General features: G+C 41.8%; 12 protein-coding genes across 20 annotated transcripts in view; 7 read left to right on the top strand and 5 right to left on the bottom strand.

The window, feature by feature from the left end:
• Nucleotides 1-1,150, bottom strand: part of LOC133896520 (inner membrane protein ALBINO3, chloroplastic-like) — a 4,300-nt gene extending 3,150 nt beyond the window's left edge. For 3 of the 4 annotated variants that reach the window (XM_062337154.1, XM_062337156.1, XM_062337155.1), the window contains exons 1-2: nucleotides 615-1,150; nucleotides 70-180 (exon numbers count right to left, since the gene is read on the bottom strand). In XM_062337154.1, coding sequence (XP_062193138.1) covers nucleotides 70-180; nucleotides 615-956 — 453 coding nt within the window. In that variant the 5' untranslated portion in view covers nucleotides 957-1,150. The remainder of the gene's footprint in view (nucleotides 1-69; nucleotides 181-614) is intronic. The other variant, XM_062337153.1, reaches the window with a different exon arrangement.
• Nucleotides 1,151-14,667: 13,517 nt separating this feature from the next.
• On the bottom strand, nucleotides 14,668-17,372 carry LOC133896510 (uncharacterized). The gene is made up of 2 exons (XM_062337143.1): nucleotides 17,175-17,372; nucleotides 14,668-16,832 (listed from the first exon to the last, which is right to left on the bottom strand). The coding sequence occupies exon 2, from the start codon at nucleotides 16,588-16,590 to the stop codon at nucleotides 14,953-14,955; it is 1,638 nt and encodes a 545-aa protein (XP_062193127.1). The 5' UTR covers nucleotides 16,591-16,832; nucleotides 17,175-17,372; the 3' UTR covers nucleotides 14,668-14,952.
• A 20,844-nt stretch (nucleotides 17,373-38,216) lies between these two features.
• LOC133902100 (geranylgeranyl transferase type-1 subunit beta-like) lies at nucleotides 38,217-46,161 on the bottom strand. The gene is made up of 20 exons (XM_062343685.1): nucleotides 45,596-46,161; nucleotides 44,465-44,540; nucleotides 44,308-44,366; nucleotides 44,058-44,197; nucleotides 43,478-43,533; nucleotides 43,321-43,397; nucleotides 43,177-43,222; nucleotides 42,893-43,017; nucleotides 42,420-42,487; nucleotides 42,252-42,339; nucleotides 42,009-42,149; nucleotides 40,973-41,121; nucleotides 40,739-40,850; nucleotides 40,300-40,318; nucleotides 39,804-39,892; nucleotides 39,272-39,325; nucleotides 39,102-39,172; nucleotides 38,894-38,975; nucleotides 38,711-38,807; nucleotides 38,217-38,615 (listed from the first exon to the last, which is right to left on the bottom strand). Exons 1-20 carry the CDS (start codon nucleotides 45,758-45,760, stop codon nucleotides 38,545-38,547), a joined length of 1,785 nt encoding a protein of 594 aa, XP_062199669.1. The 5' UTR covers nucleotides 45,761-46,161; the 3' UTR covers nucleotides 38,217-38,544.
• Nucleotides 46,162-51,060: 4,899 nt separating this feature from the next.
• LOC133896499 (very-long-chain enoyl-CoA reductase-like) lies at nucleotides 51,061-55,507 on the top strand. Its single transcript, XM_062337132.1, has 4 exons — nucleotides 51,061-51,285; nucleotides 51,426-51,465; nucleotides 54,344-55,098; nucleotides 55,166-55,507. Exons 1-4 carry the CDS (start codon nucleotides 51,217-51,219, stop codon nucleotides 55,232-55,234), a joined length of 933 nt encoding a protein of 310 aa, XP_062193116.1. The 5' UTR covers nucleotides 51,061-51,216; the 3' UTR covers nucleotides 55,235-55,507.
• Nucleotides 55,508-58,048: 2,541 nt separating this feature from the next.
• On the top strand, nucleotides 58,049-63,711 carry LOC133896476 (uncharacterized). 4 transcript variants are annotated; one of them, XM_062337094.1, is made up of 5 exons: nucleotides 58,049-58,491; nucleotides 60,257-60,511; nucleotides 60,839-60,915; nucleotides 61,326-62,664; nucleotides 62,851-63,711. In XM_062337094.1, the coding sequence occupies exons 2-5, from the start codon at nucleotides 60,355-60,357 to the stop codon at nucleotides 63,471-63,473; spliced, it is 2,196 nt and encodes a 731-aa protein (XP_062193078.1). In that variant the 5' UTR covers nucleotides 58,049-58,491; nucleotides 60,257-60,354; the 3' UTR covers nucleotides 63,474-63,711. The 4 variants fall into 4 exon arrangements, with proteins under 4 accessions (XP_062193078.1, XP_062193087.1, XP_062193105.1 ...); XM_062337103.1 differs by having other exon boundaries at nucleotides 60,253-60,511; XM_062337121.1 differs by having other exon boundaries at nucleotides 58,051-58,491; nucleotides 61,326-62,517; nucleotides 62,851-63,710.
• Nucleotides 63,712-85,207: 21,496 nt separating this feature from the next.
• Nucleotides 85,208-87,554, top strand: LOC133896470 (uncharacterized). The gene is made up of 2 exons (XM_062337083.1): nucleotides 85,208-85,792; nucleotides 87,008-87,554. Exons 1-2 carry the CDS (start codon nucleotides 85,270-85,272, stop codon nucleotides 87,421-87,423), a joined length of 939 nt encoding a protein of 312 aa, XP_062193067.1. The 5' UTR covers nucleotides 85,208-85,269; the 3' UTR covers nucleotides 87,424-87,554.
• A 1,676-nt stretch (nucleotides 87,555-89,230) lies between these two features.
• On the top strand, nucleotides 89,231-91,678 carry LOC133896461 (metallothionein-like protein 2A). The gene is made up of 3 exons (XM_062337073.1): nucleotides 89,231-89,387; nucleotides 89,878-89,958; nucleotides 91,218-91,678. Exons 1-3 carry the CDS (start codon nucleotides 89,323-89,325, stop codon nucleotides 91,306-91,308), a joined length of 237 nt encoding a protein of 78 aa, XP_062193057.1. The 5' UTR covers nucleotides 89,231-89,322; the 3' UTR covers nucleotides 91,309-91,678.
• A 150-nt stretch (nucleotides 91,679-91,828) lies between these two features.
• On the top strand, nucleotides 91,829-97,568 carry LOC133896445 (putative disease resistance protein RGA4). Of its 2 annotated transcripts, XM_062337056.1 has the most exons (3): nucleotides 91,829-92,532; nucleotides 92,876-96,653; nucleotides 97,063-97,568. In XM_062337056.1, exon 2 carries the CDS (start codon nucleotides 93,668-93,670, stop codon nucleotides 96,647-96,649), a length of 2,982 nt encoding a protein of 993 aa, XP_062193040.1. In that variant the 5' UTR covers nucleotides 91,829-92,532; nucleotides 92,876-93,667; the 3' UTR covers nucleotides 96,650-96,653; nucleotides 97,063-97,568. The 2 variants fall into 2 exon arrangements, with proteins under 2 accessions (XP_062193040.1, XP_062193046.1); XM_062337062.1 differs by having other exon boundaries at nucleotides 91,829-96,653; nucleotides 97,296-97,568.
• A 544-nt stretch (nucleotides 97,569-98,112) lies between these two features.
• Nucleotides 98,113-115,298, bottom strand: LOC133896431 (E3 ubiquitin-protein ligase PRT6-like). Of its 2 annotated transcripts, XR_009905757.1 has the most exons (19): nucleotides 114,946-115,298; nucleotides 113,249-114,334; nucleotides 111,534-112,768; nucleotides 111,314-111,454; nucleotides 110,596-110,839; nucleotides 109,760-110,524; nucleotides 109,255-109,449; nucleotides 108,392-109,038; nucleotides 108,183-108,234; nucleotides 107,466-108,111; nucleotides 106,264-106,472; nucleotides 105,635-106,170; nucleotides 105,439-105,543; nucleotides 105,273-105,339; nucleotides 105,078-105,155; nucleotides 104,140-104,208; nucleotides 103,935-104,038; nucleotides 98,473-98,535; nucleotides 98,113-98,346 (listed from the first exon to the last, which is right to left on the bottom strand). XR_009905757.1 is itself a non-coding variant. In XM_062337046.1 (18 exons), the coding sequence occupies exons 1-17, from the start codon at nucleotides 115,018-115,020 to the stop codon at nucleotides 103,964-103,966; spliced, it is 6,225 nt and encodes a 2,074-aa protein (XP_062193030.1). In that variant the 5' UTR covers nucleotides 115,021-115,298; the 3' UTR covers nucleotides 103,631-103,797; nucleotides 103,935-103,963. The 2 variants fall into 2 exon arrangements, 1 of the variants encoding a protein (XP_062193030.1); XM_062337046.1 differs by lacking the exons at nucleotides 98,113-98,346; nucleotides 98,473-98,535 and adding an exon at nucleotides 103,631-103,797.
• A 1,414-nt stretch (nucleotides 115,299-116,712) lies between these two features.
• On the top strand, nucleotides 116,713-117,679 carry LOC133902085 (uncharacterized). Its single transcript, XM_062343664.1, has 3 exons — nucleotides 116,713-116,822; nucleotides 116,895-117,338; nucleotides 117,427-117,679. The coding sequence occupies exons 1-3, from the start codon at nucleotides 116,713-116,715 to the stop codon at nucleotides 117,677-117,679; spliced, it is 807 nt and encodes a 268-aa protein (XP_062199648.1).
• Nucleotides 117,680-118,359: 680 nt separating this feature from the next.
• LOC133902074 (uncharacterized) lies at nucleotides 118,360-119,305 on the bottom strand. The gene is made up of 2 exons (XM_062343654.1): nucleotides 118,961-119,305; nucleotides 118,360-118,887 (listed from the first exon to the last, which is right to left on the bottom strand). Exons 1-2 carry the CDS (start codon nucleotides 119,303-119,305, stop codon nucleotides 118,360-118,362), a joined length of 873 nt encoding a protein of 290 aa, XP_062199638.1.
• A 2,308-nt stretch (nucleotides 119,306-121,613) lies between these two features.
• LOC133902063 (uncharacterized) lies at nucleotides 121,614-122,951 on the top strand. Its single transcript, XM_062343643.1, has 2 exons — nucleotides 121,614-121,647; nucleotides 122,593-122,951. Exons 1-2 carry the CDS (start codon nucleotides 121,614-121,616, stop codon nucleotides 122,949-122,951), a joined length of 393 nt encoding a protein of 130 aa, XP_062199627.1.
• Nucleotides 122,952-142,083: the final 19,132 nt, after the last annotated feature.

The raw sequence follows: 142,083 nt of genomic DNA, 5'->3' as shown, positions 1-142,083 counted from the left end.
ATTCATGATCAGTAACCAGAGATGGAACAATGCTCATCAGTTCAACTCCAATAAGGCAAGAACATTCACCTGCTTTTTTGTTAGAGGCAAAGTCGCAGCCTTCACTATGATGGTGAGCAGAATGATCGCAAATCCGTATGAGTAAGGCACATGAACTGTTGACAGACCATCTTTTAGCACCTGCGTGGCGAGGTCCCCATAGCATCAGCATTTGAAAGCAGTTCACTACTATGTTCCTAAGTCCTAACCAGCGAAATAACATCCTATAACTCCGCATTTCTATCATTTCCGTTAAACCTCGAAAGCAAAGTGCATAACAAAAATGTGGAGTTACACAGGCTCCCAGAACAAACATTTCCATCACGAAGTAGCCATTAGCAAGATTACGAGCTCGTACAGGACCAACCAAACCAGTCTTTCCTAATGCTCAATGATGTTGCTAGTCCCAGAAACCAGAGCATGGAAGCACGAACAGTGCATGCACCCTAGTCCCCACCCCTCGACTCCCCAGGAACATCCATAACTCATAATTCCGCACTTAATTCCACAAAAATTAGTATCAATCAATTGTCAAACTACTAAGTACAGGACCACCATTTTTAAGCAATCATTACCTTGAGAACGACCTCCAGCGCCTCGGAGATGAACCCGAACCACCCCCCGTTCTTCTGAACCGCCGCGGCCGCCTGCTCGGCATCCCCTCCTCCTGCCCCCGCGGCCGCGTCGACCGCGACGACCGCGGCGTCCGCGAGCGTGAAGAGCGCCGCCTCGGCGCGCTCCAGCGCGGCCTGGAGTCCCCCGACCGACTCGAGCCCGTGCAGGCTCGCCCTCACCCTGCACGCCCCGGCGCGTCGGCGGCGGAGGGAGCGCAGCGACGGGAGAAGCGGCAGCCTCGCGGCGCCCGCGACGCGGGGCAGCGAGGGGAGGAGGGAGGAGGAGAGGAGCGACTTGGCCATCGCGGAGGGGGTGGGGGGGGGAGGTTCGGCGAGGGTTTAGGTGGGGTTAGGGTTTCATGCACGGCGAGGGAGCGCGCGGCGGAGTAGAGGAGGCGATGGTGGAGGGGAGGGAGTGGAAGAGAGGAGGAGGAGGAGGAGGCGCTCGTTGGAGGAGAGGAGGTGGGGGACGCTTTATCCGCTTCGGTGCTCGTGGATTCATACGGCGCACCAGAACTACTCCGTACTGATTTTCAATTTAATACAAAATTAAAAAATAATATGTATTTTTAGAAAATAGTAAAAATAGTACTGCCGACAGGCACCCGTCGGCCATTGATTTGCCGACGTTGCTTTATTCGTGATATGCTCTACATCTATGTCTAACCACTGTCGACTGGCCAATGGCTGACATGATTCTATTTTACAATTTTTGAAAATACATATTATTTTTGCAATTTCCTATTAAATTAATATTATTAAAAATCCAGTGTCCTGCTGCTCAGCGCCCTCTGTGTCTCTGCACTAGGACTATCACACAAACTGATTTGTGAAACTAATCAACTAAAATTTCATATTAGGAGTCATTAAAAAATCTGATAAAAATATAATAATATAGAGCAGGCTATTATCTTATCAAATTTGAGTTTAAGTAACAACTTATATAAGGAGAAATAAAAGAGAAAATTCTTCGTTCACTACAGCTTTGTTTTTCTGGAAAATTGTAAAAGAAAAGTAGTCAAGGATTTTTCATTTATCCACCTACGTCTACTTTTATTATAGTCTTAACAAGTGCAACTTTTTACAGATTTTTATATGGTAAAGACTAAATTACGACCGTTCGGGCGTTAATCATGTAGCTCGCACGTCGTTTCACCAGACAACAACAGATGTATGTGAACACCAGCATCATCCATGAGTCCCACTACACCACACTCGCCTCCATAGAGTCTCGCATGTCACGCGCACACACGCTCTCGCATAGTGGCATGCTCACTTGATTCTCGTCGACGGCAACACTCCCTCCCATCCATCACCGTCGCAACCTCTTCCCAACGGCAGATCCCTCCACATGTGTCAAATATACAACTATAGGGTATTTACGTATAATGAGTACATTGTATTCGGATAAGGTATATTGTACATGTATTCAGTTACTTTAGATATTGCGGAACCGAATCTGTGGATCAGGATACACCTGGACATCTAGAAGGCATATACTAGGAAGTTCTGGAACGGTTACCCGACTCGAGTACGACTAGTATCCAGATCGGATTTATCTATTTTGCCTTGGTCGACAAGTTGAAGGACTCCCTATTGACTACAGCTAAAACCAAGATAGCATCTCAGCCCCATATAAGGTTGGGACTCAAATCCCCGAAGGGAGAAAACCTAATCCAGCGTATCTCGTGGCAAGCGACACCAAGACCCTAGCAATTGAGAGACTCGGCAACTCTAATCCTAAATTAGTCTAGATCAAATTTACTTGATTGTAATAGGTTTAGTTACATTTCTTGTACTTAAGATACCAATATACAACAACATCAACATATGACGTAGGGTATTACTCCAACTATGAGCCCGAATCTATCACATCGTGTATCTTATTTTGTGCTTGATCCCTAATCTCAAAGGTACCCCTTGTTCAATTTACGGATAAATTGTTGAGAACAAATCTTCGACAGTTGGCGCACCAAGCAAGGGCCTTCATCTGCTTTTTAGGATCAATCATGTCTCGAGTACACGCTCGAGTTGGATTCTCTGACGACGGCTTTTACGACCACTTTGAGTCGACGTCAATCATCTTCACGTCGCCTCCTGTCGAGTCTAATATCATCTTCGAAACTGTGGCTTACCGCTGGGATGCTCAAGGTGGACTGACCCACACCGGTATCATCGAATCTAGTCCATTGGCACATACCACGAGGCAGGACGTCACGACTGGGATCCCTAGGAGCCCAATGTTCTTCAATTCATGGACACTAACAGCGACAACGAAAATCACATAAGTGGTAACAACAACTCCATCGATAGCCAGAACAGCAGAATAGATCGATTCATGTTTATCATCGGAGGAGTCAGAGCTGAACCCATTGACCTGAACGTGGTAGATCCAAACGCAATGGTGGGGAGATCCCTGAGGATCCACGTGGTAGTCTATGAGCAGATGCAATGCTCCTGACCGAGTTAAAGTATGGATCATCTCGAATGGAAAGTTACTCGGAAGAGGGGCATGAGCAATTACAAGTGGACGATATCAATTTACTCGAAGAGTATCGTAATCGAGCATCCATACGAGCGGCTAAGTATCAGCAGACGTTGCGTAGATATCATAGTAAAAAAAAATCAGCCCAGAAAACTCACTGTTGAGGACCTTGTTCTATGAAAGGTGCAGAAACAGGCCTAACGCCATAAGTTATCACCTAAGTGAGAAGGGCCCTATATGGCAGTCGAAGTTACTCGACTTGGATCAATACGACTATCTACTCCAAACGATGAGGTAATCGAGAACTCATGGTATATCGACCAACCCGGATAGTTTCATTTATAGACAAGGTAAATCAAAGATAAGACGATTACATTTGATTAGATTAATTATTTGACTCTATCTCACCTAGCTCTTGCAAACAGTGAAGGACCTACTTTCCCTCGAACGAGTTGAAGAATCTCTTTTGCTCCTCCTAGGGGTGGCAGCTGATTGCCTTAGGCATCGGTTGTCGTCTAGTATAAGGGCCAGGGAGAGTGGCCGAGGTGAAGACCCTACCCATACTGGAGCTGCTGACTGGTGCCGGTGATGCCAAAGGACCATCCATAGACCGTGGAGGTGATATGGTGGTTGTCAATGAAAAAGACGATCGTGCTTTCTTCATCGATGGGGACTCAGGGGCTCCATCGCCAAAGACCTCATCGATGGCCTGGTTGATGATCTTGTCAAGATCACCACCTTCTTCAGACCCATCTCCATCCCTTTCTCCCTCAGACTCCTCACTTGACTTTTCCTCATCAAAGGAGATGATGATGGTTCCCGATGGAACCGCGGTGAGAGGCTATAGGGAGGAAGGTTTTTCGTCTTCGATTTCTTAGCTTTGTTTGGGAGATGATGGTGGAGTGGAGTCCATGGTCTTATGATCTACGAGCTATACCAAGCAATGCATAGGAGCAAATGGAAGGAAACGGGGTGAAGAACAAATGGCCTCACATCCCTCCTATTTATAGTCATGGGAACAGGTCGCACTGTAGAGACGGGACTGTCAAGATACGATAGCGCTAGTTGCGTTTTCGAGGACGCCTCGATCACGTGGCGTTCATAGACTGACGCGCTAGGCAGAAGTCAAGATGTCGCCGAGACATTATAGTGTGTCCAATCCCGGCGCAGAGGGATGTTGTGTCATTATGAAACGTCAAATTGAGGGTTACAGTGAAAACGAGCACGAGCGGGAGTGGATTTTTAATATTCACCTACATGGCAGTTCAAGTTCACTCAATCACTATGACATAAATACCACTATATTCCTAGGGGCTAGCGCCTTCGAGCATGTGGTCGAGTGTAATATATTGATGCTTACGCTCTACTCTTTTGTCTTGATTATCACATCAAACAGGGAGTCAGGGGCTACGTCATGCATTTTTTGATGCTCATGCTCTACTCTTCACTTGATCCAGTCATTGAGTAGAGAGTTGGGGGCTATATCATATATTTTCAATGCTTATGCTTCACTCTTTGTTTTGATTATCACATCAATCCAGGAGCCGGAGTTTACATTTCATAATATGAGTGCTTATGCTCCACTTTCCACTCGATTCAATCATTGAGCAATGAGTCAGGGGTCACCTCGAGTATCTCTCTGATGCTACATCTCAATTCTTTATCTTGATTATCACATCAAACAGAGAATCAAGGGCTACATCGTATACCTTCGATGCTACAACTTTATTCATTTGGTTCATTCATCAAGTAGAAAGTCCGAGGGCTACATCGCGCATTTTCGTTGGTACATGTATGTTCTTTCTTACTCTCCAATCGAGAAATCTTCTTCTCGACCAGAGAGTCAGGGGCTACATAGTAACCATATTTCATAAGTTTCTTAAATACATACTTTTTGCAAAAAAATTATTTCGCTTCTCATCAACCACATTGAATAAGACCAACAGAGACATGTGTTGGCTTGATGATGGACAACTATACCTCATAAGTTATAACGACACAAGAGATTGTCAGACATCTCACGCATAATGGCCTACAAGATTCCAAAGTTCTAGTCGATCCTATATGTGCTCTCTATAGAGTTCATGTTCATATGCTGGTTAAATACGCAAGTCGGTAAAAGTTTGCAAAAATTGTCATGTTGCTTCTTTTTCTAGTTTTGTACTAGTCCTTTACTTATTATTATGGTTGCTTAAGTGATTACTCAATGGCCAATACTTCTAATCATATGTCTAGTTGAGTTTTTCATGCATCAACAAATTTTCAGTCAACAAGTTTTGGGATGGTCATAGCATGTACTAATCAGTTTTGCGACTACTTATGCTAACATTATTTCATCGATAAGGGAATAGTGGCAGAGCATATTGGACAAGTAAAAGAACAGTAATGTTTATAGACATCCCAAAACCGTTGATCAAGATTCAAATGTTTTGAGTCAAGATTAATCGGAAGGTGTCGGTGAATCAGGAACCGGGGGTCCCCGAATCCCGAGGCCAGGCCAGCAATCCGCCACGTGGTGCCATGCCGCGGGGTTGCCTCCGCAAGGCAAAAAAGATTAAGTCCCAGGAGAGGGCGCTCGGGGCCACGGTGAGTGGTCCCCGAGTACCCAGGTTCCCCGATGATCTGCGAAGTCTAAGTGCCGGGAAGAGAGTGCTCGGGGAGGTATACGGTGACCCCCGAGCACCCGAGTCTCCCGACGACCAGGAAAGCTAAGTACCGAGAGACGTGTGCCCGGGGCCGCGAGCGGTGGCCCTTTGGGCACCCAAGTATCCCGAGGACTCACTGAAGGAAGTTCTGGGAGAGAGTGCTCGGGGCTGTGTGCAGCGGCCCCCAAGCACTCGGTCCCCCGAGGATCAGTACAAGCATGCCCGGGAGAGAGTGCTCGGGGAGGTGAACAGTAACCCCCGAGCACTCGGTTCCCCGAGGACAAGAAAGGGCATTCTCGGGAGAGAGTGCTCGGGGAGGTGAACAGTGACCCCCGAGCACTCGGTTCCCCGACGACCCAGGAAGCCCCCTGACAGTGGCCCCCACAGGGGCCCACTGATGAGGTGTCAGCCAATCAAAGGCCCGAGGCCGCATTTAAGAGCGCGCGTGGCCTGTCACCTCCAACTGCTCCCGCCACGCTCGGTGTCAGTTCCTGCCACATTCTGGCAGAAGGGTGTGGGGATATTAAATGCACGGGTCCCATCCCATGCCATCCGGCACGTCTCGAGATAACGTCGTGAGGGCCGAGGCGTTCCGTCTGTCGCGCTGCTGTGGCAGGAGAACAAGACAGGGCGGGCACGCTGGGCCGCTCTGCGGCTGCCCGGTGGGCCCTCTCCCTAGCGCCCGTTGGCAGTGCATTTATGGTGACGGATGACCGGGCGCGGGGCGCATTTTCCACCCCCGGTCACTTCGCACAGAGGCTATGATGACGCCATTTCTATTTATGGTACCTTGGAACTCGTGCCCTCCTGTTCGGGACATGCTACTGCCGGCAGGTATTTAAAGCAGCCGGCAGCACGGACAAAGACAAGCTGGACAAGTTAGACAATCTCTCGGAAGTGGGAAAATCCCAGAGGAAGTGAGTAGAGAAGAGAAGAGAAGATCGAGAAGCCAAAGAGCACCCAAAGCCAACAGATACACACAGACCGAACAACAAGGAGCCCCAGACTCTAGGATAGACAAACATTCTTGTAACCAGCAACATCCTTGAGGGACATTCTCAGAGCATTTACAGTATCCATACAGGAGTAGGGTGTTACGCCTCCGTGCGGCCCGAACCTGTCTAAACCCCAGTGCATTTACTTCGTTCCGCACTAGATCATTCAACCCCGCCAGTCATCACATTTATACCCATTTATTTCTCCGGCAAACATATTCAGGATCATCCCCCCGGCCGAATCTCTAAAAAGGGGTCCCTCAGGATCCCTGCGACAGGAGTTAACCCTCCGATAGAAGGACTACCCTCACTTTCGTCATCAGTCAAGCTGAGCCCTAAGGACTCGATGAAGGAAGGGATTAGAGTCTCAACACTTTGCATAATATTTACTGCCTCCTTTGTTGAGCATTTGAACCTCTCTATCACTACTGCCGCGTTGAGGTCAGGGTTTAGACCTTGAGGAGACCAAGCATCGTCTTGGTGCTTATGGAGGCTGATCGGTTCATGTGGTCGAGGATTTGATCTTCTCTTGAAGTGTTGTAACCGCAACGTCCTGCTCAGTAGCCATGGTGTCCCGCTTAGCGGCAATGGTGATCCATTTAGTAGCCATGTTGTCTCGTTTGGCAGTTAGGGCCTTTCGTTCGGTTCTTGCAGCTTTCAGATTGACCCTGAGCTTTTCCTGATATTTGGAGTTCATCGATGGTTTTCATCGTGTCAGTAAGGAGAGCTTCTTTTTTGCTTAAGAAGGATTCGAGGACTATAAAATCAAATAGAAATCAGTCAGTTGCCTTGGCAGCTGCAGTCAAGCCTTGGCAGCTGCAGTCTTGATACCTGTAGCCTTGAAGAGATCCTCTATCTTCGTCTAAAGATCATCAGTTGGAGTCAATGCCGGGATCTCAGCTTTGTTGGCTTGTAGGTTTGCTTCAGGTGCGTCTATGGGTTCCTTCACTCGAGGAGGCAGAGACAACATTGCTGAGGAGGTTGAAATTGGCAGGTTGAATTGCTCATCGCCTGCTCTTTTGGTTTCTCCGGGGAGGACGGTTTGCAATTAGCAGGGTGAGGAAGGGAAGGAAAGGCCGCATGCCAAGATAAGTATTCAAGTCATACCTTTGGGCAACCGGAATGCGCGAATTGATGTTTGACTTCTGCCTTTTGATGGTAACTTTCTTCTTCATCATATCGGTAGCTGATATCAGTTGTGTTGAAGGGGCCATCTGGGGGTCAGATGAATCCAAAGCCATCATTGCTTGCAAGAAACCAACCCATAATGATTCATTATCATTCTGGACTCACCGAACCAATGCTCAGAAGAATGACCAATGTAAGGAGGCAACTCAATAAAGGTTACCTTTCTTACCGAGTCATTAGACGTGTCGGTTACACGAGGATGCGATAGAGGAGTGGCTCTGGCTGTCTCATGTAGAAAGGTGTCGGAGGGTGAACTCCTGTTGCAGGGATCCGGAGGGACCCCTTTTTGAGATTCGGCTGGGGGGATGATTCTAAATATGTTTGCGAGAGAAATAAATGGGTGTAAATGCAATGGTAAGTGGGATGGAATGATCTAATGTAGAATGCAGTAAAATGCACTGGAGGGATTTTTAGACAGGTTCGGGCTGCACTGAGCGTAATACCCTACTCCTGTGTGGATGCTATAAATGCCCTGAGAATGTCTCTCAGGAATGTTGCTGGTTACAAGAATGTTTGTCTATCCTAGAGCTTCGGGCTCCTTGTTTTTCGGTGGTCTCAGCTTCTGTGCTTGTACTGAGTGTTCTTGAGAGTCTGTGTTCCAGAGTTCCTCAATCTCTGAGAGTGTGTATCTGAGCCTCTGATAGCCTTAAAAAAAATCCTCTCTCTTGTTCGTGCCCGCCGGCTCTCTTAAATACCTGTCGGCGGTAGCGTGCCCCGAAAGGGAGGGCACGAGTTCCAAGGCGCCATAAATGGAAAAGCGGTCATTATGGGCTGCTGCGCGAAGTGACGGGGGGTTGAAAATGTGCCCTCCGCCCTGTCTTCGCCGTCATGATGGCGTTGGCAACGGGCGCCTGTGGAGAGGGCCCACCGAGCAGCGATAGAGCAGCCTGGCGTGCCCGCCCGGTCTTGTTCGCCTAACATAGCAGGGTGGCAGGCAAGGCACCTTGGGCCTTACGAGGCTATCTCGAGGCGCGCCGGATGACGCGGGATGGGACCCGTGCATTAAATGTCCCCACGCCCTCATACCAGGATGTGGCAGGGACTGACACCGAGCGTGGCAGGAGCAGTTGGAGGTGACAGGCCACGCGCCCTCTTAAATGCGGCATCGGGCCTTTCACTGACTGACACCTCACCGCTGGACCCCTGTGGGGGCTACCGACGAAGGACTTCTTGGGCCGTCGGGGAACCGAGTGCTCGGGGGTCACTGTTCATACCCCCGAGTACTCTCTCCCGGAAACGCCCTCTCTTGGCCCTCGGGGAACCGAGTGCTCGGGGAGCAACTGTCCACAGCCCCAAGCACTCTCTCCCGGAATTGACTGCTCGGATCCTTTGGGAACCGAGTGCTTGGGGGCCGCTGTTCGCAGCCCTGAGCACTCTCTCCCGGAACTACCTTTCTTGGGTCCTCGAGGTACTTGGGTGCTCGGGGGCCACTGTTCATGACCCCGAGCACTCTCTTCTCGGCACTTGGTCTTCGCAGATCATCGGGGAGCTCGGGTACTCGGGGACCACTGTTCATGGCCCTGAGCACCCCCTCCCGGAACTTAGTTTTTTCGTACCTCGCGGAGGTGAACTCCGTGGGAAGGCGCCACGTGGCAGATTGCTGGCCCGGCCTCGGGATTCGGGGACCCCTGGTTCCTGATTCACCGACAAAAGGCCACCAGTATAGACCAAGTGTCAGTGTGCAGGTGCTTGATAGCTAGAGTAGTAGCTAAAAAATCACCTGACAACTCGATGTCAGTACTAGTTAGTTTCTTCTCCGTGTGCACTTGAGGGGCACCAGATCATATAGCGAAGACGATATCTTAGATCGAAGAGACCCTTCGACCCCTCGATCGACTGGTGTTTTCCCCTTGTCGCTGGGCCAGAAGAGGAAGTGTCATCAAAATCAAGGACCTCAATCGTGAGGATGTGCTCTTGATGAAAGACTAAGACTTGGAATCAAAAAGTCAAATCAGGATGAGAAAGCACTAATCAGCGCTACTTCCTTAGTTAGTGAAATTCCCACATGAGGTCGAGGATTTGCGAGGGAGTATGGCTGAATAGAGCATTCTCGCGCTTCTTCAAAGAAGAGCTTGTTCAATCGAGCAGTTGTGTCCTGCAGAGATAAGGCTATGAAATGAAAGAAAAACTCACTCGAAAGGGCTCGACTGAGACAACAAAAGCAGCAAAATACTAACTAAATCTTACATCCGATTGTATCCTTGGAGTTATCTTTATCTCCAGTGTACTCCCAGGCAAAGAGATCATGCGCTTTCAAGGGGCTCAACCTTCGACTGATGAAGTGTTTAGCCACATGCCACCCGGTTAAACCACTCTGCCTTAGCACGCTAATCTTATTGACATAGTAGATAGTATGGTCAGACTTGTGGTGCTTCTTCGACCAAGACGGACTTGATTGGGGGAGGAGACCCTTATGCACTAAGGGGAAATGGATTGGGTCGGGGTTGGAAACATAAAACCAATATTTTTTTTCAATGTTTCTACCAGGAGGAGATCAACATAACTAGGATATAGGAATTCTTCACTCCAACTGGTAGCTGGAAGCCGCAACCTCCGACACACTTGTTCTTATTGTTCCTCTTCAGATGATAAAAATACTAGAACAAATTTAGACTCAGCTCGATACCAAGAAAAGCTTTGCACAGGTGGACAAAAATACTCAACATAGTGATCGAGTTCGGATTCAGATGGTGAAGCTCAATTTGGTAGAAATTGAGTACGGAAAGTAGGAACTTAGAAGGGAGAATATTGAATCCGCAGCGGAAAAATGATTCAAAAATCACAACCTCGTGGTCAAACTAACAAGAAGGGAATTCTTCACCCGACGCCAGCCTCCAATTTGCTAGTGCGTGAGGAGGAACTATTCCTTCAGCTTCAAGCTCCTTTAGCCTTGATTCTTGCATCGATGAAATCGTCCAGGCTTCAATCAGGAGCCTCATATCGTCCAGCTGCTCGAGTGAGGCATCGACGGTCTTTGTGTCAGACTTCTTCTCCAGCGATGTAGGAGCAGTGGTCTTCGCAAGGGAACCGAGATCCATGGATATAAGTTTTCTTTGTGGCGACATGGGCTTGGGCAGAGAAAGATGGAAGCTTGTGCAAGAAGGCTGATGGCGAGAGCGAGGAAAAATTGCTACAATTCGGGATTATATAGGTAAATAGTCCAAAAGCTAAACGTCTGTTTGGTAACCACTCCAATCTCTATGGCTCCTCGATCAGCGAGAAAGACGGATTATGACGTTGTACGAATCTTTGCATTCCCATCTACACACATTAAATGCTCCTATACCCAACGGTTCAAATTTTGGAATTATCTTTTAACTCTACCCAGAGTCAGGTGTTGATAAGTTGAGTCTTAAACCTTTTTGAGTCTCGAGTGCAAACAACGGCAGGACGTTCGACCCAATTACGTTCCCACTCGATACTTGAAACATGACATGTCCTGCTCGATTCTTTCAACTACAAGTTTGATTCACCTTACTCGACCAAGTTCAGACTTGACAGTACTCGAGTGGGCACTTATAGAAATCCTCCATACTGAGCATAGTTACGGAGCTACTGTTGAATATATAACTATATGGTATATACGTATAAAGAGTACACCGTATTCAAACAAGGTATATTGTACCCATATTCAGCTACTCTAGATATTGCAGAACCGAATCTGCGGATCCTGATACACCCAGACATATAGAAGGTATATACTGGGAAGGCCTCGAACGGTTTATACTCGAGTACACCTAGTATCTAGGTCGGATTCATCTGCTTTACCTTGGCCAACAAGTTGAAGGACTTCCTATCGACTACGGCTAGAACCAAGGTAGAATCTTGGTCTCATATAAGGCAGGGACTCAAATCTCCGAAGGGAGAAAACCTAATCCATTGCATCTCAAGGCAAGCAACAACAAGACCCTAGCAATTGAGAGACTTGGTGACTCCAACCCTAGATTAGTCTATATCCAATTTACTTGATTGTAATAGGTTTAGTCACATTTCTTGTACTTGAGATACCAATATATAACAACATCAACACACGACGTAGGGTATTACTCCAACCTGGGATTTGAACCTGTCTACATCATGTGTCTTATTTCGTGCTTGATCCCTGATCTCAAAGATACCCCTTGTTCATTTTACGGACATATTGTTGGGAACAAATCTTCGACAACATGTGCCCTCCTCTCAGTCCTCTCCCTCTCTCCCATACACCTACATTTTTCCACCTCTCTTAGATGGGGATTTCTTCTTCTCATCAAATCTGAGCTCCTCGCTGTCAGGATCGAGCTCCTCCGCTTGGAATCGGCTCCTCTCGTCAAGGCCAAGCTCCTTCGAGTGGGGGTTAAGATGGGGATGACTTAAGAGAGCTCAACGACGGCAGATTGTGGGCTCCATGTCGCCAAACATGAGATTGAGAGCTGCCCAAATCGAGATCCTTTGCAAGGGATCAATGCAGGAATGACCTAGGCGAGCATGGTGATCTAAGATTGGGATCCACGCCATTGAATTGAGGAGAGCGCACATGCCTGATGGTACAGCCAAGCTAGGCATGGCATTGGTCGGTGGGGCTTCATCGACGAGCGTGAAGGGTTGAATTTCCAGATTGCCTATGGAATTGTGTAGATGTGCTTGGGGAAATGCAACAAATTACTTCTAGATTTTTAGCGATTTTGCTCGTTGATTTTTAATTTAGAAAACTTGCTCAAATTACAAAAAAGTGCTCATACGTACACAACAACTTGCTTTTCCAAATTGTATTGATTTGTTTGCAGATGGACAACAATTTGCTCTCCAACTTTTCAACGATTTCTTTTCTCAGATTTGATTTTTGCACAATTTTACTCCCCCCCCCCCATGTACTAGTTTTACTAGAAAATATCGAACAGAGTGGTCTAAGAAAACGTTGGCTGATGATTTGCTTTTATATGTGTTGTAACTTGCTCTTAAATTTTATTCAAAATTGCTCATGATATTTTGATGATTTATCTATCATTTCTTGATGCAAATTGGAGTATAGAGAATGCATGTTAAACTACTATATCATGCACGTACATTCTTTAGTTGCCTCTTTTAATATTCCCTTCCAACAACATTAACCGCCCGACGTGGCTCTCACTGGCAACCTCAACAAAATTTTGACGAGAGAGATTAAGATTGTGTTTGTTTTTAATTGTGATTATAGGTTCTAGTCTCAAAAGCAAAAGCAAAAACAAATTGTCACAATCTAAAAACTGATTCTCACGATCCACGTTATACTACGAAATCACACAATTCATAATTTGATGAGAAAGAGTTTCTCCATATATCTAGACTATGATAATCCACATAAAAACAAATAGAGCCTTAAAGTGATGAGAAAAAGAAAACATGGCCTTTTTCCAATCTACGTGTCTCTAGCTGTTCAGAAGCAAGCCTTTGCAGTGCTCGCAGTGCTTTTTCCAGGTAGGAAAGCAAGCCATTGGAGTGCTTCCTAGGCTGTGCTTTATCAAGGCAAGCTTCTTGTCTATGCTGCTCACTCTCAGTTTGGTCCTACTTGTTTTTGTCGTTCTGTTTAGAATGCAGGAATTGTCTGAACTTCATTGTGAGCGATTCAATTCCCGTACAAACAGGGCCTAAGGTTCTAGCAGCATTAGCCGTCCGACGTGGCTCTCACTGGCGGCATCAACCAAATTTTGACGAGAGAGATTAAGGTTCTGTTTATAATGCAGGAATTTTGTATGAACTTGCTCAGAATCAGAGATGATGCCGAGGCTTGCGCCGGCAGCGTCTCAGAATCTCTTCTCTTCCGATTCTTTTGTTGTCCTTCACCCACCACCCTCTGCTCAAAGAACACTCCATTCACAACGGATGCTGCTTACACTTCACATCCTGAACTCTGATGCGTGGGTTCAGAGTTCAGACATGCATGCGCGCGGAGCCACACCTCACACGCAGGAGATCTGGTTCCGTTCCATGGTTATTCAGAAATCAGGGTGGGAATGCCAGCTCGGTTTAGATCATCATGGATGTTCAGAAATCGCATGGTCACAACTCAGAAACAGTTGGTGTCATGATCTGGTGTTTGGGCAGTTGCAGTGGAAAAGTAACCGGCTGCAAGCGCAAACCAACCTGTTCCCGGCTCCTGATCTGCCACCCGGCCATCCACTCGCTGCTGCAGCTGCTCCTGGCCACGGAGAACGACCAGCTGCAACCGTATTCGACGTAGCTTTCTCCATGGCTACACAAACCTCCCATGGCAAGGCACATTACTCTGTGCTGGCCACATGAAAGCCAGAAAATATCCTGCTCCTCAGGACGAAGTAGTGGTCTTTGTACAGCCCAGGTCAGGCAGGCGTCACAATTTTTCACAGCATTCAGGATGGACAAACTTGCAGGCTAGGCTGACCCCAAAAGGATGAGATTTGTTTAATGTTCTCTCATCAGTAGTTCAGTTCCAGAATAACCAGGATGTGAGTAGGATTCAGTCGGACACAAATACGCATATCAGCGTATCAGTCATGAATGCAGTAACCAGTGTCATGAATAAAGCAACCGCATCAGGTTCTGATTCGATTTCTGTTGAAAGCGAGGCGGGTCATAGTACAACAAATTAAAACAGTTACGACGATGATTAAAAACAATTGTTGAAATCGACAACGCAATTCTGAACCTCTGAATCATAAGTAGCTATCAACATTATTATGAACCAGATCATCAGAATATACACATAATCTTAACCAGCCAGCTTTCAAATAGTCAAGGAGATCACCAATTGTGATGTACTTGTGTAAAGGTACGAGGGGAATTAATAGAGGTAACTTTTGCCTAAATCACCAACACTACGAGGGGGGAGGGGGGGGGGGGGGTTCAAAGAAGTTCAACTTATCAGCTAAATGTCTAGCAGCAAAAGATGAAGGCTTTCACTGATCCATTGATCCATGGCATGACCTGTTACATTGCAGTATCTCATGGCATGACACCGGAAGATCTAAAGGCTAACTGTTTTTCCTGTTCTATGATAGCACAAGATCGTTGTCACCAAGGTGCGGGGGCCTCATGCAGACCTGAACTTCATGCTCCTCTGGTCCAACTCGGTGCTTTGGGACCATGATTTCCAATCCAGTTCCTGTCTCATCATAATACGCCTCAATCTTTGCGTCTTCAGGAATCCGTGTAGCCAGAGGTATCTCTCTCACAAACTCGCCGGGAGGGCAGTGCTCAGGGAAAGGGTCCGTCAACTTGAATGTCCTTTCATGCCTCTTTATGAAGGGCATCCGAGCGGTGCTCACAGATGTTATCTTCACGATGCCGTGTGTCAGCGTGTTCCTCCAAGACACCTTGACGCTGTGTGGATCAGAGAAGAGCATGCTCACCACGATTAAGTATCCTTCATCATCCTCATATATTGTCTTGGCAGCAGTGACAGGCCCACTTGCATGTTTTGCCACACCAGTGAACTCATGCATCCATGATGGCTCACCAGGGTGGACTTCAACCTCTTGCTCTCTATCAGAACACGAATTGTTTGCCATCACATAGTCCTCCTCTACACCATGGCCAAAGAAATCCTTGCGGCGTTTGGCATATTTTGGCGAAAGGTCCATCCCATCATCTGATGATGGTGGAGTAGATAAGTTGAGACCTGAACCATTCAGTCCCTTTTTATGATTATGAGAGCCATGTGCAACACTCTTTGATGATGGTAAGTGTGGCCTGTCAAGTTCAAAATCAGTGCTCGGAAGACTCCTCCATGATTCAAAGTCACTGGCTTCTGATGGTATTGAGAAATTAAGTCCCCTGCCTGTGAGTTCAGCCCACCTCTTCAAGTCAGCCTCAGGAACTGATGATAAATTTGGTGAGTTCACAATCTCAATCCCATGAAGGCACTGCGGGTTGGACAGCCCGCGGTAGTGCTTTCGCTGCATGCGGTGTGACCTCGCAAAGCCCTTGTCAGCACTGAATGGAAAAGATGGCTCCCCATGCTTGGAATGCCCATTCATGAAGCTCCGGAGCTGCATCTTCCCAAGGGCATTGTCAGGCCGCTCCCTGAAAACCCACATGTACATGTTCTCCATGTCATGCTGCACCAGGAAGACATCAAGGCGAAGGTCAGACTTGTCGAAGCCCGAGATGCTTCCAGACGCATCTCGTGTTGCCTTCCCCTTTGGCTTCTCCACAAGTGCAGGCCTGAAGTAGTGATTGAAGAAGAACCATGCACCCCAAATGCTGTCCCCTCTCTTAGCACACTTCCTCGCACCGACACCGACTCCAGCACTACCATTGCCAGTCGACTTTGGAAGTGTAAGTGCAACCTCAGACTCATAAGTGTGCGTGCCAAGATTGACATCAAGTATGTCGAACGGGTCGAGGCTCCATGACGGAGGTGGTGGGGAGGGGTCTGCAGAAAGTGGGAGGTTGATGTCCGGCGGACCCGGATGTGCAGACTCATGCCGGGGAATGATGAATAGTTCCCGGTCACCACCACTACCAACCCCATTGGCGCCACCACCGCCGGAGGACTCAGCAGATCCGGCTGGGTCCATGGAGAGGAGAGTGCTGGGGTGGCTGCTGCTGTTCTCCATGGAGAGGGAGGTGAGGAGGGGCTCCCCGATGGAGAGCTCCCTCCTCTCCTTCTCCTTCGTCCTTCCCATTGTTGCCTATTTCTATTCTACCTCTTATTCTTGCTCTGTCACCTCCTACTGGCTACCTCCCCTTCTCGCCTGATGTGCCAATCAGGGTTCACGATATCCATGGGAGCTGCACGGATTTCTCACAGCCTCGCCTCGTAAACATGAAACTTTCCACCACCAGTACGCAAATCAGGATTTGTGATGAGAAATCCTTCCTTCGGAATAAAACTGAGATCTTTCAGGTCAATTCGACGGCCACAACCCTGTAACGAATGAAACTGACAGTTATTCTTTACCCTCAACAAATTAACACCAATAACTGCAGACAAATCAAAATCTAAACCGCAAAGAAGTGGAAAAAGTGCCTCCTTTTTATTGACAGAAACTCGGCTTCTCCCTCAATAACTCGATCTTTTTACACAACTGCACCGAGGGAACGAATTTTTCTCAAACCATACGAGATAAGACCTCGAAAAACTCCAGTAGCCTTTACAAGAATTGTCATGGGAAGGTATAGAAAAAGAAGTAATAGATGGGGGGGGGGGGGGGGGAGAACAAGAAGGGGAAGGGGGAGGGAGGAAGTGGAGCCCTTGCTCTGATCTAACCTTGAGGGAGGAATAATCTTCCAGAAGACCCTTATTTCCCGGGGAGGAGCTCTCCTGCAGGTGGTTGTGACTCCGCCTGACCTCTCGCCCGTGACGGGGAGGAGAGGGGAGAGAGGGGAAGTGAAGGAGGAGAAGGGAGCGGAGAGAAGGGCCAGAGAAAGAAGAGCCAAACAGGGGTCGAGTCCAACCGTGTTTCCTCTCTTTTCCTGCAAGGAACGGTGTTCTGCATGTCATCCACGAAAAATCATCCTACATATAGTTTTTTTTAAGAAACATAGTTATAACAGGCATCATACACATAGTTATATAATATCTACTAAAAATTAGATATATATAGAATTTAGAGATTAACAAAATCACTATATATATCTTGTTATTTGATCTCTAATTGGTAGGAGTACAACCATCTAAACTAAGGCTTGATTAATAGCTATAGTTTGTAGTAATCAAATCGTGATAGTTACTTAGTCATAAGATATAAGTATCATAATACTAGTTGGACTAGCTAATGGTTATCGTCTTGTTGTAACTGTGTTCGTTTGATAAGATTCTTTGATGTGTTTTTTGTTCGATCGGACGGTGATTGCATTTCATCCTTAGATTTAGATTTCATGTTCTTACGAGTTTATAGCGTGTATTGAATCTTTAATCTTGGTTCATATATTGTTGAAAAAGCACAAACATAACATAGCTTAATTGATAAAAGTTGTGAATACATACTCTAAAGTTGACAAGTGACTTCTCCTTAATTAGAAGAATATAGACACTCCATTTTGAGTGAAATAACTGTTGGAAATGGACTAATTTTAAAATCCTCTTAAAAACACAACCCTTGATGGTTAAAATTGGTGTAAAACACCTTCTTCGCTAATAGGAACACTTGACTAATAGGAACAAGCAATCAAGTAGATTAAAGAAAAAGTTAGGAGTCCATGCCAGGAACACTTGACTAATATGAATCCATGTTGGTTAAAACCACAATCATATATATAAGCTAAAATCACGATGGTTTCCTGCAAAGGTTTATTTTACACCGTGATAGTTGATATTATTTTTCAAACAGATTTGGAGTTGATCAAAACCAAACCAAAACTTGAAAAAATAAAGGAGTAGGTTTTTTTGTTTCTTAACACAAAGTTACCTAGTTTCTCATCCTAAACTATATATACTAGCCCTCTTGCTAGTTAGCCGTTGGTTTACTACGACAGGCAGGGTCCTGAATTCTTAATAGTTATAACAAGCAATCACGTAGAACCGATCTAAAAAGAATCTCAAAAAACAAAATCAATCAAGTTGAACCTGTCATCGTAGACCAACACAAAGCATTCGACATGTGCCGTTTGCCACAAGGCTCCAGCATCTGGAAGGCAGACTATTCTAAGCAGTGTGTATTTGGAAACTGCGATGAAATGCCAAGAAGGCAAAGGCCATCCTACGACTTGTTCGCAAAAGCCAAGGTTGCAATTGTTTTAGAGAAGATTCCCTGGCCAAGTGGCAAGAAAGTTTCTTTTTCCTTCTTAGTACTGCCTCATTGGGCGTATTTGGGTACCTAGCATATCACGACATGTACGTACGGGTGATACACACAGTTATACAACCATCCGATCAACGATTATAGTTAGCCTTGTTAATAGTCACGCTTATTCAAAATATAAGTTGTTTTAGTCTTCACTATGCTTTTTTTTTATTTTTTTAAAAGAGATTAACTCGACTTGTATTGGAAGTCAATAAAAATGTTCACAATTTTAACCAAACGAAAAAGAAAAAGATCGCAAAGCCGGAACAAAAGAGGCTAAGGAGTAAGGACACCAGCGAGCTGTACAGGACCAAAATGTTTTTAGACCAGAGCCTCAACCAACTATCCTATTACATTCCAAGCCGACTCCACCAAATCATATTTCACCAACATAAGATACAGGCCTAGGAGTAGGATTGAAGTCTCACAACCACCCTCGCATCCGTGCCAAGCTCGCCGCGGAGCCCAGCGTCAACGCGGATGCGACGATGGCCTCCTATGTGTCCATCACCGATGGCGTGGGGTGGAGTGGTGCGAGGTGTCGGGTGCGGGGTCAGCTGCGTATGGAGCAAGATCACCGTTGCCATTGATCGCCCTGATGCACTGCTCTTTGAGGGTGCCACGCCGCCATAGTAGGTCGGCAGCCTAAAAAATTGCTCCCATTGGCTTATGGCTTATGCAGCAGGATTGATTAACAAAGGGTTGCTGCCTTGCAGGTAACTCCTTTTAATTTCTTCTTCTTTTTTTGCTTGATTAATAGTTCATACGGGTGTGGGGATTCAATGGGTTAAATGCAATAATCAATTGGAGGAGCAATTGAAGATGCCCCATCCCAACACAAAAAAAAAGTAATGGTGATCTTCGTCGCTCTGCTCCACTCGCGGACATGTATGATTTTTCAAGTTTTAATTTTATTTGAAATGAGGGAGGATAGAGCAGAACCCTGAGATCTTCCGCCCCTCTTGATCTTTGCTGGATGCGTTGAACGCTTGTAACTTCTTTCCCTCAATGCCTTGTGTGTTTTCAATGATGCGAAGTGTAATTGGACCTCCTTTCTTTATAATGAAGTACCTTTGAGGACTAAATCATTACCCTTGCAAGTATAGTATTTCTACAGATTTTTCTAATATTTTGGTTCAGTTTTAAGTAATTTACTCACTTATAGTCACTTAGATTTCCTTGAATATGATACATTTACAAACTTTTAGGTATCATGAAGAATTGATAAGGAGTGTATTCGTTTTTCTTGGATCAGCTTACATGAACTAATTGGTGAAATTAGTTTTGTAACTCTAAAGTAGTTTGAGATAGCAACGGATTAAGCAAAATTCTAATATGTGGATTAGCACTTTGGTAAATTGAAAGCGTCATTTATGCCCATTTTTGTTTACCACTTTTAACTTTTCTCTCTTTAAGTTTGCAGTCTGTGAGGAGGTTGATCCTGAAGATGTTTTAAATTTAGTCAAGTACTAATTTCAGCTTGAGCTGTTTTGACTTTTTGATGCGTGATTAATAGCTGAAACAACATTTACTTAGCAAAAAGTTATCTGACTGGCAATGTAAAAGGCTTGGTATGATCATAATTAGTTTGATTATCTTCTTTTCAAGAAATTATTACATATTATTTGTCTTCCTCCTGTTTAACTCAAATTTTCTTTTGGGTTTTGGGTGCCTCTACACGAGAAAAAATCAATTGCATTAACCTGAAATACACCAAATTTAAATACCTACAACTAAACCCTTGGTGTTGATGGTTTTCTTCTGTTCTGTGATTGAAATATGCTATTACTTCTTCTTTTTTTCTCCTACTATATTATCTATAAGAGATTAGTACTTTTTTCTGGGTTTCTATAGTAACAGTGTGCACAAAACAATTCTTCGACCGATGTGAGCATTTTTTCCTTATTTTATTAAGCATATTTTTTGAAAGTCAAATTTTAGTTTTAAACTTACTTGCCTTCACCTGGCCTTTGTTTATAGTTTAATTTGCATCTATTTTAGTGTCAATGTGTAGGTTTCATGCTGTCGGACGAGCTTGTATGGAAGGTAGGAAAATGATGCAATGGTTTCTTTTAGTCCTAATTATTTTTATTTTTATTGTAACGTATGAACACTCAACTAGTCTAGTTTTATTTTCATTTACCCAAGAAAAGATAATCCTTATTCCTGGGCACAACCTCACCATCGGCAACTGATAAAAGTAGGTATGCTGGCATTCCCCAGTCTGCAGACTTCCACCGGAGAAGAAGCAAAAGTGATGCGTTCAGCGCATCCTGAAGTTACACTAGATGCTCTGGAAGCTCTTGCGGAGTATTATGCAGTTTTTGCCTTCAACAATACTTTCTTCTGCTGGCCGAGCATATAACGGAATATGTGTGGAGCTCCTGAAGTCTTCAAAATGAGACAACACTGTCATGTCAGATCATACTTTGTTGTGATGTCAATCACTACATGAAAGACGGCGGTCACTAAATGAAGGAAAATTGTGAGGGAGGGGTACTGGAATGTAGAGAGTGGTTAAGAAAGCACATGCATAGAAGTAACAGAAGGAGAAGTTTTACTTCTTTTAACACTACGCAAGAAATCATTAAAGAAGACATGTTATTAGTGACTGTGTTATTAGTGACTACTCCTCTGTATTATTAGTGACAAGTCAGTGTCGATCCGTCACTTTAATATGGGGCACGGGCTAGGACCCGGTCAAAGTCATTAATGAGGGTTCATTAGTGACACGAGTGAACGACCTGTCACTAAAGATATTAGTGACGAATCACATTAAAATCCGTCACTAATAATTCAATCATTAGTGATGGATATATGAGGGTACGTCACTAAATATAGCATATTCATTAGTAACAGATTGTTATGGGACCTATCACTAATATTAAAGTAATTAATGATGGGTCGTAGTTGTTACCGTCACTAATGACTGACTCATTAGTGGCGGGTGTCACGTCACTAATTTCTACGTCGACCACTCTTATTCGTCCATTTCTCTCTCGATCACTCTCATCTCCGCTCATGTCCGCTCGCCTCCTCCTCTCGCTGCCGCCACCGTTCTCACCTCGCCGCCGACGCTGCCACCGACGCTGCCGCCATCATCCCCCTCCACCACAGCCCGACATACGCTGCCCCCTCTACCCGCTAGGGTTAGGGCGATAGATCAAGATAGTGGTGGGGCCATTGCCGTCACCGTGGTGGACTTGGATGGATCCTGACAACTCCTCCATCGACTCACGTACTACGCGTACACTACCCTCAAGGCGTTCCCCCACCAGCCACTATTAAGACCGATTATAGTAACCTCTTTTATTTTTCTCCCTCATTGTTAGGCTTATAGTAACACTCATAGGACACAATAATTTAATTGATTTTATAGTACATTAGGCTCAATTTATATCATCCTATAATGTAGGTGTTGAAACTGATCCTATAACTCAAAGAGGTAATTCCTGCTATAGGTGGTACTGTCCTTTTGGTGCAATCCACTCTAGATGGAAGGAATTTTGTGAAGCTATCTATCTCTTTTGGCATACGTTCAAGAGGAGAAAGTAGTGGGGATATCACTATTAGGGCTTGTGGCAATGCATCACCGATTTTGTTGCATTCCAAAAAAACCGCTGTTGAAGGGTGCTGAAAGTGCTTGAGGAACATGGGTTCTTTTTGCCTGACATTTTTGAATAAAAGCGCTTAAGGAAGGCGAAGAAGATTTGGCTTCGATTAGTGAGAGGCTTGCTTAGTTCGATGAATATGATATAGTACAATAATATGTAATCTGGTTGTTTTGATATACATGACTATTAGCGTGTATTATTTTCATAATTTTATTTTCTTTGCTTGTAGGATATTTTTAGTGACACCTTTGCGACAATTAGATTTCATGCTATCTTAGATCTAGCCATGAAGCATCTTGGGTTAAGATTTTATGCCCCCGGAGTAGACTTCACTGCTGAAGGCAACTTCCATGCTGATATAAGGTTTCATTTAAGTGAAATGAATCAGCTAATAAAATATTGTTTACTTTCTATGGTAAGGTAAAACATCGGGTCATCCATGTCAAGCGAAAGAGAGTGCACTAATTCATGCGCTAATGTATATCGATGAATTACTAGGATATAATATTATATATTTCAACTATGTTAAATATCAGAGGTTACGTGCTCCGGCAAATACTCAAGTGTAATGATATATGGATATTTAGATAAGTAAGTAATGTATACATAACTATATTGTATGACTGACTTAAGTTAAATTCAAGTTTCTAGATGTATATCTGTGTTCTTGAATGTGAAGACAGCTACCAATTCCTGATATTGCTTTAGGATGTCGTCCATCGAAGTTCAATTCAGTTCTATTGAATGGGATTTGTTGAAGTACTCTCTATTTTCATGTATGTCTCTATTATGAAAGTCGGTATCTTCTTGTAGAAGTCATTAGTGACGGGTCTTAATTTTCATTCATCACTAATGTGTCATTAGTGACAGGTATTCTTATCACCCTTATTAATGTTAAATAATTAGTGGCGGGTGTCCTTATAACCCATCACTAATGACTGATGTTTATGATTATTTTATTCATCGAGCAGCACGACCAGACAGTGTTTGCCACGGCTACTCGGCAAAGGGGCGATTTTTTGTTGATTCTGTTGAGGCCAAATCAAATCTCGGGGATTTGAATTTGGTGTCTGTCCCTGGCCTTTGAAGGTTTGACTCCTCCCTCTCCTCCTCCTCTTGCTCATATATGTATGGTGGATTCTAGGGTTTGAGTTGGAATCGACAATTTTGCTCCTTCTCTCAGATCTTGATATATGTGGATTGTTCCCCTTAGTGTACATGCGTAACCTACGTCTCCCATTCGGGAGTATTTGATTATAAATATGATTTGGCAACTCGTCATATTTATAAGAAGATGCTCCTGAATTATCTATGTACTTTGGATAATTTGATGATATGTAGTTTGAATAGTAGATTTTTGTACTCTTGTATGGTTCTAAAGAGAATTTCGGTGGCATCTCCCTATTGTTCTCTAGATACACATCCTCTCAGCTCGTTGTCGAGACGTGTATCTAGAGAACAACGGGGAGGTGCTGCCGAAATTTTCTCCAGAATCGTACAAGAGCATGAAAACCTACTCGGATCACATATCCTCGAATGGGATTAGGACATATCTTTGACTATTAGAAATTAGTTCGGATCCTTCTCCATAGATAACATGTATCATATTTGGATGTTAATTGCTGTCTTGAATATCACTAGAACACATGTACACACTTAATTTAGTTAAATTGAGTTAGAATTTTTATACTTATTCTACCTTTTCTGTCGTTTCTATTTAGAATTAATATTTTTTTAATTTGTAGATGGTGGGTCGAAGTTGGATGTACCTTGATTGATGTACTTGTAACGAGTACATAAGCGGAGTGAAATCTTTCTGGATTGTCGCGGTGGCAGATATGGAAGGTCGAGGTAAAACGGTAATTTGCTGTCCATGCTGTGATTGCAAGAATGAGAAGAAGTTTCTAAAACTTGATAATGTATATGATCACTTGTTAAGGTGTGGATTCAAAGAGAGATATCACGTTTAGAACAAACACAACGAAGAAGGCCTTAACAAAGGGGAAATGGATCAGGTCCTCCCGGACGGCAGTACGGATCAAGAACTCCCGCTAGCCGGTGATATGGATGATTATCTTAGGGATGCAAACCTATTAAAATTCAATGATAATTACGTAGATTTCATGGAGAATGTGGACCAAATGGTGCGTGATGCTGAGGGGCACGATGAGTATAGTGATGGTGAGTTTGCCAAATTTCAGGAACTGGTGCGAAACTCGAAGACATCATTTTATCCTGGCTATAAGAAAAAATACACGTTGTTGTTTGCGGTGCTTACGCTTCTGCAATTAAAGGCAACTAAAGGACATGCTACTAGAAGGGAACAAGGTACCCAAGACCATCTACTTTTATTCATTACAAATATTCGATGATAAAATGATTTTGCTCACGCTAATTGCATACTTTTTCCATAACTACTTTTATTCAGCAGAAATTCAGCTTACCGGATGGCAACATCAAGGAGTTTGCACTCTCCAACATTCGAGCACAGGTCGCCTCATTCTTAATGACCAAAGTCATCTCTTCGAAAGGTGAGTTCTATTGTAGGGAGGCAGGGCTCTGACTTATGTAATTTGTGGTTGCACTTTTGACTTATGTAATTTGTAACTATCTTGATGTGGACTTGCGTCGTTGTATGTTTCGAGGACTTTTGATTATGTAATTTGTGGTTGCATATCTCGTGACTTGGTTCCTACAGTGTGGGTATATATCTTGAAATGAATAATGATTATGGCATAAATGTATCTGGATGTGTCTTATTTGCAGGAGAAGATGACTACCAAATCCTAATATTACTTCAAGATACAGTCAGGAAATAGGTAAATCCCTTCGGAAATGAGAATATTAGTGACGGGTGGTAAATTCACCCGTCACTAATGACCAAGTCCTTGTGATGGATAGCTTTCCATCCGGTCTCTAAAACTCAGTCATTAGGGACGAGTTGGAAAGATACCCGTCACTAATGACTCATAATACCCCGTCACTGATGACTCAGCCACTAGTAACGGGTTGTAGCTACCCGTCACTGGTTCTAGATAATGACCAAGTCCCAGTGACAGAGTCCCAAAGACGAGTTGTCACTAATGACTCGGTCACCAGTGATAGGTTGTTGTTAGCACCCGTCACTAATGACAGAATCTCAGAAACGGATTGAAAATCTACCCACCAGTGACGGTTGGAAATCTACCCGTCACTAATGACTCGAACAGTAGTGACGATTTATGGTTAACACCCGTCACTAATAACTGAGTCCTGGAGACTGGTTGGAAAGCTACCCATCACGGGAGATTGATAATTAATGATGGATGGTACATACAATCGTCACTAATGACGGTCACAATGACGGACAACAGACCTGCTCAGGCCATATGAAACGCATTTTAGTGACGAGTCTTAATTATGACCCGTCACTGGTGATTGTCATTAGTGATAGGTCCTAACCAAAACATTAGTGACACAATAAAAGTGATTGGTGCAGTAATTGTCATTAATTACGGTTATCATGTGTCACTAATGTGCTGTTCAGGTGTAGTGTAAGGTTTATTTGGCAGAGCTCTAACTTTAAGAATTTTTAGAATATGTTATTTTTAGTTCCATAAATTTTTAGAGATAAAGCTGTAAACAGATTAAGGATTTTTGTTGAGACATCTTATTTTTATTTTAAAATAAATATATATATTTAAATTATTTTATTTTATAAAGTCTAAATTATATATAGATCTTGAAGCTATATCTCTGCTTAAATAGGATGTAAGACAGTATTTCTCAGACGCCTGCGGAGTAGTTAACCAAAAGAGAAACAAGTACAACTTGTTATCAAATGAACAACGTGGAGTCCTTCTTGAGCTATTTATTATGTTACCTTCATGTAAGGCAGGGCAGCAAAGGTTAAGCCAAACCTCACTAACAAGACCAATCGGATAGAATATCCTGAATGTGCCGTACCTGTAAACAACTAGTAAGGTACAATGAAGCAATCCACTTTCGAGAGAATTACTGAAAGGAAATATAATTTAATTTCAAGTTTGAGAGAAATTGTTACGGAGAGTATCTTTGACAGGAGGAAAATTAAATTAGATAGAGATATAGTTTGTTAGTGAGCTGATTTTTTAAGCTGAAATTACTGTTCACCGATGGCTACTGTAGCTGCGTGGTGCTGTAGCCTAGGCTAGAGATAAGATCAGAGGTTAGTTAGAGATAAGATTTATTAGTTTAGGTTGCTATAGTTGTCACCTATATAAAGTGGGACACATCTACTATTGTAATTAAGTAAGAAGAAACCCAAAGAGCGATTAGAGTCTTCAGAGAGGAGGGAGGGTAATTAGCTTGTTTCTGTTGAGATAAATGAGAATTTTAATGTTTTTCTGAGCTTTATCCTTTTACGGTCTGGTGGCCCATTTGCCTTCTTGGGGCCAAGCCCATTCGTTGAGGGAGAAAGGGGTATCCGGCTACTAGGGCAAAGCAGAGTGGAAAATGCGAATGGATGAGAGGGAGAGAGCAGGCGGTGGCTGATGGTGAGGCGAAGACGCAACCACCTCCGATTCCCTCGGGGTCGTGAGGTTGGATGGCATGGTCGTCGTGCCTATTTCTAGCCCAGTTCCCTCTCCCGGGTACATATACAGAAAGCCTTCTTCCATCCTCTCCATCTGGCTGGTTTCTCTCTGATCTCCTTCTTTGGCTTTGAATCACCACCTCTGACGTCGAGCTGAGAGCAGCTCGGGTACCTTGGTGGTTCTGTGATTGGAGGGATTAGGTGAAGGAGGACATGTGTTGGACCTGGTTGAAGCTGTGAGCGCTGAGGCTCGCCCGCACACGCCAACGCAGTGCGGTAAGGTTTTGTATCTCAATCTTCCCTCTCGTCGATGGCAACTGGCGGGTGATTGGATTTCTGGGACAACGGCTGTAGAGCCGTGCCTTGCCTCGATTGTGAGCTCGTTCCAACGAGTCTCTCTGTGAGTTTTATCTTCTTGATATGAACAGTGGGTTAATTTTGATTTACTGCTCGATGATGATGATATTATGCACTAAAAAAATAGGTGTGAAACTGAGTACAATAGACAGAACTTGTTTTGACTCTCTGGTAATCTTGCTGATCTAGGTAGTGGTTGAGTCTTTTGGTTTGTGATTCCCTGGTCATAATCTATATACCGAGTTTAGGACCTTGTTCTCTTTGTACGCTACCTGGTAGCTTGGATTCCTGAATTGGTGATGATGTACTAGTTGGAGCTGCAGAATTTGATGGTTCATTAATTCCTGCTCTAGTTGTCTACAGCTTGGTAAATTTCAGTTTTCTGCAGGAATTTTATTTGCTTCAATAACAATAAATCTATACAACAATCTAGTCCAGGAACATTAGTTAAGTTTTGGAGGAAGTTTGTTAGTGTCGGTGATATGGGAACCAGGGGTTCCCGAGTCCCGAGGCCAGGACAGCGCAGTGCTACGTGGCGCCCTCCCTCGGGGACCATCTCCCCGAGTGCCTGAGAAAAGACAGTTCCGGGAGGGGGTGCTCGGGGCCAAGAATAATTGGTCCCCGAGTACCTAGAGTTCCCCGAGGATCCGAGAAGGGCCAGGCCCGGGAGGGGGTGCTCAGGGCCAAGAACAGTTGGTCCCCGAATAACCAAAGTTCCCTGAGGACCCGAGAAGCCCCTTGCCGGTGGACCCCGCAAGGACTCCATGATGACGTGTTGATCGGTGGGAGGCCCGATGCTGCATTTAAGGGGGAGCATGTCCTGTCACATCCAACCACCCCCCCACGCCGATCGTACTGAGTACGTCAGTCCCTGCCACCGCCTGGCAGGAAGGCGTGGGAACAATTAATGCGACAGGTCCCATTACATGTCCATTCGCGGGGCCCAAGGAGGAAGACGGCTTGAAGATATTCTCGATGGGCTTGAGGCGTATCGCCTGTCGCCCTGCTGCGTCAGACCATGTCAGACCGACTCTGACCGGACGGACGTGAGGAGGTACTCGGTGGCTGGCTGGTGGGCCCCCCTGCACCTGCTAAAGTTGGGGCGTAAAGACCGACGGGACCGTCTGAGGGGCGCATTTTCAACCCCTGTAATATCAAACTGTAGACCCATGATGGTTGCTTTCCATTTATGGCTTACGGGAACTTGTGCTCCCGTTCGGGGCACATCCAGGAGAGCCTCCCCCCGGTAGATAAAAGTGGGGAGCACTTCGTAGAAAGGGCAGACTAGAGAGATAGGCGACCAAAGCTCAGATACACCCGACTGACACTTGAAACGGAAGACAAGCCAACAAGAGACAAAAAAAACCTTGTAACACAGAGATCCAGAAAAATGCATTCCAAGAGCATTAATAACACCAGATACACAGGAGTAGGGTATTACGCCTCTGTACGGCCCGAACCTGTCTAAATCCCTTGTGCATTTACTCCTACTAGCCGACGATCATTCGTCCCGCCTAAGTCCCATACATTCGCATTAACTCCACATACGAGGTAGATCCAGAATCAGCCCCTTGGCCGAATCTCAAAGGGAGTCCCTCAGGATCTCCGCTTGCGGTGTTCATCCACCGACAGTTAGATTCTATATCTAGATGTTATCTTAGCTTTATGCCCGGTTTTGTGATGTGTCCAGTGATAGTTAGGGAGCAGAACCTCATTGTTTTGGGTCTAACTATAGTAAAATATCTGAGAGCAATACTCATTTCATCTTCCTAATGTTTTGTGCTTTACTCATACATGATGAATGATGCTCTTTCTTCTAAACTAGTTATACATTCATGTAAGATCATGTTTTCTATCTATGTGCTGTTAAGCAGTTTTGATATTATATTTGGAATATGGATATTCATACTCTTATTATCGCAATTTATACAACTATCTAGAAATACAATAGCTGATGTGATGGCTAGCTCTAGCTCTTCTGCCCTACCACCATCGTCCTCAGACGCGATTAAGCCTGAGAGCTTCAATGGAACCAGCTTTAAGCGCTGGCAGGCTCGAACGATGTTGTGATTGATGGAGCTCGGACTTTTCTAGGTCCTCATCAAAGAGCCGTCTGCCCCTCCAGGGGAAGCCGTGCAAGATAAGGTTGAAAGAACGCATCTTGATGCATTAAGGGCTCGTTGGGAGAAGGCTAATGCCTCAGCCCTAGCACGTCTCTTGGTTGTCCTATCAAACAGGTTCTTCGACGTCTATGTGAGATTTGGGGAAGCACGGAAGGTGTGGACGAAGCTGAATGACAAGTATGTTGAAAGCGACAACGACAACGAATCCTTCATGGTAGCCAGTTACCTGAACTTTCATATGGGAGATGGTAGATTAGTCATGGAACAGATCTATGAGTTGTAGCTGATCGTGCGAGACTTAGGCCAATATGGTTGTGTCCTCCATGAGAATTTTCAGGTTAATGCCATTCTTGCCAAGGTGCCCACTTCTTGGCGTGACTTTGTCACTGCGCGTCGACACTTAAAGCAGCGTCTAACTCTGAATGAGCTCATCACTGCTATAAATATTGAGGAGAAGTCTAAGGTAGGCTATGGTGGTGTGAAGGTGCTCGCTCAAGCTAACCTTATTGAGCACAAGAACCAACTTGGGAGGAATGTGAAGAAAGAGAAGACAAGGCCTAGGTATTCAGGGACGAAGGCTAATGTTATGAAGAAGAAGAAACCTGAGATTATTTGCTACGTCTACGGTGGGTTGGATCATAAGGCCAACAGATATAGCGATCGTAAGGGCAAGGGACCGACACCTGAACAGCAGAAGGCAACCAAAGCCCAAGTGCATGTGATAGTTGTGACGATCGATGATACCGGCAAAGGTGACTCCACTAGTGGGTATGTATCTGAGGCCTTTATGGTAAATTCACCTGTAAGTTGGTGGATTGATACAGGTGCACAAGGCATATTTGTGCTAATCAGATGTGTTTTACTTCTCTTCAGGGTGCAGATGGTGGATCCGTACTGATGGGGAATGGGGTACCGGCAGCAGTACATGGAGTAGGACAAGTGAGCCTGAAGCTGACTTCCGGCAAAGCTCTTGTCCTGAAAGACGTGCTGTTTGTGTCTGCCATGACCCATAATCTTCTCAGTGGATCGAGGCTGTGCCGACAAGGAATAAAATTAGTCTTTGAGTCAAATGAAGTAGTGTTAACGAGGTATGGGTCGTTTGTAGAAAAAAGGCTATGATTGTGGAGGCATGTTCCGTATTTCTATTCTTGATAGCTCTGCAAATATTTTCTGCTCTTCATATTATAATAAGAACATTGATATATGGCATTCTCGCTTGTGTCATGTTAATAATGAAGCAATTGTGCGTTTGAGTAAGATGAATCTTATTCCTTCATATAAATTATGACAAGAGCCATAAGTGCAAGGTGTGTGTACAAGCAAAGCAGCCCCGCAAACCATTTCACTCGGTCGAGGAGAGAAGCACCTCGCCACTTGAGCTGATTCATTCTGATCTGTGTGAGATAAATGGAATATTAACTAAGGGTGGCAAAAGATACTTCTTAACTCCTATGGATGATTCTACTAGGTTCCGCTATATCTATTTTCTTAGAATAAAGGATGAAACATTAGAATACTTCAAGATCTATAAGGTTGAGGTGGAAAACCAGCTAGGGAAGACAATAAAGAGACTGAGGCCTGACAGAGGTGGGGATTATATTCCCAGGGATTGCTTCGAGTTCTGTAAAGAAAGTGGCATAATCCATAAATTTACGCTACCATACTCACCACAGGCCAACGGAGTAGCCAAGAGAAAGAATCGAATAATTTGTGACTTGGTTAATGCCCTGTTACAAAGTTCTGATATGGCTAACTCATGGTGGGGTGAGGCTATTCTCGCAATTAATTATGTCCTGAACAGGATCACTCCTCGAAATCGTGAGGTAACCCCTTATGAAGGATGTAAGGGAAGGAAACTGAATCTTTACTTTCTTTGCACTTGGTGTTGTCTAGTTAAAGTATATGTTCCCCTGCTGAAGAAAAGAAAATTAGGATCAAAGACTATCGATTGTGTCTTCCTAGTGTATGCACATCAAAGTACCGATTCCTAGTGATCCATTCTGAGGTCTTAAACATTGCCATCAAGTCGATAATGGAGTCTCAAAATGCAACATTCTTTGAGCACATCTTTCCTATGTGAGGGAATGAGGTTGATATCCCTGATCTTTTAGTTGATGACCCTGCTCCTCAAAGTGTCAGTGACACAGATCCTAAATTGGAACTTAAGAGAAGCAAGAGACAAAGAACTAGGAAATCATTGGGAGATGATTTTGTCACCTATGTTGTGGATGATGAACTATGAAACCTTTCAGAGGCATACACTTCTCTAGAAGAGTACTGGAAGGAACTAGTTCGTAGTGAGATGGATTCAATCATCACTAACGGAACCTAAGAGTTAGCATACCTCTCAGTTGGCTGCAAGCTAGTCGGCTGCAAATGGATCTTCAAGAGAAAGCACAGACCCGATGGTACTATAGAAAAGTACAAAGCCCAATTAGTAGCTAGGGGTTTTACACAAAAGGAAGGTGAGGACTACTTCGATACGTATTCTCCTGTTGCCAGATTGCCCACAATCTGCGTGCTCTTAGCACTGGTAGCTTCACATAATCTCCTTGTGCATCAGATGGATGTAAAGACCGCTTTCCTTAATGGAGAGCTAGATGAGGAGATTTACACGCAGCAGCCAGATGGATTCGTGGTAATAGGATAAGAGAGTAAAGTATGTAGGTTAATCAAATCCTTGTATGGTCTCAAATAGGCCCCTAATAAATGGCATGAAAAGTTTGATACTACATTAACTTTGGTCAGCTTCTGAGTTAATGAAGGTGATAAGTGCGTGTATTATCGCTATGGTGGGGGTCGGGGTGTCATTCTGTGTTTATACGTGGATGACATATTGTTGTTTAGGACGGACCTGAAAATGATTAACTAGACCAAGTCATTTCTATCTCAGATCTTCGATATGAAAGATATGGGAGAAGTTGATGTAATTTTAAACATCAAGCTGCTAAAGGGTGAGAATGGGATAACTCTAAGTCAATCTCATTATGTGGATAAGGTGCTTACACATTTTGGTATGATAGACTGTAAGTATGTAGCCACGCCCTATGATCCAAATGCTAAGTTGAAGAAAAATATAGGCCATGGGAAAGATCAGTTAAAATATTTATAGATGATAGGTTCCCTCATGTACTTAGCTAGTGCAACTAGGCTTGATATCTCGTATGCAATATGTAGGTTGAGTTGTTATACGTCCAACCCAGAAGATAATCATTAGATAGCACTGGAGATGATACTTAAGTACCTGAAGGGGACAAAGAACCTAGGGATTCATTATTCTAGTCATCCTGCAGTCATAGAGGGATTCAATGATTCTAACTGGATCAGTGACTCAGATGATATGAAAGCTATGAGTGGATATATTTTCACTCTAGCAGGTGGAGCTATATCCTGGAGGTCATCTAAACAGACTATACTTACTCGCTCCACGATGAAGATTGAGCTAGTGGTGCTAAACTCAGCAACTGTAGAGGCAGAATGGATACAAGAGCTCCTTTCTGACCTGCCAATATTGGATAAGTCAATTCCAGCTGTTCTCACCTACTGCGATAATCAAACCATTCTAGTTAAGATGAAGAGTAGGAAGGACAATATGAAGTCTTTGAAGCACATAAAACAACGACTTAAGTCACTCAGGAATGCAGTAGAGACGAGTATAATCATTGTGGATTATATTCAGTCTGAAAGAAACCTTGCAGATTCTTTCAGAAAAGGAATGGCTAGAACGGTCATTCAGGTAGCATCAAGAGAAATGGGATTACTACCTAATGAAAAGGTTCACATCGATAGTAACCTATCCTAGGAGGTCGGAGATCCCGTGTCCTAGGCTCTAGGAAAACAAGCTGTGTGAATATAAGAGCAAATATATCTCATTTGTTGTTTTGCTCTTCTGTAGGAGAGGGTGGGCCATTGGCTCTTAATGAATTCAGTGTCGTATGGCATTAAATGTCATCCTACATGACATCTAGCATAATTCAGCTATGTGAGTGTGATTGTGTGGTCGTAATCATAGAAAAGCCAGGTACTTCTCTAGGTAGCACTCATGAATTAAGGTGCATGGACATGACTGTAACGTCTAACCCGAGAGCTAAAGCAAAAGCATCATTGTACAGGGTGTTGCATATGAAGAGGCTCTCACACCAAGGTTGAGGATCAAAGTTCAGTCCTCCTTGTCCAGTGTGAGCCAAATCCTATGCAACTAGGTAACCTGTTCAAACCCGAAATATACTCGTTACTTAAATCTTGTATATCAAACCGATTACTTTAACATTAAAATTTGGTAGGGATTATTAAGATAAGTGAGAATGTTAATGTTTTCTTGGGCTTTATCCTTTTTCGATCTGTGGCCCATTCACCTTCTTGGGGCCCAAACACATTTGGTGAGGGAGAAAGGGGCATCCGGCCGCTAGGGCAAAGCAAAGGGGAAAATGCGAATTGGATGAGAGGGAGAGAGCAGGCGGCGGCTAGTGGTGAGGCGGCAGCACAACCACCTCTGATTCCCTCAAGGTCATGAGGTTAGATGGCATGGTCGTCGTGCCTATTTCTAGCCCGGTTTCCTCTCCCTGGAATATATACAGAAAACCTTCTTCCATCCTCTCCATTTGGTTGGTTCCTCTCTTATCTCCTTTTTCAACTTTGAATCACCACCTCTAAGATCGAGCTGAGAGCAGCTCAACTCTTTACCTTGGTGGTTCTATGATTGGAGGGATTGGGTGAAGGAGGACCTATGTTGGACCTGGTCGGACCTATGAGCGCTAAGGCTCGCCCGCAAGCGCCGATGCAGTGTAGTGTGGCTTTGTATCTCTGTCTTCCCTCTCGTCGATGGCAACTGGTGGGTGATTGGATTTATAGGACAGCGGTTGTAGAGCCGTGCCTTGCCTCAATTGTCAGCTTGTTCCAACGAGTCTCTTTGTGAGTTTTATCTCCTTGATCTGAACAGTGGGGTTAATTTTGATTTACTGCTTGATTATGGTGATATTATGCACTGAAAAACTGGGCGTGAAACTGAGTACAATAGATAGAACTTGTTTTGACTCTCTGGTAATCTTGCTGATCTAGGTAGTGGTTGAGTCTTTTGGTTTGTGATTCTCTGGTCATAATCTGTATACCAAGTTTGGGACCTTGTTCTCTCTGTACGCTACCTGGTAGCTTGGATTCCTGAATTGGTGATGTTGTACTGGTTGGAGCTGTAGAATTTGATGGTTCATTAATTCCTACCCTAGTTGTCTCCAGCTTGGTAAATTTTAGTTTTCTGTAGGAATTTTGTTTCCTTCAGTAACAATAAATATGTACAACATTCCAGTCCAGGAACATTAGTTAAGTTTTAGAGGAAGTTCGTCAGGTTCTATATCTAGATGTTATCTTAGCTTCATGCCCGATTTTGTGATGTGTCCAGTGATAGTTAGGGAGTAGAACCTCGTTGTTCTGGGGCCAACTATATTAAAACATCTGAGAGCAATACTCATTTCTGCTTCCTGTTATTCTGTGCTTTACTCATACATGATGAATGGTGTTCTTTCTTTTGAACTAGTTATACATTCATGTAAGATCATGTTTTCTGTCTATGTGTTGTTAAGCAGTTTTGATATTATATTTGGAATATGGATATTCATGCTCTTATTATCGCAATTTATACAACAATTTCTTCTTGCTATCCCATTTACCCTAGCAAATCCATATCATTTGGTATTAGAGACCTCTGATCATGCGCATACTCACCCACCACAACTTTTGTAGAGGCCAACAACAAGATTTAGTCATCACACACAAATTTCCATCTGCAACTCCTCCAAAGCCATGGTGCCTTGCCTCCATGAGCTGCGTTATACCGAATTTCTGACACAACACTATGTCGATTGGCCCTTCAGTGAGGAACAAACGGTGGAGGACACGATGGACCTCAACCTCGATAATTTTTTTCTTCCATGAGGAGCACACGATGGAGGACGACACCCATGACGACCAGCCTAGTGCCACACGGCTTTCACACATATCTGCGCAAATCTACAGCGCCGCATGATTATTATCATTCATCCGCCAGAGCCCCCTCATGTCTGTTGGGCAGCCTCTCCAATCAACTACCACCACTCTTCCGCCGGCCTCTCCACGCGCCTGCGCCGCCCACTCCAAACTCGAGAGGATCCACCCGTATCGCAAGCAGGATCTGGCCTCCTACTCGCCGACGGGTCCCCTCTGACCGTGATGCCTATCATGTTGCCCTATTTGGATATGCCGACCCGATCCATGTGGGGCCGCAACTCCTCCATCGTGTACCACGTGCGCCGACACCGATGACCACCAATGGCCACCCGAACCACCCACCTGATTTCGACGCCAAACAAACATCTTCCGTGCTGGGCTGTCGCTCCGTCAAGTCTCCGTGCACTTGCTCGCTCGACGACCTCTCTGCGGGCACAAGAAATTTCAAGGCTTGGTTGTTCACTTTGATAAATTTCAAGAATACCATCGCATTAAGAAGCAACATTGATGCTTAGCATCTTCTTCTGTGTATTGCATTTTAGACACTTCAAGAAACTTGTTGAACACTTGTCGGAGGTAATATGTAGGAAGTAACAAGAACATGAGAATATGTCTGTAAGACAGACGTGCACAGTGATCAATCATTATCATTGATAAACCAAATATGTATTTACTTAGAAGTTGGGGTAGGACAAATGGTGAATTGGAATGCAAAATAAAAGGGCACTCATTGATGGCTCTCTAGGATGCACTCTGTAACGCCCTACTTTGCAACTTAAGCTTATTTTAATCAAAATACAAAATTTTGGCAGTGCCTCCTTTATAATTTGAGGTACAACTAGCAAAACATCACTAGCAAGTGATAATATGATACAAGAAATATCAGAACTCCTTATTACTCGATCAAGCCATATAGCCTTTTTCAACGCTAACAAGATCAAAGCTCCTTTACACCAAAAGCTTAGCTCGAGAATGAGCCTCGCACTTTTAGCTAAGTTCATAGAGTGAATTAGAATATAAACAATGTGGAACGTGTAAGCTTCTAACCCCAAGTCCATTACGCTCGCCAAAAAGATAGAAATATACATAAAAAAATAATGGGCGTGAGATAAGCTCGGTAAGTAATGGCTGTGAATATAAATGTCTCACCTAGTTAAAAGAGTGATTTATAAACAACCATTGTACTCACAAAGAAAGGCCAAAACATATGAATTTAAAGGGAGTATTCTTCTGCATGACATAATATCCGTCAACACAACAATAACAACAACAACAACAATCTCCGACAATCTCTCATATATCATGGCATTAGATTCTCCAATATTATGTATTCTTCTAATATTGTATAATTGTATAAATGCCATGATGCAACTCCATTTGAGAGTTTTGTGCTGGACGATGCAAGCATCTCATGCAACTCCATGTACTAGTACGAGTCATGGCACGATGGCGGTGATCGACCTTTATCTCCATGTGAAATGCATAAGTGCATACGTATGCATGTGAATTGATATAAATTCTTAATTCTTCTTTTGAGAACTCCTCATGATGAACAACACCACTATCAATCTATGATGCCAACGACATAATCACAATTATTAAAATAGCATAGATTTAATTCGTCAAATGCAATATCATTCATGATTTGAATAAAATAGAAAAGGCAAATACTTCAATCTATTCATAAAAGAAGTAAGATATGATATAAACACTGCATTTAATTACACCCCCTACATTACTTGTCTTTTATCGAAGGTGATTGAGGAACCTCGTTAGGCACGCTCAGAAGTACTACCACCTACACATGTATATTTTTAGTACCAAAACGCATTATAAACACATATAGGACAGGAGGATGCTTCTTACACCTGAAAATGTCACATATATGGCATTACTTCAAAAGCATGCCAAACAGAAATACTCATACAGCAAGAACGATGTGACATCTCCACCTCAAGGTCAAATTAGACTTCCCATACTAACTAGACCTTGCTCAATTAAAAATGAAAGGACATATTACTTCACATATCACATATTCATCTCAAATAATAGCTATTGTAAGCAATATCAGATTACCGATCATATATCCGACAAGAATTAACTAACTCAACTCATCTACAAGCGTCTAGGGATTACTTAGGAATCACCTTCGAAGATTGACGAGGAATTTGATGAAATTGGAAGAATTCCAATTCTTCCCCTTTTCTCCCTTTCTCCTTCCTCATCTTCCTTCTTTCTCCTTTCTTTCTTTCCTTTTTTTTCTTTCTTCTCTTCTCTTTCCTTTCTTTCCTTTACTTTTCTTTTCTCTCCTTTCTTTTCTTTCCTTTTTTTTTTGAATATTTAGTATTACACACTCGCAGTGGATCCATTGCTTTTGCAGCTATACCACTATAGTGTGTACAATACTTAGATCTTGTTTGTTTTAGTTTTTGGCTGGCTTCTACTTCTCTAAAGACAAAAGCTAAAAGAAATAGGGTTCTGAAAAGCTGATTTCTGATAAAATGAACTAAAAATTGAGAAGCTAGTTGAGAGTAATTTTTCTGATTTTTGTTGTGCTGAAAACCTAAAAATTTCTCGTAAAAACCAATAACTAAAAACCAGAAACCAGCTTTCAACAAAGCCCAAACAAACATACCCTTAGTTGCGATTATTCCATGATCATAAGTAAAAATAATAGATTTTCTAGTCTGAAGAGTTGCTACATCGCCTAATATCAATCTTCTCTATTTAGCGAGAGCTTCAAATCCAGAACTTAATCTAATCTCACAAACAAAATAACACCTGTCTAATACGAAAAGGTCAAGGCTTGCTAGTAATGAGCCGATGATAACTCAAGAAAGCTCCACAGGATGCCCCAAGTAACAAACATTATTCGCAATCTCATTTTCTTTTTCCAAAAGATCAGTGGTATACCACCATAAAATGGTAAAATTTCCAGGCACTGAAAGACCATAGAATGATCTTGTCCACATTTGTGTAACATATTACAAGCATGATGCAAGTACAAGGGATTAGCATTCGAACAGTGGCAACCTGTAATGCAACTACACCATGTTGGGCAATTGGATCAAGCATTCAACCATGGAAGAGCTAAGTTATAACGCATATAATTCATGAAGAAGAAAAAAAGAGAAGGCGTGTTCTAACATTCCCCGTTCCGCTACAACAAACACGAGCCATTAGGCGCATTCCAAAGTTGCATACTGCTCTGGGAAGCTCTTGAGCATCATCACGCAGTTTTCACCTTTGACAATGCCTTCTTCCGCTGGGCAAGCATATAACCAAACATGTGGGGACTACCTGCAGTCAGCCAAAGCGAACCAGTTTCTTGTTAATTCCTACATGCTCAGTGTTGAACACAAAATGAAGGACGATTGCGGGGAGGGGAAGGGTACCTGGAACGTAGACAAGGATGGCAAGGATAGATCCATACATGTAATCAAAGGAGAAATTCCATTTGTTGGGCAACCTAAGGCAGTATTTCTCAGATGCCTGACAGTAGTCACCCAAGAAAAGAGCGGTTAAAAAAGATTGTTATCAAATGAACAATATGGAGCTCATTTTTTTTTTCCAGTTACCTTCATGTAAGGCAGGGCGAGGAAGATCAGGCCAACCTCACTAGAGATACCAGTAGGATACAATACCATAAAGGTGCTGTACCTGCAAGAAATGAGTGCCACAACAGTGAAGCGGGGCACATTTTAAGGGAAATTTACTGATAATGTAGTTAACTCCTCTATAAACTTGGAGCAAATTGTGAGATGCTTTTTTTGGATGAGTACGAACCTAAGCCATAAGAGCCAGGAAGGCGCAAATCCAAGTGCCTCCTTCGTACCAAAGAAAGAGTACCTAATGATCTGCAGGAAACTAGCAATTTCTCACAAGATTACTCTGAAATGCAGAATAAAGCTGAAGTATTAGGCTTTACCACCATATACTTAAGTGGTGATATGTACCTCGGTGATGGACCAGCTTATGACCAAGGTAGTAACAAGAATATGAGAATGCATCTGCAAAGCAAAAGTCAATATTGTCAAGAAACCAAGCGAGTGCCTACTTACAGAAAAACAAAAATGGAAATAGGGATGCAAAAGATAAAAACACTATTAATCCTTTTCTAAGATGCTTGCATATTAGCCTAGCAGCCCTAGCTTGCATATCAGCCTAGCAGGTAGGCCACTTGTACAATGCTCACCTGCAGTTACTTATTCCATGACCAGACATAAAACCGATGGGATTGCCTGGTCTCCATATACTAGTCCCAAAAATGACAACATCATCTAATGTGTGTTCTCTACTTTCTAGCAAATGCTTAAAACCTTGTCATAACTCAAGGTTCCAGCAAAACAGCAACACTTAAAAACAAGTTTCTATCTTACAAATAGAAATTCTCAACCTCATGAACAAAGTACGATATGTCTTATATGTTCCTTAAAATGCATGTCATATGAAAAAAATACAGACTTGCTAGTGATGAACCGACGATACCTCAGGAAAACTCCACAAGACGCCCCATGTAAGAAACAACCTTGATCCGATTTGTGGAAGAGTTGCAGAGACTGGAGACCTCACCAACCCTTTAAAGAAGATGAGCTTATTACAATAGTGACCAAAAATGAACAGATAGCACAAGAGTGAAGAAAGTATTGTTGTTTTAGGAATCTAACAAAGCACCTTCCAAAAATGAAACATGTCTTTGATGTGTTCAAGATCTAGGCTGATGTCTGTATCATAATATTTTGAGAAGATTTAGGAACTGAGCCTCAATTGGTTGATGGTGTGGATGAACGCCTAGACCACCCAAATTTGAGTCCTCTTTGACTCAAATTTGAATGTCTATTTCTTCTTATTTAAACGTCACCTAGTTCCTCTTAGGTTAGTCAAGTTTTAGTGTTCAAAAAAAATGTTTTGAGAAGATTGGAAATGTGTCTACTAGGAAAAAGGGAAGTGTATTAGTATCCACCAAGCAGAAAGAATAACTTACCTACAAGCCCGTGAAGAATCTACGCCACCAGCAATGCGACCACCAGGCAAACACAAAGAGTTAGTACTTCACAATCTCCATGTGAAAAGAAAGAAAGAAACTGCTGAAATCTGGAACTATGATATAGAAGAAATTCCGCATAAAATTCGTCTAGCACATAAAAAAACATAACTGAAGTAGAATCACTCAGTTTTTTCTACGGCCCTTGGTAATATGAATATCTCTGTTAGCGCACACAGCGGTTTGGTTGTTTTGTAGTTCTTCCTGTTTAAAACCACAAGAAGTGAATTTTGTGTGTAACCTTACTCAACTTGACAGCAGTAATCCTACTACTTAAGTAGATCAAAACAACACCTAGCACAATTGCACTAAAGTAGACAATTTTACTGTGACAAAAGCAAGAATCGAAGAGCATGAAAATGGAGGAGAAAACCCAGACCTCCATGATGGCGGCGGTCTGTGCGAACTGCAGCGGCCGCTCGACGGCGGCGTAGACGGCCTCATGCCCGCTCTCCAGCAGCGCCAAGATGGCGTAGTACAACACCTGCGCCCTGCACGACCCCAAGATCCAAGAAAACCCAAGTCAAACAAAGAGCCGGCCAACGGAGCAAAGCCAACACAAGAAAGATCCATCCGGGACCCAAGAACAGCAGCAGCAGGCGGGGCAACGGACCATCCGTAGAAGACGACCCAGTTGTAGACGGAGAGGTAGAGCCGCCGCACCGTCGAGCCGACGCCCGCCATTGGCAAAGCCGCAGGGAGGAGGAAGAGGACACCGCCACCGGGATGAGCTTGGCTGCTTCTACCGGGGTCCCCAGATGCCTAACGATCTAGTTGTAGAAATACTATCGGCGTCTTGGCAGTGGGTTGCACGGATCGGAGTTCGATTCGATCTGGCAGCGGCGGGCCAACAACTGCTCGGATTGATTTGGCAATGAATTGGGATCGGATGGACGGATGGGAGTGGGCAGTGGCAGTTATGGCTGCTGCAGCTGCTCAACTACCTGCCCGACACCCGCGCCAATTCCATTCATGTGACCAGCAAAATCTCGTCCAGAGCAGCGGAAGACGGAAAGTACAGTACAACACAAAGTGTGCGTCCTTTGTGTTTTCTTTTCTTTTTCATGTCTTCCTTCTCATCGGACACCAATCTGTATAAATTAAAAGTACATGCTGCTTGATTCAAAGCTCGATTCTTTTTTTATGAAAGGGATTCAAATCTCAAGTTACTTTAACTAAATTCTCAAAGGAAAAAAGGGTATGCAGATGTCTAAAATAAGTGTTATTGAAACAGCATGTAGTTAAGTGCATACGTCAGGACCGCACGAACATCAGCAGTCATCAGTCATGCAGTCATGCCGAACAGGCACACCAAGAACATTTCGGTACCTTTCCAAGCAATTAAACTGTTCAGCTAACTCAACTGTCAGCAATTGGTTCAACTAACTCCGAAGAAGAAAGCTCAGTTGATAAATTCTTGCACTTCTTTACAATCAAAATTATCCAGGATAAACATCTCAAAAAATTGCCCAGAAAACATTATATGGTCTGCCCATCCAAATAAGCAGCACACTGAAAACAACAAATGTCAACTAACTTCATTTGTAAACTACTTCCTTAGCTTTCAGCTGCATGTCGTAATAGATTGCAAGGTTTATCTTTCCAAAACATTGCAAATTAATCGGATTCAATAGAAGCACCGATATCTATAATGCAGCAGAGAGGATCCCCAGTTCGACGTGAAGTGGTTCGAGACCTTCCTCTTCCAACAAGGAAAGGGCAGCCAGGCCATAATAAGAATGGTAGATGTCCGGTATTCGACCATATGGAAACTTTGTAAAGCCTCCATACTGTTGTACCAGAAAACACAGACATATCCTAAGTCAGTAAAAAAGCAACTTGATGAATTTGAGAACTTGATTAAGCTGATAGAAGAGGTTTTAGGTCATCACAGGTGACTGGCAGGTCAGCAAAAATTCCCGTAGAGCACAATGATCAATCAAGTGGTCGGCACCAATGATCTTCAGAACACCTCCAACCCTGCATTGGAAGCAAGAAAATTAATCGGAGTTCTTGTTGCTAGTCTGACAACTAGCACAGAGATTGGAAAATATACTTACCAAAAAGCATAGCAAGTATCACTGGGCTTGTTTCTTCTCCCTTGGAATCCTCCATCAGTAACTTGCCTCTACACGATAATAATGCAATCAGTTCGTAAGGTTCACGATTGGTAAAAGCACTCGAGTTCTTTTTAACCTTTTGTTGCTTTCTTGTACCATTACTTCCCTTTTTGTTATTTTATTACTTTTGCTAATTTCAGATGGATGGTAACATGAACAGGAAAGTGTGGCATAATAACAAATGCTGCATTTCCCCAGCATGAGTAACTAAAAAAATGGCATGTTTATATAGTGGATAAGATATGTACTAAATAGGTTAGTTTAGTAGACATAATTTCTATTTTCAGGAAAAAAAATTATTGCCATACACATGTGACAAGTGAGCACATAAAATTTCTTATTACTATAATAAATCAAACAAGAGGGCAACTTTCCATAAATAATTGTGGACGCGTGGTTGAGCAGAATTTAACCTGAAGGCACCACTCCAGGAGCATGCGTGTGTCAATCGACACAAAATCCCTTAAGTTAGATGCCAAATCAACTTGAATGAAGCCCATTAGATGGAGAGCTGCAACGGCACAAAAAGTCCCTCCACCTGACTCACTAACACAAAGACAATGAGAACCCATGACCCATTGCAAAGTGAAAGCAAATATTTAACTCAGTTGCCACATAATCCAAAGATTACTTTCATATGACATTGACAACAAAAGTAGGTAAAGTTACACATCAAAAGGTCAATGGAATTGCCTACCATGAGATTCTGAACCAGGAACCATGCTAAAGCCTCCATCATATGACTGCATATGATAGCAACAAGAATTAGGCATTGCAAATGAATGGGGGCTTTGCTATCTCAATGCAAAATGTGGAAGATTATAATTTTTTGCAAATCAACCTGGCAGTTAAGAATGTATTCCTTTGCCTTTAACTTGTCCATTCCTGTCCAGTCATCTAGCATTGAGCAGATTGCAGCTGAAAAGATACATGATATGCGACAAGTTATATCAAAGAAAGATCAATTACAAGTGCAAATAAAGGAAGGTGCTCCTCACCTGCACAGTATACAAAGCGAAGGTCTGTTTCTGCACCAATATGAGTAGGCATGAAGCTACAAAAAGATGCAAGTCAAGCAAGCCAATAAGCCAATGTATTAAACAAGACATGGTGTTCATGAAATTGAAGCCTCCTAGCTGGCTAACAAACAACCAAAAGCTCACTGATAAGCAAAATCACATGCGCCTGCACATATGGACAGGCAACAACCATCAATAGCATGCATGCATTTACTCAGAACATTCTTGCTGAACAGGATTGCTAAGGCCGAAAGTACAAATATATGGAAAGGTGGCATTTAGTAATGTAAAATATGTTTCAACAAGAGAACATGATTTAAGTTGACACAGGGAAAAGTGTGTTCGGTAAGCAATCATATATGTTCCTCAAATACAATCAGGGATGTGAACCAACTACGAGAGTTACGAAAATCATTAAAGAGCAAGTAAGGTGGGGTGAAACTATTCTCTTGATAATGTAAGCAGATGTGAAAAACTGAAAATATAGATACTTGATACTTCCAGTGCCAATTTACAAGTCTAATAACCATGAGATGGGAGACTGATGCTATAGGCATACCTTCCATCTGGTTGTTGGAGCTTTTTCATAGACAATAAAAGTGCCTTATTATCAATATTTGCAAGATCGTAGCCTACAATCTTCAGGATAGCGAGGGCAGAATAAGTGCTTGCAAGATGACTACCATTGTGGCAAGGGTCCTGAAACAGAGCATAACTTAATATTTTAAATTTATCACATCACAAATATAACAGAAATGAGGAAGATGTACAAAAGAGATAAGGTAGACTTCAGCATTAGTCACTCATACCTTCACATAAGGTAACGGAGATTGAGTTGACCTAGAACCACAGAATCCATAGAACAGCCCTAGAAATGCATGAACTGTTATATAACGGGCATACAGCTAGAAATAGGAAATTTAGGAATCATATAGTCTTTTTGGCACAAGTAACAATGAAACTTACCATTATCTACGTCACAATTTGCCTCAGGATGAACTTGAAAAGACAAAACCCATTTGGCAATCTGATCCTTGTTAACCTAAACAAACAAGCAGATACACAACTTCTGAAATTACTACATTACTTCAGTACTTCTTACTGAAGAGTCAAAATATTAAAGAGTACTATATGCTACATTTAACTCCTTCAGCAGATTACGTTAAACCTGAGGCTCTCATGGTTCACATAAGCAATCAATATTGAATAGGATAAACTCAACCAATAACCAACAGACAGCCCCAACTGTCCGGAGCATTCAGGCAACTACCAACTGCCTAGACAAAACGAGCGTGATTTAGACTACAAGATCAACATTAAGGGCACTTTCGCGACCTTGTTGCTACAGCATCAAGATCACGTGGGCTCCCTTCTTCCTAAAGACAGCTATGTGGTACATAGTCTTCCTAAACATAGCTATGACATTTACATGCCAAATAGAGTTATATATCCCTAGGCCCGTTCATCTCTAACCACTTTGAGTAGACTAATTAACTAATGGGTCAAATGCTAACATTGCTAATACAAGCCTTCAGAAACATCGAGAAGTCCATCCGTTCATCTATCCATAAGTGGTATTCTGCTACCCCCATTGTTGCAACCTCCTGCATTTATCATCACGAAAGCTACTCGTGCTTACCAGTATGACTTCTTCAAGTAATTTATTAAAACTACTTCCTTGTACTCATCGCCACAATTTAATGAAATTTAATGGAATTACAAAGTGAGCTACAATTCTTTCAGCTTTCTTTCTGTCACAGGCTTTGAATGCACCCCTTTTACCTCTTTGTTCCAAGTACCTCCTTCCTAACCAGCCCAACCATGTTCAGAGAGAGATGATCTGCTATCCTAATTCTTAAGAGCACAGACCTGCTGCTGCCTAGATCTATTTTCTTTTTGCATATAATTTGGGTTACACTAAGAGCAAGCAAAGCAACCACATAAGACCCCGAACAAGTAATCAAGATCCAACTTTTGCACGCAGGCGCAACCAGAACGTAACAAATCACTGGGGGGGGGGGGGGACTAAACTTCCTCGTAATCCTGCAAGCGGATCGAGAAAAGACGCGTCGCGACTTCACAGCGGTGAGAATTTACCCGGTCGAGCTCCCGCAGCAGGGAGAGGCCGGCGACGGCGAAGTAAGCGAGGGTGAGGTGGTTGACCTCCTGCGTCGCGTAGTCGCCGGGGAGCTCGGTGGCCATGGCATCAAAGAACGCCACGTGGTGCGCGCGCGCGAACCCGGCGAGCTCCGGCTTCCCCATCTCCAGCGGTCGGCCGCCGAGAGTACCACGTCGCCGGCGTCGGCGCCACCTCCAAGCCGCCGTTTGGTCGGAGTCCTCACTTCTCCTGGGTCCGCTGGAGCCGCCGCGGCCGCCTCCGATCCGCTGCCTTGCTCAGAGGTGCCACGAATCGAAGACCAGGGCTTCACAGGTGGCGATGGAATTGGTGGGGGGGGGGGGGGGATAATCCAGTGAACAACGATTGGGATGGAGCTGGATTGAATTAAGGGAAAAATTTCTTATGTCTGTTTTTCTGTTCAGTATAAAATTGTTTAGTACCTCCTCTAAGCTCTAACTCGTATCCTCTTTGGATCCAAAGTTAAGCATGGATACCTCGGATGCAACTACAAATGTGGACTTTTATATGATTTTGATGGATGTATGTTAGAATCCATGCAGTCATAGACAAAACCACTGGATATCGCACGCGTAGAGAAGAAATAGTATATCATTCTTCGTAACCATCGCTAACAAAATAATAGTACAGCCTAAGTATCAATTAAACTTTAGGAATTAAGTAAATTTCACAAACGCACCGTATTCTTATCTTAATCGTCACAAACCTACTATTGTTTTCCCATTTCACAAACCCTCTATTGTTTAGTTCTTTCTCTCGAAACTACTATTTCTGCGCTCCTCGTTTCTGACCAAGTCTCGTGAAGTATACACAATATATAAAATGGGAGCTCGTTTCTAACGCAATGTTATCCTGTCCTATACCACATAATCACGCTCTCTCTCTACCAGAGTGGGTTTGTTATAGCTTTTAGACCATCTTAGTAAGAGATTTATTAAATAGCAGTTTACAATTTTTTAGTTTTTAAGTGTTTATATAGTAATTATTTCTTAAAACAAACTAGATGATTGGAGCTAAAAAAAAATCAGTTTACCCTGATTCACACCTCATATAAAATCAATTTCTTCATAAAATTTATCATGGAGAATCACTTTTAACCACAAAATTATTTTTCTCAGAAAATCATTTCTTAAAAAAACATCATAAATTACTTTCCTTATAAAATCACTTTCCATACAAATTTTACATTATAAAAAATTCTATCAAACATACCTAACACTCGCTAGTGGATGGCCAAAGTGTGCACGAGAGCCACCGGATAGCGTCGCAATAGCCAAACTACCGAGGCTTAGGCGCGACAAAACCATGGAAGCCATGGAGCACGCTGCCAAGCGCGAGCTCATGCGCAACGTCTACGGTGGCTTTTGCCTAGCCTCCGCCGGTAATTGCGTCGCCGCCGCGCGATCAGGGCCGCTCGGGCACTATTCTGGCTGCGCAAGAGAGATTGTTGTGGCAGGAGCCCAGGACGACGTGGCGCTAGAAACGGGCGCTAGAAACGTATAGCATAAGAATGCGGTGGGATTGTGAAATTTATTTTTAGAAAAATGTTGCGCATCCGTTCATCCGATCTACCAACTTATTGAATATATTTAGATATTCTATTAGATGTGAATTCACTAGTCTCATATTATGATTCATGGCATATCGAATCTTATGTGTATGAATATATATATATATATACGTCATTTTGGAGTTAATTTTTTTGGGACGACGCTCTAATTTCCTTGGCTCAAACTTCCTGGTGCGGCGTCCTCTTCAAAACTAGCGTCTAAAACTCAAAAAAAGAATTGAATCTCAGACACACAAAACTAGATTCCTTAAGGTTCACACATGGAATCAAATATATTTGGATCCAAAAGAGTGTCAGGGCTTTGGACTCATCCTTCGACGGAAAGCATGACCAATGTTTTGTTGAATCAGTTGTTTAATTGTTTAAGTTATCAGGATGGTAGGAAATAAGTAAGGACAATACAAATCAAATTGAATAAAATGATGAATCATAATTACTTGTACTGATAAATATTGTTACTCCACCCAATGCTCAATGATGTGCCGGTTCATTTGAATTGCGCAATACAAATGCAGCCCATTATAAGTTTATTACGTAAATAATAGCTTATATGTAAATTTCCATGTGTAATGATTTAGTTGAGACAACTGACACACTACTTTTCAGAGTGAATATACTAAATTGATGCACGGAAAAAAATAGTGTTTGTTCAATTTGCCGCGGCAGAGCACGACCGTGGTTCAGGGCCACGTGCAACTAGCGACTCACCATGCATAAGCATGTGGAAATAAGATTTTTTTTTTCTTACTTGCCATGAATAGATTATAAAAAATATTGGAAGTCTAAATATAAAAAATAAATAATATTGAACGTTTAGATACGAAAGATTAAAAGTATTTTTAAAGAAGAATATGATCTAACTTTATACGATGACGTTTTGATCAATTTAGATGGACGGTATAGATTAATCAAATATACTACAACTTATATATGTTATAAGAGTATAGATACATATGCATTGCTTATCATGTGGAAAAGAAAAAATATTATGGTTGATATGCTAGTCCACTCGTATTACATCCTCTGACGAAACTGAAGGAATTGAAACGTGGTCACAAAAACTTACAGTATGATTCGGCCATGGGCCAGGGTTTAACTTACCGACCAGCCGTCGGTTACCGAGCTCGGGCGGTTATCGAAAATTCGCGATAACCGCTCAAAATTCGACTGAAATTCGGATAAAATTCATTTGCTAAATTTTAAAATTTGGTCAAAATTTTGTCAGAATAGCCTCTTGGACCGGTTACTGAGTGGTTTTCTTGATTTATCGAGCGGTTTTCTCGAATTTTCCGCACTGTCGGTAACCACTCGGTTTTCTCGATTTTCGGTGAAGTTAAACAAAAAATCCAAAAATTATCTCAATCTTGTAAAATCAATAAATAATTCATCTGAACTTCAAATCAAGTGAAACAAATTTTATTGGTTTCCTTGTAACATGTTCTACATGATAAAAGTACTTATACTCATAAAAAAGTTCAAATTTTTCTGTGAGAAAATGTATTTGTTAAATCAAGTTAAATATATAGTTTACTTTTTGCTAATCCAAAAATCATGAAACTAATTTTGTTAGTCTTATTACATGATCATATTTCTTTTAAAAATATATGAACTCATAAATTAGTTATTGTAACATGCAGGATTGTGTAAATGTGTTGCGACTAGATTAATTCATAACTGACCCATCACACCTCTAAAATTAGTGAAACCACTTTTATTAGTTTATTTATACTATGCTTTACGAAGGAAAAATAATAGTAGACATGAAAAAGTTAATTACAGTGCTGTTTCTTAACATATTCACTTTATGCTAGTGAACTTTGTAAAAATTATAGAGAAATGAATAAAACTCTAAATGAAGTAAAATTAATTTTAAAGATCCTCTTAAGATATGTCCTACACAAGAAAAATATGTGTTTTCATGTTAAGTTTTTCCTTAACTTGAGTTAATAATTGAGCCGCACGCTTCAACTTTTTTTCCTTTTTTTCAAACTTTCTCCCTATAGAATGTGATGCAAACGACATTATTTTAAAAAAAAATTCATAAAAGGTCTTAGAATTGTGTCTAGTTTTTTAAGATTTTTTTGACTTTTTTATTTTTTTGATTTTTTAAATTTAAATTCGGTTATTGTTCGGTTTCTGAAATCGAACTAGAACGATAAGTTCGGTAACCACAAATTTTGATTGGTTACCGTCGATAAATTGAATCCTGCCATGGACATACCTCCCATTGAGCTGATAAAATTCTGGCATTACGAGGGTAACCCAAAGCTTCGAAGTGAATACTAGATTTGCAGTGTATTGTCAAGGTGGATAGGAAGGAGAGTACGGGGTTATTTTGTTACAGATCCTAATGCCAAGCTAAATATTGGATATAGTCAAAGTTAAAGTAATTATAAAATTTAATAAAAAATAATCGTTTGATTCGTTACAAAGCTAAAATTTAGTAGCCTGATCAAAACCTGAATGGTCAAATCGGCCATCCAAAACTCATCCCGCTGCCAGTTTTGTAAGCTAGCAAGGCTAAAAAAAAATTGGGACACCATCAAATTTTAGCTTTGAACCAAATGCTAGACAAATCACCTAGCATGTTCAAAATTTAGTCTAGCTATCTGTGTCAAACCAAACAGGCCTAAGTTGCCTGAAATTTTGCGTTGGCGCTACTCCGACCATAATGGTCAATGAGCTGTGAAGTGGCACGACGCCAGCATCGGGCACGACCACACTAGTAGCACTATCAGTCTGTCACCGTGGTACAAAGTACCACGAGCATCCGGTACTTACATAGGACAAACAGAGTGCATGCGTGCTAGGAGTCTGGCCTTGGTACGGATAGCAGCGACGGGTGGCGGTTGAGAACTAAATTGTATATAATTCTGTTCTATAATTATCTCTTTTCTATTTAGTCTAAATATTAGATTACGAGCTAGATATATAAATAATATCTTATAAAAACTTTTTTAATATGATTTTATAAAATTGGCTTTCGACGGTCAGCAGGACGGAATTGGAGTGGCACGGGAAGAGCGTGCGTGAGAGCAAAGGAACGGTTAGCCGCTGGTCTCCCGGCCTACCTCCCAACCAACTACAGGCCCCTTTAACTCCGGTCACGTGCCCTGGTTAACCTTCCCATGGACGCAGTCCATGCACCGGCTGACGTGGCGTTCGCTCGGGGTGGGCACTGAGCAGATCTAGGGCGTTTTTCAAGCTTAATTTCGCATGATTTGCATATGAAACTGCTTGAAGTTTCCTACGCCCCAAGCTAGACTTTGGCCACAACAAGGCTCTTCAGTCTTTACTCATGTTGAACACAAGGACGTGCAACCGAGTAGCACTCACCACTCAGGTAGTTTGGCGCCCTTTTCCCTGCTCATTGTTCCCACGGCTACTGACGATTTGCGATCTAGTTTGGATGTATATTTGATACTTTATTTTTAAGAAGCGATTCTATAGTTGGTACATGACTTGTTCCACCAACTTGAAATTGAAGATGAATTCATACAAGTTCTGCACCGGTTTATAATCCTAACTCGTACACTGAGTTTTAGATTATTTTTATCAAAACTTCAACTCTTACTTACCTATCAGATCGAAAGTTTGTATATTAAAATAAAATATTTTAAATATATATTTTTAATTTAAAATAAAAATAAAATAACTTATCTAAAACACCCTCCGATATATTTATAGCTACAACTTCATAAAATTTCTTAGAGATACTCAGTTTTCAGAGTTAATGTCTGTCAAACATGTTCTTTTTCGGAGACCATGGACCCGGTCCACATCAAGAAGTTGAACCCCATAACGCCACATAACTCCGGCGGGTCCAACCGCCACACCTGCACGCGGGCCCCACGGCCGCCCCGCCGCGGGATCAAATACGCCACCTCCGCCCGTCCACTCCCTCGCCGCCCGTCTCCTACTCCTCCCCTACGACCAGAGCGCCAGCAGTAGAGCAGCCGTAGTAGTCCTCGGCTTGCCTCGCTGCCGCCGCTACCGAGCGGAGGCGGGAGGATGAAGGTGACCGTCGTGTCCCGGAGCGGCCGGGAGCTCGTCAAGGGCGGCATCGAGCTCAAGGACTCGGTACGTGCTCATTCTCTCTCTCTCACGCCGCCGGTTCTTGATTTGGGTCAGGGGTGGAGTTCTCTTGGCGTCGTCTCGGTTAGGGTTTAAGATCTCGTGGAAGGGTTTGTATTTCGACTGATTCGTGGGTTCGTTTGCAGGCCAAGGTCGCGGATCTGCAGGAGGCCATCCATGCCAAGAGTAAGTGAATTCTTGCTGAAATTTTGTTACTTGGTTGTACTTTCTGTAGTATTGTGTGTTCATTCATGCGTTGCAATGTTTGGTTATGAGGAAGAGAAATCTTTGTGTTCTGGAGTTGCCAACATGGGATGTTTTCAGTGTCTTTGTCAAGTAGGCATCTGTAGGCACTACTTATCTTTGCAAGGGTCATGGCAAAAAGTCAATTAAAAAAAAATCTGTTCCAGCAGTGCTGCTGATTGTTGAAAAGATAGCCAAGTGTTGTACTGTTGTAGGGTGTCCCTACAAACAATTCAATCTGCAGCCTTCTAGAGGCTTGTGTTCAGTATTATTAGAACTGGATGGTCGTCCTGTTTTTATACATCCTGCAGATTAAGTTTGTGAACTTCATTAGCAAGTTTTAAATGCTTTGATGATGGGATGCCCAGATTGAGTTCGCTCAAAAGGTTCAAATCTGTCAATTTTGGGGGCTTGTTATGGTCATGAAGAGTCAATATGGGCACTATGCTATGTAGTTAAGTGAAGGGCGCTGATTTTTCTGTTCTTGTATTGATCAAACTGGGGGTCTAGTATTACACCATGTCACTATGTAACATCAGTGAAGCCCGTCAGCCCACCACACGAGCGTTAACTATGAGCAAAGTTGTAGTGCATACAGTTGGTCAGCTGTGCAGACGTGTGAGCACAAATCCACTCATTGGGTTTCATATCTGGTTGCCCACCTTACAACAACAACAGCAGTATTTGTCCCAAGCAAGTTGAGGTAGGCTAGAGATGAAACTCACAAGATCTAACTAAAAAGATGATGAGAAATAATAATGATAGTACTAGTAATAGTAAAAAAAATTAAAAGTAATAATGGTATATGGAGACTGATGCATAAGTTATGGTTCTAACATGTTTATTGCTAACTTTCATATACTTCTATCTGTGGATAGTTCTTTGAGAATATTCTAATCATTTAAGTCTCTGTTTATAAACTCCTCTCATGTTAGGTTTGATCGATCCCCGGTTGCCCACCTTATGTCCAAAAAGTACGCCTCAGTAGGAATGCGCAGCTCGCGCTCCTTGAGGTTGCAGGTTCATCCCAGCCTCCGTAGTTCTAGACGCATGCTGCACTCACGCCTATGTTTGTGCTGTGCATGCCTGTGTGTATGCATGTTCATCCTCCGTTCTAACTTTAAAAAGAAAGAGAGGACTTGAGGGAAGCTGCAAGCATTAGTCAATAACTGATTGAGTGTTAGGTTCGAATCATATCTAGTACTTGCAGTTGTAACTCAATCCACACACCAATAACTGTATTCAACCTTTGGTTCATTCAGATTGGTTGCTGTCCTTGCTTCCTCAGATTCGTAGGGAATCTTTTGGTTGCTACAGGTTGTGCAATGTGTTTAGGTAGGTGGGAGTTGGCCATCAGCATCAACTCACACACTTTGTGAATTCTTTTTCAAGTACAAACTACAAGCACACACTTTATGAGTTATGACCTGCGGAAACAAAAGGCTCAAAGAAGGATAAATTAAATGGGAACAAGAAGTGTAGTTCGGGGTTATCTGCAATTTAGTTTGGAATGTGTTATTAACCTTCTAACTGTAAGTTAAAAAATTGATTTTGTTGAACAATGGGCCATGGTGAAGATAATGTGGCAAGCTAATGCTTATTCTGTTAAAAAGTGTGTAATTCGAAGTACATAAGCATGGCTACATATGTAAGAAACACATTTAATGCCAAAATTACATACTTAGCATTAATGCCATCCTTAACATGCTTATGCATCAAGACTTGAATACAAGTATACCCAGGTGCTCACAGGTTGTGTGAGTACCTCCCTAAAGGGTTCGGTACTCCCCTCTCTTAAAACAAAGTCTTGGGACTTCTCCTCTGGTGGAGTTTTTTTTTTTTCTTGCTCTTGGTTGAAAGAAACAGAAAGCCTTATTATGGTTTTCATTCCCTTTTCTATTTGATGTTTTGACTTTTTTCGTGTTGTCAAGCTTATTTGCAGTACTATCATTATTCTAAATGCTGAAATTTAGTACCCTTATGGAGCACTATCAATGAACATACCAAGTTTACTACTTGAAATTATCATATTTTAGATGTGTTAGCGGTCAAGAGCCATCTTATATCTGTCCATGTGGTATTTATGTCACATTTATGGGCACCTTTCTCAATTGTACCCTTCTGTTCACTTGTAGATCTGCATGTTAGTTTATTAATGTTCCATGATATTATCCTGGGGTGGTGCTGACAAGCACTTATTATTCATGTTGGACCACTAAAGAAGACATGCTGTCATGTGTTGAGTGAGAAATACATCATCATATATGGTTATGCAGTACTGTTTAAATGAGTCAAATACTATTACTGTGGATTGCTGAGTTGCAAAATGGCAAATTGTGGTGGTTTCTTGCTCAGCTATTGCACCTGAAACATTCACTTCCTGATGTTGGTAAAATATGTTGTGATAACAAAGTGCTTCAGCCTTTTGCATCTTTCCCCATTTCCAAAAGGAAAATACTGGCCACAATAAATTCTGCAACTTGTCTATAGAAAAAAGAATGCACAAGTATAAGATTGGCTTCCTGAGGTATATAAACCTGAATAGGTGAGCTGAGAAGTGAGAACTGACTCCCGTTTCTGCAATTTTACTGTGAAGCTAATTGTGGTACTTCTATTGGATGCAAACTAATATGATTCCAGCTTCAAGCTTTCAGCACTAGTAGCTAACATTGAGAACAGTATTAGATTTTGCATCTAAAATTTACTTCTTGCTTGATCGTGATGGGCAGAATGTGTGACTGTGCCAGATGAAAAAAAAATGATCATGAATTGGTTTAGGTCTTGCTTCTAGTAGCTAACTGCTTGTCTCTGCACCATGCAGCTAAGAAGTATTATCCTTCTAGGCAGCGGCTCACCCTGCCTCAACAACCTGGAAAAGGTCGAAAGCCGGTTGTCCTTAGTCCGAAGGCCAGCCTGTCAGAATACTGTGAGAAGGGTTCTGGGTCACTGACAGTAGTCTTTAAAGATTTAGGCCCGCAGGTTTACTACAGCACGCTGTTCTTCTTTGAATACTTGGGTCCTCTTATTATCTACCCCATGTTCTATTATTTGCCCGTCTACAAATACTTTGGATATGAGGGAGAACGGGTCATCCATCCTGTCCAGACCTACGCCATGTACTCCTGGTGCTTCCACTACTTCAAGAGGATCATGGAGACATTCTTTGTGCACCGTTTCAGCCACGCGACATCACCTCTGTCAAATGTCTTCAGGAACTGCGCCTACTACTGGACCTTTGGTGCTTACATTGCTTACTACTGCAACCACCCGCTCTACACCCCTGTGAGTGATCTGCAGATGAAGATTGGGTTTGGCTTTGGGATCCTCTGCCAAATCGCAAACTTCTACTGCCACATCCTGCTGAGGAACCTCAGAAGCCCGAGCGGCAGTGGTGGTTACCAGATCCCTCGTGGTTTCTTGTTCAACATTGTGACGTGTGCGAACTACACCACTGAGATCTACCAGTGGCTTGGGTTCAACATTGCTACGCAGACTGTGGCCGGTTACATCTTCCTCGTTGTGGCAGCAAGTATCATGACCAACTGGGCGCTGGGCAAGCACAGCCGTCTGAAGAAGGCAAGTGTTGCTCTTCCCTGCATACTGACTAATACCACGAGCTTTACTGACATTGCTTCTCCTGCAGCTGTTTGATGGCAAGGACGGGAGACCCAAATACCCTCGCCGCTGGGTGATTCTCCCTCCATTCCTGTGAAGGGGCAGCGACAATTGTGGGTTGGCCCATTGGGATTCAATATCTACTGCGTTTGTTCTTCAAAAAAGAAAATCTACTGCGTCCCCAGCGTTCAGAAGTTTGATTCTTGAATATCATCGTTTGTACTAATCTCGTCGTACCAGCTAAACTTTAATTCCGTGATCTGAAATTTCTAATCCGAAAGATGGATGTGAAACTTTTTCTTTGATTTCTGTCACAATGTTACGCATTGTTCCTGTGGAAATGGTTAAAACAATGACAGTTTCCATCTGATGTCGTATTCTTTTCCCCCCATTTGTCCAAGCAGAAGCGAATGCAAACATAATTTCGTTTGACGCTTGGCGTTGTTGTCCTATCCTGCATATCTCATCTGCACTCTGCAGCTGGACATTGTTGTCGCCAACCTGATTGCACAGCATAGAGCTTCATGGTGAGTGATTACTTGCTGACTTATGTGGTCCTGATGATATATCTTTCCTGATGGCACAGCTATCATGTACTTACAAAAATTACTTTTGAGCTTGCCATCCCATTCACTAAGACCAAACACATGAATTTTTTGCAACTGCTCACATGTGGACATTCTGCAGACCACAACTTGTTTTACTTGGAGTCTCAGCCTCCATGGGGCCATTACTCCTCTGATTTGACCTGAAGGAAAAATAAGAAAGATACCTTAGTTTGGTATTGCTCATGCCCTCTACACGGTAAAAGAAAACAAAGGAAAGAAAGGGAAAGAAAAACTCTGAATGCTCATGGTGAGCCCCTTTTTTTTGTCGAAATGAATTGGCCGAAATTAAGCTCGGAGCTGAGCCCGTCCAAAATTCTTTTAAGATATTATTTCCATGATCAATATATATTCTGAAGGAATATCTAAATCTAAATCTAAATCATATGAATTGCATAAGACCTACGATGGTTGGTGGCAGTACGACAATTAGACCGGAAGCTTTCTTGCTGACCATCACTTTCATAGCTTGTTCTCTTGCCGCCGGTCTCTTGCTACCACTAACCTGTACTGTTTGTATTGTCAGCTACAACTACAAAGCGACAAGCAAGAAAAGCACTGACCAGTCAATTGCAGTGTCTCAAGGATCACACTGCTTTTCAGTTCCAACATATGCAGAGTAGATTTCCCTGCAGCGTTTGACACTTCAGTTAATCTCAAAGATTTTACAGCCACATGATCTTAGGATATTTTTAATTTTTTGTTGAGGTCGTATGATCTTCGGAGTTTGACCCGATTGACCAGTTCAGCCGGTCATTTGCATCTGCTATGACCCACTTGGCACCGAAAAGGTCAGCTTGCACAAGCTATGACCCAAGAATTTCTTCAGCAATTCCAAGGTTGACTTTCACAGTTTTCTTTCCATTTGTATGCTCCATCACTAGTGAGTAGTAGTCGGTGCCCAGAAGGTGCTGCAGCATGCAAATCACAAGTTAGTCATGGACTCATGGATGAGTGAGAATTCTTTATGACATCAGTGCTGCAGCGATCTCGACATGATCGCTGGACGACGATTGTCTTTCATGAATAATACTAGAATTGGCTGACTTCACATGATCGCTGGACGACGATTGCCTTTCATGAATAATACTAGAATTCAGTTGCTACGCAAAGACTGAAAGTTCTCCATTGTGGTTGCGGAATAGGAATTTCATGAGAACTTTCTGAGAAGCAATACAGATCTTGTAAAGTTCCTCCACATGTTAGAGATTCACCAATCCAAATGATTTTTCATTCCAAATTAGCAAATTCCAATTCGCTGCAAGATGGAGTATATGGAACTTAAGGGCTTAAGAGTAATATGGAGATAAAACAGGTGAACACAAGACCACCCAAGTTTATCCTTTCCTACCACTTTCCTTTTCTTTTATTTCTATGATGACCTAGCTTGACACTCAAATAATAGCTTATTAGCTTTGTAGCCAATAAGAACGAAATAAAAATCATGCCAAGTCTCACTGGAGCCGCTGCGTGCAGGACTACTACTCCCAAACATTGACCAGGTCAACTCAACCAAATCCATGTCTCATTTTAAACATAAATTCTTCTCCGAAATTATTACTCGCTGAATTCTTAAATAAAAATATCTCTTTTTATAGAGCAATAAAAAAATATCTTGAAGTCATATTCACACCAATATTTTCCTATGCCCCCGCCCCCCCCCCCCCCCAAAAAAAAAACATTTTCCTATGGCCCACCAGGACGCAAACAAGTACACAAGACAGTGAAGTCTACGAAAAGGAAACGAAATCAAGGAGCAATATGAGGCTTTGGAACACAAAATCAAATGATTAATTAAAGGTGACGCCATAAAGCCCATGATGGACGACGACGCGGTTCTTTGTACTCTCACCATACTTTGCTTTGATATATGTGTTTGTTGGTGCCCTAATTTGCTCGCTCAGCGGCTGACGAGGACACTCATCTCATCTCACTTTTTCACATAAAAAAGCAGCAAGTAAAAGATATTCCCAAACTCTATAAATTTCAACCACAGCCCTTTAAAATATGAAATATAAATAAAGAGGGTTCACGATGCATCGCAGGAGATAAAAATTAATAACCACGTTCCAGCCAGATTTTCTATAAAATTCCTGCAAGTCGTCATGCCCAATAGATAGTAAGAACATGTTCGACAAAGCTCCAAATACGAGAATTATTAGAGCTGATTATTTCTAATTTTAGAAATTTATAGAGCTGAAGTCGTAGATACACCCAGAGTGTTTACATAAATCATTTTATTTTTATTTTAATCTAAAAATAAAAATTTAAAAATAGAAGTTGGAGCCATGCCAGCCTAAGTGTGCATGTGTAAACCTAGTACCATGCTCAGTCTACTATATCTATATATAACTTCGTATTTATTGTTTAATTTATTGGAGTTGCTCTAGATGAATTCACTTGAGTTTTGTATTTTACTTAATCAAGATTAGTACCGGATCTAAGTATAATAAGACAAGATTAAGATATATTGTAACTATAATAACCATGTTTGTAGACTAACTCTTTTGTTAAAGGGAAAAAAATGGCGGAAGTTTTCAACTACCAGCACCCGCCATCCGGGCAGGCCGCCACTGATCGGAATTTAACCGAAACCCCCCTCGCATTTCCTCTTCATCACTTCCCCATTCTTATTCCCGTTTCTTTCCAATAACCTTCCAGAACTCCAAGCCTCCAGCCCTCGATATTCCGATACCAAAACCTCCCGGATTGCCGGCTGCAGGCGTCCTCGTCGTCGTCTGAATCCAAGGTTAGTTTCAGAGGAGAAAAAGGAAATCTTTTTGTTTGGTTTTGCTGCTTGTTTCGTGCGTTCTTGATGCCATGGCCGCTGCTTTGCGTGCGCGGTTAATCTGTTCATGGAAAGGCGTCAATAGATTTCTGAACGTTCGATCGATCAACGGGAGCTGCCGCAAACCCGCGAGAGTGAGCTCAGGAGTCAGGAGGTGATTTATCTTCGGTGTTTTGGTTGCGTTTTGGTCCGCTGCTAGTTTTCGGGAAGAAAGGCCAAGATGCCTTTTTTTTTTTTCCATCATTTTTGTTTGGATCAATAAGCGTACGTTTAATTATGTCGCCTTTGGGCTTTGGTGGCTGAAATTTACTACTTGTTCATTTCTGTTTGTGTCCATCCGAGCTATTCCCTCTCGTTTTATGATTGTTCTGGAGTTCTGAGTCTGACTTGGACAGTAGCCAATCAATTTCCTCACGTATTACGGATCCGATTGGAGACGTGGACCTAAAAGGTGAAATTGTTTTTGGCGTGTGGTTCGGATGATGATACGCAGTCAAGACACTGGTTCTAGTTTTCTATGGTTCAAGTTACATGTGGAGTCATGTAATTGCTCCTGCAGTGTGTTCTCCCACTTGCATCTTGGTGCCTTTTTCTCTCCCTTGAATTCGTTTTTTGAAGATGGATTTTCTGGCAGTTCATGATCATCTGATCAATTGAAGAAGTGAACACTGATTATGTTAGTCAGAAAATTAAAAAAAAGTTGTCCTTTTGGTTACAGTGGGCAATTTCCCCTTAGGAGTTGAAAGAATTTCGTAGCTTAGCATCGTTTCAATGGACTTAATTCATAGAGGGCTTGTAATAAGGAGACTTTCATTCACTTGAGTGGGCCTAGTTCCTCGTTCCTGGTCTCGTTAACTGAATCAGCCCAGTGGTGACATAGTACATGTAGTTGTTCTTTAACTCCATATTTCCTGACTTTTAAATTTTTTTGGTAGGTTACTCACATTTCCACTTTGCTCCTTTTCCACAGTCTTCAAGTGTTAGTAATTTGTAGTAATTTGTTAGTAATCTGTTTTCTGTTTCTTGTCCGTGTTCATTTCCTTTTTGTGTTGGCAATAAAATACTGAAGAAAAGCGTAGTGAAACTTTTTGCTTAACACGCGATTGTTTCCTACGTTGTTCATTATCCTTTTCATTAGAATCTTCCTCTAACTCCTTTATCTTGCCTTTGGATGTTTGGCCATGGTTTAAGTATGCCGTAGAAAAAAAGGACTGCAAATCACAATCTTTTTCTTCATCTCAGCGGTGTATAGCTTCCATTCCTCTATAATCATCTAATTATTGATTAGCAATGGAGACGCTAATCTAACTATTGATTAGGAATGGATACACTAACTAACACGGATATGGATAGATATTTTATAATGAACGTCTTAATAAATACCTCCATTGCAGTTGGCGGATTTCTGTCTGTCAGTATGTTTGGTTCATTAGTCTAGAAAAAGTTAGAAAAGGCCCTGTTAAGATGGCTTTTATTTGCATGTTCATCGTTTACGGTGCAAGTAAATTTTCTATGATACTTTATGCGTTTTCTCAGGATTAGTATCTTCCTTTAGCTTGCTGATTTTGTGGATACTTGGTTGGGGACTATCTTTTCCTGTATTAAATTTGTTCGGCGCATAAACTTTTCCAACATGGTCTTGAGGCAATTGTTTATTCAGAGTTGGAAAGGTATTAGGTATGCCGTTTGTGAGATTGTTAATCAGTGGCCTGTTTGTTCAAGACAGGCGGGAAGGTAAAGCAAAGCTGAAGCCTTGCTCCTTGTTTAACAAGGGTGGTGCTCATAAGGAACCACCGCTCTTCTTTGCTGGCGGGCTAACACCAAATGGCCCAGCTGTTGCAGCATCAGGAGTCCGCGCTTTATGGCAAGGAATTACAAGGGTGCCGATGGGGCATTCTTCAGTTCTTTGGATTTCGCCGTCGCCTGTGGTCCACAAAGATGCTATCTGACAAGAAACATGGTCAGGGGAAAAGCGGTGGTGGTAAGTCATTGAGTCCTTCATTCTTTGTACTTGTCAAATTGTCTTGAATATTAGCACAAGGTAGTGGAGTGTAATTGTAAAACTCATGTTTGCCATTCATGTATTCGGCATTGTTTTTGTTTTGACCGTCACAGCAACTTGCGCAACTAATGATGCAATAAAAATATAACTAGTGCATTTACTGTTTGACTTATTTTAATCTACTGATATCAATTTGTTCACCTTATTTGGAACCTAACCAAAAGCTGTACTTTGCATTCATCTGTACAAAAAATAATAGAAATTATGCTCATGAATTTATATTGAGTTATTTATCTTATGATTCAGGAAATAGACGTCGAAGCTCCTATGCTCCATTGAAAAACGAAGACAGTGGCATCGTGGACGTTGAAAAAAACACTGAAGTATATTCAATAACCCATCTGCAAACTGACCTTTTTCTTAAATTGTATTTTTAATTTTGTTCTATTCATCTCCTGGTCTGTCTTCAGTAAACCATCTCCACTCCCTATTTTCTGCTTTATGGTTAAGCACTTGAATTAAATGCATTGCCACTTTTCCATTTTTTTCCTTTTTAGTTCGAATTGGTACTAATTTGTCTGAAACTTTATCCGCCTTAAGCAAATTAGCTACTATGTGTAAGCATGTTGTGTGGGTACTAGTATACAAATATATATATATGATACTTCTTTAGATATAATGTTTAATACACGCAGTTTATCTAAGTACCTTCCTTCTCCAAAACTACCTACACATACAACTAATTTTCATTTGGAGATGACTTACCTTATTCCTTTCATTTCTCCTATTTCAGGTTACAAGAAAACAGAAGGCCTCAAAAAAGAGTTCTGGTAAAGCTAGTTTGAGGTCCTTGATTCTAAGGAAATTATATGGAAGCGAAGGTCAGAAAGAAAAGATGCTTCCTGTTGCACCAAAGCTACTGCGCACCATTTCAATACACTACCTGGAAAGCAATGAATATGTTCTTGATGGTGAAGCCACTTCCAGTGGTGATAGTTCTTCACACAGTACTACATTGTCAATGCAAAATGCTACAAATACAAACTTCCACCATGGTACATCTAGCACCCCAGATGGTTGTGATAGTGATACAAGTTCTTCATTTCTCATAAAGAGAGGCCAAAGCCGTGTGAATCGAAAGAGCCACCGTAGCATTTCAATGGATGGGGTTCTTCATAAGGTCCCTTATGGAAAGGTGTCTGGAGATGTAATCAGCGAAGAGCTTCCCCGATCAGCCTCTGCCACATATGATAGGGATGGACTGAAACCTTACATTGGTCCTGCTGCAAAGAGACATGTAAATCAAGCTTTTCGGCGTTCACGTTCCCTCACTGAATCATTGGAAAGTTACTCTCGCTTACTTGATTCCATTGCAAGTAGTGAATCCAAAAGAATGCTGACAATCTCGAAGTCTACTAGGGATCATTCTTTGGTTGACCCTGGTGTGAAGAGTTCATTTCAAAGAACTTCTAATGCTGAGTTCGATGAAAATCTAGTAACTCCAGAAGATGCCTTGGCATCACATGTTTCAGAGAAAAATGATGTTGATGGGGATGTAAAAGTTGCTGTGGATGAGAGCTCTAGTGATGAAATTGCTGGTGGCTCTGGAAATCTTTCTTTATTTGAAGAGTACATCAGTGACAAAAAATGCGATGCTGCAGTATCGACTGAAGCTGACTCATGTGCTGCTCCTTCACCTTCAGAAGTTGTTGATATCTCAGAAGAACAAGCAGCAACATGTGATCATAGCAACCAGGTTTTCTCATTAACTGAAGTCGATTTGGGTGATGCACGTTCAACATCAGAAGAAGTTGACATTCCAGAAGAACACGCAGATATTCGTGACAATGGTCGGATCCGGTCATCAACAGAAGTAGGTTCATGTAATGCTCTTCCTTCAAAAGACGACAAAGTTGCAGAAGAACATACAACAATTTCTCATGACAATCAAATGCACTCATTCCATATTTCAAAACCAATAGAAGGTACCTTTTGTGTTCCTGATTCCAGCCACGAATTTGAAGCAGACATAAGTATAAGCTGTAAACAAGAAACTGAAAGTCCAAATTCTGTTCTTGACGTGGCCTTCTTAGATGATCCTGATAGTCCGGTGAAACGTACACCACTGGATGGTGAGATTTTCATTTAGTGTTCAGAAACCCTATGCATATAATTAATGACTCGGTTATTAACTTATTACCAAAACCATGAATGAAACACATCAAGTTCTCGAATTTACTTTTGCATTTGTCTATCTCTTGTTCCAAGCACTTACTTTCAATTTCCAGTTACATTTTCTTGTTTTTTGACTCTTGCAGATACATCGCTGAAGCCAAGAATTCTCCATTTAAATGATGCTGAAGTTTCAATTGGCATTGATGTTGTACAAGAAAGTGATTTTGATGACTTAAATGGTCTGAAAATAGATACAACACACAAAGTCGAGTTGAACTATGTGAAGGACTTATTCAAGAAGTCTAGCTTCAGCAATGAAATAATGTTTGATGAATGGTATTCTCAAAACATTACAGCTCTCCAAGAAGAGGAGTGCCAACACTACGAGGCTGCTGCAGCAGCATTTGACTTCACTGATATGTCTGCTGATCAGCTACTTCTGTTTGACTTAACAAACGAAGCACTGCTTGACATCTACAAGAAATATTCTGTTTGTAAGTCTAAACTCTCTTGGTTCTCATCTTTTGATAAACCAAAACCTGTGGGGCACCTTGTCCTCAAGGAATTATGGTCTAAAGTGAGCTGCCGATTGGAAGAACAATCACGGCCCAGCATAGAAGTCGACATGATTTTGTCGAGTGACCTAGCCAAGAGTGATCGCTGGATGAATTTTCATAGAGACGCTGATCGTCTAGGGAACAAGTTGGCAGACTTTGTATTTGACAAGCTTCTGACTGAGCTCATTCTTCAGCTTGCAGAGTTTTGAATTAGATAGTTGTTTTGTCCCCTTTTTTAAGTTTGGGAGTTTTATATTGTGCAGATGCATGGGATCATTCTAATGTACATATTACAAATTCTTTTTGTTTTCACTTGAGGAAAACACAATCTGGGGATCGTTGTTAGGTCTTATGAATTCAATTCATGTTCTTGAAAGTTTTGCCTGTTGAGTACTAGTATAAATGAATGAAGGAGAAATTGTTTTGCACTACTATTTGGATGTATAATAATCTACAGAAAACAGAGTTTGAAACAGAAATTTGTTAGGCAGGCAAAGGTGAAAAGTGGCAGTTCATGTATCTATTCTAAACAGTGTTATCTGGACACAGACACGGGTGTCGGAATCCGACTCAGACTCGGGTGTCCGATTCGGCAAAGAAAATTTGGACACGCAAAATACAACTCGGAATCCGATACGGGTTCGAGGTGTCCGATTCGGCAAATAAATTTGGACACAGGTGTCCGGGTAACACAGATTCTAAAAGCTTCAGATCTTTATTTTGCTCAGATTGCTAGTGACTTGTGGACAATGACCAAGAAAAGTTCGAACTATTTTAGGGTGGTGTGACTGCATATTACTGAGTTACTCATTCTAACAGCCAGAATCAGATATGACAGCGATCGCTACCGTTCGGTAACTGAAATCTGATACCATTGAACGAACTGAACGTGATCTGAAATAAAGTTGAGTCATTTGGGCTTTACTAGGCTGATTTATCGGGTTGGGCTGGGCTTGGTATCCACTGCTAGCAGGTACACGATGCTACCTGCTAAGCCTGATCCATCCCTAAGCATCAGGATGTGATTGAGCCTGCTCAGGTGTTCCTGAATTCGGCCCAGCTAATAAGCTTTGCTTGAAAAATAAAAGTATCCAAAATTCTATCGAAAATAAATGTATGATCCGATGCTCATTTTTGTTTCCATCAAAGATGCATTATGGAGTACACATGTCTTGTTTTGGTGCAGAAGGTTGTGTTTGGACATGAAAGACCAATTGTAGTTATCTGAACTGAAGGGAGAGCATCTGGCGAATTACTGTACTTTGCTAGTCTGAAATTAATTACTCCGATGAGGTCTTTGCACTTAACTTGCGCTAGAAATTTCATCAGTTATCTAGTGCATGTCATTTTCATAATTACTCGTAACTGCACACGTATTTTACACACGTAAAATCAATCTAGATATAGTAATTTAAAAATGTTTTGGAAATAGGTTGACAGAAGAAAAGAGAGCACAGTATAATCAATAAGTGATAAAAACAACGTACGAGGAGTATGTTGATTGTTAACCTACTAATTCATTGTGACTTCATATATTATTGTGACTTCATATATTATAGGAGAGCGGAGGAGATACAAAACTAATTTTGATTATAGACTGTTTGACTGTGCAAGATAAATAATAGAGATCGTTTAAATCTATTACAAATTGTATATTTTATTGTATATTTTATAAGAATATAAATATAGATGATAATCTCTCTCTAGAAATGAGAACAGATATATCTGCAAGCAGGAGGGTTCCAGAGAGTTCACTCACGCTGGAGAAGAAGATAAGGCAACGACATTATTGTCCACGACAAAAAGCAAAGAAGACTTTTTGCCACCGACTTGAGATGTTTGAACATGCCGGAAAAAATTGTTGTTGTTATTTGGGACGGTAGATGGTAGCGTACGAAACGTAGCATCAATCATATCCTCATGTTGCCACTCTGACGTCAATGTCATTTGAAAGAGGAGCACTGAATCAAAACGGATAACCCATCCCTAGGCATGCCTACCCGGCATGCACGGTTGCTGGTACGAATGCTACAGTTGAGTGAAAAGATGGTGCTAACGGCAATGACCAGAAAAAAAATTTGTTGACTATCTTTAACCGCATCCTCTTTATTTTATTTTGTTTTAATTTTTTTCACATTCTAATTCTCCTTATTTTCTCTCATCTCTAACAGATTCACTTCGAAGAGATTTGTGAAGGAAAAGGATAGAAAATCCTATCTTAAAGTAAATAACTATAGAATCCCTTCGTGCCGGAAACCGTAAAAGAAAATCGTTACCGTGCTGAAGAGAACGAAATTCCTTTCGTGAAGATATTCTAGGTATGGACGGGAAACGCATGAAGAAGATTTTAAGAGAATGACATTACATAAGACACAAAATTCTAATTAGGGATTTTTAATGCATGATTGCAAAAGCATAGAATACGAAAATACAGAAATATGATAGAAATATATATAAAAAAAATAGAAGACACATGATTTTTGTTGAAGTGGCTATTTGGATGAGACAGAAAAAAACAAAGAAATTTTTAGGAGACGTACATGAAAGTGAACAATAATCACATTTGTTAATCATCACAACCGAACTAATTTAAGTTACACGCTTCCTGAATTCCAAGTGCGATGCATGTGAACGTCATGTTCTTCTCCAATGGGATTCTCTGTCCCTGGGCTTAGAGGTAAGTTGCAGGGTGGCCGGTGGCGGCGGCAAGCGCGGGGCACGAGCGATAGATGACCCTGGATGGACGGTGCCAGGGCGCAAGTGAGCAGAGATGTCCTGTCATAGTGGGTTAGCGCAGTGGGAGGACGTGGATCCAGTGATGTTTTTTTTCTTTCTAAATACATAGGAAAGATACATATCATTGTATTAAAATATAAAAAATAGATAGAACTCTTACACAACGGCCAAAGAAGCTGACCAAATTAAGCAGGAAAAGAACACGTTAGCTAGCAATAACAAAGGTACTCAATTGTCGGACGAAAGCGACAACATATAAAGCAATGGTGCCAAAAACACGAAGCCAATCTAGGAGGATGCAGAGCTGAATTACGCCTGTTTGACACCAGCGGTCGGCATCATCCCAGATCCGACTAATGGATCCAGTGATGTTTACCACCAGAGACGACCATAGGTGGGTGCAATGAGGATGAGCACGGGAGAAAAGAAGCACACAGAGAGCATAGAGAAGAAGCAATAGGGAGGTTGAATACAATGCAATCTCTGGGTTGGTAGGCCGTACGATCTAGATTTGATGGTTGTGGGTTGGCGGGCACTGGATTATAGCAACACACTTTAATTTATAACAAGTTTATACATGTATGTACCCAACACTTGGGACAATTCTTCGTTTTTTTTTTCTTGACCCAACTCTCTCACACCGTCACAAAGAGTTTAGGCCTTTGGAAAATCTGGTCGCACGTGACCAGCCCAACTCCCTCACGCGGTCACTCCCTGAAGGTGAGCCAATCCCCAATTCCCAATCCCTATTTTTCAATTTTCATTGTTGTGTTTCTTTGAGAGGTGAATGTATGATTGTCTGAAATTCTAAACAAAACATGTACATTTTTAATGTAGATTGTAGATCAGCAAAGCTTTGACAAAATGAAAAAGAAATCGAATGATCTGAAATATTTGTGGGAGAGAGATGCGAAGAAATAGAAGAGAGATTCTTCATCAACTCCGTAACCGATTACAATTGAGAGTCAAGCTAAGAATCAACCACATGATGTCAATGTGATACAATCCGAGATAGCAAGCATATAATGTATCCTCAAACATCATCAAATATTTTCGATCATAAAAGAACGCAAAGTTAAATTATAATATTCTTTAAATATTTTATAATTTCTCTTTACTAGCGGACACATCTTTAGTGTACACAATTATAGGATTTTAATTCTTGCTATCGTGGACTTTCACATTTTGGATTAGACATTTTTTTCTCGGCCGCTCAGGAGTCAGGAGTACCAAATACTGGGTCCGCCACTGCCTGCTGCTGTTACTCGCTAACCGTAACAGGCAAGTAATTTCACACTACTTTCACACAAAAAAAAAAAGTAATTTCACAGTACATTCACTACTGTAACTCATGGGTATGGTTGTTCATATCCAAAGGGCCACGTCGTGTGCCAGGCTTAGATATTATGAACCTAGATTTTACACGTGTTTCGAATGAATGCTAGTGAATTGGGAGCTTCTCGAATCTTTTTGTTTTGTTTTGTTTTTGCGATATCCAGTTCATGTCATGTCAAGTAAAAAAAGTCTGCCCTGCCTTTCCAATCCGTGTCACTGTCCTCACCCAGAACACTGATATTATCTGCAGCTTTCGATTTCTGTGGGAATTCAAATACTACTAGGCGGATTGGCGCGCTACGCTGCGCCAGCTCGAGATTTATGTAAGATTTCGCAGCTCGAGGTTTATGTAAGATTAAGAACGATTGCAAAATTGTAAAAATTTGGATTGTGATCTAATTTGAGTATGGATTGGTGAGTGATGGTAGTATATTGTACACAAACTTATGTTCTCATGACCTTATTAAACTGAGTAATAGGAATAAGAAATAGATGGAGAGTGAGGTGGTTGGGTTTAAGATCTAAGTTACAACAGGTATCAAGATATATTTGCAAGAAGCGAAGTTTACAACTTGAAAATTCTATATAGAAATATGCACACACTCAAAAATAATAATAATAATAATAACAATAGATGGTTAGGATCACCGTTCTGTATATAAAATCAAAAACTACACAGCTAAAAGTTATCACCATTGAAAACCGTAAGGTGCTGTTGAATCAAAATAAAAAAAAAATGATGGTTCATACGAAACCTTAAATTTACACCTGCGAAATATCTGCTACATTGTGTTATCAAGAAAAAGCAGTACCTAAAAAACTCAGCTCAAACAGTAGCACGTGTATCGAGAAAACAGTTAAGATATATTATGTAGTAAAACATTGAAAACGATATACGTTACGCACATATATGAAATGATTGATAAAAGAAATGAAATGAAATGATTGGCATTGTGGGAAAATTTTGGTTCTAGATAGTGCACGGTTGAGAAGTATACATGGAAGGGAAAAAAAAAACAAAAATGGGAGGACTCTTTGATAGGTTAACATACTACAAATTGATATCAGTAGGCAGTATGATGGCATAAAAAAAATGAGATTGCATATTGTCTGACTATCATGGTGAGGAAATTTGGGGAAAAAAAAAAGATTTAGACCTAATTCAAGGAAACAATAATACCAAAGTTGAATGTTAGGTGAAACAAAATCATATGCGACACCGAGTAACAGGAATAAGAAATAGATGGACAATAAATCGTTAATTTTGTGCTAGCTGTATCAATTTGAGATGTTGGGTATATATGACCACTTTGAACATATTTCAACTATATGAGCAAATAGTAGGCAACAATATATGCAATAGAATCAGCAAGAAAGTAGTTTCACAGGAGGGCAACATCATAGAGAATTTGCGGTTTTTACACAATTGCAAGATATTGTGATTTCAAGAAAATTGTTCCTGCTGCTGTGAATAAAAGCTAATAAACAGTTTAATGATGTTTTTGTAAATACTTTAGATAAAGGGACTCAAAAAGATTAATATGATGGTGTTTGAAGTTTTTAGGAAGAGTGTATAAATTAAAGTAAAACTGTATATAACACTCTAGTGCTGGCTGTACCAAATCGAGATATTAAATATATGTGAGCACATGAGCATATTTCAGCTAGATCAACAAACAGTAAGCAATATATACAGGTAAATTACCAAGAAAATTGTTTCACAGCAGAGCAAGATCCTGAACAATAAGGATTTATACAAAAAATGCAAGATTTTATTTGGAGAAAATTGCTTTTGCTGCAATCTGATCTGAAGGGAAAGTATTGATTGTTTTAATATTTTTTTGGTAAGCACTTAAAATAAAGAGGATAGTGTAATGGAGCCCGAAAACATTGTTCTCATGGTGTTCGTAGTTTTTTTTTGAGGAATGCATATAACATAAAGTTAAGTTTTAAATATAATACAGTGATATTGTAGCTGGACAAAATATAAGTTTGATGTAACATTGGGCAGTATTGTGATTAAAAAGAAAAAGAGGACAATATATATATGATACATATTTGATATTATTCTGAGACGACTGATAGAAGTTACTCTTTTAGGAGTCTTCTTTTAGTAGAAGTTCCACCTCTGGGAGTACCAGGTACATTGTAAAGGGGCCGGGGGAGGGAGAAAAAAAAATTAGGATATTATCAAGTGTATATGAGAGAAATATATGGAGAAATTCTTTACAATTTATACTCACCTTGCTGTAATTTCAGAGTCTGATGAAGGTGAATCTTCAAGATGAAGTGGCCGCTTGCTAGGTACATTTGTCGTTGTTGGAGACTTATAATTGGTGAAAACATAGAAAAGAGTATGATGTTCATTATATTATTAAGAAATAATGTAAATTCTTGTATCATTAAGAGAATGGCTTACTGGTCCTGTTCTTGTTAATCGTTGAGGCGAAGGCAATGGTGTTGTAGGATTATCTTCTTGGTCTGTGGTATCCTGAAGTAAAATGATAATACTTAGGTTTGGGAGCTTTTTTTTTTGTGCTTAGGACACCTAGCTCATGAAGTTCTATAAAGTATTTTGAAGAAATCTTGTGGTAATGTATGATCTATCAATGTTAAAAGTGAAGGTACTTGCATGATCAATAATTAAGCTATTGGTTATTATAATATATATTTGCTGTCATAATAGATTTCTTGAAAAATAGGATGAATTGGACAAATATTAAATAAATGCAGTGTTCTCAGTGTTGTTATGCTATAGATATTCTCTCAGGCTCCTTGTGGAAAAATGATTTAAAGGAGGAAACAGAGCATTTATGTGGTTCAAAGTTAAAGGGCATTTGTATTTGTTAGTGTAACTGTATGGGCTGGGGAAAAAAATGGAAATATTCCTATGAAGTAGCTGGTTTGTTATAAAAAGACGAAAATAAATTTTCTGTGCTTATTTTCTATGTACAGAATAATAAACAATAAAAGAGTAAGAAGGTTATTTACTTTCTTGGCTGTAAGTGCCGCATCAGAAGATGAGGATGCTGATGTTAGTGATGTAGCTTGGATACCACTATCTTTATCACACTGTAGTTCTGTAGAATTTAATATATTCTTGTTAAATGTTGTTATGTCCAAAACCTAAATAAATATAGAGAACTAAATATTAAGTTGTCATGTGTAGCTGAAGGTGTACCTGATATAGATGGTGGAATAATGATAGGGCCACCAATAGCAACAATATTTTTTACTTGGAATGATATAGTATTTCTCTGCATGGATGAGAATGGGACAGTGAGTCTTAATGTATATTTGTGATTATATAAACGTGTTATTTCTGAGGGGATTGAGCCATTGTTTGTTGTCGCTGTTGCTGCTAGTTGAAGTGCAGTGATTCCTGTCAGTTGTTCACCAATATTTCCGAAAAAAATAATTTCTATGGTAGATGCATTATCTTGCATAATAGTATCTGGGTCTGCTGCAATCATAGTGATCCGGTACCTGTTTATTAAGAAAGAGGGTAATATTTTTGTCAGAAAGAAGGATATAATTGTGGCTATTATTTTGTAGAGATTTGATAAATAAAACATACATAGGTTCAGCGCTGTTTCCGAAACATTTGGGACATTTGTATGTATCTCCTTCAGGAAATATTTTTTTCCTGCATGATACACAACCTAAATACCACCATGATTGATTTGGTGAAAGTGTTTTCAACACAACGTCGAGTTGATATATATTACCCTGTTTATTAGATTTTATCAGTGATTAATGATTTGAGTTAGCATAATAAATGTCCAGGAAAAGTAGCTACATACATAAATTTGATGTGGATTTGAGTTTTTTGCTAATTCGTTAACTGATGACATTATAACATCTGAAACAGGTAGATTCGAACCAGACCATACCACTTTATGAGGTAATCCTGCAAATCTGTAGAGGATTTTCTAAGATTAGATAAAAATTTATATTGGTAAGGAAATATAAGCTGTAGGTATTAAAAACATCTAGGGTTAAGAGAAATTTACTTATTCTGTAAAGCTATTGCTTCTGGTATTGTAGGATTGATATGATATTGACATGTGCTACTACCTTGTATCTTTAATTGGCCTATGAGGAAAGAAAGAAAACATATGAGAAAATAGAGAAAAAGTAGGACAATGCTGCATATATATTTTTTATATGGGTAATAGAATTATACTTATGAATAATTAAAACTCAAAAATACATGCATATATTGAAAATTAATGATCTTTCTTGATATCTATGTTTAATATAGATATATATGCATATAGCATGTTTGTAAGTAATTAATAGATTGATATCTATGTTTAATATAGATATATATGCATATAGCATGTTTGTAAGTAATTAATAGATTAACATTTCATGTAGCAACAAATAAAATTTAGAGTATGAGGGCACAGAAAATGAAATAATTTGAGGTTTATATAATTGAGGTCCTTTTCACTGGTTGATAATTTCTTGATGAGTGTTGTCCTAATGTGCAGTGTCTGTAGCTGTTTTGAATTTGTAAGTACCTGTGGTAATTTGCAGATATGTACTTTTGTGAAATTTATGTATTTTAGTTACGAAAAAATTACATATATAGTTCAAACTGTTGCTGCCAAACCAACTCTAGGTTTGTATATGAAGCAGTATTAGCAGGGTTAGCTGATGAAAGAAAAATAGGACTGTATTAACAGAAGCAGATATTGTGAAGCAATCATAAATGGACAATCTATTTATTTAGAAGAATACTGCATTAAAATACTTATTAAGTTGGTATATGGGCATATTTTTACTATTTAAGTATAAAATTAGAGATGTATGTATTTAGATCTAATATGTAATAAAGGAAGATTGAGGATTATTACTTAACCTTCACGTGATCTTGTAGTGATGCCAAGAAGTAACAAAATAACTGGTTTTTCTTTACTTAGCTCAATGATTTGTTCGTCTGGAAATTCAGCTGCTTGACGATTCCAAAGCACAACTTCAATTGATTCCCTGTATTGTATTTATGTTAATATGATTAAAAAAGAAAGAGCAAATCGAAATGAGTAAAGGATGATACATAAATTACAGTAAGTGTTATAATGAAACAATACCGGCCATCTGAAATGTAAATGTGTCGAACACTTTTTTTAATACCCTTCACATAAACTGTTGTAGCAGGTTCAATAGACATCACTTGTCCTATTGTGTCTGTCGAATATTAAGCCATATGTTATTTTATGATAGGTAGATAATGGTATCATAATAAATAAACATATATTAGGAACGGAATGTATAATACAAAGCTAAATATTGTTACCTGACATGTCCCGGGTGTAATCAATTCTAGCCCTTAATGTTTCAAAGGATGCTAGAGTGTATGCATACTTGGGGAATGTTAGAGGAGCATCAGAAAATTCGGTTAGTTCAGTATGACCCGTGAATCTTATCATATATATATGGTCAACTGCTCGATAGTTGTTTTTGGCTGGGAACACTTGAAAAAACCTAATAAAATATATAGTTCCTTCTTTAAGGTGGAGTTTGAAGTGATCTACATGCCATTGTGGTACTTGAGCTTCTATAGCTTTTCCCTGTACATTTGTATAGTAAATTAGTGTAAACACTGTGTATTTTTTTTTTTGTGAGACATTTAATGAGTGTACATACCTCTTGATCCAGTAATACAAAGTCAAGTCTTTGGATTTTTTCTGGTTTGTCATCCAAAATGTATTCTGATAGTCTTGTCACTCTTACACAGATTCTTGCTTTGACTGATCCTTGATTAATATCTTTTAACAAAATGCACGACATCTGTTAAAAATAACAGAAAAAGGTAAATAATAGTTTAATGAAACGCTACACATTATTGTGTATAGACAAATGACTGCTTAAAACAGAAAATGATATCTGTATCTAAAAAGAAATATACATAAAGAAAACATGGTTAATATCATGTTATATTATATGATATAAAACAAATGGACACAAGAAAAAAAGTATGACTGAGCAAAGCTGTTTCTAAAAAAGATATATGACTTTAAGCTAAAATATATATTATATTAAAAGGATACAATGTTGAAGTGCTGTTCTTCATAAATAACATCTTCATATCATACACAATCTGTCTTTTTTATGAAAACAATAGCCTGTATGATTTTTCTTTCTAGATGATATGCTAGTCAGGTAATGTAATTGATAGGTAATATTTCCCATATCATATATTGTTCGTCTCTTTATTTTCTGTTAGAAATAATATTCTTTGTGGTAGTCATCTGGGAAAAAAAAATGAGACAAAAAAAAGTGAGATGTTAGTACAATGAAATGATACTTACCATTATGTGCAGGTAAGCAGTTATTCAAGCTAGACATTGCTATATCAGCTCTGAAACATTTTGTCCACATGAATTAGATCATTGTTTCTTTGGAAGCATATATAACATTGAGAGGAAATCTATGTTACGTCAAAAACATATATTATTGCAGTAATATCATTAATAAATAATACCACCATATCATATATGGTCTAAGATCTTTCTATAGACAATGTTTTTTTGTAATAGTTCCAGGCATTCCATCATCATTCTCAATCAGTATTGTTAAACCTTCTTGTGATCTGACTCTTGAAATTGCAACATATAACTGTCCGTGAGAAAATACAGGACTTTTTAAATATACACCAGCTTTTTGTAGTGTTTGTCCCTGACATTTATTGATTGTTAATGCATAACAAACTTTGATTGGAAATTGGCGTCTTGCCAAAGTAAAAGGCCATTTTGGACTGTTTCCATGTAGAACGATTCTTGGAATGCAAACTCGGTGTCCAATATGGGATCCTGTGATAATTTTTGCTTCAATGATATGATCACCCAATCTTACGATAAGTAATCGAGTCCCATTGCAAAGGCCTATTGATTGATCAAGATTACGTAATAATACAACAGGGACATCTATCTTTAGAGTGAGCATGTGCTGTGGGAAATTATTTAGTGTTATAGAATTCAGAAATTCCGATGGATATAGAACTGGAAAATTATCTGGTTGTTCTGTTGAATTGACAATATTATCATAACTGAAGTATATCTTGCTACTTCCAGGAACTTTTCCCAGCATTATATCATTTATTTCATCCACAGTACGATTTAATGGACAGATTACAACCCTTTCAGCAAGGTACTGTACAGAGGCATATTTTTGAGGAAATTCATCATATACGACACTTGTTAATGCTTCGATATTGTCATAACTTGGTTGTAACAATAGTTCATGAGGCAATTCTATCCATTTTTCATCAGCATCATTGTTGCCGTCACAAGCTGGAATTTTACCTTCACCGATATCTAGGATCCATTTTGCAAATTGAGACATTTTTTCTTTTTGATCATTGTTTAAGGTAGGATTCTGAAGTCGCATATTAGTAGTCAACTTGAATACTGTGAAATATTGCCAAAGAGGAGAATTGATCAAGGATGCATTAATCGCATCTGCTGCACTGCCATGGTTTATTACTGGAAGAACTTGTCTAAAGTCACCACCTAGTAACATCTTCATGCCACCAAATGGTTCTTTGGCATTTGCTGGTTCATTGATTGATAAAATATCTCTTAAACTGCGATCTAGTGCTTCAAAACAAAATCTATGTGCCATTGGTGCTTCATCCCATAATATAAGACTTGTTTTAGTTAGAAGTTCAGCTAGATTTGTGCCTCGATGAATACTACATGTACTCGTATCATTTATATCTATAGGAATATGAAATCTAGAATGTGCTGTTCTTCCACCAGAAAGTATTAAAGAAGCAACACCACATGAAGCAACAGCAAGAATTATTTTACCTTGGGATCTTAATTTGTATATAATGCAATTCCAAAGAAAAGTTTTTCCAGTCCCGCCAAATCCTGAAAAAATGTTAAGTTCATTTGTATAATATATAATAAATCAAAGCTCTAAGAATATTATATATTGAAATATGTAAGTAAATTATGTACCTGATACAAAGTACATTGTTTTTCTGCTTTTATCAATATCTGTGATTATTGTATGAAAGATTTGTTTCTGTTCTTCATTCAATATAGAATACATATGATCAGCTTCTGCTTCTAAAGCTGCTCTATCATAAGAAAGTTCTTCCATGATTAATCTATTTGTTGATGATGTAGTTCTTGTATTAGTAGGTATCACCAAATTGTATGCTGATAAAGAAAGACCATTATTGGAGAAAGTTGATTCTAATTCCTGGAATAATAACGTTTTAAGATGATTATCAGGAGGTTTATATGAGTAAATTTGTAATCCTTGACGAATGCAACGTAGAATGTCGTCTGCCATATACCTCCAATACTTTTCAAAAAGAAGAGAAATATCAGTAATACCACAAAAGACAACAACAGCCATAAATAAATGTCTCAATTGAAATGATGTAGCCCATATGATAGCTTCATCAAATAAAGCAAACCATTCGGTATCATCTCCAATTAAGCCACGTGCTTTACATGCTTCTCGGAAAGTGGGATATACTATGTTTTCATAGGTTCGAACATCTTGATAACTTGTAGCTCCTTTTACTACCATGAGAAGCATACGGAGATAGAAAGCCTCTCCTGTTCTTGGGTGTATGAATCTAAGTCTTCCAATTTTTGGAGTTTTAGATCGTCTTCGGGACCATAATTTCAAATCTGGATTCCATGTCCATTTTGATGGAAATTCACAATATGTTAATGTTCTTGCATCTGCATTAGCTTGATTGGTAGCAAACCATTCTGTTAACATACTAACCTTGGAGTTTGGATTATCAAGAATAACTTGTAAATCTTCGTCTTCATGGCAATTTACTATATTCATTCCAGGTAGATGTACATAAAGACGTTCAACAGCTGGTATTTTCTCATGTATTTCAAATCCTAATAGCCTCCATACTGCTTCACAGGTAGACAAATATCTAGATTTTATGTATTCTGCAATTTCATCGATATTGTCATTATTTTCTGGTTGATCTGTATCACCTATAGAATTATCTCCTGTCGATCTGCTGACTAAAGAGAATTTTGCACAATCTGGACCTTTCATCACATACTTAAATAGGTATTTCACTAAATTGGTCTTGTTGCAAGCTTCGACGTTGATGTGTGCATTATATTTCTTTAGAAGGAGTAAATTATGCGGGACAACCCAACGATTATCTAGTTCAATTCCGCCTTTTGTTACAATTCTTTTATCACAACGCCGCCTATATATAGTAAAGCCATCTTCATCAATAAAAGTTTCTTCACGGAAAGATTTTGGATATCTTTTTGTACATATACCATTTTTCATGCAAGGTGAATTAGTATTGTATTTGCCGCATGGACCATGAATCATGAATTCTTCAACCAGTGCATAAGCTAAAGGATCAACATTTTTGTCTGGTATTTCAGCAGATATTATTGAATCAATAAGAGAAGGCGATGATTCATGGTTGTCATTAGCTAACCATATCAATATATGTGAATGGGGAAGGCCTCGCTTCTGGAATTCATTAGTATGTACAACTGTATGGACAAAGTTTTAGAAAAATGAAAGATGTTAAAGGAAAGTGTAAAGGCCAGGAATTTATGTATGTTAATAATTTTGAAACAAAAAAAAACGTGAAAGAAAAATTTCTAAAAACAGGAATTTGTCCCCTTTTTTATCAATTGTAGAAGAGATTAATGAAACAAATCAGGGTGTTCATGAGATAATTACCAGCTATGATCGGTCCGAATATAATGCCTTCCTTGAGATCTTTCAGCAGCTCATGTAATTTCATATGAAATACACGTACAATGATGTCATTCCTGTCCCGAGGCTTCTGGCCTGGTTCATATCGTAGTGCTTCAATTATTTCAAGCCAATTACTGTTACATGTAAATGTGATGAAATACTTTGGAGCACCGTATACACGGCAAATAGCCATCGAGTCATGATAGTTTTGTATCAAATATCGCTTGGATCCAATGAAACTTGAAGGTAATGTTATTTTGACCCCTACATCCTTACCCATTGATGCGCCTTTTCTGATTGCTTCACTTATTCCTTGATAAGTTTCAGAACGCATTTCAGATTGGTGAAAATAATAATATGTCAGCCGTTGGCTTTCAACACAGGAATATGCATTTACAGAACACTGGTCAGATAGACGACCACCACAAATATATGGGTTTGGTTCATACTTTCTATAGTGCTCGTAGTAGCAATAGAATTCCAGCATTGTCACATCTTGACGGGTTTTTGATGGTTCATTGTCAATTTCTTTATAATTGATGCCCAGATGAAAGCCTATCTCACCATATGGAAATAGGAGAGGATATTGCAGAGCCATTAGTGCAGGATGAATGGGTTGTATTCTTTTAAATTCACCACCATGAGATTGAACTATTATATCAAATTGACCAATACCAGAATATGAATCTCCTACTATTAAAGCTGCTAGTTCAGATGTTGTAGGTAGGCTATATCTGTCTCCATGTGCCCCTGGTGATCCTATTAACTTAATCGAGATGTTAGGAGCATTTGGAGATAATAAACGGTCTCGAGCCATCCTGAATTTTTGAACTAATGGATTACATGCATCTAGCATTTTAATGATTTCTGCAACAATATTTGGATCGAGATCCTTAGAGGAATCATCATTCTTGAATATGGCAAGTCTGTTAGATACTTCATGTTCTGTGTCATAAATATAAAGCTGAGCATATTGAGGTTGGTTTCCAGGTTCGGGTAGTAGAGATCCTATACGATGATGTACAACTCCATTAATACGGAAAACATAAGGTCCATCTCCAGTATTGATGCTTCTATCAATATGAACTCCCAATGAGGTGAAAGCAAACAGAGAATTGTATTGTCTTATGTGTTGCATAAACTTGTTTGCTTTTTGTCCACCATTAAATCTCATAAGTTGTTGAAGTAATAAAGGCCGAGGCTGAAAAGACGGTAGGGATATTTTGCCATTACGGCAACATAGATTATAAACAATTCGTTTTTCCATATATGAACTGAGATAGACAACACGTTCTTGATACCAGAAAATAGCTCCACAATTACTACATTCATAGTCAGGTGCACCATAATATGATTTGTCTTTGTATGTTTCTATAACAAAAGGAAAATTTAATAAATAAGATAGAATATTAATTCTTATATGAAGTTATCTTAGAATCTATATCCTATGGTGTATAATATTGGAAGTGAATAATTTATGGCAATGTAAAGGGCAAAAGTTAGATTACCTTTTAAGAAAGATATATACTCTTTACGTGTGGCGAAGCTTGATTCTAACAATGATATTGATGAATCACCCATTGTTAACGCTGTAAATCAGTAAGTGAAAAAAGTAAGAATAGTCACAATTAATAAGAAAATAAATAAATATGTATAGTATTTTCATGAATACAATATGTGCAGCCTACAGTAGTATTTTATATATATATATATATATATATATATATATATATATATATATATATATATATCTAAGATAGATAGAAATGACCTTGTTGCGCCAAAGCTTTGTATTGGTTGACACGTCTTCTTTTAGCACGATTTTCAGTAGCAATGTATGGAGGTACTATAGGACAGAAATGATCTCCTACACCAAACAGAAGATATTCTTTAATCATTACTTTTGTATAAATATTTAAATAGAAATTTCATGAGATATATAGATCTAACTTCCTGCATCTTGATGCCTTTTTTGATGTTCTATATGCATCCATGTTTTTTTGCCTAAAAAAAAAGAATCATATAGTCAATTCTTTTTTCTTTTTTTACAGTAAGGAACTTTTTCCTAGATATATTTCTATACTATATTAACCACTACTAATGAAAGGAGGGTCCAACGTAACATGATTTACCTTGTTTCGGTGTAGATGTCGTTGTTTTTTCTATAGCGATATTATCTTGGTTACTCGTTGAGCCTGTATATGTATTATTCGAATAAATAGAAAGATATATTAATTATTATTACGGAAGACTATATGTCCATGATGAAGCTCTCTTTTTTTTTTAAATCAAAATAAATGAAAAAGGTTGGCATTATCATACCTGTGTCTGAATTTGGTGACAAAGAACAATTTTGGCGACGTCGTCGTCTTCGAGATCGATCAACAGATGCCATTTTTTTTTTTTGGAACTAATAGATATAATAATAAATAGAGATTTCTATTTTATATAATAGCAAGGAAAACATATGAAAGGAGCAAGAGGAGGTATAATATAATAATTAAAAAATATGTATTCGCTAAGTTATGTTTGTATCTAACTATTTGATGCAACAAATATAGTTTCGTATTCTTATATAGCAGTAAATAAAACATAGAAAATCACAAATGGGAAAATAAAGTAATTTCTAACTAACTAATAACCCTTCTTTTTTTTTTCTAGTCTCATTTCTTGTGTCTCAAATATACCAGATAATAATGCTAAGAGTAATTAACTCTTCATTAGATATGTGACCAGCATTTCCAAGATAATATTAACCAAGCATTACTATAGCCACGTCCTCTAAAACTTAAGACCTCAAATATATCAGATAGCATCCAGCTCCTTCTTTTTTATAAATGGACAAAAACTGCCGCATCATCATTTGCTATAATCCAATTTTCTAGTGCTGGAACCTATTTTTCAGTAGATATATTGTCAAAGAGCATTACCATAAGCATGTCTTCTAAAATTCAAAAGCCCAGATATGAAGATAATATTAACCAAGCATTACTATAGCCACGTCCTCTAAAACTTAAGACCTCAAATATATCAGATAGCATCCAGCTCCTTCTTTTTTATGAATGGACAAAAACTGCCGCATCATCATTTGCTATAATCCAATTTTCTAGTGCTGGAACCTATTTTTCAGTAGATATATTGTCAAAGAGCATTACCATAAACATGTCTTCTAAAATTCAAAAGCCCAGATATGCCAGGTAAATTTCAGCTCTCATTTTTTTTCAGATCTTATAAAACCTGGCATATCATTATTTGCTATAACGCAATTTTCTAGTGGTCTGACTGTTCCTTTTTTCTAATCCCATTTCTAGTTTCTCAAATATTCCAGATAACAATAGGAATGCTAATTACCTATTCATCAGATATGTGAACAGGATTCTCAAGATGACATTAATCAAGCATTACCATAGTCGTCTCCTTTAAAACTCAAAAGTCCAAATATATCAGATAATATTATGACCATGTCCTTTTAAACTCAAAACCTCAAATATACCAGATACCATCATAACCATGTCCTTTAAAATTCAAAAGCCCAAATATATCAGCTAACAGAGTGTCAGACAGCATTACCATAAGCATGTCCTTTAAAATTCAGCTCTCATTCTTTCAGAACTCACAAAACCTGGCACATCATCATTTGCTATAACGCAATTTTCTAGTGGTGCGACTGTTCTCTTTTTTTTCTTTCTAATCCCATTTCTAGTCTCTCAAATATTTCAGATAATAATAGAAACGGTAATTGTCTCTTCATCAGATATGTGAACAGGATTCTCAAGATGACATTAATCAAGCATTACCATAGATTCCATACCCCATTTTTCCAGTGGTGAAACTCATTTTTGGGTAGATATATTAGGGTTCACATCTATTGTATGTAAATAATTATGTACAACAATTAAAAAAAGGAACCTAAATCTAACCAGAGATTATATTATATGGTAGCAAATGTGTAACCAGAGATTGTATTATATGGTAGCAAATGTGTAAGCAGCGCTTTCATGACTCAAAAGTTAGAGACCATTGTACAGGCTTAATGACCCAGAGAATTCATTTTGACTATTATATCATGGATTCATCAGTATTATATCATGGATTCACCAGGAGAATCAACTTCAACTATCTCACTATTATGAAATCTAATGCCATCAATTAGAATACTGGCCCAGAGAACTCATTTTGACTATTATATCATGGATTCATCAGTATTATATCATAGATTCATCAGGAGAATCAACTTTAACCATTTCATTACTATGAATTCTAATGCCATCAATTAGAATACTGACCTCTTTTCTTCGAGCTTGATATCGGCGTCTTTATTTCAGAAATCCCCTTCTAGGTCGTCGATGACCTCCTTGTCAGATCTGCCTTTTGTAGAGATTCCTTCTTCAATCTCGCCCTTCCTTCGGATTGTAGATCTTCCGAAGGCACCAGAAAACCCGCGCGTTTCCTTCAGAATGCAGATTTTCCGAAAGCACCAGAAAATCCACGATACTACGAATCGACTTGCAGAAGGCTTCCAGCAAGAGAGAAGATCTTGAAAGCGGAGGATGGCGGCAGCACGGGGACCAATCTAACCGAGGATTTCCGTCAAAATCTCAAACCTAGGAACTCCTTCGGAATCTTGAGGACTCTGACCGCGTTTACACCGGAAGAAGTCCCGGACACTGGAGGCGGTTGGGGGGGGGGGGCAGGGGGAAGAGGGAGGGGGACGGAGACGGGAGGCGGCGGAGACCCAGGTCGACGGAACTGTGTCGCCACTGGACAGGAGCGGGACACTGAGAAGAAGATTGTGGAAGCCGGGAGAGAGAGAGAGAGAGAGAGAGAGAGAGGGGGGGGGGGGGCGCTCCCTTGGAATCGCCGAGCTTCTTCTTATCCTAGAAGCCTCGATGCGAATACGTGTCATTGATCTGCGCTAGCATTCTCATCCGACGGTTAGAAACGACACAGCACGTTCCCAGGCATCTGACGGCTTCCAAACCTTGCAGGCACGTTCGCAGGCATCCGACGGTGAGGAACGTGCTACAGTATCTCGCGCGCTGAGGAGCCAGGAATTCTTGGCCGCGTAATATATGTTATAGATTATAGATTACTGCTCTGTGGCTTGGCATGCAAATCTTTTAGAAAGGGGACTGTAAAGGAGTTACTACCTCTATTTTTTTTACTAGTTGTTTAGAATATTAATATAGTCTTTAATAAATATATTTAATCATTACTTTTGATAACTACTTTTTGATAAAAATTAGATAATGTCAAAGTATTTTTAATGACAAATTCACTACTATTATTTTTATATGTCAAATTCTAATATTTTTGTGTATATTAGTGGTCAAAATTTCTAAAATTTAACTGCACGTATTCTCGAGGACTATATCAATTCGAGAACAGAGGTAGTAGTTTTTTTGCAAGAAAATGAATTAGGTTTCGGATGAAGATATTGTCATAACAGCGAAAGTAGAAAAGAGAAAAACTCTAATTCTGCTTTTTCAGATATTAGTGGCTCTGAAGGGTATACATGAATTTAGATACAAATCAGATCTTGTTCCTGTCAGGAAAAGGCCATGAAGAAACTTGGCATAGTATACTACAACCTCCTTTGCATTTACTTGTTAATAGTTACTGTAGCAATTCTAACCTTATATTTTTTCTAAAAAAACTTTATAGATACTTAGAACTTCGTATTATTAGATTCGTCATGAAATTTACTTTATTTATATTATATACTTTTAAGTATTCGTAAATTTTTCATAGGAAAAACATGCATCAAAATTGCTACAGTAAAAAACTGATGACAAGTAAACGAAAATAGAGGTAATACTTTTTTTTTTGGATAAGTTCAAAAAAAAGCAAGATAAACAGTTTATATTTTCATAGATATTTCCTCTGTTTTTCAATACTCGTCACTTTTGATCATTTTATTTGTTTTGAAATACTCGTCACTTCATATTTTTTGAGACGCAGTTTTCAATTTTATTCCTACAAAATATCTCTTATCCACTTATTTAAATATGTTCTAGAATATTTTAGCTAGTTTATAAGGGTATTTTTATCATTTTATATTTAAAATTTATATTATCTTTATAAGTACTATAAGTATTGAAAAACGGAGTGAGTGAAGCATGCTGCATGCATTATCCATCGTAACTTATTATGTTGGCATTTTAGGGTCCATTTTGTCAATTGTGATTGCTCGAGGTGGGATAGGTCCAAAACATCAGCCAGCACCATGATATTCTGATTCTCCTCTTTCCTGAAAGCTCTACATCCAGAAGCACCACTCATTTTTTAATTTGCAAGCATAATTTGCATTGACCCTGGACGCCATGTGTAAAAAGCAGAGTCCTAAAAAATAAGATGTATATATTTGGTTAAACGCTGAATTTTAACGCAAAATTTCTTTGCCACATGAATCACTAACAATTCGATTGCCATGATACAGGCAAACTATACTGGTGAATTGGTTCCACACAGTACCTCGGATTCAAATATAAATCTATTACTATAATATAGTATCAACACAGTCTTCAATATGATACTTTCACTATTAATATTTATAAAAATATATATTATTTTAAATATAAAGATCTATATAGTACAAAAGTATTTTTCGTTACGAATCTAAGTAATACCACTTCTGTTGTCAATCTATATATCTTTTTAGAAATTAATTGTCAAAACTAATAAGGTTTGCCTTAGAATAATTTTAAATGGATTTATATTTGGGGTCATAAGTACCAGTAAGAAGGTGCAGCACGCCGCAGCTGATGCTGAAACCATGCAGATCATAAAGTCAAATTTATCGACAAATTCACGCACAAATCCCTATTACGTGCAAAGAAGATGAATGCCAGGCAACACTAGATAGAAACCACAGGCCACAAACGAGACACTGAAATTCTGGATCATATGTGGTCTCACCCGTCGTTGTCCGTGTCGCATGGACGGTCAAGAAGAGCCGTTCACTCAATCAAGTACCAGGCGAAGATGGTTAGTGGAGATGGGTAGCGAAGATGGTTGTATTCTATTTTCATCGCGATCAAACTCTAGCTTTATTATTTATATCTTTTATTAAGATGAATTTTTTTATGATAGATGATATATTTATCATTGACGAAATGTCTATAGTGATTTATCAATTTTAATTTTATATCTTCAGTCTTTAATAAATCCTATATAATTATGTACATGTGGTGATACGAGTGTGATGTTAATAAAAAAACGCAATTGCTAAATTTTACCTGGCAAAATGAGTCTTCTCTCACCTAATTTTTCTCTCCCCGCTCTATATCCGCTTTCTTCGTCTTCGACGAGCTCTAGCTAAAGATGGCCAAATGGGCCGTGCTTATTGGGCCGGCCCGAGGCACGGAACTGTAGGCACGGCCCAGGCACGGCCCGGCCCGAGCCGAGATGGGCCGGGCCGGCACGGCACGAGGCCACGGGCCGTGCCTGGGCCGAGCGCGCGGCACGGCGGGCCGGCACGGCACGGCCCGGCTGAGACGGGCCGGCACGGCACGGCCCGGCCCACGGGCGGCACGGGCACGGCACGGCCCGGCTCAGGCACGGTTGGCCCAGGAGGCACGGCCGGGCCGGGCCGGCACGGCACGCGGCGGCCCATCACGGCACGGCCGGCCCATCACGGCACGGCCCACCGTGCCGGCTCGGCACGCGGCGGCCCACGGCACGGCCGGGCCGGCACGGCACGGCACGGCCCACCGCGGGGGGCACGGCCCGGCCGGCACGTGGGGCACGATGGGCCGGCGGGGGCACGCGGGTTAACGGGTTAAACGGGCCGGGAACGGCCCGTTTAACCCGTTAACCCGATATTTTTGAATTTTATAGCCGTTTTGTGACCGTTTGAGCTCCAAAAAATTCAAAAAAAATTGCAAAAATCACCATTTTTCACCTATAAATAGAGGAGCACCTTGCCCTTCTATTCCACACCAGCAACATAATTTTCTCTCTTGTTTCCTCCTCTCATTCTTGTCTCAAAGTTCGTGAGAATTAGCGATAATTTGGCAAAATTAGTTTGAATTATTGCAAAAAAATCCGAGCAATTCCAAAATCGTCATCCTGCTGATTTGCTATCTTGAAGTTGAAGAAATCTTGGTGATTTTTTTGCATCGTTGTTGAGTCTTATTTTATTATTAGTTTTATTATTTGATTATTTCTAACTCTGAATATTTGCAATTTTTGTAGTGTCATTCGACATTGATCATGGATGCCGGTGATCATGATACATCCATAGATCATGATTTTTTTCTCCAAGGACTCACAGGGGACTACGGCCCCTTTGATACTAGTGCTGCAGGTGATGATGGACCCGACGGTGAACCTCCGGTTGGTTCACATCCAGATCCAGGTGATGCAGCAGGAGTGCCATCGTCAGGCTCTACAAGTGCGCACACATTAGCAAGCAGCGGGTCTAAAAGATCAAGAGCCGGTACTTCCGATGTTTGGCAAGACTTTGAAAGGATCTACAAAGAGAAAGATGGGGTAAGTGTCAGATATGCTAAGTGTTATATTTGTAAAAATGAATTATCTGCAAAGCCCTCGGGTGGAACGGGGCACTTGAAGAGGCACGCCATAAGTTGCAAGCGAAAGAGTGGAGCAGCCATGAAGCAGACGGTGTTGCAGTACAACCCCGACGGCTCTGTTCATCATTGGGAGTACGACTCTGCCAATGCTCGAAAAGAGCTATGTCGCTTCATTGCAAGAGCGGATCTACCACTCAATATCGGTGAGTCTGCTGCATTTGAAGATTACATTAAGCAAGCTCATAATCCTAGTTTCACGCATGTTTCTAGACAGACAACTAGTAGGGATATGGTAAAATACTACAATACGTGTCGTAGCAAACTTAAAGAAATGTTGCAAACATGTACATTTTCAGTTGCTTTGACCTCGGACATATGGGCAGGTAGGGCTAGAGAGGATTATCTTAGTGTGGTTGCTCATTTTGTTAATAATGATTGGGAATTAGAAAAGAGAATAATAGGTTTTCGCTTGATTGACAACGCGCATACCGGTGAAAATATTGCTGAAAAAATATCTCAAGTAGTTGCAGACTTTGGCCTCACGAATAAAATATTTTCTATCACTTTAGATAATGCCGGTGCAAATTCTAGAGCAATGGATATTCTTACTCCGTTGTTTAGTACTTATGCTGAATCTTTCTTGTTACATCAACGTTGTGCTTGTCATATTATCAATCTTATAGTAAAATCCGGTTTGAAGAGGTTATCGCGATACTTAGAAGATTTTCGTACTGCAATATCTTTTGTGAACTCCTCTAACCAACGAATTGCAGCATATAAACAGTATTGTGTTGCAATGGGTGTGCGTCCACGTAAGTTTGCTCTGGACATGCCGGTGAGATGGAACTCTACTTTCTTGATGCTTAAAAATTTGATACCATATAAGAGCACATTTGGTGTGTTTATTCATACACATTACCATCAGCATGGGGGTCAAACTTTACTCACGGAAGCGCATTGGTATGTTGCTGAAAGGATACTGGAGTTTCTTGAATTTTTTTATGATTCAACTGTGAGTTTATCAGGAGTTTATTATCCAACATCTTGTTTAGTAGTGCATAATATTGTTGAAATTGCTACTCATTTAAACAACTATGAAAATGACAATCTTTTAAGAGATTGTGCAGTTCCTATGAAATCTAAATTCTTAAAGTATTGGAAAGAAATTCCTTTGTTATACGCTTTTGCCTTTATTTTAGATCCTAGAGCTAAAATTGCAGCTTTCTGTAGAGTTCTCGCAATTCTAGGTGATGCTCTTGGCCATGATTATTCTAATTATTATACTAATGTTCGTTCTAAGTTATTCGAAGTTTATAGTAAATATGAAATAAAGTATGGCGGAGTTCGCCTGCAACGACCTCCACTAGCACCCACAACAAGTAAGAAGACGACAACGTGGGGAAAAATATTTGGTGCAGGTTCTTCATCAAGAAGTTCAGACTCTTCGCCACGATCGTCTACGGGCACCGGAATTCCAACATCCGGAGGGGAGCTAACTACCTTCATCGACAGTGACGTTATCAGCCACGAACAAGAAAACTTCAACATACTGCAATGGTGGCATGAGCACAAGACGAATTATCCAGTTCTTTCACTGTTAGCGCGAGATTTGTTAACGGTTCCTGTATCTACAGTTTCTTCTGAGGCTGCCTTCAGTCTTACAGGAAGGATAATCGAAGAGAGAAGAACAAATCTGTCAAGTGAGATGGTTGAAATACTCACCATAGTAAAGGATTGGGAACAAGCTGAAGCACGAATGCAACACACTGCAGAAAATACTGAGCTTGAAGAATCATTCCAAAATTTGTATCTAGATGCTGATGAGAACGTGTAATTTTAAATTTTCTGAGCTAGGTTGTACTCTTTTTTCCTTTGCTAGAAAGGTTTTTAATGAGGCAACCTATCAATAAAGCTCATTTTTAGAATTAATCATGTGCCCCTATTATTTCTAAGTTTTTTTATTCATGTTTTTTGTTTATTTTTTTAAAATACCCCCCGCGGCCCCACCCCCACCTACCTCTCCTCTCATCCCTATAAATACCATCTACTCCATCTCAAACTCCACCCTGCCCACCCATCTCTCTTTTCCTATTTGCTAGCCAAGTAGCCAGTATTCACTTCACATCAAGAAACTAATTCCATATTTCAATTCATGGATCAAGGCGCCGAGAACTCAGGTGTATGGTCTCAAGTGTGGCAACATTTTGAAAAGGTCTTCAAAGAAATTAACGGGGAACAGGTAAGATTTGCTAAGTGTAATATATGCAGTATAGAAATAGGTGCCAGATCTTCACATGGAACGGGACACTTGAGGAAGCATATGAAAAATTGCAAGCAAAATTCTGGGGTTTCTAATGAAATCATGTAATTTTCGGAGCATAATCATTGGTTGTACTCTTTTTTCCTTCTAGTAGAAAGGTTTTTAACGAGGCAACCAATCAATAAAGATGTTATGTATTTATTTTCCATATTTTTTATTGTTTTTTTGATTTTTTAGCTATTATTTTTGATTTTTTTCCTATTTTTTTGAGTGCTGACGGGCCCAACGTGCCTCCACCGTGCCGGCCGGGCCCGTCGTGCCTTCCCGTGCCGGCCGGGCCCGTCGTGCCTTCCTGTGCCGACCTGGCCCGTCGTGCCTCCACCGTGCCGATCGGGCCCGTCGTGCCAAACGGGCCTATCGTGCCTCCACCGTGCCGAACGGGCCCATCGTGCCGAACGGGCCCATCGTGCCGGCCGGGCCCATCGTGCCGACCGTGCCGTGGGCCGGCCCGGCACGGCACGGTGACAGTTGGGCCGTGCCGTGGGCCGACGGCTCGGCACGCGGGCCGGCACGGCACGGCCCGTAACAGTAAATGGGCCAATCGGGCCGTGCCGATTTCGGGCCGTGCCGAGATGGGCCCGTGCCGGGCCGGCCCGATTGGCCCATTTGGCCATCTTTAGCTCTAGCCACATTCTCCGTCTCTGAAGAGCTCTTCTTCTACAGCTCCGGTGAGCCTTTAGAGTTAGGGTTAGGAATTTGATGTTCGGGATTAGAGTTTCGAGTGTGTGGGTGATCTTAGAAGAGCAGGCCGTGGGCGGTGGTCGGACAGACGGTGGGCTACGATTTGATGGTGCAACGAGGCGGTGGGAGCGTCGTCAGAGCTGCGAGCAGTAGGAAGGCGATGGGTAGGATCAACAGCGGGGCAGAGAATGATGACGGTAGAGTCAAAACGAGAGGGGTTAGTGAGGGAGCAGGCAGCGAAGAAGGATCCAGCGACAGGGAGCTGTCAGAGACGTGACAAAAAGGTGGGGCAGGGACGAGCTAGTCAACGTAGCGGAGCTAGGGTGATATCGAGCGGAACAAAATCAAAGGAGGAAGAAAACGGTCAATTGTTGATTGAGATAAAAGGAGGAGGATCACCTACCCTGTAAATCAGAGATGAGAATTAAGCCAAATTTAGTCAGGTAACAGCTGGACAGGGCAAAAACAAATACTAGGGGGGCGAAACCGAAACTCCACCACAGCTACAGTCACCGGCAGCTCACCTCAGCATCAGTAACGGGCGGACCCCACGTCACGGACGCCAGGGCATCCGCGCCCGCGCCACGTGGACGGCCGGATGGCCTCTCTCCCTGCCGCCCCGGGCCTATAAATAGAGACTCCCAGTCCCTGCAGGGAATCATAATCCAGTGAAGTGCGAGATCGCAAAGAACAACTCTGCTAGCTCGTGGGATCTCTGAAGCTTTCGCGAAGATGTCGTGCTGCGGAGGCAACTGCGGGTGCGGATCCGGCTGCAAGTGCGGCAGCGGCTGCGGAGGGTAAGGGACGCATCTGGATCTGATCCCCATCTCCTACGTTGAATCGAATGGTTTCTTGATGAGAAAAATCCCCCCCCCCCCCTCCTCCGAGGGGTTCTTGGTTTCTGGGTTGTAGTGAATCTTTGTGCTGCGATCGGAATAGGTTTTCCGTTTTCGATTGTAGCGAGGCCGGTCTTTCATGTTGAATCCATTGATCTACCTGCCATGGCTCTGTTTTCTAGAAATCTGCGCAGGTTTGCCTGTAGCTCTCCTGCTGTTACTCGTGATTTTATAAAAAAGTTTTTTTTACTAAGTGGAATGAATCATGATCATGATTGGCCAACACCTGTGAGAAAAAGGATCTTAGGCCTGATTAGAGGAAGGAGATCCTGGACGGAAGTCTCTGTTTATGGGCTTTCTCATGGTCATGTAGATTTTTGTCTCAAATGAGATGCGTGCTGTTTTACTGCACCTCTAGGTGGATTTTGATCGTGCGAACGCATGGATGCAGGTGCAAGATGTACCCGGAGGTGGCTGAGGAGGTGACCACCACCACCCAGACTGTGATCATGGGTGTCGCACCTTCCAAGGGGTATGTAGATGCGCATCAATCCTTCTTTCTATTCTGTACTTTTTTGTTCGTTCTTGCGCATAGATTATTTGGGGGGAAATCCATCATCCATGTGCTAATAATAGCCAACAATTCTATGATGAATAATTTTTAGTAGTCCTTTGTTTTGTTTTTTTTTGTTTAGCCTTGCGTATTAAAAAAAGAACCAGAACTATCGTTTTGCTATAATATATAAACCTTATTTCACTATATGTAGGGATGTATTTTTTTTGGGTCATTGCGGCGAACCAAACAAAAAAACTTGAAAAAAAATGAACTTAGTGTTGAAACAAAACTAACTGTTAGGTACACATGCTCATCACTAACTATATGTGGGCAAAAACCTAAAATTAGATAATATACGTGAGTCTATTTATCAAAATACATATTTACGAATTTAATATTCGTATTCGGTATACAGTGTCTTGAAAAAGGTATTTTTGGCACGTGTATACCAAAAATGCCTTTTTGTATATCGTCGAGTCTGCTTTTTCTTTGGCTGCTAGTCGCATCTGTTTTATTCTTTCAGCTTCATTCCTGTTTGCTTTCTGCTGGTTTTATTCTTTCGGTTTGGTGGTTTCGCTTTATTCTTTTTGTGCTGCTGCACTTACATGATGACTCGCTTGCAAATATGCATGCTGGCTCCTGTTTACAAGCATGCATGTTTGAAAGGAGTTATTATGTACTCAGTAACGCAAAAACAATAAAGTGAAAGTATAAAATGAAAAGAATAAAGCTGGCCGAAAGCCAGCGGGAATAAAGTTGAAAGAATAAAGCAGACAGCTAAAGCAAAAACAGATGCGACGGTGTAGGTAAAATAGATATTTTACACTGTGTGCTAAATACGAATACTAAATTTATAAATACGATTATATATTATCTATTTCTATAATTACGTTAATATATATTATCTAATTTTAGATTTTTACCTTATATGTGAAGAACACACTGCTGCGTAAGCAACGAGTCACTGAAGAATCGCGCTACGTCGTAAAAAAAAAAACTGTGCCATCCAGAAACAAACTGCTCCTTTTCCTCGCACAAAAAAGAGAGAAAAATTGCTTCATTTTTTACTTTTGTACTGAAAAGTCTGGAGAACGCATACGTAGGCTGGTAGTGAACAGGCCAAAAATGTTTGAACTCATCTGCTCATCACGAACCATACCATTACCGTTACCATGCATGCATGTTAAGCCGGCAACTGACCTTTGCATGTGATCTTTGGTTTCTACTATTTGCAGCCACGCCGAGGGCGGCGCCGTCGCCGGAGGAGCCGAGAACGGCGGGTGCAAGTGCAACCCCTGCACCTGCAACCCCTGCAACTGCAAGTGAGCCACCTCGGCCGCCGTTGGAGATGGAGGAAGTACTCGTACTGTGTGTGGCGTGCATGCTTAATAACCGCGTTGTGCATGCTAGTAAGTACAAGTAGTAGCGATGAGAACAATAAGAACCAAGATGCGTGATGGTGTGGCCGTCGTCCTTCCTCTCCAGGCTCGGCTCCAGCAGGCGCTGCTACAGAATCCTTTCAACAGATTTGTGCAAGAACTTTTCGACTGGAGCCGTCACTAATAATCTAATAGTGCGTGGCGTGGCGTGCCTGTAGCATGGCCTGCTATGTGTGTATGTGTCATGTGTGGTTTGTGTGTGCCTGTGCCCTTCTGTTACTGTTACCTAGTATCTATGCAGCCAACCGTTGTGTGCATGTGTGAGATGACGATGATGTCTGTCAGTATCTGTCTGCGAGCAACTATGTTGTGTTTTCTATCAGTGTCTTTCTCGACCGGAGTCGAGTGTTTTTCGGACGAGAAGTGGCGCGGAAGGCATGAACTGTTGCTCTAAAAAGTTAAGCTACTGCTACCTCAGGTCTTTTTTGTTTGTGCTCCTAGGATTTGATCGTTAATATGTTTAAATCTCGCAACAAACAATTGCTATATGAGAATGATACGATTAAAGTCATGTTCTTAAAGTCTTCCATAAACGTATAGATTCCGTAAAGTAATAGTCAAACGTGCACCTCGAAGATTGTAAAAAATCAATAACTGCAAAAGAAAAAGAACAGAGGGAGTATCTAGCAAATATGGTATGGCCCGGCCCGTTTATGGTTGTACGGAGCAGGCCCAGCCCGGCCCGCAATAAACTGTTTTCGCCAAATTATTATGCGGGCTGGGCCAGGTTAGCATGACGAAATCCGGCCGTATTTGGTGACAAGTTACGGGCTGAGCCCAGCCCAATTAACCTGTCCAGCCCAGGAAAATTGGGCCGACAAGACCTCCTCCCTGCGAATGGCTGACTGCGGCGGGTTCTCCTCCAGGCTGCGGTCGCTGCTCGTTATTCCGGCGTGGGCGCTTCCAGGCAACCCGCGGCGACCTCGATCAGCTCACACGCTGGCCATGGCCCGTCGTACGCTCGTCGGCAAGCCAAGTTGCCGACCACTGCACAGGACTAGGATGTTCGAGGTGACCGCCGTGCTGCTCCTACCCCAAAATCCCCAGCGCGAGTGCCGCGAGTACTTGCGGACTCCCCTCCTCTTCCTTAAGCTTTATCCACGGGAAACGGGTACTTGCGGACTCCCCTCCTCCTCCTTAGCCTGCAATTTCTATTGGCTGCGTGAGTTCTTTTATCAGTTGCCGCGAGTGCCGCGCGGACCTAGTTTGTTTCGTTGGAGGCTGTGGTGCCGTTTCAATCCTTGATGAATTTTACTGCCACTTGCCAATGTCTCGTATCTGTCATGCGGTCATGCCTATGCTAGTTTGCAACAACTGTCATTTTTTGTAAGGAGATCTGTTGGCAACCGAGGGAGCAAACACTACAAGCATCTTCTTTCACTGGCTGATATGTTTTTGTTTGGTTAGACACGACCTGTTTTGATGACTTCCTATGTCCAACTTAATTGATGCAGATGGAGTATCTATCGGATTTATTAATTTATTTAAGAAAATGGAAACTTGGTCTATGCCGAGGCGACCAATGATTGGACGCACACCAACTGTTTGACGAAATGGGCGGTTATTTGCCGTGTACATCTCATCGGGTCTTCCTAATCTTACTCAATTACATTGTTCATGTGTGGTAATATTTCCTCTGATTAAAGACTTCGACATGTGATTCTTGTAGTTGGTTGATGCAAATGCTACATCCTGCAGGTAAGAAGCTGCCAAGTTGGCAGAACAGTTCGCTAGCTCCGCAAACTTCTTAAGTCTTGGTAGCGTGAGTAAGACTACCATCTAGCATGTCGTCCTAAGTTGGTAAAAGTGATGTAATGCAAGGATGGGCTCCATGTTGAAATAAAATAAGATTACTAATGGTTAGTGCATGAATAAAAGAAGAGCACGCAGTCAGAAAGAGCCTTGGGACTGAATTGTCTTCCAAGTCTGCAACAATAGTCTTCTTTCTCGAGATATTGTTGATACTTGCGTTGAAAGATGGGGAGTAAATGGGAATTTCCAAGAAATTATGTGTGCTTGATTAGGTGGTCATGACAGAGATGAGGATATATAACAGCTCACTCCCTCATTGACCTCTCCAATTTCATCAAACTGCGTCCCATTGTTTCAACATCTCCTGCCCTCTTCCATTATCGAGTGAGCTGCAGTTATTTGAGATATTTCCTCAACAATCTGAAGTTTCAGAACCCTGCTCCTCCCACAAGGGAGATCCAGGGACAATCCTTTTGTTTTGCTGTTTGAGCAGTATGGGCACAATTTTGGATGCTCTCACTTCGAAATTCCTGACAAAGCTTGGTGAGATTATCCAGGATGAGGTTGTGATAACTTTGAGTGTGAAAAAGGACATCAAAAGGCTCAAGAAAAATCTGGAACATTTCAGTGCTGTTCGTGAGGATGCCGAAGCTCTGGCCATGCAAGATAGAGGGATAGAGTCATGGTGGAAGAGCATGACCGACGTTATGTTCGATGTGGATGATATAATAGATCATTTCACAGTTCACTCACAGAAGCTTGTCCAGCCACCTAGATTGGTATGTTGCAATCAGTCCCTTTTCTCGTGTTTCACGAAGCTTTCATTTGATCACAGGGCTGCTAAAAGAATTAAGGATATAAACGAAAAGCTTGATGAAATTAAAATGAACAGAGAGATGTTCAGCTTGGAGAGAACCAATCATCAACAGTTTCAAATGACTGTTGTGGACAGAACTCAGACATCTCCCATAGATGAACTAGAGGTTGTTGGAAAAGATATCAAACAGGCTGCCGACGACATGGTCAAAATGATCGTTAGTAACTGTCATGAGAACAAATCAACTGTTTTTGGTATTCAAGGGATGGGTGGCATCGGCAAGACGACATTAGCCCAGAGGATATATAACGAGCAGAGGATAAGAGAGAGATTCCAAGTTCATATATGGTTGTGCATTTCTCAGAGCTACACTGAAATTGGTTTGCTAAAGCAGGCAATACGAATGGCAGGAGCAACATGTGATCAACTTGAGACCAAGACGGAACTTCTTCCACATCTCATGGACACTATCAGAGGAAAAAGTTTATTTCTCGTTTTGGATGATGTGTGGAAATCTGATGTCTGGATTGATCTTCTTCGGACGCCTTTTGAGAGATGCTTGAATGCCCATATCCTTGTCACCACAAGAGACCTGGATGTTTTGGCAGAAATGCATGCAACATATACTCACCAAGTAAACAAAATGAATGATTATGATGGCCTGGAACTGCTTGTGAAGAAGTCCTTCCGACCATATGAGCAAATAAGTGAATCTAGTGATGTTGGGTATCAAATAGTAAAAAAATGTGATGGACTTCCTCTAGCCATCAAGGTTGTTGCGGGTGTCCTGTCAACTAAAAGAACAAAAGCAGAATGGGAGAGCATCCGAGATAGCCAATGGTCTATTCATGGGCTTCCCAGAGAACTAGGAGGCCCCCTGTATTTAAGTTACAGCAACTTACCCCCTCAACTGAAGCAGTGCTTTCTTTGGTGTGCTTTGTTGCCTCCAAATTTTGATATTAAGCGTGATGCTGTTGCTTACTGGTGGGTCGCCGAAGGTTTTGTGAGGAAAGAGCACAAGTACTCAGTTCATGAGATTGCTGAAGAGTACTACCATGAGCTAATTAGGAGGAATCTTCTGCAACCAAAACCAGAATTCGTGGACAAATGTGTCTCAACAATGCATGATTTGTTGAGGTCACTTGGACAATATTTGACGAAGGATCACTCCTTATTCATGAATGCAGAAAATAACAAAGCCCTATCAAATTTGCGCCGCTTATGTATCAGCAGTGCTATAGAAGAAATACCTGCCATAGAAGAGCAGAAGTGCATGAGGAGCCTCCTAATTTTTAATAACAAAAACTTCAAGTCACTTAACGAAGACATTTTCAGAAAGCTTGAGCATATACGTATCTTAGTTATGAGTGGAACAGGCATCCAAAGTGTACCAGAGTCAGTGGGAAACTTGGTGATGTTGAGGTTGCTAGATCTAAGCTTTACAAAAATTAACAAGCTCCCAGAGTCCATAGGAAGCCTTATCAGTCTTGAATACCTCTCACTGCGTGGTTGCTATAAGTTGAATAGCCTGCCAGCTAGTTTAATTAGACTATCCAACATAAGTTTTCTTCATCTAGATCAGGCTGCAATTGATCATGTTCCTGAAGGAATTACGAAGTTCCAGCAGCTCTACAACCTTAGAGGAGTTTTCGAAAGCGGCACTGGGTTCAGGTTGGATGAATTACAGTGTCTCCCCAATATCCAACGTCTCTCGGTTGAAAAGCTAGAAAAAGCAACACCAGGGGGTGCACTTGTACTCAAGAAGAGTCGTAATCTCAGAGAACTGTGGCTGCACTGCACAATGGGCATGAGTACTCATGATAGAACTCATTACCAGGCCAACGAAGTTGAAAGAATCCAGCAAGTCTGTGAGATGCTTATTCCATCACCAAGCCTACTATATATTTTCCTTGTTGGGTTCCCTGGTGTAAGGTTACCAGAATGGCTCTGTTCAGAACCGGAGCATAAGCTGCCAAATTTGGCTCATATGCACCTCAATGAGTGCATATCATGTTCACAGCTTCCACCAGCAGGCCAGATGCCAGAACTACTAGTGCTTAATATCAGAGGTGCAGATGCAGTAGTGAGTATCGGTGCAGAACTCCTGGGGAAAGGCGTGATTAGTGCAGCAGCTTTTTTCCCAAAGCTCGAATTGCTTCACATCATTGACATGCGCAATTTGGAAAGTTGGTCCCTCAACACTGGAAACCTGTGTGATAACATGGATGTCAAAAATCAACAGCTCGTTCTGATGCCTTGTCTTAAGCGCCTGTTGCTTCTTGATTGCCCAAAACTAAGAGCTCTTCCTGAAGATTTGCATAGTGTTGTCAATTTAAAAAGAATTCACATTGAAGGTGCACACAAGCTGCAAGAAGTTGCCAACCTTCCTGTAGTTGTGTGGCTCAAGGTCAAGAATAACAGATGTTTGAGGAGGATCTCCAATCTTTGTAAGCTGCAGGACTTGTTTGCCCAGGACTGCCCAGAACTGGATCAGGCAGAGAGCCTTAGCTCACTGAAACGCTTGTACATGGTTGACTGCCCGAACGCCCAGCAATTCAGGAAGTGCGTCCTGAAAGAAGAACAAGACGTCCTAGTCCATGCTGCAACACTTGGTGGGGATGGCCGGGATATCTTTCCAGATGAATCTCTCTATAATTAGAAAGGTGAGCAAACTAGCTGAGTAGAGTGACTTTTTTGTCTTATGTGACATTGTTATCGATATTTGGTCTTTGCCCCCTGTTTGGCCATTGCACAGCCTCTTCCATTTTTCATAAGTCACAATGTCATTTTGCGGTCCGAATTATAGTTTAAGGAGAAGTTAGAGTTATTTTCAGTTGCGATTCCTTTTATGAGTTGAGTTCTTTTATACCCCATATATAAACCTATTATAGAAACAGGATACAACAATCATTATGTCATCTCGTCCTTGTAAGCTGTAGCTATCCTCGTCTTACATGTGTCCATGGTTTTCTTTATTTGTTTTTTTTCTATTAAATATGTCTGTCTTGTGTGATTGATTTTTTTTCCTGCTGTGGAAAGTTGTGAATATCCTTAAATTTGCTACTCTTACAGCACCGGGGCGTGTCTCATCAAGAATATGACGGTAATATTCAAAGCAAAGATCGATCACATCCTTTGCAGAACCAAGTTCTTGGCAAATTATTTCCCTAAATGAAAAGTTAATGCCAATTCATTGGAAAGTTTTGCTGTTCACGCCTTCTTTATATCTGCATTTCTTTCTAGCTTTCCCCTATGGCTATTTTGGCGTTTCCAGGGGCTGACTACTGCACTTGGGCCGCCTACAGGGAAGAATTAAGGCTGACAGCAAAATGGACATGGGGATTGAGGACCTTGGAGCTTATTCGTTTTGTTCCTTCAGAACATTATTTTTCAGGGCAACTCATTGTGTTTTTGCCCGTTAAGATTCTTGTTTTTTTTTTCTTTTTGTATTTTTTAGTATGCCGAGCCTCCTGGTGTTGCTTTCCAAGGCCAGTAGCACTCTTGAAGTGTATGCAATGTCCTGGAACTTGGGGGGAAGAAAGAGAAACGTTTGAATATGCAACTTATTATTTCCTAGAGCTTCCCACTTGCCTGCCAAAGTTCAGATTCCCTGCATGCCGACCTCGTATGTATTTGAAATCATGAGATGAGCAGTCCTAGTCCGTTCCGGATTTAACAAGCTGCTGCAAGCGGTATGAATCGGCCGAGAGCCTTTGATCGATCTGCCGGCGGCTGTCTCCTCGACGCCTGTCACTGCACCAGGCCTCAACAGCCATGTCGCGTTCTCATTTTCCTACATTGAAAACGGAAGCAAAACACATAGAAGATGCCCTCAAGAATAGACAGACAGCAGTGCGACGAGACATGTTCCGATGCGCAGGGTGTATCGTGCTGTTAGTACAGCAAATGGACGATAACTTCACATATTCCTTGCACGTATTCAAACAGGATGTAGCGATGCTGCAGCATCACTTTTATCCATAGTTGTTTCAGTACTTGCTGTGCCGACTGCGTAGGCAGACCTACTGCACCAACTTTAGCCTCGTGTGGCGCTGCACATAAGGACTTAAAGACTGTAAATCCACCAAATCACAGGGCTGCAATGTCGCACAGCTGAGTAGATGGACGAAATGGCATACAGATGCCTGCATTTCATAATGATAAACTGCGTCGATCAGGCGTTATCTACGGACCGTGCGGTCAATCATTGGAGTTTACAATGTCACCAGGCCGATCCATCATCAAATGGTAACATCAGTCACAAACAAAGAAAAGAGAGCATGCAAACTACTGTACATCTTGCGCTAGAGGACTTGCAAAGCACGCCAGGTAGCAAGCCGGCAGAATCCACACCATCTGGACGGGAGAAAACTAATCAGATGCAAAAATAAAGACACAGGCAGGTTACAGCAATGTACAATTAACAATCATTAGCAAAAAGAGCTTGTGCTTGTGACATTGCAAAGGGAACACTTTCGTTACCAGTGGGAGTCATGGATATGAAGCTGCATTACAGTTCCCAAAGTTTTGCACATTCACAAGATCCTGTCAAGAAAAAACTTCAAATCAGCAAGAAACTGAGTTGCAATATGAAATTTGTGCCAGGCAAACAAAGGTGGTGACGGTGAACTCATATAGATACACTAGAGGAAACATGACAAATTCACAAGAGAATTCTCTCATCGTTTATCAACCTTTGGTGAATAAGAATTCTTGCAAACTATTCAACTTTATCAATTCATCTATCCTCTCGCGTCATTATTTGCACCCTTTTCAGGAGTACCAGTCTTGTTGGACATGGTGGAGAGAACCATGTATTGCGATTGCAGTACCAGACACAGCACGCTAGAAAATGTTGCATGATTTTAATCCTGGCAGTTAGTATTCCTTCAGTTTCCGTTTGCATGCAAATTAGTAGTCATGCATTTCAGTTTTTCAGTTTCTATACAGTTAGTGTTTCCGTTACTGCATGTAGGTCTTTAATTAGCAGTTTCTTCATGTAGGTCTTTAGTGCTCAGACATATGCTAAAGAGCTGGTTGTGATACTTTGTTTGACTTATAAATAAAGAAGAAAACAGAGGCTGCAAGCAGTTCAGCACAGTACAAAAAATTCCTGCATATTCTCACGTGTTATGCTCGTGTTTGAGTGTGATCGGCTCAAGATTTCCAACATTTGGTACCAAAGCATGTGTCATCGATCCAAGTGCAGCTATATCGTCGTGGGCTACTGGGTCGTGTAGTCAAGGACTCCTCCACGCCGAGGCCGCCATAGCTCACCGACACTTCCGCGCCAGTCGCGGAACTGTGACGATGGTGGCCACGAGGTGGTCGTGCATCGTGTCATCAAGGAGGCGTCGGGCTCGGTGGTCTACCCCACGCTCACATGGATGAACTACACCGAGTGGGCGCTCGTGATGCGTATGAACCTGCAGGCGCAAGGCCTTTGGAAGGCAATCAAACCCAGCGGCGGTGACTACTGCAACGATAGGCTGCCGTTGTTTGCCTTTCTCCGCGTCGTGCCGTCGAAGATGCTGTCAACTCTAACCATCAAAGGACACCGCCAAGGACGCATGTGACGCGATCAGGACGATGTGCGTCAACGTCGAGCGTGTTAGAGAAGCGAACACACAGAAGCCGCAACGTGAGCTCGACGAGATCGAGTTCAAAGATGGCTGAGTATGTCGACGACTTCGCTACGAGGATCGCGAGCCTCGCCAGCAACCTCCGAGTACTGGGGGATGAAGTCACTGATGTTGAGGTGGTGCGGAAATTTCTACAGGTCGTTCCAGAACGTTTCCAACTGGTCACCATCTCCATCGAGACCCTCCTTGATCTGAGCACGCTCTTGATCGAGGAGGTGACCGATCGCTTGCACGTTATGGAGCAGAGGTACAAGCTCGGCTCTTCGGGCGGCAATGGCAAGCAGAAGCTACTCCTCAATGAGTGTCTGGCTCACATGAAAAAGCGCGATGACGAGAGAGGATCTAATAGTGGCAGTAATGACGGCTCCCATCATCATCATGGAAAGAACCGTGGGCGTGTCTGTGACAACAGGCTGCGTGATGGCAACGCCAACACAACCGACAAAGGAGGTGGCCGGGACCAATGTCGAAACTGCGGCAACATTGCAAATATGGCCGAGGCCCACCTAACACAGGGTGACGACGACAAGTCTAACACTTTTGATGGCCAAGGCTTATGCCGCACCGCCTGCCATGTCCACTCCGCAACTGGTCGAGGCGGAAGTATTCGCTCAGTTAGATCAAGAGGAGGACTACGACGATCAAATGTGGTACCTCGACACCAGTGCCACGAACCACATGACCGGGTCGCGCGCTGCCTTCTTCGAGATCAACTTCGGAATCCAAGGCACCATCAAGTTCGATGATGACTAAATCGTCAACATCGAAGGGCGTGGCACGATCTTGTTCGCCTGCAAGACCGGTGAGCACCGCGCGCTCACGAGGGTGTACTTCATTTCCTGGCTCACCACCGACATCATCAGCATCGGCCAACTTGACAAGAACGACTACTAGGTACTGGTCGACGGCAGCATCCTGCAGATATAGGATTCGGATCGACGACTGCTGGCAAGGCTGAGGCGCTCCCCTAGCTGGTTGTATATGCTCAGCCTCGACATCACACGACCGATGTGTCTATCGGCAAGAGGCTCAGATGAGGCATGACGTTGGCCCACGAGGTACTGGCACCTTAGCTTAAAATCCCTGCGTAAGCTCTCCAAGTAGGCCATGGTGTGAGGGCTGCTGCGGATTGATCACATTTATCAAGTTTGAGGCAGCTGCCTCACCGAGAAGCAAAGGCAAGCATCCTTCCTCAAGCTGGCAAAGTATCGTGTGGAGCACGTCCTCGACCTTGTGCACGACGACCTGTGCGGGCCCATCACACCCATGACGTCGAGCGGGAACCGTTATTTCCTCCTGCTTGTGGACGACATGAGCCGTTACATGTGGCTCAGTTTTCTCACAAGCAAGAACACTACACTGAGAGCGGCGTGCAGCGGCAACTCACGGCTCCCTATTCTCCGCAACAAAATGAAGTCGTTGAGCGCCGCAATCAGATAATGGTCGCTCTGGCTTGAAGCATATTGAAGGCAAAAGGCCTCCCCGGGACATTCTGGGGTGAGGCAGTCTCCACCGTTGTCTTCATCCTCAACCGTGCACCGACTCAGAGCGTTGATGGCAAGACTCCGTACGAGGCCTGACATGGCATGCGGCCGACGATGCACTTCATCTGCGTCGCGCATGTCAAGGACGTGAAGCCTCACCTAAAGAAGCTTGACGACCGCATCACTTCGATGATCTTCGTACCGGGTGTACGACCCCGTCAGCAAGCGCGTGCACATGACGCACGACATCGTGTTTGACAAATCAGCGTAGTGGAAATGGAGCTTAGAGAAGCACGAGGTGAATGGCGACGACCCCTTCATTGTGGAGTACATGATCACCAGGGAGCCAATGTGCGACATGCGTACGAGCTCCCTGGACCATGGTCGAACACCTCCACCGGCAACACCTGAGGCTACGGCGAATCGAACTCCGATGACTATCGAACACGTCACACCACCCATGCACGACTCCAGGCTTGATGCGGCAGCTAAAGAAGACGATCCCCAACACTACTGCATTGTTGACAACATCCTTGGTCCGACAACATCACGAGGTTACGCACCACGCCAACTTGACCTCGATGACCTTCACACAGTGAGCGTCGAGGAACCAAGCAGCTTCTCTGAAGCAAAGCAGAGTGACAGCTGGCGGAAAGCAATGCAGGAGACTCCATTACTTACAACAAGACCTGGAGCCTTATTGATCTCCCTGCAGGTCACCGCACGATCTGCCTGCAATGGGTGTAGAAAGTCAAACGTGACGAGCGTGGAGACATCATGAAGCACAAGGCATGCCTCGTCGCAATGGCCTACATCCAGTGACAGAGGGTGGACTTGATGAGGTCTTTGCCCCTATTACCCGTCTAGAGATGGTGCGACTCCTACTCGCCATTGCCACACATCAATCTTAGGAGGTTCACCATATGGATGTTAAGTCAATATTCTTGAACGACGACCTTCGGGAGGTGTACATCGCGTAGCCACCCGGCTTCATTGACAACAAGCACAAGAACAAGGTATTGCCACAAGGCGCTCTACGATCTCCGCCAAGCACCACGTGCGTAGAACGAGAAGATGGACACCACTCTACTCACACTCGGGTTTCATCGCAGCAGCTCCGAACACAGAGTGTACACGCGAGGTGAAAGCGTGAAAGCGAGAGTCGGCTAATCGTGGGCGTCTACATCAATGACTTAATCATCACTAGCGACAACAACAACGACATCCACGAGTTCAAGGGGCAGATAATGAACATATTCCAGATGAGCTATTTGGGCGCGCCCAGGTACTACCTCAGCATCGAGGTGCACCAGAGCCCGAGCGACATCAAGCTCGGACAATCCGCCTACATGCTGAAGATTCTGGAGAAGGCTGGACTAGTGGACTGCAACCCCTATCAGACTCCAATGGAGGTACACCTCAAGCTCAGCAAGTCAAGCACATTCCCGCCAGTCGATGATACTCTCTATCGAAGTCTAGTCGAGAGCCTCCGATATCTCGTCGACACCCAACCGGACCTGGCCTACTCAATAGGCTACATCAGCCGCTTCATGGAGGCGCCACGTGAAGAGCATCTCGTCACCGCCAAACGCATACTGCGCTATGTTGCAGGAACAAGAACATTGGGTGTTCTCTACACGCCCGGGAAGAAGAGCGTGTGGCATGTCTGCTGGGCTATAGCGACAGTGACATGGCCGGCGATATTGATGATAGGAAGAGCACCTCTGGGATGATCTTCCTCGATGGCAACCCCATCACCTGGCAGTCATGCAAGCAGAAGGTGGTGGCACTGTCATCCTGCGAGGCCGAATATATCACCGGGGCCTCCACGGCGTGCCAAGGCGTTTGGCTGGCACAGCTTCTGAGTGACATGCTCAGCTCATAGCCTAATGTGCGGGTCCTTAAGGTGGACAACAAGTCCACAATATCTTTAGTCAAAAATCCAGTGCATCGTGACCGAAGCAAGCACATCGACACACATTATCATTATATCCGGAAGTGTGCGGATCAAGGCCTAATTGACGTCGAGTTCATCCGCATGAAGGAGCAACTGGCAGAGATTCTCACAAAGCCTCTCAAGCGCGTCAAGTTCATGGAGCTCCGCATGAAGATTGGCATCGTCAACACCCAAAAACTGCATCTGGATTAGGGAGAGTTTTCTGAATGATTTTAATCCTGAGCAGTTAGTATTCTTTCAGTTTCTTTTTGCATGCAAATTAGTGGTCATGCATTTCAGTTTTTCAGTTTCTATGCAGTTAGTATTTCCGTTACTGTATGTAGGTCATTAATTAGCAGTTTCTGCATGTAGGTCTTTAGTGCTCAGACATATGCTAAAGAGCTGGTTGTGAGACTTTGTTTGGCTTATAAATAAAGAAGAAAGCAGAAGCTGCAAGCAGTTCAGCACAGCACAAAAAAAAAAAAAAAAAAAATCCTGCGTGTTCTCGCGTGTGTTCTGCTCATGTTTGAGTGTGATCGGCTTAGGATTTCCAACAGAAAATGCACAACACTAAACACTCAAAGTAATGCTAGAATATATTGCATATTTACTCCAGTGGACCTAATACACATAATAAAATTGAGACAAGTAAATGGTGACCACAGACTCTAGTAATGTTATGTCTTGTACAATAGTAAATTATAAGGCACTTCAGGAAAGCATAGGCATGTCTCTTCTTGAAATCCTATAACATCAAACAAAGAACACTTTTCAACCATTAAAACATCAAATAAAAAAGAATGGGAGTATTTGGTAAAAACAAAACTGCCAATCTTTCCATATTCTAGAATCAAACATGATGAACATATACACAATCCAAACCTTTCGACGTTGTTCCTTGGAAATTGCACTTAATCAGATCCATAAAAGCTGATAGTTGTTTGCCTAAGGACTTCAGAAGTTCGGTCAAGGCTATGAGATGCCACCTATCACATAAAAAGGGCATGTATCCCATTTGTAATGAAGGTGCAAATTCCTCGTAACATCGAATAGAGAAAACATAGAGGAAACAGGATGGGCCTATTACCAGATATGTCAGGGCTGCATATCTTTCTGGACTTAGATATAAAGGCTTTCCTCTCTGCATTTCATGATCCTGCAACCAAACAGCAACCCAAAAGTTAAAGGGAATAAGCTCACTTCTAGACATGATAAAATTCCAAATTTCCTTATAGCATCATGTCCTATAAAGGCGTTTGGCTCACAACCTTGCTTTGCAAGCTAGTCATCAACTACCACCCATATATTGACCTTAAGAAAGAGGAAAATTAATAACCCCTATTTGTCCACAGGAAGCAGAAAAAGAAAATATGCTTCCAGGGAACTACAGCAACGTTTGTATCCATTTGTCCCTGTACACTGCTCAGGCAAGCCCAGCTTCGCCACCTATATGCGCAATTGTGGCAATTGTTACAGAATATGGTTAAAAGTGCAAATACATCCTGTCATGGCGATCCATGTTCAACAGCTGGGAGAAGGTGACCCGGTTGGCTTCAGCCGAAGGGACTCCTTGATGACAATGACATGGCTCTTAAACAGACATCAAGAGCATAAGTACACCCCACAGCCTACAGCGGTATGGTCAGCGAGGTTGCCCAGGCAATTAAGATATTTTAGGGCCCACAAGTCTCGTCACATCAATTCAGCAATGGTCTTCAGATGATTTGGTGACAGGCATTAACATCAAGGCATTAGTAATCGATTTCTAATTGTAATTTCTTCGCAAATCAAGCATGTCATAGATATCACAGTTGAGATGCTTTATTATTTCAAGAACATCATGGAAGTATGCAATTTCATGAGGCAAGGAACTTCTGGCACAGGGCGGAGAAGCCCGAGGATAGCAACCAAAAGAAAACAAAGCTCACTTGTGGGATCATCAGTGGGAGGTAAATTTAGTGGAGATTGCAACAAACAGGCCCTAAGTTCGTAAAAACAACTGTGCATTAGGAAATTAGTCAATACCTCCTCCCCGAAAGCGTCAAGGTAGGGAGACGGCCAAAAGGCAAGACGAGCAGAACGCTGCAACAGGATTGTTGTTTTCTGCACAGAACATCCATCAAAATTGGAAGGCAGCTCACTATCAGAATTCAGAAAAGAACAAGAACAGTATACTGGCCATAACAATTGTCTGACAAAGAGCAATGATCTAATACATACCCTCACTAAAAGAAATATGCCAACACCAGCACCACATTGTGTTGCATGATTCAGACATTTACCAGTCCTGCAAAGAATATAAACAAAATAAGGGTTTAGCATTTGATAAATTACAGCAGAACTAGCATAAGTGGAATAGGAATTGTAATAACCAAAGTACTATCACCTGCAGCATGGTTTCCAACTAGGAGAACATAGTTTGCCACAAAACAAACACAATGCCGGTTCATCAGGCACCGAGCCACAATCAGGGCATTGCATCTTGATATATCTAGTCGAAAAAAAATGGAAAGCTATTAGCCCTCAAAGGTAGGGCTCACACAAAATAGAGAGCATCCCAGCTTAGACGATTCAGATCGAACCTTTCTAGGAGAACTTGGTAGACAGGTGGTAATTGCATCAACCTAAATGGAACTGCAGGGGTAGAAAAGAGAGTGCCTCTATATTTACGGGAACTGTAATCTTCACCGAAATGTTGAGACCATTTTAAGGCGAGCATATGTACAGATTCATCTCGGAGAATCAGGTCCAGCGACTGAATCTGAAACAGGTGTTCCAGTTCTCTTATTCCATTCAGCTCCATTGTCAATGAAGAACTGCCATCTGCTGTGCTATTACTCAAGTAAAGATGTGATCCTTCCCAAATATTGGAACTGTCATACAAGGGTGCAGCGGAAGACGATCTAAGCAGCTCCCAAAGCAATGCACACTTCCGAAGATAAGGATATGTCAATCTACGGACCATATCTTTTGGATGACATGAGGGATTGATATATTTGGATACAAAATATTCTCTGGCTATATCATATCCTGACATTGTCTTGCAAACATCGTTAAGAAGGCAGTCGTTGAAGCTTGATCGGTCAAAAGTTTCTTCTCCATAGCACGTTATCAGGGCCTACAGCAAAATGCATTCAATAACATGCTATAAATTAATACAATTGGCATACAAGCTGCAAATCCCGAGAGAAGGCAATGCAAAACAGCATACCTGAATGACACAAACAATATAAAATAGATGGACAAAAGGGATGAAGAATTCAGTGGATGATAGAAATTGAACAGGTAGACAGAATAGTGTTGACATCAAAGATGAAAATGGATCTTGAGCAAGGACTGGATCAGCACATTGCTTCCAAAATTGGATATCAGGGAAGAGGGGCCCCTCACTGGCCGGATCAACCATAGGTGGCAAAGTGCCTGTCAAAAATGAAAAATTTGAGAAGGGATATCTAAATAGTAAATATGTGTTCCATAACCGATTTGGAGGCATGATGTGTATGCGAGACATAGAATGATTCATGATTCGTCCAAGACAACAAAACCAATTTCAGACCATTAAAACCAAATATCACCCTTTGACATTTTACTTGTATCAGACATCTATTGTTAACATTTTATGATAGCCATATTAGTTCAAGCAAACTAACTTTCCATTTCTAACTTAACAAAGCAAACATGAAATGCAGCCTTCTTGACAGGTACACAACCTACAAGGCCCTAAATTTCAACCTTGAAGGTTTATTTTTCTTTAAAAAAACACTAGCAATTGAATGTTTAGAAGGTTTTTCGAAAGTGAGAAGTGATCTCTTTAGAAAAACAAATTGTTTTACTAATATATCAAGAAACTGACATGATTTTACAATATGTGGCACATAAGGTTAGAAAGTTTACTGATTACTTCAAATCTTCAATGCAATTATGCTTACTCCTGAAATCTTCGCCATGCATGTTATGTCAACTAAGGATCTCAGATAGATATAAATGGAAATCCAACAATCACGAGCACAAAAAAGGGAAAAACAACACATAGCATTTTCAGAAGGAAAAATAAAATAGGATCATAAATAAGATCCTAACAATTAGTAAAAATGCATTCTTCCCAGTATATTAATTAGCTAAAGCAAACGACAAAACAATAGTTACACTGCATAAAAATTTCTGTTAATATGTTCAACGACAGAAACAGTAGCAACTACGAACCAACATGATTACTCATAAGACCACTTAATATATAGAAATCCCTGAATTCCGCTTATATTATATAAATTATTACTGTTGTCGATTCCAAACTGGAGAATTAGAAAGCTCATATTAGAAGTGGAAATAAGAAGACATTTCAAAGTACAGGAAAATCATCTCAGATGTAGGATAATATATAAAAATAACGAGATAAAAGTGTGCACTATATACCTTTTCGCTTAGTAGCATTCAGAACATCTTTATAACCAGAAATGCAAGAGCAAATAGACCCTGATAATAGTTGGATGCCTTCAAACCTCAGAAGAACTTCCAGGCGATTCAAATTTCGTGCAGAGTGAGCAACACGGAACAATAGGGACAATATGAATCCACTCGATGAATTAAGTTCGCAACGCAAAGATTCTAAGCAGGACTTTGATCCAGCAGATTGGCTTGACATCCTACCACGAGAAGCGATTTCTGTAGATACCACAGAGTACCTAAGTGTATCCCAGAGAAACAGGGATGGATTTAGCCTTTCAGATGCTGAAAAACTGCTATGGCTGCGAGGATAGTAAAGCATAGCCAGTCTTCGAAGAGAAGGATCTAGGGCTGGCTCTGTAGTGTCATTAATCTTCCCAGATAAAGCTTTTAAAAACTTGCTTTGACCGACAATTTTTCCGGCGCTTTCAAGAACAGACAGTGCACGAGGAAACTGCAAGTTACTTATATTCACATCTGATGTAGTTGTCACAGCTTCAGGTGACATGGTTTGAACAATTGGCGTCACCTTCTTTAATGTTTCACTAGAGAAATCAGGTGATGCTGGAAGAATGGAATTGGCAAATCTGCGACACACTGGACAGAGCAACTCTCCCTGGACAAAGCAACATGTAAGCACAGAATCAACGAAAACAAAAGGACAAGTTTTAAACACATATATATTACCAGATCGGGATCAACAATATGGCCACCTTCAAAACCAAGTCTCCTGATATATCTGTAAAGAAGATTGTAGGTTCAAAAAACAGAAGTGCACGCTATGCAAGATTGCCATTCAAACACAATACCACACAAAGGGCACAATGTGAAATATTTATTTCCTACCATATTAAAATTGAAGTAAAAGGGATTTTACTGGGAACTGTCCAGCATACCTTTGTTTCAAGGAGAACAAATATCGATCATGGCATTCCTGATGTACAGCATGCCCACACGATGATATGTGGATGCCATCACAATCAACAGGACCAAATCTGTTTCTTGTAGTTAAAGAGGCAGAAGATTTGGAGGCCACATCATAGAGAGAAGAATGACGGTTTTTTGCCGAAAGACAACTAACATATGTTCCCAGCACAGTACGTTTGGGGCTTCTGGTTTTCTTCGGACCAGCTGTGATATTTGAAGTAGATGATGACAATGTTTGCTCACCATCTTGAATGTGCGCATTGCTGGATCCAAATAGATCATTTACAATAGACTTGTAAATATCATCCTCAATTGCCTCAAGTGAGATAATGTCATCTGCATTGCTGTTGAAATGTCCACTTGGGAAAGATGATATATATCTAATCAGTGGATGTTGCTCATTTGAAAAATCAAGAAAGGCATCAACTTCCGTGTTGTCTAAATCAAAAGAAGGCTCTACTGTTGTATCATGGATAAGTTCCTCTGAAGTTGAAGAGCCAGAAACCGAGGAATCAGGTGATTCTTCCCTTTTGACTGATCCAGACGTTTTGTTTGCTTGAGTTGGATTTTCCCATGATGGATTACCCATCTCAACGAAAGTTGCAAGCCGAGATTTCTGGATTATAGAACACATAAGAAAGGTTATACTATGGTGCCAATACATATCATCATACTCAAAAAATAATAAGTTGTATTGAGAATCGACATGCGCTTCAAATATAGGTCAGAAAAAGGTATATGTCAAAATATTACAGAAAGGACAGTTACTACTTCAAGTAGCTATGAGGCATCATTGGATGGAGCAAACCGTTGTCAAGTCAACAATAATTACCTGAAGAAGAATCAAAAAGCACAGAGGGCTTTTGGAATCTGACTCCCGGCACAGAGAGCAAACTAGTAGTGACTCCTCAGACACAACACCAGTAGAACTGGACACATCTGGCTCTGACATTGGAACATCATGCCCCTCATTTCCTGATGACTTCATACTTTCAGCAAATTTAGACTGCTCAGCTCTCATTTTCGCCTTAGATACATGGGGTCCAAGAGAAGAAACTTGTGTTTAATGTAATTTAGGAACGGTCAAAGTCAACAAGTAACTTTACAACCAAAGGATGAGCAAATTGTAGCGTAGACAGATTAAAAAGGCTTAAAAACTAAATTAACATCTAAGCAAGGAAACTACAGACTAGTGTTTCTAAACTAAAGAAAATTGATGAAGTTGTCTATTTTTCGCAAGTCCGTTCAACAAAGACCCCACATTTAACTATGGTTGGGATTTCAGATGACGTAAGAGTACAATTAAACTATGTAAACTTTGCAAATAAAGCTCTTACCATAATTGCAGCTTGGCGTTGGCGGGCTTTTGCTTTCTTCTCCATGGAATCTGAAGAAGATCCTAGGCTTTCTTTGGTACTGGCATGATCTGGAGTAGATGGGACTATATGTGGCGCCATTTGTCTTAATGTAAACATGCACTCCTTACTTAACTTGGCAAATTTCTTTAACAAGCTCTCAATTAGAGATGGAATATTGCAGTACTTGGATCCGGAAAAGGTGACATCGTTCTCTTCTTTGTATTTGCGCATTAATGAAACAAGCAAGGTTAACATGCTTTCTTTCTTTACTTTGTCAGACTCTGGGGCAACTAGTTCAGTAGAGTAGGTCAAGATGGGAAAAACCTCTTCCGTATATGATGACAGGACAACCCATGATTCATCATCATGCTGCACTATGTCCATGCCATATTGGTTCGCGTCCATTTTAATTTCTGATTCACATATATCAAGTGCCAACCAAAGCAGATGCAAACCCGTCACAAGAACATTATCAGGGGCGCGTGATGCCGATGATATATCACCGTAAACAGCATAAAAGAGGACAGCACGAACAATCTGAAGGACAGCCTTGGAGGTAGCAATGTGAGAGATGCTTCTCAAGGGGCTAAAAACATGAGTCCACTGAGGTAGCTGAGCATTTAGAGCAGAAATTTTGCAGAAACGGTAATATCTCTCCTCGGCAATTTGTAATTCCCTGGAATTCCAGCGGGGGTGATACAAGTCCAGTTCCTTCCAGCATGTTTTGCGAAGTGCATACTTACCCTATGATATTTTTCATGTTAACCATGTATTTTAAGGTAAAGATATTTGCAGATAATGTGAAGGATTAATACCTGCTTCATGCCAGATGGATTAGAATAAACTGCGAGCGAATCCAGAACATTTTGAAGTTCATCACTTGATGAAAGATCACGAGGAAGAGACTTCACAATCTGGCTATGGGTGGCATCACCAATAGCTAACTTATAGATCAATTCTCTCTTCAAGTTGTCTGCTGTGGAGAGCCCACAAAATCGGCGTTCTTTAACTAATTGTATGAGAAAAGTTAACATTTCTTGCATCAGAACAGACTCATACCTGAAAACAACATACTGTCAGAACCAAATTTGGCATAACACAGATCTTCAACATTAAACAAAAAGACTTCACATAAATGATTAGTCCGGATAGCTGAGAAAAATAGTGAGAGGAAAATGCAAAAGGTAAAAAATAAGCAAGCAAGAAAGCAAAGCAATATTTCCTTAGGCCTTGATTGGATCTCATGGAAGATGGAACAGATAAAATCTATTGATGGAAGGAGCACTGACTAGGGATAAAGACAAAACAAGTAATACGTAATTACGAAAGAAGTAACGATGGAAGGCAGGTTTTTAGGATCATTTTCACTTTTTTTACACTCATAACTTTCTTATTAGTTAGTCACAGAAACAGAAAGTGACTGCAACAAAAACCCACAAAACTGTATATAGGTAATATCAAAAATTGAAGAATGGATACAAGATAGACAGAAATAGAAGTTGATATATCATGAGAAAGCATCTTGGGACTTACTCATTCTGTTCTGCAAGATCCAACGATGTATAACTGGACAAACCAAATCGTTCTTGAATGGTCCTAACAAAGAACTCTGGAGAAGATAGTGCAGCACAACATTGAAGCAGAAACAGGTCCGACTCCAAACCTTGTTCAAGCCTGGAAATAGGGGGGTAACAAGATGACATCAATATCACTATTTGAACAGTAATTTGACATCAGGTTGCTAAGAAATTACCATTGCACAGAGCGGTACCACTCAGCACTCAGTATAGCTGCATCACCGTTCTTACGCCACATTCCAGCACGCACTTGGGCACAAAATACTCTCACTCTTAGCGGATGCTCCATCACAATTGAAGCAAACCCATAAGGCTCACAACCTCTAAGTACATGAGAGAAGAACTCATTGGACTGCGCAACCAAACGTTCCTCTGGCTTGGCATCTTCTCCAAAACATTTCTTCAATGCCTTCCGCAATAGTAACGAAAGCATACGGTGTAAAGGGATATGAAACGATGTTTCTTGTGAACTGACATCAAAGACAACATGAGGCCACCTTCTTGTGTTGAGTATACCTGGTTCCTCAATTCTTGAATCTGGATGAGCATACAAAAGGCTGCCGTCAGTCAGTGTATAAGTAACAGCATTCTCAGGGTGCAACTGTATATCTGTTGTGTTGCTGCTATCATGCATCTTTCCTTTGCCTGTTCTGTTACTAGCCTGAGGCATCCCTTCTTGGTCAACCTGCATCATGTTGCCACGCTCCTGCACAGAACTAGATGCCTCATGACAATCTGCAATACCATCTGATTGTGATCCTTCATTTATCTTGACACCCGCCACACCAATCTTTGAATTTGGGCTTCCCTTATCAGAAGTCAAAGGCTCTTCAAGCAAAGCTATAAAATTGCGAGAATCGCTGCTGCTAGCATCAAGGGAGGACAGTTTGCTCCTCAGAGCTATATCAGGTTCCAACCAACTTTCAATAGCTCTCAGGCATTGAAGAATCAACCAAGCAGCAGGTGATGGCAATCCACAACTCAAAGAACTGTCTCTGCTGTTAAAATTGGATACTGAGCTCTCCTGGGAGACCCTTCCAACTTTTGCATGCCGATGATTCTCGGCACTTTCCATGCCTTTTATTGCAGTGGAGCAAACCGTAACATCTGTTGATTCATGTTGATCAGGAGGAGAAAATGATCCCCTCATCAGAAGATTCTGAACGATGCCAAGATAGTGCCCGAGCACGAAAGGCGCAGATAGATGCTCATTCTCATCTTCAGCATGAATGCTTGTCACTCTCTTCTGAGGATCCATTCCTTGCACAAGTGATAAGAGCTTAATCCATGACCGTGTTATATCCGGCCTCTCATAAGTGACATACTTAGAAACCTCCTCATGACTCAGGACATATCGCGTATCTTCTAATAATCGAATAGAAGCTTCAAATAAATTCCCCCATTTGTTTGTCTGCAAATAACAAGGTGAAAAAGGTCTCCATGACCATATGAAAATAAAATTACATTGTATGAGTCACAATGCATTAAGTTGGTATATAGAGTAGCATTGGCACAAGACTATCAGTCAATCAGTCTTATTTATAAATATTTTTGCAATCCATTGCAGTATCTCGATACAAATTTAACAGAAACCAACAAGGGTTTTGTCCTGAAATCTTCATCATTCATCCGTTCCCAGTCATCCAAGTAAGTGGCCATGCTATTTGTCTTTCTTTTTTTTCTTGAGCATAATTTAAGAGAGATGCTAGGCACAGGCAGGGCAGATGCCATATCGTTAAGAGACGCGATTCACGGAATAGCATAAGGTATGGTCAGCCTAAACATTACAAATAGATCCAAAAAATATGTAGCCATTGTGCCCAAAAATGGGTCAGCATAACTGCATAAGCATTAAACTCTTGGGGCCAATAAAAGAAAAAACCAAGCATACCTGTAAACGACCATCCTCACCAATGCAAGAAAGAAATAGATCTGTCAAGCATCCAAGAATAACACCCAACAAATTAACCTCGTGCACAAGCCTTCGAGTCAGCGTAGGCACGGTGAATATTTGCACAGAAAAAGTTGGCATCAGTGGATACTCCTCCAGTAGTGAATCATTGCACCCTTTAATAACTTCGCCAAATGTAACAGGGTAGTAGCGTATGAAAACCTTGGCGAACTCATACTTAAAAGCTGGGTCACTGATAAGCTTCAATAACAACTCATGCAATTTTTTCACAACCTTCTTGTCAAGTAACCTTTCTGCCCTAGTTAATGCATCTAACAGATCCGGGCACTCACGGATCCTTAGGGACACGAAACTAAGAAGGCTTTCACTGCATGTGCAGAACTCAAGAAGCATGTTAACAACAGAAATTGTCAGCTCTTCAGCAATCCTCTTGCAAGAGTTACCACCATTACCCTTTGCACGGGGTGGTTCCACCAGGCATATCCTCTCCTTCCAAAAATGCAAGAGTGCATCCAACACAGGTCCTGCAGAACTCGCGAGCTCCTCTGGAAGAAGCTTAATCTGCTCAGCCCCTTTGTGCTTTGAGCAGAACCCTTCACGCTTCCAGGCGGTAGCATCCCCACAGTCACAACATCCACCCCCTGTATACATGATGGAGTAATCATGATCCTTGTGATTTCCATTCTGGAAGCACGGGACACAAATCGCACATGTGTGGTCATTCTCACAAGTCCGGCAGCGATAAGCAAGGTCATTCTGTCCCCAGACAGCCCCACAGACTGCACGCTCTCCTGCAGAATGCTCCAAGTCATCAAGCATCGCTTCTGGCTCCTTGTTGAACATCAACCACTGCAACCAAGACAAACTCTCACTATATGCATCGCCACTGCTGCTACTGTTTGCGTCCTTCTTTGAGGCCCTTTGGGACTCCAATACAGCAGTACCTGCTGACAAGATGACCCTCACGGTATCAGGTATCTGCTCCTTGTGCTCCTCCATGTAAAGGAGTAAGCCTTCTTGGTGTTCTTGCAGCTGTTCTTCGGGTACTCCATAGAGAATGAGCTTCTGCATGGAGAGAGCAATGCTGCACATTAGCAAATTTCTAAAAGCCTTACTGAATCATATAAATCTGTTATGAAGTAAATCTCATAGCACTGCAACCAGACAACTGATTCCGTTTAATCGGGTCCAAGAAGACGCCCAGTACAGAAAAAATCTCTCATTCCCACCTTGAGAAATCACAACAAAAATTGACGCACTCTTAATAAACAACAAATAGGAAGGAAAAACACCAAAGTGGCATCCTCAACTAAAGTAAAATTATTCGCAAATTTAAGGGCCAAGAGCCCTGGGACCTCTAACGTTCCCACTTCGCGTCCCCTGACCTTCAAAAAAGAATCAACCAAAAGAGTGGTCTGCCCCGCAACTCCCTCCACCAGTTTCCATCACAGTGAACACATCAATCCTCGCACCACCAAAGCGAATGGGATATGGGAAGTTGCAAGCACAACCATCACCAACATACATTAAAAAGTCTCACCGATCTTCAACTGCAAAATCCCCGAACCCGAAACCAAACAACCTTCACAAGACCAAAAATCAAAACAGCACACGGCAAGCAACCACCCCCACACAGCCACGAGACGTGATGCAGCAAGGGATCAGACGCGACGCACCTGCTCGACGCGCTGCTGCGCCGACAACTCCGGCAGCGGTGGGGCCGCCTCCTCGCCGGCGTCGATCCCGGCCATGGCCCGCAGCCAGTGGGCGCAGCTCCAGTGGCCCGATCGCCCGCCCCCACGCCCCAGCCTCGCCGAAACCTACCGAGCCGAAGTCCACCGCCCACCAAAACCTTCTAGAACCACGCCCAATCCCACGCGCGCAGGCGCAGATCCCGCGCCGCGAACCCCACAGAAGCCTCGACCAACTCGGCCTCGGCGATCCGCGCGCTCTCCTCCTCCTTCTCCTCCCGCGATTCCTCGAGGGCTTCGGGGCCGAGAAGAGAAGATGAAAAAATCCTTTACCGGGTGGATTAGACTCTTGTATTTGTTTATATAGCGAACATATTTGTCAGCTTTACAAAACCATTTTCATACAAATAATTTATTATAGTCTCAACTTCTACATCCACTCATACAGTCCATATTCGGCCATCTAAATAGAAACTCAGCTCAAATTATCTATAAATACAATCAATCATGTATTTTTCTTTTCAACAAATATAGCTCTACTCAACCTATTTATCCTGAACCTGTATATACGGTCATACAAACAACCAATCACACATTTACCTACCTCTCTGGTACCGTTGCCGCCTTGCTCACCTGTGCTCTGCGCTGCCCCCTCTAGATCTGCGCGTTGTCAGCCTGCATCACCCCAGCCTACCTATGCTCTGCGTTGTCCCTCTGGATTTGCATGCCACCGATCTGCGTCATTGGTCGCCTCTATTCCGCGCAACATGGGAAGAGGTGGTAGGTACTCACACTGAGGGAGTTCGTTGAAGGGGATCGAGGAGACCTCTGGTCGATGTAGATGGAGAGGACAGTGGAGTGCGATGCATGATACGAATGGCTCGGCTCAGCCATGCCCCGTGAGTGAGTCTCGATTTAGACTTCACTGAGGATGTAACACGCAGTGGTATTTTTGCATCAGCTCAGCCAAGTTGCTACAGTAGACTCAAGGCACCGAACAACCTTCTCCATTGGATTTTACGCACGGTCCAAACCAGGATGGGGCTTATACGGATAACCAAACATGAGTTGCCCGTATGTACTGTTCTAGCTTGACCTGATAAATGCAAATATATGTCAACAGTCTGGTCTAACGGATACAAATTGTTACATCTATTCATCACATACGATCTCACTTTGTTCGTTCATACATACGATCTCACTTTGTTCGTTCATACATACGATCTCATTTTGTCAGTGTCACAAAATTACTTTCATACGAGCAATCAGTCAGAATCTTAAGACCAACCCCAACCGTTTCCTTCCCTTCCCATATTCATTCCCTTCAGGATCCTGCACTCCAACAGCATTCCCTTCCCCGTTCCCTTCCCCAACAGACTTTCAATATTATAATATATTTGGTACCGAATCCATACTTTTACGATGAATGCGTTTGTACGGTGAATGTACGGGCGTATGCAATACAGGATTAGAGTGTTGACTGGGTAGACGGCTTGTGGTGGAAGGAACCGTTGGACTTTTCAAGCGGCTTGTAATGGAAGCTATTGAAGTGTGGCTTCTCAGGGAAGATTTGTAGCACTATAAAAGGGCCGCATCCTCAAAGCAGACTCACACTAGTTCCTCGTTTTCCAAATACAAAATGAACTCCTTAGATTCGGAGGAAATGATGACGGAGAGGACGAGCTGCTTGTGCTTATTGCCATCGAGGAGGAAGAAGCAGGAGCTGCGCGTCGTAGCCGTCAGCGTGGGTCGATGCCCGGCCATGCGGTTATAGACCGGCAACATCGCGAAGGTGCTGCTAGGCTGTACAACGACTACTTCGCCAACAACCCTGTGTACGGTGATGTCCTGTTTCGTCCAAGGTAAGTGCGTTTTCGTAATGCAAGCCGTAACCTTCATTGTGTACACTGAGTCATGTATGTTCACGCAACCAGGTTTCGTATATCGCGGCGGTTGTTCTTGCGTATTGCGGCCGCTGTGGAGGACCATGACACCTGGTTCAGGCAGGGAAGGGATGCAACGGGGAAGCTTGGCCTTAGTCCGTTACAAAAAATGACAGCAGCCATACGGCAACTAGCATACGGCGTCAGTTCCGATGCAGTTGACGAGTACGTGCGGATAGGGGCGAGCACGACGATGCTGTCATTGCGGAAATATGTGCAATCTATTGTGGAGATGTTCAGAGAAGAATATCTCCGGGCTCCCAATGAAACTGACACCGCGCGCCTCCTGGCAGAAGGCGAGCACCGTGGGTTCCCCGGGATGCTCGGGAGCATCGATTGCATGCATTGGGTATGGAAGAACTGTCCAAAAGTGTGGCATGGCGCGTACACATGCCATACTCGCAAGCCTTCTATAGTTTTGGAGGCGGTTGCGTTGTATGACTTATGGATTTGACATGCTTTTTTGGATGCCTGGGAGTCTTAACAATATAAACGTTTTGCACTGCTCTAACTTATTTACCAGGCTTATCGATGGGAGTGCCCCACCTGTGTCGTACAACATAAATAGTAACAGGTACAACATGGGATACTACCTCGGCGACAGCATATACCCCGAATGGGCGACCATAGTGAAGGCAATTCCTGCACCAAGAGGCAACAAGAGCATCCATTTCTCCGCGATGCAAGCAGCTGTCCGCAAGGATGTGGAACGTGCATTTGGTGTCTTGCAAGCTAGGTTTGCTATTGTTCGTGGACCAGCTAGAGTATGGGATTAGTCCACATTGCACAATATCATGACCGCCTGTGTTATTATGCACAACATGATAATTGAGGACAAGCGCGGTAGCGCATCCCCGGTGCAGGTGTTCGACTTCATGGGGGAACCAACTCAAGTCCATCGAAGTGGTGATGATGGTGTCCTGCATTATGTCGAAACAACTCAAGCTATCCGCAACCATGCAATGCACCGCCAATTGCGTGATGACCTTGTGGACCACCTTTGGAGTATTCATGGAGCACACTAGACTTATGAAACTATGTATTCCATAAGTTAGGTTAATGCATTTAGTTTGGTTTAAGCAAGGAGGGTCGTTAGTATGCATGTAGTTCGGTGTATGCTTCGCAGGATAGTAAGTCTGCATCGTGCAACATGGTTAGCTAGTGCAAACCGAGATGGAGTATGCTTCGCAGGGTAGTAAGTCTGAACCATTAACAACTTATTGTACTGCTACTATTTGGAAGCCACAATCTTCAATGTACCAGCAAATGAATAATAGCACAACTATTGCAGTCCTGCATGTATCAGGTTGAACAACAGAAGCATAACTGAAAGCACTTGAATCTGACAAATATTACAAAGCAAAGTTCAATGTTCCAACGTTGCACACTAACAGCACACAGACATGTCCAGTAGTATTACAGTCCGAATAACAAATATGTGACGATTACAACCGTGCTACTCTTGGTCCTCTAGGAGCTTCCACTGCGCCATTATGTCTTCCTGGCGCTTCCTATAATACTCGCGCAGTGGGCTTGAAACACTGTCCAAATCAACCTTCATAATTCTTATGTCTTGGTCATTCACTCGGACAGTGGCTTGGAGCCGCATCACCTCCAGCTGCTCCTTCTTAAGCTCCACCATCACTTTCTTTGTTTCACTTATGTCCTGCAATTGTCTTTCATAAACTCCTCCGGACACGGTGGGAACTGAAGACTGGGACGGTGACTTGTGTGCACGGGAAGCCTTCGCTTGGTCACAGCCAATAGGACGGGGAAGGTCCGTCGACACGTTGGAAGCCGCATCATTAGGGACGTCGTTGCCCGCAGCTTGGCTGCACTGAGCTTCCGCAAGATCCAAGACCTTCTGCGCCTTTGCCGATTCGTGTGCATGCCACTTTGGGTGCTCGGCCAGCAGCACCCAACAATGCGTGTACGCGAATGGTTTGCCCTCAAGTGCTTTATATGCGGTGCACGCTTGAGCCATCTGCAAAACATGTAAATGTCAGTCGGGGTTTGACTATACATGCATGGACAGTATCATTGCAAAGTAGAGTTACCTTGTCACGTTCATTGGTGCCACTCGGGTTCAGCTGCTCCACCTTCCTGTAATGCATCGTAAATTTTGTCACAGCATCCGTGATCAGCTTCATATGATTTATGAGCGCTTTATCGGTCCTCGGCATCATGCTTTCCTTCTTGTAAGTGTTGAAGTACTTTGTGATACGGCCCCAATAGGTCTCTTTGGACTGATCCGTGCGCACCACCGGATCTTGGCTCACGTTAAGCCAGGCCGACACCAACAACTCATCTTCCTCGTCAGTCCATTTGGTTCTATCAGTTTTCGCGTCCACCTTCTTCTTCTTCCTCGAGGTAACCTTCTTCCTACCCTTCTCATCGCTCATGAGACTAAACTGCCCTAAATCCGAGTGGCCTCCATGATTCGTAGCCTGTGAGAACTGCGACAACTCTACTTGGGGAACATCGGATGACCCCCTGGGTACCCATGTCCCGACCCCACCAAGTCATACAGTCGAAACCGTCCTGCAGGATACTCTCGTAAAAAGGATCCATTCCGCCCCTTCAAATAAGGTAAGGTTCAGAATTTATGACAAAGCACACACTTAATAGGGCAACAATCAGATAAGTTTTTACTGATCCAAAGGTATTGTCCCAATGCTATGAACCATTTCACTGAAATATCGTAAAATGAACAATCAAAAACATTGTCCTACACTACAGCAATCCTGCATGCACCAGAATTTAGGCCAATCATGCCCTTTCCAACACTGCATAGAGGTCCAAGACTAACACACCCATGGCCATTTGGGTACCAACACCTGCATCCAGCAAATGTACCTACTGAAACAAGAGTACAAGGCCACTGCAACCCCCCTGAATCAAACAGGGCATGGGCTCACAAACACATTGCAGTTCTATGAACCATTTGTCTCCAAGACTGGACACCGGCATGAGGAAGCTACTCAAAGCACACTATAGGCATACAATGCTAGCTGCAGTGGCCCATTGCTTGTTTTACATGAAGCATCACAGAAACATAGAGGGCATGTCCTCATAAACAAATTGCAGTAGTATTCATGGACCACTAGAAGCAATTAAAATGAGGACAACAATCTTATTGCCATACTGATAAAATATTTTTGCCATACTGATACAAAACAAAATGGGGACACTGATACATGATTGCAGTTCAGTTCATCACACAGATTAAGCCGACAACAAACGTGCATTTTAGGGTTACCAACCAAACTACTACCAGCAGACGCACATCGCACAAGAGCACGACACCAAATCACACCTTTCCATCCTAATCGGCGGCCAGATTACAGCCGCCATGACCTATCGGACTCAACGGACCCGCAATCATCACTACTGGAGCATAGCACGTCATCCATGCTCCATTCAGAATGCTCCATGTCATTGCCGGCGATGTTCAAGGAAGGCCATGCCTCTTCTTCCTCCCCCACGCTACTCCTGTCCACCTCCTCAGTAGACACGGACAGAGAGCATCGGCCCAGCGCATCCTCCACCTGGAAGACGAGCTGACCCAAATCGCCGGCAATAGCATCCACTTGTAGCAGCGCCATGTTGAGATCGACGGCCGCTGGTGTGCTCTCTGGGCTCATGTTGTCGTTCGCTAACTTCTTCAACGCGTCTACCGCCTCCTGGACTTGGTCTTGCATCAACGAGACAAGTGCCGCCAGAGCTGCCGCGTCCATCTACATCATGCACCACAGCAATCCCATGAGGCCGATGACAACCCTTCACCACCGGCAACGCAAGGTGACCCCGGCCCAGTAGGCCCGTCCACCCTCCCACCACCTCCTCCGTCGTAGGGCGCTGCACAAAACCCACCACTCCCTACGACGCCTCCATCACCCCACCTCGTCCGGCCTTCCCCCATGTCCGACGACTGGTGAATCGACCGACGCCGCCGCCTCCCCACCCCTCCGCCGATCCACTGATTCTCGGGGAACCTCCGACTCTGGTGGAAAATCCGACGACCGTTGCGCCATTCCCCCATGTCGAACGACCGCTCAATCGACCATCAACGCCGCCTCCCCCCCTCCTCCGCCCCCCGCAACGCAAGGGCCGACGACCCTTTTGACCTAAAATAGACGCCGTACCCGATCCATTCACCTAAGATCCCTTCTTCGAACCTACCCTTCCCCAGATCTACAGCACGGATAAGGCTGCTAGGGCGTACCTGCCGTCGATTGCACTCTGCGCAGCCTGGCCGCCTCCGGCGACGTCGACGCTACCGTCCCCGCGCGGTCGAATTGCCCCCCTCGCTCGAGTCGAAGGCCCGCCGACCCTTGCGCCTCCGTCGTCCCTGCTCGCGCCGCCTCCACTTCGCCTCTCCGCATCTTCCACACTAGCGCGCGACGCCAACTGCCAGACCCTTCCCCGCTGTCCTTCTGCGCGAAGGGAACGGAGAGAGGTTCCCACGGCCGAGGGAACCTCTCTCCTTTCCCGTCCCGCGCCGCGTCAGGAGGGGATGCGGTTGGGAGTGCTCTCCCGTTCCCGTCTCGGACGTTTTCCCATTGCGAAGGGAATGAACCCCGAGACGGGAACCCGTTGAATTCGATCTAACTCTTGTATTCGCTCATACAATCTTAACTTAACCTATACAGGTAAATACAACCGTACATGTGGACAACTTTCCACCTAAGCCTCTTGGTGTGCGGGTCCATGGACGCTGGAGACGAGGCGCACAGCTGCATGGGTCCCAGATAGAAGTGCCAGTAGCCTGTAAAGTGGTGCTGCTTCGTGGGCACATTGACTGCAATGGGATTAGCTGGATCCAATGGCGGAACTTAAGCCATCCTTCCAATTTCTTAAGAAAGTACTTCCTCCGGTTAAAAATTTATAATATTTTGTTTTTTATAATCTTTAATGTATAACTTTGTTTTTTATTAGAATATAGTTATAAAATCTAATAAAAATATAATATTATGAAAATATATTTCAAAATAAATCTACGTGTGTGATTTATTTTCAAATTAAATATTTTAGAAACTATTGACAATCAAAATTTTAAAATTTTGTTAGAGCTTAGTTAAAACAACAAGTATTCATAACTGACGGAGTAAAAAATCAAGCTAAGTTAATTTATTTATCTCCTTTTCATTTCTTTGGCTTGTTGACCCCTCCATGCTTCATTTCTTTCTTTTCTTTTCTGCAACGGGAGCTTTTCCGACATGCTCTTAAGAAAGGAGGTGAGCACCCACGCCGGCCTAAGCTCCAGTCAGCTTTGCCAACCGAGCGTTCCATGTTTTTTCTCGAGCTCCGCCACTAGCTCGATCATAACACCAAGCTAAGATCTAGGCAAGTTTGATTAATTTAGATCTGCAATTGCAGATGATTCATTACCTGCCGCTCTAGTCCGACGTGTCAATGACAAAAAAAAAAATGGGCGGTATTTTTAAGTATCTATAAGAGACACTATATTATATTTTCTATAGATAAATTTAGAGATGTTGATTAAAAAAATACTCTCCATCAGCTCTTTAAATAGAGTTCTATTTTTACCAATGTACTAAACACTCTTTTATCGTAGCTAAAAATAGGAAATCCTTCCTACACTTTCAATCCTACTGGATCACGCTCCCACCGTTCGTGCCTCTGCTCCCACTCGCTCTATGGCGTCCTCCACAACGTGCTTGTTGAGGCGGGCCTGATAGCGAGAGAGGCGATGGTGGCAGCCTCGGTGACACCGGCCCGCATGTGATCAACTTCAACGTGTCCAGCATCAACATCCGCAACCAGCTATTGAAGCACGCCGCGTCAGCGTACCTCCAGTCCGCCATTGTCGTCCCACCGAGGGAACGAGACTGCCTCAGCAGACCATGGCGGAGGCTGCTGCTGCGCCACAGGTGCCGCATCCTGCTGTGGCCGTGCGGGTGCGTGTGGCCATGGTCGGGATGCCTCGCCGGAGATCTCGCGCACCGCTGCGCCGTGTTTGTGGCCGGCTCGGCGCACCGCCTCGCCGTCTTCCTCTCCCGCTACGTCGCTTGCATGTGGACATAGCACATCATGCAAACGGAGGAAAGAGAAATGATAAGTGAGATCTATCTGTTGGTGATATAGTAGATGATATATAAGGAGTGATATAGTAGATGATATATAAGGAATGATATATTGAGAGTATATTAGAGACGAAAAAGATTTAGTAAAAAAAATATTATTGAAAATATTCTCTATATAAAAACATAAGAGTAGGTTTTAAAGAGTCTCTTGAGAATACTCTTACACTAGTCAAAGCGGCTCTGATTATGCAAACAGATAATCGTCGAAAAAGAATTGTCTCGCACACAGGATATTGCAGTTCCTTTGAGCGATGAGTCATCATCGATCGCCAAGCTAAGGAAGCGAGGAACATTCGTTGGGCGAAATAATTAATGTGATGAATCATGGCGAAATAATTAATGTGATGAATCATTCACGGGTGAAAGGGAAAAGAACCTGCTAGGCTTTGTCTGATCGGAAAAGGAGCCCAGGGAACGAAATCCCCGAGGGAAATTAGGGAGCACTTCATTTTCCTGGGGTTATGTTCCTGGTCGCTATTTGAGAGTCGAGGTGTAAAAATCCCAAGGAACAATTATAGTTCAAAAAACCAGAAACAGATCAACGAAAATTCAGAAAAAATAATAAAATAAGAAGCTCGTTGTAAAATCATTAAAAATTCAAAAATCTGCACCAAAAATACAAGGCCATCCATACATTCAAACTGTGGTTCCCTCCATACATCAACATAAATAACTCACATTCCGCTTCTCTTATCCTCCATTAGCCTAGATGAAGCAAACTGAAAATTGGCAATAAGAAATATAAAATGATACCGCCAAGTTGATTTTACTGTACTAAATTTAGCAAAGCGGGTTTGATCACAGAGTTACTGGTGGTGATAGTAGGATGAGTTGTCAATGACCTTTGTGTGCCATTTGGTGGACTAGCGAAAGAGTTAAGATTAGGATTAACGTCTCCCATCTTAGCTAACTTGAATCTCTTCTTTTTAACAAATTTAATTAAAGTTAAATCTAAATCTAAACTAACAGATATTTTTTTTGGTTTTTCAATATTGGGCATAAAAAGAAAATTACAGAAACATAAGATGCTAAAAATAAAGAAAATAAAAATGCAAGGGCAAGAATGCAAACTCGGTATGATGATACTCGACTCCCCGGCAACAGCGTCAGAAAACATGTTGTTGCTTTGTGACGCATCCTTATTATATGCAGTTGTTTTTTCAATATCACTACGAATAACACGTAACATGAAATTCCTAGAGTGATACTAGATTTAAATATCAATCCCTCAGGAGGTTGTTGATCTGCCAAACTTACACTATAATTTAATGTGCAATCACTAAAACCTTTAGTTGAAATATAGGAGGATTAAATACTTGTAAATATAAAATCCTAAATAGTAAGTCTACTATTAATTGCGAAAATAAATAATACTAAAATTAACAAGGATAACAACCATGGTTAAAAATAGAGTAGATAACACATCGAAACTATGTAGCTAGTTAGCCGCACGAAAGGGGAGGAGTGGGTGGTGGACGGCTGGCTCACGGTGAGGCTGGTCGGTGTGGTGGCTATTGGGTCCAGAGTGGGCGCCAGTGTGGGGTTGGCGCTCCGCGTCTGTACACGAAAGCGGGACATCCCGAGCTCGTCTCTCAAGACAATAGATCTACTAATTAATATTTAATTTTTAACTCTCGTGGTGTTCTCTGTCCACCACATAATCAAATTTATAACGTGTAAAAGCTCATAGCTAGCTAAAATGTATGGTTAGATATGCCGTTGTCATCTGGAAGACGCGCTCCAAGCCTCCAGGTGTATGTTTCTAGAACACTTAGGGCTTATTTGGTTGTTGCTCTCGTCGAGATGCCTGAGCAAAATAGTTGCACGCTCAGACATGAGGAGTGTTGGTGGAACAGAGAGAGGAGGAGGACTCCGGCGCGAGCGAGCACGATCTCGAGCTCATGGTTCTATGAAAGTGGTGCATAAAGGATTCTATGTGAAGTTGTTCACTAAGGGTCCATTTTAAATATGATTTTTTTCTCGAATCATGTACACGCAAATCTCAATAAAGTTTATAAAATTTATACATTCCAAACAGGTAGCTTGAACTCGTTGCCTGAGTCCGGCAGCACATCAGGGCACCAACCAAACACTACTTAGCTCTCAGGAACAAACTCATGCCAGACAAATTTGACGAGGGCAACAAACAAATAAGCCCTTAATCAACCATACGATTACTAGCAAGCACCTAATCTCGCTCGCTCCTGGCCAAGCTCCCCTCCAAATGGCGTAGTACGCTAATTCTCCGCATCAAACATCTATCAAAGCTGAAAGTGACAATGGCAAGAGAGTTGGTGACTTCCAGAGATGAGATAGTGCGCCTACTACTACTGATATAGAAAAAGATTACTTCTAGAAGCCCTCTCTCCTATCTCCTGTCCGGTTGATCATCAGGGTGCTATAGAAAAGATTGTGCGGGTCGGTCGGCGTACGTCCCCGGCAACCATTAAGCAAATATATTAATCATCACGTGCTTTGTGATCGAGAACCTGTACAACACGTAATGAGTAGCTCGTACACGACGTCGCAAGTTGAAAATTAGATTTCACCTACTACAAACAGCAGGCAAATTTGTGGTTTCTGAAATTCTGAATGTTATTGCATGTGTTATTTTAGTTTACTTACCGTGTTATGTGTACGTGCATTGTGCATGCTGAGCTAGTGACCCCCCCCCCCCCTCCCGCTTTTTTGTGTGTGTTACCTTAATGTTTACCTTTGGGATTCTGGTATTTTACTTCCCTAAAAACAGCAGAAAGCAAGTGCCTGAGGGGTTATTTGGGCACTGAATTTTATCTGAAAAAAAAAATAACCGTCACCAATGGCAATACTTTCGGCAAGCATAATTACCAAATTCCAATCATGATCACGTTTAATTCTTGCACATCATGCAAAAGAAAAACTTTCTGATACCGAACCACAGTTCAGTGACGACTCAACCAGAAGTTCAGGCCATAGCAATTGCACGGAAGCTTCTGATAGAGATAACCATAAACATCACATGAGCTAACATGATAGGCGACTGATTAGATGCAGACATTTTCATGTTCTGCAGCAAATTCAATACTTATATAGCTATTTGGCACTAGAGTAACAATCTTAAAAGTTTCACTAGAAGAAACTAAAGGCTGCCATGACCATCTTTCACTAGAGATCCTTACACCTAGGTTTTAACAGATGATTGGATGCAAACGGATGTAACGAACAGGCTGCCTTGCCGAGTTAGGCAGAGTCCTCTCCTTCCTCTTCTTCAGAAGACCTAGCTGTTAAAGAGGCCAATATATCAAGCAGTACGGACCTATCTATCTTCTCAATGTAGACTTTAAAAACTTTACTAAGATCCTCACCAATAGACTTACCCCAGTTGTCAAGGAGTTGATTGGCTCAAGCTAAATTGCCTTCATCAAGGACAGTAACATCCTGGAGGGTACGGTGACTCTGCATGAAGTCATTCATGAACTTAGAAGAACAAGGATGCAAGGGTTGATAGTGAAGATAGACTTTGAAAAAGCATATGATAAAGTTAAGTGGAGTTACCTTGAAGATGTTATGAAAGGAAAAGGATTTCCTCCAAAGTGGATTGAGTGTATTATGCAATCTGAGTGAGGCAGATTTTGCATTAATATTAATGGTCAAAAGGGACTATTCTTTCGAACATACCAGGGGCTAAGGCAGGGTGACCCTCTCTCCCCTCTGCTCTTCAACATTGCAGTAGACATTTTGAATGCTTTGATGGGCAAAGCATCTTCCAAAGGGCTGCTCCAGGGAGTGGTCCCCCATTTGATTCCTGGAGGCATCACCCATATCCAGTATGTTGATGACACAATACTTATGATTGATGGATCTGACACCTCCATCCTTCATCTTAAGATCATTTTATATTGTTTTGAATGGATGTCTGGACTCAAGATTAACTTTCACAAAAATGTGTTGTTTGCATTCGGCATGGAGCAGGATGAGCAGTATAAGGTGGCCAACATGCTCAATTGCAAATTGGGTGTGCTACCTCTGAAATATTTGGGCATCCCTGTCTCTAATCACCACCTTGGTATTACTGTAACCACTAAGACCCTCACAAAAATGAACAAAAGACTAGACCCATGAAAGGGTAAAAATCTGACCTATGGGGGCAAATTGACCCTAACAAATTCAAGCCTAACCAGCCTGACCATATATACTATGAGATTCTACCTCCTCTCTAAAGGGGTTCACAAGAAGATGGACACCATCAGAGCTAGGTTCTTTTAGAGGGGAGCTGAGGATGTAAACAAATACCACTTGGCTAAATAGGAAGCCATCTGCAGGCCTAAGGACTATGGTGGTCTGGGTATTCTAAACACAAGGATCATGAATCAATGCCTGCTTGTCAAATGGATTGCCAAGATTTACTCAGGTAAGGAGGAAACTTGGCTCCAACTCCTGAAAGCCAAGTACATATCAGATGGAACTTCTTCACCTCCAAATAGAGAGGGACCTCCTAGTTTTGGCAAGGTTTGCACAAAGTCAAGCACCTTTTCCATTGGGGGGCCAAGTATAAAGTGAATAGAGGCAATAAGATCTCCTTCTGGAAGGATGTATGACTGGGTGAAACTCCACTTAAAATCCAGTTTACTACCTTGTTCAGCATGTGTGATGATCCAGATGCCTTGATATCTGAATGCTATGTGAAAAATGAGTGGGAGATCCATTTTCATAGGAGTTTGATAGAAAATGAACTACTCCAATGGGAGGAGCTGCTACTCAAGTTACAAAACGTCCAACTGAATGGAGCGTAAGATGAGGTGGAATGTGCCCTTGACAAATTAAGGAGATTTACTACTAAATCCTCGTATAGGTTCCTGACCTTTAAAGAGGTCAATTGCAGAGGGGCTAAGATGATCTGGGCTACTAAATTACCCCTTAGAATCAAGATTTTCTTGTGACAGATGCTCTACAATAAACTCCTAGTGGCCTCCACACTTAAGAAAAAGGGTTAAAAAGGGAGCAAATATTGTTGCTTGTGTGATAAAACTAAGGATATCGATCATGTCTTCTTCGATTGTGCTCTCGCATAGTTTTCATGGAGTGCGCTAAGAGATATCTTTGGTTGGAATGGCTTCCCCACCTCGGTTGCTGACTTATGGGTGAGTTGGCTTTCAAAGTTGTTTAACATCACTCAAAATCTAGGGATTTTTCTCCTTGCAGGTGTTGCTTGGCGCTGTGGAGGATGAGGAATACTATGGCGATCGAGAAGAAGTTCACCAAAAGGCCAGATGAAGTTCTAATCTTAGCTGTATCATTCGTGCAGAAAGGATACTCTTCATGATGACGATAAAATGAAGGCGGACAACGTCTCAGCCCAGCTCCAGGGGTGGCTACGAGACTTCAGTCCGACTCCCAAGACTGTATCTGATGTTGGTGAAATTTGATCTGGTGGAGTCGGTATGGGTTGTAATAGGCTAGTTGGTTGATTCTAGTCATGTACTGCTCGCTGGTGTCCCTAACCCTTTTGTTCCGGCTTTGCATTTTCTTCCATTTTCGTTTGGCTATAAACACTCTTATTGGCTTTCAATACAAGCCGAGTTATTCTCCTTAAAAAAAGAAGAAGACCTAGCTGCTCGTAGCCTCTCAGGGCAGTTGTGGTAGCCATGGAGTGCACATTTTTGACAGAACCTGCATAACCTTTCGACTCTTGGTGGCTTTGCCTGCGCACATAAAAGTCTGATAAGCACCTAGATAGAACTGATTGGGGTTGAAATACAATACAAAAAGGGTATAAATAAGGACAACGCAGTGGCTATATTACATGTAAATGGAGGATTTACTGATCCAAAGAAGATATAGCCCAAATGCGTAGTTTGTAATTCTAAAGATTGTTCTTTACAAGTATGTGCTAATTACATCAAAGTTTTGGGAAATCAATAAGAATCAGATTGGACTGAGATCCTAAGTATCATACTATCATACTCTGTCTATAACTAAACTAGTTTATTAAAACATTATTGACAGGTTAATGTAGCAAACATTATTGAATCCTTTGCAATGTTTTTGTGCTCTCAGCTTATTTGCTATGAGCTATTCAATTCAGAGAACTACTAAAAGAATCAATTCGTACTGGAGTAGTCACTCAGTAAAATTCTATCATCTAGCGTACGATAGAACGAACACAATCAGGTAGGAAGCTTACAGTCTTTTTGAGGATCTCGTTCTCAGCTTTCAGCTCCTCATTCTGTTTCTGCAGTGACTTGATCTCCTTCATCTTGAAAGTGCATCTAGGCCCCCTAAGTGGGTTTTGGCTTATTGATGACAAAACGATTAAAGAACTAACATGCTTTGTGAGTATTGAACAGGTATGAGCATTAGTTGAGAAGGTAAATGACGTTTGACGCCCGTCGAAACAATTGAAGAATCAACGAAGGATACAAGATAGGGCTTAAATTCTTTTTACCTTTTGAAATTGAGTCTAGGATAGATTTTCTCCTAGATGGATGGATTCATTTGCTTGATTAGTGTCTCAATGCTCAAGAGATCCTTTAGAATCACCCAATTGAGAGACACATTCACTCACGGACACGAAACTCTTTATGAAAATCTTCAGAGTCCGGAGTCTCCGGTGTTCACCGGATACTCCGGTACTCAGCGTTCAGCCGGAGTCTCCGAGTTAGCCTCCGGCAGAGAGTCTCGGTTACGGTTTAATCTTTTCAAGAAAAAGACCGGAGTCTCCGGTGTTCACCGGATACTCCGGTAAAATGTTTAGTGTGCAGTCGGAGTCTCCGAAATAGACTCCGGCAGAGGCTCTCGGTTAGCTTTTAATCTTTTTGATAAAAAGAAGTAAAGACCGGAGTCTCCGGTGTTCACCGGATACTCCGGTACCTGGAGATGCCGGAGGATCCGGCTAGTCTCCGGACTTAGTCTGTTTTGGAAAATCTGTCAGGACCGGAGACTCCGGTGTTCATCGGAGACTCCGGTAATTAAACAGAACTGTAACGGCTAGTTCTGACACGTTCGTGACCGTTCTGACGTCGTTTTTGGAATTAGGACCGGAGACTCCGGTGTACACCGGATACTCCGGTAAGCTCTGACAAAAAACAGTAACGGCTAGTCTGTGAGAGAGGGCTATAAATGCCCCCTCTCTCCATAGCATTTAGAGCTTGCTGTGGCTGGTTTCCTTGAGACCTCTTGAGCACTTTAAGAGCATTCAAAGCCCCTCCAATCATCTCTAGAGCCAAATTTGCACAAATTTGAGAGTGTGTGTTTGGAGAGGGTTCAAACCACTTGAGCATTGATTTCTTCATCGAGCATTTTCTGCGATCATCTCCTTTGAAGCTTTGGGTTTCTAGAAGAAAAGGAGTCACCCGAAGAGCACCCAAAACTTGTGGTGTGCCTCGGGAAGTTTGTAAGCATCTTCATATTGAGTAAGAATTTCTAGCTTGATCTTTGTGGTCGCTAGAAGAGGATAGGGTTGGAGAAGACCCGGCTCTTTGTGAGCTCCTCAACGGAGACGTAGGCACTTCTTTGTGAGGTGGCTGAACTCCGGGATATATTCTCGTGTTCCTACTTGCAAAACTTACTTTATCGTGTGCATTTGGTAATTTGTCATTTAAATTGCTATAGTATCAATCTTGCTAGTTTTAATTGTTATTCTAGCTTAGTAATATCTACTTGACCTAGTGCAACTCTTAGAATCTAGCTGTGGCCTTTAGTTCAAATTTATTCTGAAAATTCCTGTCAGACCGGAGACTCCGGACTAGACCGGATACTCCGGACCATACCGGAGTATCCTGACTTCACCGGAATATCCGGCAGTTTAATCCGCTGTTTTTAGTTTTAATTTTCAGAAAAACCTATTCACCCCCCCTCTAGGCACTTTCAATTGGTATCAGAGCCTGACCTCCTACAAGGCTTCATTGCTTGGAGGGAATCATTATATCGACATTCGGAAGTCCGAGGGGTCTCAAAGATGATCCATCAAGAAGTGATGATGGTAATGGTAAAGGAAAGGGAAGTGAGATTCCTTTCAATTATGATCGTTTGAATTCTTCTAGCAATTATATTTTCGTGCCTTCCGGACGTGCACCATTCTTCGATGGTACACATTATGCCGCTTGGAGGCATAAAATGAAAATGCACTTAATTTCTCTTCATCCAAATATTTGAAAGATTGTTTGCACAGGTTTTGAGCTGCCGAAGGAAGACCAAGAGCTCACCTCAAGTGAAGAACAAAATATGCATCGCAATGCTCAAGCTACAAGTGTGTTGCTTAGTGCCTTGAGTTCGGAGGAATTCAACAAAGTGGATGGACTTGAGGAAGCTAAGCAAATTTGGGACACACTTCAAGTTGCTCATGAAGGGACTACAAGTGTGAGAGAATCCAAAATAGAATTGCTTGAGGGAAAGCTAGGAAGATTTGTGATGGAGGATCATGAAACTCCTCAAGCAATGTATGATCGGATGATGGTGCTTGTGAACAAGCTAAGAGGACTTGGAAGCGAGGACATTGATGATCACAAAGTGGTGAAGAGACTACTTAGAGCATTTGCTCCTAGAAATCCCACTTTGGTGATGCTCCTCCGTGAGAGAAGAGATTCCAAGAGGCTCACACCTAGTGATGTGCTTGGAAGGATTCTTGCTCATGAGCTCATGGAAGAAGAAGCTAATGAAGTGAAGATTCATGCTAAACAAAGCTCAACCTCAAGGCATAAAGAAATTGCACTCAAGGCAAGCAAAAGCAAGCAAGTCCAAGAATCAAGCACAAGTGATGATGAAAGCTCCGAAGATGAAGAAATGGCATTCTTTGTGAAAAGGTTCAAGAAATTCATGAGAAAAGGAGGCTATTCAAAGTACAAGAGAGACATGCCCAAGAAGAGAACATCAAGAAGGGCATGCTATGAATGTGGCGAAATTGGTCACTTTATAGCCGATTGTCCAAACAAGAAGAAGGGAAAGGACAAAGAAGACAATAAAGTCAAGTCATACAAGAAAGACAAGAACAAGATATACAAGAAGAAATATTCGGGTCAAGCACATATTGGAGAAGAGTGGGATTCCAACTCCGACTCAGACTCCGATGATGAAGGAGTCGCCACCATTGCTATTCATGAGCTTACACCAAGAAAATCACTATTAATGAGTTGGGTCATTGATAGCGGATGTACCAATCATATGACCGGAGAAAAGAGTATGTTCTCCTCCTTTGAAGAAAATAGAGGACCTCATGAAAACATCATCTTTGACGATAATGGAAAAGGAGAGGTAATGGGACTAGGTAAAATTACCATCTCAAATGATACTTTCATTTCAAATATCTTGTTAGTAAAATCACTTTATTACAACTTATTATCCGTATCTCAATTATGTGAAATTGGTTATAATTGTCTTTTTACAAATGAGGGTGTGGTTGTCTCTAGAAGGGAGGACGCCTCTATAGTCTTCACCGGCAAATTGAAGGGTAAACTCTATCTTGTTGATTTTTCAACGGATGGAGTGATGCCTAAAACTTGCTTGATGGCTAAGTCTAGCATAGGTTGGCTTTGGCATCGCCGACTTGCTCATGTTGGCATGAGGAATTTGTCCAAACTTCAAAAGGACGAACACATTCTAGGACTAACGAATGTGACTTTTGAGAAAAATAGAGTTTGTAGTGCATGCCAAGCGGGAAAGCAAGTTGGAGCATCTCATCCCTTGAAGAATGTGATGACCACTTCAAGACCATTGGAACTCCTTCACATGGACTTATTTGGGCCAATCACTTACATAAGTATCGGATGTAACAAATATGGTTTAGTTATTGTTGATGATTTTTCACGTTTCACTTGGGTATTCTTCTTGCATGATAAGAGCGAAACTCAAGTCATTCTCAAGAAGTTTGTGAGAAGAGCACAAAATGAATTCGAAGTAAAGATCAAGAGAGTTAGAAGCGACAATGGAAGCGAGTTCAAGAACATACAAGTTGAAGAGTTTCTTGATGAAGAAGGAATCAAGCATGAGTTCTCGGCTCCGTACTCCCCTCAACAAAATGGAGTGGTCGAAAGAAAGAATAGGACTCTAATTGAATCCGCAAGAACAATGCTTGATGAATACAAAGTATCGGATCAATTTTGGGCGGAAGCAATCAACACCGCATGCCATGCCATCAACCGGTTATATTTACACAAGTTGTTGAACAAAACTTCATATGAGCTTCTAACCGGTAACAAGCCAAATGTTTCCTATTTTAAAGTCTTTGGTAGCAAATGCTTTATTTTAAACAAGAAAGCTAGAAGTTCTAAATTTGCTCCAAAGGTAGATGAAGGGTTTATGCTTGGTTATGGTTCAAATGCCTACGCCTACCGCATTTTTAACAAAACCACCAGATGTGTTGAAATTGCGAGAGACGTAACATTTGATGAATCTAATGGCTCCCAAGTAGAGCAAGTGGATGCAAATATTTTAGGTGATGAAGAAATACCAAGCGAAGCAATCAAGAAGATGGTAATTAGTGAAATCAAGCCCTTAGAACAACAAAAGACCCAAGAAGCTCAAATCGATAGGGATCAACCATCTTCATCAATGCAAGTTGAATCATCAATGTCAACCCAAGATCAAGACGACAAGAGATCACAAGATCAACATCAAGACCATGAAGATCCGAACAATTTTTTTAATGATGAAGTGGAAGACATCCAACATCAATCACAAGTGCCACATCCACGTGTTCATCAAAGTATCCAAAGAGATCACCCCGTGGACAACATCCTTGGTGATATACAAAAGGGGGTAACTACTCGTTCAAGAATTGCAAATTTTTGTGAATTTTACTCTTTTGTTTCCTCTTTGGAACCTTTGAAGGTAGAAGAAGCGCTTGATGATCCGGATTGGATAATGGCTATGCAAGAAGAATTGAACAACTTTAAAAGAAATGAAGTTTGGTCTTTGGTGGAAAGGCCAAAACAAAATGTGATTGGGACAAAATGGGTCTTCCGCAACAAACAAGATGAAAATGGGATAGTAACAAGGAACAAAGCTCGTTTGGTTGCTCAAGGATTCACTCAAATCGAAGGTTTGGATTTTGGTGAGACATACGCTCCCGTAGCTAGGCTAGAGTCAATTCGCATTTTATTAGCCTATGCTACTCACCATGATTTCAAGTTATATCAAATGGACGTGAAGATCGTATTTCTAAATTGACCAATCTCCGAATTGGTGTATGTGGAGCAACCGCCCGTCTTTGAAGATCCCAAACATCCCGAGCATGTTTTTAAACTCCATAAGACGCTCTATGGGCTAAAACAAGCTCCTAGAGCATGGTATGAATGCCTTAGGGATTTTCTTGTCAAAAAGGGTTTTGAAATAGGCAAAGCTGACTCTACTCTCTTTACTAAGAATGTTGATAATGATTTATTTGTTTGCCAAATATATGTCGATGATATTATATTTGGTTCTACTAATCAACAATTTTGTGAAGATTTTAGTAGGATCATGACAAGGAGGTTTGAGATGTCCATGATGGGAGAATTGAAGTTCTTTCTCGGATTTCAAATCAAGCAACTCAAGGAAGGAACCTTCATTTGTCAAACCAAGTACATCAAAGATATGCTTAAGAAATTTGACATAGAGAATGCCAAACCAATCAAAACGCCCATGCAAGCTAATGGACATCTTGATCTCAATGGAGAAGGCAAAAGCGTGGATCAAAAGGTATATCGTTCCATGATAGAATCTTTGCTTTACTTATGTGCATCTAGGCCCGATATCATGCTTAGTGTGTGCATGTGTGCAAGATTTCAAGTCGCTCCCAAAGAGTGCCATTTAATGGCCGTTAAGAGGATTCTTCGATATTTAGTTCATACTCCATACCTTGGGCTTTGGTATCCAAAAGGGTCATCCTTCGACCTTATCGGCTATTCGGACTCCGATTATGCCGGTTGTAAGGTGGATAGAAAAAGCACTTCGGGAACTTGCCAATTCTTGGGTAGGTTCTTAATGTCATGGTCATCCAAGAAACAAAACTCCGTAGCTCTATCCACTGCCGAAGCTGAATATGTTGCCGTGGGAGCATGTTGTGCTCAACTCCTATGGATGAAGCAAACTCTAAGAGACTATGGCCACAAAACTCCAAAAATTCCACTTTTATGTGATAATGAGAGTGCCATCAAAATAGCCAACAATCCCGTACAACACTCAAGAACCAATCACATAGATATTAGACACCATTTCTTGATAGATCATGCAACAAAAGGGGATATTGACATTCGCCATGTGAGAACTGAAAAACAATTAGCCGATATCCTCACTAAACCACTAGACGAGCAAAGGTTTTGCGAGTTGAGAAGTGAATTAAATATCCTAGATTCTCGGAACGTGGCTTGAACTGTTGCATACACTTGCTTGTTGTAGATTTATAGCTTTCTTAGTTAAGAGTTTGCGAAAACTGCATTTTGAGTGTTTTTCTCAAAATTATTTGGCTTTTTGGTCTCTCGATCATAATTTGTAACTTGTGATCATAGTTATGTAATGATGCTTGATTGGCTGATCACATTTGACAAATTAATCCTCTTGTCCAACATATTCCTTCCAGAAAATCCTTTTACCAATTCTTCAGCTCTAAATCTTGCTGTGACAGTTCCAGGTCCCGGAATGTCCGGTGTTCACCGGAGTATCCGGACCTGACACTGTTCACAGTCTCTGCTGTATTTCGTTCTGTTTCCAGTTACCGGATAGTCCGGTATTCACCGGAGTCTCCGGTACAAGTGTCAGGACCGGAGTCTCCGGTCTCCACCGGAGTCTCCAGTAAAAGTGTCAGGACCGGACTCTCCGGTCTACACCGGAGTTTTCGGTGTCTCCAGAATTCTATATATTCCCCCCAGCCCGAACAGTTATCTTTTCCCATCTATTCACTTGTCCTCACTCCAAACAACCTTCTCTCCGGCGATTTTGAGAAGAACCCAAGAATCTTCAAGTCTTGCTACGTTTCTCACTTGGATTAAAGGCCGGAATCTCCGGAGATCCCTATTCTCAAAAGTCCCCGGAGGATTTGAGCTCAAAGGTACCATTTTCAACAATCTCTCCGATCTCTCAATGCTCTTGTCTAGAGTTGTTTTTCTTTGGTAGAATAGTTCCTAGTACCCTCTAGAACCCATCCCTAAACTTGTTTCATCTCTAGTCGGCCATATCTTCCAAACCCTAGCTGGTTAGGTTTTCTGTCGGGGCCGACCGGAGTATCCGGTGTACATCGGATACTCCGGTATCAGCCTGAAGTTTCAGCTTTTCCTGTCCAATCTTTTATTCCTCAAATTCTTTGTTCATTCCATATCTTCTAGGTGTTCTTGCAATGGCTGGAGACCGTTTTGAGAAGGGTCGCACTTTCGAGAGGAAAAAGAAACAAAGAAGTGACCCCCGTGCTCAAGAATCAAGTGCTCCTGCCCAATCGGAAGATAGTGGAAGCGGCCATGCTAGCGGTGAAAGAGTCCGCAAAATAGCCGCAAGTGGTGGTATTCACATTGAGGAAGGCGGAGTTGCTGGAAGTTATGACATGGACCTTGTGACCATCTGCCGAACCAAATCTCAAGCTATGCGAGGCCGAGAGTCTGGAAGGGGAAAGGGGCCAGCCAAAGTGACTGCAGGAAGAGGTCGAGGAAGTATGCCCTCTACTGAAGAAAGAGGCAAAGGTGTTGCACAAGATAACTCATCTGAATCCGAGGATAATGAAGAAGAACAAGCTGATGAAGTCATTGGACCCTTAAAGCTTCACAGACCCCGGAGAACTGCTTCTGTTGTTGATGCTCCAAAAAGGACAGTAAACTACATGAAGAATGTATCAAGGGTTGTTAGTGAAAGGTTGAACAACCCATATGATTTTGAGAAGAATGTTGCCGATTATCGTTTCTGGAATGATTTTCAGGCAGACTTCTATGAGACAGTAATTTTGGCCAAGAATAAGCCTATTACTCCCATGCAATGGATTGATTGGGATTATATGGCCAGGAAGAACGACCCGGTGTTCTCTGAAGTGATTGCAGCCTGTGAGAGCAAAAGGGTAAAAAAATATTATGGCCTTCAGGTATGATTGGTGCGAGGAGGTTATTGCACAATTCTATGCCACAGTGTGGTTTGAGGGATGTGAAAAATTCCATTATGCACTGGATGACAGAGGGAGTCAAATACAGGATCAGTTTCAGAGGCTTCGCTCACTACTTCCATCTAGATGCCAGAGATACTTCCAAGGATCAAATTCACAATGAGAATCAGCTGACATTAGAAGAAATTGGGTTCATGTATCTAAATCATGGACGAGTTGAGTTCGGAAAGCTCACGGGGATGAGGCCTTTCTATCGCTGTTTGAACTCCCTATTCCGACTCACCTTGGCGCCCAAGAGCGGAGATGCAACAACAGTTCAAAGTATCTCCAGAAATCTCCTTGCAGTCATGTCTAATGATCATGCTTTTTTCAGCGTGGCTCACTTTCTTTGGGAGGAAATTGTGTTTACATCCAAGTCGCCCATAAAAAGTTGTGGATATGCCCCTTATCTCATGTTTATCATTGAAAGAATATCCAAGAAGACTTTTGTAAAGGATATTAAGCATGAACCATACAGAATGAGGCCTTTGAACATTCGAGCTCCCTCCCCATCTCCATCTCCTCCTCGTGCTCCTCCTAGCTCGAGACTGTTTGCCTCGAGACGCGCTCCTCCAAGAGGGTCATCATTCATCAAGAGTACTCTCAAAGCAATTTTCAAGATTTGCACTCACAATGCCACTCAAATCAAGGATCAAGGTGCTCGCTTAAGGAAAATGGAGAATCGTCAGAAACAAATGTACACATCCATGAATCTCCAACCTCCTTGCTCTCCTATTGAGTCAGATGAAGCGGAGAGTGCACCTTTTGAGGTTGAAAACCCTTGGGCATAGTATGATGAAGCCCAAGCAGCTGCCGAGAGTTCTCAACAACAAGCTCAAGACGATTCCTCTGACGGCAACGAAGGAAGTGAAGACGAGGAAGAAGATGATGAGGAAGATGGTAGCAGCGAGTAGGCTCTCTCTTTTTGGTGCTTGATGCCAAAGGGGGAGAGATAGTTATCCTTTCTCTTAGTTTCCTTAGCTTTGGTCTCCTTTAATTTCTTTCGCCGTTGGACAATTGGATTCTTGTTTGTGATGAACTTTGTGTTATTTAATTTATAAGACCTTTTATGTTAGTATGATGATTGTTGTACTTTCATTAGTTTTGTGTGCTCTATGTCTTATCATAAATTTTTACATCCCACGGATTCTAGGATATAGGGGGAGTTCTTGTGAATTTAAATTCCTAAATAAATGCATTGTTATTTAACTTCGTTTAAAACAATGCACACATTTAGGGGGAGCTCACCATATCATCTAGAATTCAAAACATTTCTCATATATCCTTGGGTATACTTTAATCGGGTTGTCATCAATCACAAAAAAGGGGGAGATTGAAAGTGCATCTAGGCCCCCTAAGTGGGTTTTGGCTTATTGATGACAAAACGATTAAAGAACTAACATGCTTTGTGAGTATTGAACATGTATGAGCATTAGTTGAGAAGGTAAATGACGTTTGACGCCCGTCGAAACAATTGAAGAATCAACGAAGGATACAAGATAGGGCTTAAATTCTTTTTACCTTTTGAAATTGAGTCTAGGATAGATTTTCTCCTAGATGGATGGATTCATTTGCTTGATTAGTGTCTCAATGCTCAAGAGATCCTTTAGAATCACCCAATTAAGAGACACATTCACTCACGGACACGAAACTCTTTATAAAAATCTTCAGAGTCCGGAGTCTCCGGTGTTCACCGGATACTCCGGTACTCAGCGTTCAGCCGGAGTCTCCGAGTTAGCCTCCGGCAGAGAGTCTCGGTTACGGTTTAATCTTTTCAAGAAAAAGACCGGAGTCTCCAGTGTTCACCGGATACTCCGGTAAAATGTTTAGTGTGCAGTCGGAGTCTCCGAAGTAGACTCCGGCAGAGGCTCTCGGTTAGCTTTTAATCTTTTTGATAAAAAGAAGTAAAGACCGGAGTCTCCGGTGTTCACCGGATACTCCGGTACCTGGAGATGCCGGAGGATCCGGCTAGTCTCCGGACTTAGTCTGTTTTGGAAAATCTGTCAGGACCGGAGACTCCGGTGTTCACCGGAGACTCCGGTAATTAAACAGAACTGTAACGGCTAGTTCTGACACGTTCGTGACCGTTCTGACGCCGTTTTTGGAATTAGGACCGGAGACTCCGATGTACACCGGATACTCCGGTAAGCTCTGACAAAAAACAGTAACGGCTAGTCTGTGAGAGAGGGCTATAAATGCCCCCTCTCTCCATAGCATTTAGAGCTTGCTGTGGCTGGTTTCCTTGAGACCTCTTGAGCACTTTAAGAGCATTCAAAGCCCCTCCAATTATCTCTAGAGCCAAATTTGCACAAATTTGAGAGTGTGTGTTTGGAGAGGGTTCAAACCACTTGAGCATTGATTTCTTCATCGAGCATTTTCTGCGATCATCTCCTTTGAAGCTTTGGGTTTCTAGAAGAAAAGGAGTCGCCCGAAGAGCACCCAAAACTTGTGGTGTGCCTCGGGAAGTTTGTAAGCATCTTCATATTGAGTAAGAATTTCTAGCTTGATCTTTGTGGTCGCTAGAAGAGGATAGGGTTGGAGAAGACCCGGCTCTTTGTGAGCTCCTCAACGGAGACGTAGGCACTTCTTTGTGAGGTGGCCGAACTCCGGGATATATTCTCGTGTTCCTACTTGCAAAACTTACTTTATCGTGTGCATTTGGTAATTTGTCATTTAAATTGCTATAGTATCAATCTTGCTAGTTTTAATTGTTATTCTAGCTTAGTAATATCTACTTGACCTAGTGCAACTCTTAGAATCTAGCTGTGGCCTTTAGTTCAAATTTATTCTGAAAATTCCTGTCAGGCTGGAGACTCCGGACTAGACCGGATACTCCGGACCATACCGGAGTATCCGGACTTCACCGGAATATCCGGCAGTTTAATCCGCTGTTTTTAGTTTTAATTTTCAGAAAAGCCTATTCACCCCCCCTCTAGCCACTTTCACATCTTCAGAATCAACTCTAACTTGAGTCTCCGGTTCTCTTCAAGCTTGAGCTCATTCGTCTTCAGAGCGAGTTGCAGCCTCAGATTCTCATTCTCCTTAACCACCACATGCGGGCACTGAGCTGAACACAGAAATCACAACCTGCATTTCAGAAGTTGTACCAGCTAACAAGTGATGCAGTTTCTTCATACCTTGAGCCATGTCGTTTTGGACACCAATTCCATCAACCTGCAGTTTACTGCGCTTCGCAATTGCTTTCCTCTTCCTTCGTGGCAGCTCTTCTTGCTGAACATAGTTGCCTCCGAAAATCTCCTCTGCGTTCGAGTATCTCATTTGCACATAATCATACAAAATGCAAGGAATGAAAAGGAAGGGGGGGATTTTGTCTCTTTCTTTATAGTGCCAAATGCAACAAGGAGAGAACTAATGGTTTGTGCTTACATTCCATCCATGTCTCACAATTTCACAAACCAAAGGTGGTTGGCATGCTAGAAGGATTGATCTTACTAGAAGGAATTTTTTTTGGCAAGGTGGGAGTAATAAGAGAAAATATTACCTGGTCAGGTGGGAGAAAATATGTTTACCTAAGAAAAAAAGGAGGCCTTGGCATTAAAGACTTAAGTAAAATGAATATTACACTTATGTGCGAATTGTGGTGTAAGATTGAAACTAGTTCAGGCCTATGGCAATCTATTGTTCTCAAAAAGTATCTAAAAAATGCTACTATTGCTGCTATCAAGCACAAATATAATGATTCCTTTTGTTGGACTGATTTGTTAAAAATTAAAAGCTTGTATCTTTATGGCATAAAAGTTTTGTTTGGCAATGGTAAGACTGCTAGATTTTAGGGGGATGTGTGGATCTCTTCTAGTCTTTTATCTTCCATGTTTTCAACTTTATATACTATTTGCAATAAAAAAAATATAACTATGCATGACTACTATCAGTTGCATTGGAACCTTTCTGTTAGAAAATGGCTTTCTAATGATCTCCATTTACATTGGTTTTTTATTCAGAGCTGGCTAAATAGTATCCATCTGAGTGATACTGATGATACTATATCTTGGTCTTTTGACAAAAAAGGAACTTTTAGTGTCAAGTCGATGTATAATTGGCTGGTTAGGGATGCTCCTAATCAGCCTTATAACCATATTTGGAAAGCCAAAATTCTTATGGTTAATGGAACATAATTCTATTCTCACAAAAGACAATCTGAATAAAAGAAAATGGAGTGGAGATCCCTCTTGTTATTTCTACACTCAGAATGAAACCTGCCAACACCTTTTTCCTTTGCACTGTTGCTAAGGTTGATTGGGGTGTTGTTGCTATTTTTATTGATGCTGATACCATCCCTAATTCTTTGTAATGGTATTACTCATGGTTTAATAATAACCTTTCGGTTGGACAATCCTTTTCTACTCTTGGTTTGGCTGCTGTATGCTGGTCCATTTGGAAAACCCGTAATAAGGCATATTTTGATTAGAAGCTACCAAGAGACCCAATTGATATTATTTTCCATACTTGTTCATTTTAAAAAATTTGAACAAGTTTGCTGAATGACATGAGCAAAGAGGATATCTTGCGTGGTGTCCAAGGTCTTCTAGAAACGGTGAACCACCTTCTGGCTAGACGTCCGGCTCGTCCCACTACCCAGTTGCGACTGCTAACCTCTCAGGATGATGATGTCCACCATCAAATCAAGGAAGACCATGCTGAGGATTGATCATGTTCCTTGGAGCTTAACCTACGTGCAACATCCTACTTTTTAGCTAGTCTGTCTAGGTATGGTTTAATGTTGCTTCTTTTGGACCTGTCTGTTGTTTGATAGCATCCTATTAACTGATAGCACCTAGTTGTGCTGGTTTCCTCTGCTCCCTCTGCTACCCTTTGAACCTTACGTCTATGGTTTGGTTGTAAGACTTGTTATTTTTTTTATCCTGGTAATGGAAAAGGGTTCCCCGTTGTCGAAAAAAAAAGTGGTTGGCATCGAAATTTGCTCTTTCAGATGTCCTGCCCATGCAAATGTCCAAAAAAAAATAGCTCATCGTCTGGAAAA

This window comes from Phragmites australis, chromosome 2, assembly GCF_958298935.1.
Source record: "Phragmites australis chromosome 2, lpPhrAust1.1, whole genome shotgun sequence".
In the NCBI taxonomy this organism is placed as follows: domain Eukaryota; kingdom Viridiplantae; phylum Streptophyta; class Magnoliopsida; order Poales; family Poaceae; genus Phragmites; species Phragmites australis.
This window is presented reverse-complemented; position numbering and strand designations above follow the sequence as displayed.

Coding starts and splice junctions, on each gene's coding strand:
- LOC133896510 (XM_062337143.1), bottom strand. CDS start 16,590: ATGGGAAGGACGAAGGAGAAGGAGAGGAGGGAGCTCTCCATCGGGGAG.
- LOC133902100 (XM_062343685.1), bottom strand. CDS start 45,760: ATGGGGAAGCCGGAGCTCGCCGGGTTCGCGCGCGCGCACCACGTGGCG. Junction 43,534..44,057: donor CTCCAACAACCAGATGGAAG/GTATGCCTATAG, acceptor ATCTTTTTGTAG/CTTCATGCCTACTCATATTG. Junction 42,150..42,251: donor TGCTGACCTGCCAGTCACCT/GTGATGACCTAA, acceptor CTGGTACAACAG/TATGGAGGCTTTACAAAGTT.
- LOC133896499 (XM_062337132.1), top strand. CDS start 51,217: ATGAAGGTGACCGTCGTGTCCCGGAGCGGCCGGGAGCTCGTCAAGGGC. Junction 51,466..54,343: donor GGAGGCCATCCATGCCAAGA/GTAAGTGAATTC, acceptor TGCACCATGCAG/CTAAGAAGTATTATCCTTCT. Junction 55,099..55,165: donor AGCACAGCCGTCTGAAGAAG/GCAAGTGTTGCT, acceptor CTTCTCCTGCAG/CTGTTTGATGGCAAGGACGG.
- LOC133896476 (XM_062337094.1), top strand. CDS start 60,355: ATGGCCCAGCTGTTGCAGCATCAGGAGTCCGCGCTTTATGGCAAGGAA. Junction 60,512..60,838: donor TCAGGGGAAAAGCGGTGGTG/GTAAGTCATTGA, acceptor CTTATGATTCAG/GAAATAGACGTCGAAGCTCC. Junction 62,665..62,850: donor GAAACGTACACCACTGGATG/GTGAGATTTTCA, acceptor TGACTCTTGCAG/ATACATCGCTGAAGCCAAGA.
- LOC133896470 (XM_062337083.1), top strand. CDS start 85,270: ATGGATGCCGGTGATCATGATACATCCATAGATCATGATTTTTTTCTC. Junction 85,793..87,007: donor GGATCTACCACTCAATATCG/GTGAGTCTGCTG, acceptor TATTTGGTGCAG/GTTCTTCATCAAGAAGTTCA.
- LOC133896461 (XM_062337073.1), top strand. CDS start 89,323: ATGTCGTGCTGCGGAGGCAACTGCGGGTGCGGATCCGGCTGCAAGTGC. Junction 89,388..89,877: donor TGCGGCAGCGGCTGCGGAGG/GTAAGGGACGCA, acceptor GCATGGATGCAG/GTGCAAGATGTACCCGGAGG. Junction 89,959..91,217: donor GGTGTCGCACCTTCCAAGGG/GTATGTAGATGC, acceptor TACTATTTGCAG/CCACGCCGAGGGCGGCGCCG.
- LOC133896445 (XM_062337056.1), top strand. CDS start 93,668: ATGGGCACAATTTTGGATGCTCTCACTTCGAAATTCCTGACAAAGCTT.
- LOC133896431 (XM_062337046.1), bottom strand. CDS start 115,020: ATGGCCGGGATCGACGCCGGCGAGGAGGCGGCCCCACCGCTGCCGGAG. Junction 108,235..108,391: donor TTGTTCTCCTTGAAACAAAG/GTATGCTGGACA, acceptor TCTTCTTTACAG/ATATATCAGGAGACTTGGTT. Junction 104,209..105,077: donor TTGACGCTTTCGGGGAGGAG/GTATTGACTAAT, acceptor GTTTGGTTGCAG/GATCATGAAATGCAGAGAGG.
- LOC133902085 (XM_062343664.1), top strand. CDS start 116,713: ATGCCCGGCCATGCGGTTATAGACCGGCAACATCGCGAAGGTGCTGCT. Junction 116,823..116,894: donor GATGTCCTGTTTCGTCCAAG/GTAAGTGCGTTT, acceptor TCACGCAACCAG/GTTTCGTATATCGCGGCGGT. Junction 117,339..117,426: donor GTTTTGGAGGCGGTTGCGTT/GTATGACTTATG, acceptor CTTATTTACCAG/GCTTATCGATGGGAGTGCCC.
- LOC133902074 (XM_062343654.1), bottom strand. CDS start 119,305: ATGAGCGATGAGAAGGGTAGGAAGAAGGTTACCTCGAGGAAGAAGAAG. Junction 118,888..118,960: donor GCACCAATGAACGTGACAAG/GTAACTCTACTT, acceptor CATGTTTTGCAG/ATGGCTCAAGCGTGCACCGC.
- LOC133902063 (XM_062343643.1), top strand. CDS start 121,614: ATGGACGCTGGAGACGAGGCGCACAGCTGCATGG. Junction 121,648..122,592: donor CGAGGCGCACAGCTGCATGG/GTCCCAGATAGA, acceptor GTGCTTGTTGAG/GCGGGCCTGATAGCGAGAGA.